Source organism: Diachasmimorpha longicaudata, chromosome 16 (assembly GCF_034640455.1).
Source record: "Diachasmimorpha longicaudata isolate KC_UGA_2023 chromosome 16, iyDiaLong2, whole genome shotgun sequence".
NCBI classification, from domain to species: domain Eukaryota; kingdom Metazoa; phylum Arthropoda; class Insecta; order Hymenoptera; family Braconidae; genus Diachasmimorpha; species Diachasmimorpha longicaudata.
This window is the reverse complement of record NC_087240.1, coordinates 2,147,280-2,291,458: the sequence shown is the minus strand read 5'-3', so window position 1 is coordinate 2,291,458 and position 144,179 is coordinate 2,147,280. Positions and strand designations below refer to the sequence as shown.

Genomic DNA, 144,179 nt, shown 5'->3' with positions numbered 1-144,179 from the left:
ATTTCTATTGAATTTCATTAATTTTTAATTCTTTCTATTCAAACCGATATCCATAGAAAATTTATTTATAAATAACGAGTCGATTGATTACGATAAGATTACTCTATGAAACTCTTCGAAATCCAAAAAATGTTCTTTATAAATATCTGCATTAATAATATTTGATCACATTGACTGATTCATGAATCACTCGTTCACATGACAAGTGAACCTCTTCACTCCGAATCGATTCGGTTTTTCTTAGCATCATCCAAACTGGACCGAATAATTTCAGAAAATTCGAATCAATTCCATCAGTCCAAATTCTAACCCAAAAGATAATTACACAATTGATCAGAACCTAATCTAATTATTTAATCCCTTAATAATCCATCTTCATATCTAATTCAACACAACTTTTCTCCCAACCTGAGCTGAATATCCACTCGGATCTTTCCACCGGTCTCCAACATTTCGCAAATTATCTATCAAAAATTCCAATATCACCCCTTAAATTTTCTAATCCCTTTCCTAATCGATAATCGAAATTTAATTCCTTAATTTGAACCGAATATCTCTATTCAGTCAATTGATTTATTCCTTCAGCATTACTCTCTAATTCTAATTCTCTATATTCTATGTATACATACTGCTGATAATAATAAATATCATAATAATAATATATTGGTATAATAATTATTGTGGGAATAATTATTATGGAAATCCTAGTTAACCCCAATTTTATTTGTCGTAAAGACGGTGAGGAGTTACAGCCATGTGTATATATTGTATAAATAAATAAATAAATAAATACATATATACATATGATATGTATATACATATATACATATATAACAAATATGACAATAATCATATATTCTGTCTCTCTCTCTCTCTGCATTTGATTCCACAATTCATTTCAGACGATTTTTACACTCGAAAATCATCAACTAATTATTTTTTAAATACAAACACACCTTTTTAATGGAATAATCCCAGGTTATTTTTCATCAATCCTGTCACTCAACCAAAACAATAGAATTAGAAATGAAGAAAGCGTTAATCCTTGTCTCGTGTCTTTGCATTCACGGCATCATTTGGAAATGGCTCCTGGTGCGGCTGGACGAAAGGGGGTATTGTTAAGGACCCCTCCGGGGGGCAAGCGGCTTGGTGATGGGCTGGAGGGAGGCGGAGGGGTGAATTCAATCTAGAAAAAATAGCAGGGGCTAATGCACGTGGCTCACAACCCCCGAGGCAAAAACCCGGCTGGACGCTGTGCACACGGCATATGGCAAGAAAAGATAAAACCTGGGCGCGTGTCACCCCTGAATGAGATCGACCAATCGAGATGGCGACAAGCGATCTCTCAGTGAAGGCCATCATGAGTACACGGTGGGATCTATTAGGGCTGTTGCCCGATTACATGTAGATTCCAATATTCCAGGGTTGTTTCCCAGGGCCTCACAAGCTGCCTGGAAATTGGGACTGTAATCGAGTCACACTGACTTCATTATCCCGAGTATTAGCACTTCAATTTCCGTTTTATCGTGTACCTCATTTTCGTAGTAACTAACTACCGGTTGATGAAAAATTGACGGAGAGACGTTCTTAAGAAAAATTATGGTGATGAGAAGGGAGGGGGGGAGGGGTTAATTAAGTGATGGTTGGGGGGGAAAATGCAGTGCTGGGACTGGAAATTTTATTAGTTTAAACGCGATTTTTTCGGTATTTTTTTAAACTTTATTCATTTATTTATTTATTTTTTATTGTTTTAAAGTGGTGTAGAATTTGATATTTGGGATGTTTAGGATGTTTATAGTTGTTAGAGAAGTTTGTATTTGTTAGTTTGTATCAACATTTTCTAGAAATAATATATTTTTCCAGAAAATTATGAAAAATGAAGAGTAATTTTATGGTAACAGGGGGATATTTTTTCACGATTGAGGGGGTGGAATTTTGTCGAGTACTTGTGGTAGAATTTTTGCTTAACAATTGTCTGCGTGTGTTTATTAGTGAGAAGGAAAATAGATGGCAAAATTATTCTATTCAAAATTAGGGGTGGGCAGAGCAGAACGGACCGGAAAGGCAGAACGGACTATTCAATTCTTTTTTCTTCCACGGAATTTCTTTTTTCGTGGATGCGTTTATTATTTACTGGTTTCCTTTAATAAATCATGAAGGTGAACTCATGCTCGTTCAGGATCAGATTGTTAACAAATAGTGATTTAATTTTGAGACAGTTTCATAAATTATTTTTTGGATAATGACAAGTTTTCAAATAATGTTAAATGTTTGGATTGTTTTGACGAATCCAAAATATTGATTGGAATGATCAGAAAACACGAAATTTTCTTTCATTTCTTAAAAAATAGGATCAACTTCTGTTACGATTTGAGAATTTTTTGGAGAAATTCCTAAAATATTTGAGACATGTTAATGTCACTCGTCTTTTAAAACCTCTCACCGTTCATTCCTCGATATTTTTAATAAGCTTCAAGAATATTACTCCGAAAAAACTTTGGATTTGTAGACAGGTTTTATGAAGGAACCAAATTCCTTAAGATATTCTCAAAAAATCTTCTATTTCCAAGAAGAATCCATAACTTCAAAGAATTTTTCAAACATTTCCGAGACATTCAGATTTTCTTCACTCAAAATCGTTAAATTTCTGTCCAAATCGAAAAATTTTCACGAAATTTTTGGAGAACTAAATTATTAATTAAACCCTCGCAAAACCTCAAAAAAATCCCAGTTCCCTTTTTTCTATTATTTCTAAAACTACAAATTATAACAAAAAATCCAAGAAATACTTTCCTCTTACTGATTAAATGATCTCCAAAAAGCACTTTTCAATCCCCCCTCCCCAAAACGACCCACAAATAACGTAATTCTATAATTTCACTGAGAAAAGAAATTTCCTTTCCCAAAAAAATTTACTTCCCGCCACTAAATCCACCCAAATATTCCTATAACCCACCCTAATCCCAACCGAATTTGCTTTTCACCAGCAAATCACCATAAATATTTCCATAAAACCGACTGCATAAATAAATAAATTTACTTCTAACTACTCAATCAGAATATTGAACTCAATATTCTCATCACACCAATTTTTTTTACCCATAATTAAAACCAAAACCAAATTAAATGATCTCTTATTTCCCTTCCGGTCCGATTTACCTTTCCAGTCCGTTTTGCCCTAGCCCACCCCTACCCCCAGGTCTTTTTCCGGCGGCAAAAAACCGATAAAGCAAGCCCGAAAGGCACTGGAACGCAACAGCATGGGAGCCATCATGTGCAGGGCGCATTAAAATGGAAACGCTTTCATGCTACTCATAGTTGTTTCATCGACCTATTCTCCCTCTTCGTCGACTACTAGCAACAACAGGCGTATAACATTGTCGACACATCCACCACCACTAGCACCTCCCTCCCACCGCCCATAGTAGACCCACCATCACCCCACCATGGCGGACATCAACCCCCTGAACTCTTCCATCGATGCCGACAAGTTAAAATATGCAAATGTGAGAAGACTATGCCACGATTCATCCAACTATATCACTCTCTCTTCCTGGGATATAGCCCTGGTGTATGTGGCATGGATGACCCTCACCAGAACTGACAAGTCCATATGCAAGACCCATCGCCATTTTTTTTTCTTTTTTTTTCGCCAATCAAAGTGATGAACATGAGATAGAATGGAACAGTAATAGGGAGCTTCGTCATTCATAAATATGAGGGAATAATGAGTGATGGATGGGTCAGTGATTGGAATGGGTTGTAAATATTTGGATGATTTTTTTTAGGAATTTTTTAGTTGAAAATTTGGTTATTTGTGATTAGTGAAGGCAGATACTTTTGAAATTTGTAATTAGAACATTTATGTAACGTTTGTCACTGTTTGATTTTGTATAAGGTATATTATATACGCTCTCGCGTATCTTGATAATAGTTTTTCGAAAAAAAATGTCATGAAATTGTAGAGATGTATTTATTTTTATGTATTTATTATATATAATATAAATGTATATTGAATGTATCATTCAATTTAATGAATTAGATTGAATGAAATGTATGTGTTATTTATTATTTATATACTATACATTAAAATTATCATTCAATAAAATTTCTTTCAGTTCTTTCAGTATTCAATCCCATTTAATTTCATAATAAAATTTTTATAATTATAATGAATTTTATTGAATGTTCAATTTAATGCATAAAATACATATTTATTGATTTTCTCCTTTGTTAACTTTCCAAAACATATGGGTTGAAGGCCTCAGATAATTAAAATATCAATTGCATTCAATACATTAAAAAAATGTCAATTTTCAATACTTTTTGGCACACGAAAACGAATTTTTGATACAAATCAGACCTCCAGAGGATGAAACGTGGGACGAAATGACAATAAACCACTTTTCAGGTGAAGTTTTGTTGGAGAAAGTTGACATGGGAGGCTAACTTTTGCAATAAAACTAACCTTCCTCCCTTATTTCAGTCTTCACCCCCTGGAGGTCTAATTTTTACCTAAAATTCCTTTCCCTACAGTAATCACATTTCAAATAACTTCATATTCAAAGGAACATCTCCAGCTCCAGTCGGATCACTCTAGGATTCAACGATGGAATCAAAATTGACCTCCAGCCCTGAATCTACCTTGTAACCATCCTCAGGGTGGACATTTCTCACCTGCGGAAACGACCAGGAAAACTTCCAACAGACATCAGGGAAAATGTCTTCCACATCCTAAACCAAACATCCAAAGTAGTGGGCGTACCCCCACAAACGTAGATTACAAAATTTACGACAACAAAATATTGTTCAAAACATGGATGACTCCATATTTAATACCCCAAGGAGCATGTGCAGGGGGTAGTAGTGGAATTGAAAAGCCAATAACGAAAAGTAGGGTAGCTTCATCAGGGCTGAATCGCCTGGACGAATCATCTCCATGCGGGATGCTTGTTAATTTAATGACGATCCTTTCATCGACCCCCAGAGTTGCACCCAAAAGGGTTCGAGGAATTGTTCACCCTTAACATATTGGAATTGGTCTGCGTTTGAAATTCTCCATCACTTTCGGAGTTTTGCAAAAATTTTACGAGGAAAACTGCCATTGGCTGGGTTGGACACGTCAGCAGGTGCCACCACATCAAGTGTGAGCCCTGACGACGTCACTAATCTTCTTGATCCGAACCACAAACGAGTACAAATTAATTAAAGTGAATGCGGTATTTAATATTAATTAATACCAAGTTCCAACTAAATACCGCGTGCCCTAATCAAATCACCGAGGACTTGAGCACATGGTACAGCGGCTGAATCATCTTATAAATTTAAGTAAATCAACATTAATTCCACTTCCACCGCAAAAGTGTAAATCAACAATTGCAAGTCACCTCCACTAATGACAAGATAATTATCTAAGTTGTTACTAAATAAATAATCTCGTGTTTTACGAATTGATTTGCCATCCGGTGAAACTCAGTCGTTCATTCGACTGCAGGAGGCCATCACCAACCTATTCAATCAGTTAATCAATAATCTAGAAAGTCATCTAAGAGACTCATCACAGTCCACTAATGAAGTATTAATTAGCAAGAACTCGGGTAAATCAACCGCCATTCACGCTCGAAATTTAGTGACACGAGAAATCCAAGAATTCTTGCCACATCAGTCCATCTCCAGCCCTGAAGATCAACAATCAGATACTCATCAAATCAACGACAGATAATTCCACTCACGAATTTTGGTGTCCTCGTCCGACAAAAATATTCACCCCTGTTTACAAGCGTATAAGCACATGACACGAAAGTTTCACTCATTCGTTGAAATCGTGTATTTGCTGCGCACGTGGAATTAATCGGATGCGCCTTAAAATAATACAGAGAATGCTGCACTTGTATAAAATCTCAAGTTTATCGTACCAAGTTGGTGATATGGACAATAGGTTAGAAGCGACTACTTCTTCCTTCGAATGTTCGGATGTAACTGGTCCACAACTAATTTTACAAATCCATTCAGGGTCTCGCCTACTTCTTCTTCTGGCAAGAGGGACCCATATTAAGGTTTACATTTTCTTATTATTTGGTTGTATAAATCAATCCAAACTAAAGTAGTTGATGGTCAGGTTATGGTATCACCTGACCTCTGGTTTTAAACGGGACTTTACGGCGTGGCCTAAGTGACGGACGCATGCAGCCAACATTTCCTTTACAACATGTCCTAGGAGATGAGTTTTGGAATTTTACAATTTAATGGTCTATTGCCTCAAATGCCAAAATCCTGAGTATATAAAATAATCACGTGCACACATACAGGATCCCAACAACCTCCCAGAACTACACTTCACCATATTGTGTTACCGTTCCATGTACAAGTAACAAAGACATAATTTTTTCCAAAAACTGAATAAAAAATCGTTTGCGAGCCCCTCCGCGAACAAAATTTCTAAAAGCTCCAGATTTCAAATACATCCTATTTCCAAAAACACAAGTACATAAATAAAGTTAGACATAAAACCCATCGGCTAACTTCATGCATCTGACTTTTTCCTAATTGGCCCATGTGTTTAAGGCGGGAAATTCAAATAGGTCGCGCAGCGCGCGTTCGGTCTCAAGTCGTAATAACCCAATGCAATCGAACTAACATTAATTACTACACGCAAGTGTAAATAACCTAATATACAGGTTTCTTCACTCTTAATCAATAAAAAAACTACACTTTACAATAAATAAATTCCAAACCGAATTCTCATTAAACCAGTAATGCACGTGCATTTTCACCGAAATCGAGTTGATGTCCTGCGTCTCGTTCTATCATACCCAACCGAGGAGCTCTGAGCAGCTTGGAACCAGGGGGATCCACCACTCCATCCCCTCCCCCCCGGATCCGCCGCCCCCTCCCCCTCACACACGCGCGCATTTGTGAGAATGGAACGTGCATAGCATCACAAAGGACAAGACCACCTATACACGTCCTGCTGGACCCACGCCATGACTCATGCCCCCACCCCCTCCTCCACCCCCTCTGCCGCACCCTCCAACAATCCTCTCGGTCTCTCGTCCTTTCTCTCTTCCTTCGCCTTCCCCTTTCATATTCCCTACTGCTCCTACTAATCCACACATCCAGCATTAGATGCGCCTGAACGTATAAGGGGTTGACAAAAAAAGGATTAAATACAGTAGCCGCTGCGCTAAGATCCTTTTATGCATTTTGGATTGATTTGTTTTTATTTTCGATAATTGCACTGTTGGACATCGATGCGCCATTGACCAATCGAGTTTGTTGGGGAGATGATGTGGTAGAGTGGGAAATTTAAAGGCGAGTAGAATGGGGAAAGTCCGGGGGTTTGTGCGGGTGGGGGTGGAGGGGGGTGGAGAGAGGATGGGGTGTATATAGATGTTGGGCGTGAGGATTGAAGAGCTGGCAGAATTATTGGGAAGAATCGTTGAAAGAGGTTCGGAAGATCTCGGTGGTGACGCAAAAAGGTTCTTTGGGAGATCTTCAGAAGACATTTTGTTATGGCTGACGATGTTCGCGGATGTGATGCGGGAGATCTGATGAAGATCTTTTGATGATTTCGATGAAGAATTCTGGAAGATTCGGAGCAGAATAATTTTTCTATGCGGGAAACTGTCCTCTGAACATATTTTCAAGGTAAAATTGGCGTTTGATAATCATCCAACGAATGTTTTGTCATCCCCAGAGAGATCTTCCGAAGATCATTCCCTGATTCTGCTGAATAATCCTGAAAGATCTTCAGCAGAATAATTTTTCTATTCACGAATGTCTCTTCCGAGCATATCTCCACCCAAAAATTGTCCTCCAAAGATAATTCAAAGAATCTTTTGTCATCCCCAGGGAGATCTTCCGAAGATCATTCCCTGATTCTGCCGAAGAATCCTGAAAGATCTTCAGCAGAATAATCTTTCTATTCAGAAATCTCTCTTCCAAACACACCTCCAATAATCATTATCCCCCGAAGATCATTCAAAGGATCTTTCATCTCCATACAGATCATCCGAAGATCTTTCCACGATTCTTCACAGCCTCATCAGGAACCACCCGATCACCCCGACCTCAAGCTAATCACACTCGAACCTCATCTAACCCGCCGCGCAGTATTACTGTTCCTTCTAGAGAAATCAAAACCGAAGAACAATTCAGTATTTCAGGAATCACCTGATCAGGCGAACCTGACCATCGAATCAACTGCTGATCCCGCTCGACGGTGGCCTCAGGGAGTCTCCACTCCGGCTCTTCGACAGTGATAAATTTTTTTATACGACTCGTTACACCTCGGAATATAACGGTACAATACAAATAACTTGATGACCACCATTTGTCAATTCCCTGATCTATAAATATTCACCGCGAACTGATGCATATGAATTTCTTACGCTACACGAGTCGTTAGAATCTACCGTCGGCCAATTTATTAACGCAATAAATTCAATACAACGAAACGATCGTAAATACTCGCCAATGGCCACGAATGATACTCATAGAAAACTTCCTCGAGGATGTTTGTACACACGAGGTTTTAAAAGGAGTCGGGCAATTATAACCGTCAACGTGTGCGTGAATGGGATCTCAGGAACGAGGAAGTGTAGAACGGTTGATCATTAAATATGGCTGTCCACTGTACTCAATGTACTTAACAACTTTTCCATGCCCTATCACTTATCACTGAAGATGTAGTTCAAGATTTTCATTATAAATTAATCTTCAAACTTTCGTTGTTTTCTATGTCTCCAGGTGTTTTATTTATTTGTACCCTCGATGCAGCCGAGACTTGTCGATTCATCTTTCGTGCCTAAAAGCAGGAAATAGGAGAGAAAAATTTTGTCGCTGGGAGAGAGATAATATCGATCACAAAATGTGGGATTGCGCTGTCAGATGAACACGACTTATACGTCCTGCATCTGTTCGTCGCATCCTACGGGCGCAAGGCGGCACGGATGACGCCCATCATGAGTCGGCTGATGCATCCCCTACCCTTTGAAACGCCTGCGGGCACATATCCTAGTCATTCCCAGGGGGATACCCTAATTACATTTCACAATGATGAAAAAAAATATTATCAACTGCCGAAGAATCGTTCTCTCGTGGATGAAAAAATAATCAATAAAAATTATGGGGAACTTGTAGAATGTGCGGGGCAAAAGCGTTTGGTGTTAGTTATTTTCTATGAGATATTTGCAATAAAAATTTGGGAGAGTTCAAGAAACAGATATTGACGTTCCGGAATTTTTGGCATATTCCAGATAATTTTTATGTTATTTTTGGTTTTTCTTACGCTGAACAACAATTTTAATCAATTATATCTTATAGTTAATTCAAGGGCAGAAGTTATAGCAAAAATAAGTCTGATAATATATTTATTTGAAGGATTTGTTATTCTTGATTGTTTTTGGATATTCAATTTTCAATAACAATGTCGATAAAAAATGAATTTCCCCAAGATTCTAATGTTTATTAAAGATAAATATTCTTTAATAAATATACTTAACGTTTTATAAATGAGTGAAGAACTTTGAACACTTCAAAGTTGAAAATAATCAGAGGATGGCACTATTGGATTTTGGTCCCTAATGTCCGGAGGGGTTCTAACCTCTCACTACGGCCCTGATGTTGTTTTGAATGTCTCCATTCCACGACAATATCGGTACTTTTTTGTTTTATGGGTGGACAAGTGAATTTGATGAATAGATGGGAAAGTTATTGAGCTACTGAAGGTAAAATAAATGAAATCAACAATCAGTGATGGAAATTAAAAATACTACAGAATAAAATAAATTGTTTAAATTACGGTATATTCAGCCGCTCATCATAAAAAAATGTTATAGTGGTTAATGTCTAGTGCCAGTGGGAGTTATTTATTTAATAAATATGATTCTAGTCAAGGAAAATTACTGTTTAAACACTCTGTGTATATATTCACATGTGACAGAGGAGAATTTTCACTGCAATTTCGAAATAAAACGTTTTAACAATTGCGCTCAATGTTTTTCTTCTGATTTAAATTTCTAGCATCAAATCGAAAATTTCCCCACATTAACACTTTCCACCTCAACTCTAATCCACCACCAGAATTTTTCCGCGGAAAATCCTCTCTCAAATCCTCGGAATTTTCTTTCCAGATGTTCTCCTCTCCCAGTAAAAAATTACCTTTTCATTTCAATTTCGAAGTAAAATATTTCGGCAAATGCACTGAATATCTGTTACAACTTTAATAACGAATCGTAAAAGTGAAAATAACCAATTTCCCATCGACAAAATGGAAAGATTGTCAGTCGGTGAACCGCAGTCTAAAAGGGGAACGCAAAAGAGTCGACCAAAATCGAGGGATATTCACGAGGATTTGGTATTCAATTACCGATGAAACTGTCATTTTTGAAAACTGAAAATTTTGCATGCATGTAGTATCGGGAAAAAATGATCGTGAAATCCCCTGTGTAAAATGGTAGTCTGTCAAATATGGTCGACAGATGTCTACGGTATTTGAGGTCTATAGCGGTCCTATTCAAGAAAGCAGAAGCACATAAATGAAGTTCGTCCGAGTCGAAATCGCGTAAGGCCTTTCCCATTGGCCGATTAAATGAATGAAGTTTCGCGTTAGTTGAAAAGGCGAAAACATTCGTGTTCCTAAGAGCATCCATTGTGAATCAAGTTACCTCTCTCATCATATTTATACCAACGACTTTTACATTCGTTCTTTTACGGTGTGATCGCCCTTCAGTGACAACATTGTGCTACGTGAAAATTTCTAATCGAGCTAAAAAAATGGAATCACAGAAAATTCTTTGGACTACGTTTTCGAAAAAAGTCGCATGGTCAGAATGGATGCAGAAACGGCGCGCGTAGCGCGCAGGCGTTCTCGTATTTGATTAAAGTAGAATTAGGATAAGATGTTATTCAAAAGCAAAAACAATACGATCATATGACGGACCTATATAAGTTTATATTTATTACACTACTGCGTCATTATTTCTTGGGGAGGCCGTCTACGTGGTCTTATGGCGAAAACTCTAATAAATGTTTATTAAATAGTATAAACAAATCTCTGTTTATGGAAAGAAAGAAACCATGATGCCGATGTTTTGGTTTTTGAGACTTCAAAATCGTTTGTCAGTTCGGCGACAGCTCTCGAAGTGTGAACACATCTTAGTAAAATATAATTCAATTGCTCTTACTTAAACGTCTATTCATTTATTCATTCACTAACACTTTGTAAATTTAACGAATGGAGATATTTTCTTCGTCCTTCACCGCGAATGAGGATCACGAAAATTGTTCTGTCGTCCACGAGGTTTCCAGACGAACTGATCTTCACTTTCCTTTTTGGTAAAATGTTTGGAAAAGCAGAGAGTCCTCGGAGGTGCCCCTTGTTTCTGTCACCATATGTCCCTTCCCGAATTGACAAACTCGAACAATAAACTGATTTCGGGAATTTTCAAACCCTTCTAGACACCCAAAGGCTGACAAATCCATGATTTATGTGAGGGCAGTTTTTCCTCAAAAATGACCAGTAAAAGTTTGAAACATTTATTTTATTGATGCAACGTGCTCTTTCTTTAATTTCCCAAATTGAAAATTCTTCGATAGTACCTTGTGATGGAAGATTCCTCCTCCCTTTGCCTTCGTCCTTCTTTTTTCTGTTGCTCTAATGATTATGACGATATCCAAAAAATAAAAATTCTTCTTCAAATTTTCCTTCTTTACGTTGACGATGAAACAGGTGCCAAGGGATAAGTCTTAAATGTAAAAGGGAAGTCGAATTTGAGGAGCGCAAGAAGATAGACTTAGACGTTTCGTTTTATGTGATCAGAGTCGGAAGGACTTATTGAATTTTAATAAATTGGAAGCCAGGTTAATGAAGAAAAATGAACGATATAAGTAAGAGCAGTTTTATTTTGGATGAATATATGTTCACACTTCGAGAGCAATCGACGAACTGATAAACGAATTGAAAAATCTTAAAAACCAAAGCATCGTCATCATGGTTTCTTCCTTCCAATGAACAACGATTTCTTTATTTTATTCTATAAACATAAACTGGAGGTTTCGGCGTAAGACCACGCGACGGTCTCTCCAGGAAACAATGACCTCACAGTACTGATGTAAACTTATATAGGGCTCTAATATAATCATATTGTTTTTGCTCTTTTCAATAGGACTTAAGTGTGTATTAAGTATTGTCTAAAGCCTAGTGTAGATGTAATGTTTAACACCAATTACACATATTTCATAAAAAAAAACTGTTTTTATCGTTTTAAAAAAAAGTAACCCTTCATACATATGACGAGAACAATCCGACCGTTTGAAGGCCACATTTGACGAGCGAATTGGCGCCAGATATTGTTTCCATCCGAACCAAATGATTCGGTTATGTAAAATTGACTAGAAATCAATAGACCTTTGACCGCGAAGCACTTGGATAATTGCAAGTGTCTCGGGATCAATAACAATTCCATTGGACCTCACAGCTTTTTCTTTTATTTCTCGTCCAAGTTTCCCTTCCCCTCACCCTCCCAAAGTCTTCTGTGATCAATGGTGTTCTCGTGACTGAAATACATCGGAAAGAATCCACGCCCTCTTCCTCTGGGTTGCACCATTGTCCGGGGGGTTAGAGGGCTGTACGGATGGATGGAAAAAACTGAAGAGGTGGACGGAAGGAAAAAAAAATAAGATACTCGATGAAATTTAAGGCGGGTTGGATAAATAAAGGCCTATCGTAGCCGACTTGTTTGGACTGTGAAGAATGTTGTGAGTATTGAGTGTCCTCGCTGATACCTAATTGATGTCCAATTATCGGGTCTGAATCGACTGAGCACGAACTCGTTTAATTATGACAAGAAATCCTTCGGTAGTTTATATATATCTAGAGAAAAAAAAAGGTCGGGCTGGATTAGATAGAAAAAAAAATGGGCCGAATGGAGGTGGATTGAGTTCTGCGAGTAATCGACTTATTTCATGGCGAATTGACGGTATGAATCGATCAGGTCGGATTTGGGTGGGTACAAGTGGAAGTATCGGTGTGACTGTAGTCGATGAAGTGACTTGATTTTGATCGTTTTCGGCTGCTGTTGAGCGGATAGTTGAGTTTGATTTAAGTCGAGTTTTTTAGTTGTTTCAAGACAACTTTGTCGATTGAATCAATTGATTGAATTGATTTGATTCAAATTGATTGAATTGATTTGGTTCTAATGAATTAAATTGATTTGATTCAAATTGATTCAATTGATTTGATTCAAATTGACTCAATTGATTTGATTCAAATTGATTCAATTGATTTGATTCAAATTGTTTGAATCAATTGAATTGATCGATGAAATTGATATTCAGAATATTGTTTTGAGTCAAGTCCAAAAATCAACCCGAATCAAGTCAATAAATTGACTCAAATTAAGCCAAACAATCAGTTTGAATTGGATTTAAAAAATTGATTGAAATCAAATCGTTGTCTGCTACCAGGAAGCGATAGAATGTGACCATAAATTACTCCGGTTTCTAGTAGCTGATTCTCGATTCCAAGTCAAATCGATGATTTAATTTAACTCAACACAATTTTTTTCAATTAATTCAAATCGATTTGAATTGAAATTCAGAATATCATTGTGAATCAAGTCGAAAAAGCGACCCGACTAAAATCAATAAATTGACTCGCATCAAATCAAAAGATAAATTCGAACTAAACAAAAAATTCGACCGAAATCGATATCAAATCGGATCCCCGAATCACCCCGGTTTCCAGTTGCATCCAAAACCCATTTTTCGGTGTCATTCGAAGTGATTTTTCAGCTGCCATCAAACCCCGAATTCAAAATAGTGTAATCCCAGTCTCCCAACTCGAATTACAATTCAAAATCCACCAGAATCAGGTCGACATAAACTTGAATCACTTCAAAAAAAAATTCATTTTACCAAATTATATTTTTTTAGACTAATTAATATTATTCGAAAGCATAAAATACTGATTCCGGGCAGCACAATATCAGCAACAGAAAGTGAAACAAAAGTTCGTAACAAACCGTACGGTCCATCAAATGACTGATATCGATTGGCTGTGTCCAACAGACTCTAGAGACCGAGCACAGTAGAGTAGTTAGAGGGGTTCACTCTCCCCCTCTATCCCAGTCTTCCTTGATTTTTCTGTTTCCCCGGGGTTGACGAGGGTTATATTTCTCCAGCCCCCAGAAGCACCGTGAGGGGTGAAAAAAAAAAAAGGTTAAATTCCCAATCGATCAGTCCAGCAATTAGTCAAAAAGACAGTAAAATCACGAAGATAATTCAACAACAGCGCAATAAAATCACCAAAAATAAGAAACAACGTGCATTATATCCATAAATCGTAAATGACCTCAATGGAGAATGAGACAAACCAAAGAGTGAAGAGCAGTTTTACGGTCTCTTAATGGTACAATAATGATGGCAAAGTACCAGCTACTGAGTTTCAGAACCTGTGTTTTAACTTCAGTAGAAATAAAGAGAGTGAAGGGAAGAATAAAATGAAAAGAAAGAGCCAACAGCTGAAGAAGAAGCGATTGCTCTGGTGGACTTTTACATTTTGGTGTTTAAGGTCGTTCCATCAGGACCGTCAGCGACAAAATTTTTCAGTTTGAGCGCGACAATTTTGCTGAACTGAGCGCTTGAATTGGACTGCAAACTTTTACTAAGGTACAGTCCAACACGTCTCATGAGCACACTCTGCATCAATATGTGCGCATACAGCAAATGCTGCACGATATAGTCTCTCTCTTTTTCTTTAGTTTCGACTCTTTTTTTTCTTGTGATGTATATCCTATCGTGGGAGACCTCGCACTTAAGGGGGTTGAGTTGTTTAAAAATAATTAGGAAAATATCAAGAAGATTAAGACACGGGGGGGATTTGTTAAGACAAGTGAAATAAATAAATGGAGTTTTTTTGTAATTTGACGTGTGCGAAAGAAAGAAAAAACCGGAAGAGATTGATCCGAAGGGAAATTCTGTTGAAGGAAAGAAAAAAACAAAATGGTTGTCCTGAAATGAGAATTGTGGACTTGCTAGGGCTTGATGAACATCTACAGTGTACTAACTGTAATGAAGTACTTTCATTGATAAATGTGGAGACTGAAAAACTTATTCTCATCCAAATGTTTTAAATATAAGAGCGATGAGTGGGACCTGCGCTGTTGCCGCGTCATCAGGAGTATGAATTTACTTGTTTCGCCCACTTTGGAATAAAACCCGACTTTCTCAAATTATTTTTCAGGTATGAGATGGTCAATCGATTCCATTTTTTTTCTGTAGACAAGTTAACACCATTTGAGCAATATATATTTTTTTTGGAAAAATTCATCGAGCGGTTAACTAAACAAAAAATAAAAATCGTTAAATTGCTGTTACCGACGTATTAAAAAAATTGATATCTCAAAACTGAGTTGGTAAATCAAAATTAGTTCAGGGAACTTTTTGAAGATGATAATCAGAGCTATCTACGAAAAATTTTTCATCGAAATTCGTTAAAAACTTAAGCCACGGTACCACAACCTTAAGATTTGCAAGTGATGAGAATCGACCCTGGGACAAAATCATTTCAAAATGGGGAGTTGAACAGGTGTACACAACAGTTATGTATTCACTCTCTCGAGACCATATACCTTTCTTCAATATACAGCTTATGAGAAATGGAATAGTTATAATGATTCTAAACGTCTCAATGTTAATAATTATTTTTATTTTATACGCCCGAAAGACACAACCGCTCTGATTCCTTTCCTTAGAAGCACTAAAGGGCTACAACACCCTGGACCGCATGACTCCCATGAACAATGGTCCCACTATGCACCTCTGTTTACACCCAAGAAAACAGAGCACACACATCACACCCCAAACTTCTTCGAATTTTCACTCATAAAAATGTTTTCCAATCTCAAGTAGAAACACGAGAATAAAAGAAATACAAATCGTACAGACTTATTCAGTCCGACTGTAAATTATTTTTTTATAAATAATGTAGGGTTACTTTTTAAAAAGATAAGGACAGTTTATGTCTTATGAAAAAGGGTAAAATCGATGGTACCACTGTCTTCACTATTTTTAATACCCTTAACACACTCTTAAGCACACAAAAACAAAACGTCTAAGTCCTAATCGTCTAACCATACGTCTATCGTCTATCGTCACTCAAAACCAACTCTGACCCTCTCCCTCTTCCCAACCCTGGACTGGGCCTTAATCACGTCACGTGGTCCTAGCATCCCTGAGCCTCGCTGGCTGCAAGTATTTCCGCCTGTCACATCTGCGGGCCTCATAAACCCACAAAATATCACCCTCTAAGTGCTTCTATCGTACAGGCTTGCATCCCTTTACCAATCCATGTCTATTTGCGGGGTTTCCTCACACTTAGCACCTTCGCTACAACCACAATATAATCTTATATCCCTAGACTATCTTAATAAAATACGGAGGACATCTCTCTATCATATTTGACAGATTATTATTCTTACACTGGAAATTTCCCCATAATTATTCCCGATACTACAATAATTTGAAATGTAAAGTATAATGCAGCTTGAAAAGTGTTCAAGGTTGTGAACTGTTTGGAGTACACTCACATTTATTCAAAAATTTTATATTTCTCTAGTCAACTTGGTGAGCCACTCGGGCATTCAGTGGCCATTGCACGCTCGATTAGACTGGCTCAACTCCCACATCCGGTTCATTCATGTCACACAGCATTTTCCATGAATATAATGAGGTATTTTTGTAGGGGTTTATTGTTCCACTGTAAAGAGTCATTGAAACTCGCCGATAGTCACAAATATATCGGTAAAAAAATCTACCAGCAGGAGTTAGATTCGTATACAGCTAGAAATCCCGTATAACATTGAAAAGGAGGAGGATTAAAAAAACAAGTGCACGTGAAGGCGTGGTGGAGCGTGACGGAATCGTTAAATCATAATCAGAGGTGGGGTGTGCTACAGGGGACGATTTGATTGCGCGGAACCCGTTGCCAACGACATAGAAATTATTAATTGGATTTTACTGGGGAGATTCTGGGGTTAAATACCCAGTGAAAGACATGAAAAAACACACTTTTTGGATGAAAAAGTTTTTTTCAAAATATTTAGGAGGGAGGGACAACTTTGACAGTGAGAATATGGAATGGGAAATAAGTTCAGTGGAAAATAAGTACGAGAAACTAAATAAGAAAAATGAAGAAAATGAGGGGGACGATGCTCGCAAATAGTGAATATTGTATTTGGTACAGAATGAAAATTACGGTAAAATGGGACGGGTGGGGAGTATGGGAATATGTAGAGGATATCATGAGAGATAAAAGTTAAAAAGAAAAAGAAGGAAAATTTAAAAAAGAAATTTAGAAATTTTTTAGTGAAAGACTAGTATTTTTGACAAAAGGAAATATGTTTTTGACAAAAGAAAATACGTTTTTAACAGAAAAAAATGGGCTTTTGAAAGGTATTTTTCCTCGAGAGATATTTTCAAACAGTCACGGTCAAGTTCCAAATATTGTAGGTGTTGTAGTGTAGTCAGGTACCCTGAGTTAGAATCAGAAATTGATCCGAGTGTAGTCAGGTTTCAACCGATCTGGTCGGTCCTCATGGGAAATTGATCAGATATTGATCCTGTGAAATTGTTAAAAAATAATGGCAGCAGCACTGAGGAGATCCTGATCCAAATCTGGTCATGCTCCTCTGCTTTTACTCAGAAGTCAGAGATTTTGAAAGTTCTATGATCTAAATCTGATCACACTCACCCGACTACACTTGTCAAACGCTAAATTTTTGAATTGTCACGGCAACGAGTAGGGTGAGAGCTCTTGAACAACAGCAAAATAGCAATAGCAACAATTCAATAGCAATATCCCAATTGCAATTAGGTACATTTTGTGGAATGATAAAAGATAAGAAATTCGGTTATGCAAAAATAGTAATAGCGAATAGGTCAATAGCAATTTGATACATTTTATGGAATGATAAAAGAATAGAAATTTGGTTCTGCAAAAATAATAATAGCAATAGATCAATAGCAATTTAATTCATTTTATGGAATGATAAAAGAATAGAAATTTGGTTCTGCAAAAATAGTAATAGCAATAGGTCAATAGTAATTTGGTACATCTGTGGAATGATAAAAGCGTAGAAATTTGGTCATGCGAAAGGAAAAGATTAAGCACCTCTGGAAGAAGACTGAATGCACTCGAGTCCTCGGGGATCGAGGGGTCCTGGTGCCCCATGAACACGGGCGTAGTTAGGTCCCCCTAAAAATCCAGGCACGTTTGTCCGTATACTCCCCCTTCGACGCCAAATCCTTTTTGCAATTAGCAAAACCGGACGAACGGGTTCTCCGGGCTGGGGCATTCCGCAAATTCTGTGGGCCTTCGGGCGCGCGAAATCGAGCAAATCGATACGCTGGGGATGTTTAGCCCGCGAGAGACGAGTAACCGGAGAACAAAGAGAGCTATACGATTTTACGGGATTGAAAACAGAGTAAATAAGAGTGAGTTGAAAATCCCACTTTTTTAATGCGGTACTTAAAAATTGGATACTGCCCATATTGGTGTTAAGAGGTGGAAAAAAAGGGATAATGGATTTTTAAAAAATTTTAAGTTAATCACTGGATTTTTAGGCGGGTGCGAGGACAAACAACGATTTGAAGTGAAAAATCAAAAAATCTAAATATATCAAATGTTTGTAAGAGAGAATATATAGATTTTAATTGGTTGTTATAGGGGATGTCAAGAGGAAAATTTTTGTTAAAAAAAACAATTACATCCAGTCAATTTTGAGATATTTTACAAATTGAATACCTCCGAAACTAAACGTTCAATTAACCCCGTTTTAATTAACATCTGTTGTAGTGATGAACAGAACATCTCGTGCGATTTAATTTAAATTCAGAGCGAACAACAATTTTTTTTCAAAAGCAGAAAAGTGGTGATAAATGTGGTTTATTAAAGGGTTCGTTTTCCATTCCAATTTTTGATTGATTCCAGCAGATTCGATGGGAATGAAACAGAGATTTCCGAAAAACGAATTATAAACAAATCACGATTTCTCGAAAACCGATTAATCGATCGAGTTAATTCTGGGTCCAGAGTTAGCCTCAACGTTCTACTGACGAAATTTTGAATTTCTGGAAATGTTTTTACCCACCTGTATGTTATCTAAATTTAAAAAACGTCTCGGCAAGAGGAACAACTTAGACAATTTTTTAAAAATTGTATTTTAACATTTCAGACCATTTTACATCGTTTCCACGCTAAATCAGATTTTTTTGAGGTTCGAAGTGGACGATTGTGATTGCGATTACGATTGTGATTGGGACGTAACAATTATCGCATATAATACCACAAGAGCTCCGAAATTATCGGATATTTCCCGATAGGTTCGTTGCAAACAAATGAACGTGTCAAGTTTTCCAGTTTAAAAATCACGAGCGCGAAGCGCGAGTGATTTTTCTGGAAAACTTGACGAGCTTATTTGTTTGCAGGGAACCTTGAGGGAAATATCAGATAATTTCGAAGTTCGAGTGGTATTCGGGGGATTATTTTTTGCATCCAAATCTTGGCCGATAGAATTGCACCATGAGACATAATTTTCAACGAATTGCCATTTAATCTGTCAGATACAATTGAGGGTTACTTCAACATTTGTTTTTTTTTATATATATCAACATGCAAAATTTCCAGTGAAATTTCCAAGAATATCCGCTGAAATACCGTGTTGACTATACAAAATAACGTCGAATGGTGCAATCATATTGGCCAAGATTTGGATGGGAAAAATAATCGATATAAAAAGATAAAAAAATTACCGAACACTCGAGAAGTATTTTTCGAAATCTCTGTACTCGTCGGTTTACACTAAATAGAAATTAATTTATCACTGACGATTATTTGAAATAGATTGTTCATCAATTTTCATTGTAAAAAACTTTGTAAGAATTATTCATGTTTTCTATAGAAAAAAAAACCAAAGTGAGAAAGTGTACGATTTTATTATTTCGGCATTCATGCAAAACAGTACACGCGCACCTGTTTTTAGGGGAAACGAAAAAAAAACAGTGAAATCAACCCACCGTAAAATCACTGCTTAAACGCAGTCATTATCCATAAATTGGACCTATGACAGAATATCGAATAAACTAACTCCCACTTATTATTACCAATTTCTTATAAATTATTATTATTACAGTGAATATTCTAATAAACGAATCTATATCGATTAATTAACTGAGTTCTATAATTAATTCTATAATTCTATAATTAAACCGTTTTTTTGTAGAAATTCATTTCCGATTTTTTGTGTATCCATCCGCGTAGAAAATTTATTCTCCCAAAGATCTTCCAGAATTCGTCAAAACAATCGTCGAAAGATCTTCAGAAGATCTTCCTGATGACTCAAAAAGATTTTTTGGAAGATTTTTGGAAGGCAAAGTTTTTTTCTGAAACTGTTTTGAATTTAACTTTGGAAAATATTCTTAAAAATCTCTCTCTAAACCAAAATTGTCTTCCAAAGAATCTTTTGGGATCATCCGAAGATCTCTCAATGACTCTTCTTTACATTTCTGAAAGATCTTCAAACAGAATATTTCGCAACAAGAAAATGTAAGCACCGATAAAACTAAAACTCAAAAATTAAAAATATTCTGTAATTCCACCTAAAAATTACAAAACATTTTGGTAAAATACCTTTCATAATTATGACACGTACCAAATTACGTATTATAATTATGATAAAATACGTAACTCTTGCGATGACATACGCAGTTGACATTTTTTATATTATAATTAATAACTGTAGAAAATATCCATCCCTTCATCTCACACATGTCTGGACGCGCCATTCATTCCTTTCAATTTCCTATTCATTTATTGCTTGACGCTTGTCAGGCCCAAACCGTATAATAATTTCTTCGAAACAGTTGTAAAACCTCAATTAACAGAAATTCCCTAAACTTTCCCAAATACTCGAAAATTTCGTTTTCATTCATAAAAATTGCCTTAACCCCTTCCAGATGTGCCCTTCTCAGTCCTTCGACTGACCCTAAAAAAGACCTGGGTTTTTCCAGTCCCAAAGACCAACAAAAATTTTAGAACCCTCAGTCTTAATCTCAACTTTAAGGTGTAAACATCAAAATTCAAGTGTATCAGGAATTAAAATAAACTGTAACTTATTAAATATTAATTCGTGTGTGTCAATAATTATTAACAATTTCGCTAGTTATCGATACTTCCTCACCTCGTTAATCCCACCCTCCAGTATCGTCAACTCATAAGTGATACAAAGAACCCACTCGCCATATTATGTTTCCTCCAAAATAATTTTTAATTAACAAAATACCCAAATTTACAACTCATCTAAAACCAAATTTGATTATTCCAAAAGAGTTATGCAAATCAAGATTGTTATTTTGTAGCGAAACATAACTTTCATTGACTATAATTCATCCAACCTGATAAATCTCGATTTTTCCAAACAATTTTAATGAGAATGAAAAACAAAATTACACTCCCCAGAAATAAACAAAAAAAACTACAACATATTTATAAATGAAAATGAAAAACACTTCGCCTGAAAGGGTTTTTACTGACGATTGTTTTAATTCGAAATCCATTGGGCCAACGTTTACGGATTAATTAAAGGGACAAACATCTGATTGTCGGATCGTGAAGGAGGGGACACATGCTGGAGATAAAGAGGTAGGTTAATTAGTCGCCGACGCGGGGGGTCGGTGCGCCCTCTTCGATCTCCTCGTCGAGGATAAAGAAAGGAAATATCGTGATGGCGTATCGGCCGTGTTGTCGGACGCCGAGAGGCTTAAAGCATCAATTCTCCCTCAGCCCGCACACTAACGTAATTCGAGACTAACAGTGATATTCGAAACCAAAATATGGGAATTGTCATATCGAGTCTGATAATACCCGATGATATCCTGTTGATCGAGTGCAAAGACTCGATTCGTTCGATAATTATCGTTATAATTAGTGTATCTGATTCCTCGAAATGATTACGATCACGAATCAAGGCGAGAAGTCCTGAGGTAAGAGAAGCGAAACATAAAAATAATGAAAAAAAAATTTTTTTTGTTAAAGTGTTTCGTCTTATAAAATCAAAACGGATTTTATAACAGAATGATGAGGTTTAAATTGGGATTACAATGACAGTTCCATCGATTTAAGGAAAAGAGTAACGAATTTGGTGCGGAACGGGGCTTCAAAACAACTTCAGGGCCGTAGTGAGGGGTTAGGGGCCCTCACATGGAGAGAAATTTATTAAAAAAATTATGGTGGTAGTACAGGAGATGGGGTGCAAAGTGCTGGGGAGGGAAAAGTTTCAGTGCTGACAATCGAAATTTATGAACCCTAAAAGTAAAGTTTTTCCGAACTTCTGTGAAAATTAACTAGAAATACCTGAACCATACCTTAATTTTAGATTTGTTCACACCCAAGGGATTGTAATATTTTGCAGTACTCGTACTAAAATTTTGTAGGACAGTTTTCTGTGCGTAGGACATTGGAGACCTGAAGCCAGTGGAGCCATCTTGCGGTCGTTTTCAAGGTCGAAATTGAAGGTTTATGTTTATTTCGTGAAGATGAACGTTTGGAGGATTGAGCGGATTTATAATATATAGTAGAATCGTGGGAAAATCTACTAATATGTCTGGTGTGAGTTAATCGAAATATGATTTGAATTTTCCTGTGACTTGGTAATAGAGTAGGGGAGGGTGAGGCTGACGAACCGCAGGACAAAAGGGAATAATTCAATCGATTTTTTATTTCGTTCAATGTTACTATTTATACAAAAATCATGGACGTATGCACATTTCATTTATCACTCAGTTATGGAATGTCAAAAAACACTCTTTGTAAAAAAAAGTACTCATTTGTGGTTTCAACGATAATTTCCAATTTTCAAGATGAATGCGAGAAAGAGAAACTGAGGACTTTTTAGGGTTTTTGAGGGAATTTGGAGGGTAATGGTTTAGTCCACAAAATCTATTCAGAAAAGTTTTCCATTTGGTAGAAAATCGAAGTGAATTTTGAGTAATGGAAATGTCCTTTTCTCGGATTTTTTGGAAAAATTCTATGAAATTCTCAAACCCTCTAAGAAAATGAAAATTTTCTGAGAATATCTCAAGAAATCGCAATATTCACTGAAAATTACGGATCCTCCATTCGTTCCCCGATTACAAAATCGACCTACAAACTCTCAACGACAACGTAATTTTCCACAGAAACTCCAAATAAAAACCCCGAACGTTCGCAAAATTCCGTAAAATTCTCCTCAATCACATTTCACTCCGGAATTCCATACCCAAAAATACCTGAAATTAAATTCCCGTCAATATTTCTCCTTCCTCAGAACCCATTCCATTACATTTCAATATTTACTATCCCGTAATATCTGATCGTGACCTTACAAAAATCTATTGTTAACTATTCCCCACAAATAAAGTCATCCCTGAATATTATTTTTCGCACTCAAAAACTCGACCACTAATTTTGAACGAGTATTATTTATTTTCACATACAAACGTATCCCACCCCGTGAAAGTTCTCCTCAATTATCCTGATATTATTTTGTCGACCATAACATTGCGTCTGCAATTTGAATTTCCGTGGAATCACGGGACTTCGCGGAAGGCTCGTGACCTCGAAAACCCGTTCAAGGGTCCACGAGTCTAAACATAACACCAGAGACCAGCTGAGTCTTCAAAATACGATCGTTGTAAATATATTGTCGAAGATTGTTTTGTATGGTAAGGTGGTGGGTTGAGGGGGAGGAGGAGGGGGAGGGGGGAGAAAAAAGAAATATGTGAAAGTAAAATAATAAGAGTTGAGGCGAGGGCTCGAGGCGAGACAGGGTTAATTGCATCGAAGATTTCAGGACTTACAAGAGAGTTGAGCACAAAAGTCGTGGTGTAGACTCGTGAATCTATCGTCCACAATGTGTTCTCTCTCTAGGAGAAATAGAAGAGCCAAAGACGACGGGATTGGCAGGAACACCCACCGATGTGTGGCGCATGCGCGTCACATGTAGTTACTATTTTCCTTATTTTCTATTTTCTCCATTAAATGAAGAATTTGTCATAACGGAGCTTGTTCGAGAAATTAGTTAACGGTTCGAATTAATGGAAAATTAATTTGCGGTTACTGAGCTGTAAAGATTGATGATGATTTTCATAAATGTAAAATGATGAATTGTTAAGCAGAAGATTAATTTATCAAGTATGTGACGTTAATGTTTTTGTTGCTATAATTTGTGAAGAATTACATGTGAAGATAATTTGTTGGGACTTAAGTGCATAATGTTAAGTATATTGTATATATATATATTTAGTATATAAGTATTGAGTATGTTGTGTATTGTTATGTCCGGAGAAAGACTTACAACTTATGTGTAAGACTTGATTGTCACATAAAAATTACGATCAATAGATTAAATTGTGTAATTAATTAATTAAAGCTACATATAATTAATTAAATAATTACACACATGCAATTCTACATATAATTAATTAATTATATGTAAAGCTTCGTAAAATTTACTAAACAGCACTAGAAAATTTTGAAGATCTATAATTTTTCATTTGATTTTAAATGAAAAATTGATAGAAATTCGTTAAAAGTTTCTGTCTAGATCAGTTTATTTTATTGTGTCTTCCTTTTTTTATTGTACCGTACAGTAATCTTTCGATAACTCATTGCGATTGTTTAACGACGAGCGCCGAATACAGCCGATTATCGCCGAAGCTGGCCTTCGTCATGAGAAATGTTGCATCACATTTTCAATTGTTACGAATGCCGATGTAGCAGTTTTCCTAAACCGATAAGACAATTTTACTATGCGGTATAGTAATTTTTCTCAGACCCGCAGTTGACGGCAAAATCACTACAGTAATTTTTACCACAATCACACCATAAAAATTATCATATTTTTCTCTTCTCTGATTTTCAAGGTTTTCCCTTCGTCACCAGGAGACTCTGCACGTGGTGCACACCTTCTAGGGTACAATACGACACGGTGGGAGAGAAAGTCGACCCATAATACTGTAAATAGATACAAATCCGAGCAGGGAATACAGAGAACAAGGGACCAATAATATAAACAAATACTTTGGATTTACGGAAAAGGTAAGAAATTCTTTTTCAATATCTTTTCCTCTGCACGTGATATTTCAGTAGTGCTACGGTAAAAAAATTCAGGATTTATCACCATCTACAGTTTCAGCTGAACTATCCTAATGTAAATACGCTGATGAGTGCTAAAAGTTGAAAGCCTCAGCAGTGGAAAGTTGGCTTAGTATTTGGCGGCATTTGAGCCCCTTAGTGTGCCCGATTGCTGTAATCCGAGTGGCTGCACTCTTCATTTCAGGGCTTCTGACTTTCCAGAAGTTGCAATGCCACTTCCACCAGGCTGATCACCTAATCATCACTTCCTCCATCAAAACAAATACTCGAATACTCAGGGCATTGTCATGGACACGGTAATTGCTGTGCATACGCTGCACGTGAAGAGCCGCCATTAGAATAATAAAATTATTGAAGAGGGACTAGGGAAAAAATTAGAGATGTGACAATTACCGTCACCTTTTCGGTCGTATAACGAGTTCAGGGCCATCATATGGTGGAGTTTTTCGAGGGGGACGAGATGGGAAAAGGTACCAAAGGTAATTTAGTGAATATGAAATTTAGATGATTTGGAGTAGAGAAATATTTTAGAACTTTTTTTGTCACATACGACCTTTTTTTACAGATGTGTCTTCAAAATTGAAAAAAAGAGAAATGAGAAGTCGTCGCGGAGAGAAATTATCGTCTGTCAAAGATCTTTGGGATTCGGCGGGAGAATCATCAAAAGATCTGAAGAAGACCTTCCAATGATCCAAAAAGAGTCTGTAGATCTTCCCGAGTCCTTCATAAGATTCATCAAAAGATTGTTGGAAGATCTTCCTGATAATCCAAAAAAATTCTGCAGAAGATTTTGGCGAGATAATATTTTTTTCTGAAGATGTTTTGAATTTGATTTTGGAGAATATTTTTAAAAAGCTCAGTCGGAGACTGCGGAAGTTTTTTTTCATTTTTACTCAAGTATTTCTCTCCGAGTGTCTTGAAACAAAAATTGTTCTCCGAAGATTATCCCAAGAATTCTTTAGGAAAGATCTTCAAGGATCTTCAAGGATTCTTTAGGAAAGATCTTTCTGATGATCCTAAAAGATTCTAAAGAATCCTTTTGAATTATCAGAAAGATCTTCGGAAGATTCAAAAAGATTCTTTAGAAAATTTTCATAAAACTATCTTTTTCTGAAGATCTTGCGATTTTGATTTATAAAATATTTTGAAAAATCTCTCTTCATAACATATCTCCAACCAAAAACGGTCTTCGCAAGATCTTCCTAAGAATCTCTTGGCGTCACCAGCGAGATCTTCCAAACATCGTCCGATGAATCTTCTGAATACTTCGAAAATTTCTTCGATGGACAAAAATCCCGTGTCTCGATAAAATATCTAAAACAAAAACATTTTTTAGATCAACGGACCCGTCTAGGTCCCCAACATGATCCGTTCCTTAAACGCAGATTCTTCATTCCTGAGGAGAGACTTTTATTAGAGACCAAAATATCCGTAAAATTGGGGTTGACAGACACGTTTAGTCCCCCCCCCCCCCCCAATCCTCCTTCCCAATCAAATTTGTGCGATAAACCTCATCATGTCCCTCGTCCAATATTGAAGATACATTTATGGAAAACGCTCGTCCCAAATTTTCGCGCAATTTTCGTTAAAGATTTCTCCCCGCGCATGTGACAGGCTCAATATCTCGTCATTTGACCGTCATATGACGTCTTAAAATTTTTACATCACAGAGAAATCGACTTTTCTCTCACTTTTGCTCACGACTGTACTGTACTATTACAGTATGATACCCTCGCTTGTCACGTCCACGAGAAAGAAGCCAATTGCGAAAGTGTGCTGTTGCAAAATGCACCAACGCGCATCGAGACTAGGCCTAGGTTGTACATTACAGCGATACTTCACTTCGCCCGACAGTCCATGTTTTCCTGAACCGAGGCCACGATCACGTCCGCAATTGCATTGACGCTAATGCAATAATCAGGAGTACGCCATAACTTGTACTTTCAGTTTAACAATAATTACGTCAGGACGAGTGGATCGATGAAAATTGAGAAATTATTTCAATATTGTCAAGAGTACAATACGATATTCAGTAGATGAAGGGAATTCTCGGGCTTTGAATCGATGACGAAATTGTTTTGCATTATTATTTGCGTTGAAAATTGTATTTTTCTTTATCAATTTTATCCCGAAGGAAATTTACGCAGAGAAAAGTCGAAAAATTACGGTGACAGGCACTAGAATAAAAAAAAAAACTAGAATACTAGAATGTTTTATTTATGCATAAAAATTCCTATCAATACCATAAATGTTGTAATAGATTTTATAATTAATGATCTGTGGCTTCGTAAAATTTACGAAACACCTCTATAAAATTTGAAGGTCTATAATTTTTCATTTGATTTTAAATGAAAAATCGATAGAAATTCTTCAAAAGTTTCTATCCAGATTATTTATTTATTTCATTGTGTCTTCCTTCATTTTTTTTATTGTACCGTACAGTAATCTTTCGATAACTCATTCTGATTGGTTAACGATGAGCGCCGAATACATCCGATTATTCCCGACGTTGGACTCCCTCAGATCTGTAGCATCAGCCGTTTGGTGTTCATCTCCTCGTAGCCATTAGACTTTGAACTTTTACGAGACTGACATAGAAGTTTTCGTAAGCCGATAAAGAAATTTTATCGAGCGACATAGTAATTTACATCATAATGACACTATACAAATTCCCAGATTTTTCTCTCCATGTGAAGACAATTTGTTGGCTTTTGTATCGATGAAGAAATTATTTTCCATGATTATTTACGTAGGAAATATATTATTTACCTCCAGCGATCTTATCCCGAAGGAAATACTATTTCAGTCTGTACCGAAGGTGTTGCAAAATAGTCATCTAATGAGATCGACTCGCCGTTAGTTCGACCGAGCGAGTGAATAGTTTTCTTATTACTTGTACGAGAATAGAAATACCCGCAAACCATGACTCTCCCTATGATCTTACCGCACATTGCCAACGCATTTGGTATTATATTTGTGCTTGTCCCTCGGATAAGGCATTACAATGCAAAATATATTCATGGGAAGTAATAACGTCCGAGGAAATCGGTAGATTTCGACATTTTTTCCTCAACACGAAACCGACTCTTTTACAGTTTACGGATTTCCGGATTCAAAAAAGGTTTATTATGATTCGTTAAAAGTTCCCAAGTAGGAATTAATAATTAGGGTAAGCTTATTAGGACCAGCCTTGGACCAAGAAGGTCAGTTTGGTCCAAAGGTAAGGCCCAACACTGGCCCAACAGTGCAAACCAGGCCTGACCCAACTGCTCTAAACCAACGTCTGACGTCAACCAGGCGTTGGAATTAAACAGACTGGACATCAAAGGTAACACATTTAGATTATTTTTCATTTATAACATTGTTATAAAAATTTACTATCAAATAGTTTAACGGATCTACTTCACGGACTTATACTCTAGCAAACGTGAACGCTGGTTCTACGATTCCAAGGTACCTCGCCGAAGTATTTCATGGGTTAACAGAGCTCGCTGAGACTATTACCATCTGGCCTCGGTCAAACGTGAAGGATTGATACATCCTGCCGTTTGTGGATGTGGTCATCCGAGTGAGGACCTTGATGATGTCTTCTGGAGAGCAGTACAGATATCCCATGATCCACGTTCTTCGCTGGGACACTTGGACACTTACCCCCATACCAAAGTCAATTATTCTTAAAAGACCTCAATGAGGAAGGTTTAGTAACTATAAACAATTTTTTAAAGAAATGTAATATAAATGTGTAACTGCTCAACTCCTGAACATATGATAACAAAAAACTAATTTTGCTAACTCCAAATTACTTCTGTAAACACATGTTTGTGGCTTTATAAACCTGTAGGTTTCAGATGTAAGTTTAAATTAAACAGGCAATTTAACATAATGTGTAAAAAACTTCGTATTGCGTACATTAAGTCGTGCAGATGATGCCTATTTAATTAATAATAACCATTAACATAAAACAATTGTTAATTTTTTTTAATGAAAATGAAAAATAATCGACTTCAATCAGTTTTCCATAATTTAATGGCTCCATTGGTATGACAATTGGCTGAAGTCATAGCTACTCTAGAATGTTCCAAGTCTGGCAACAAGTTTGAACCCGGCTCAATACTGGGCTTCGGTGAACTATTGAAATAACGTTGGCCCTAGATTGGCATCACCATCGGTTGAAGCCAGAGAGCTATGGTAGGATGTACCAGGTGTGTCAGTCTAGAGTCGACCAAGTTTGGTTCTGCTGTCAATGTTTGACAATTCAATAGTTAATGTTTAGTGACAAAATGTTGTTTAATTAATTCATGTGATCCGACTCGTAGAAAATTGTTTTTTAAACCTTCAAAATCGAAGATGACAGAATCAACTTTACTATATCCTCAATATTCAATTTTTTTCTTCCTATCAGTCCCTGTGATAAAAATACTTAGTCTTCTTTCATTTCTATTCTCATAATCCCCTAGAAACTGCCTCACCTTCATCTAAAAACACTTTCACTCGAAAATAAATAATTACCACGTTTTGTTCTTGTTCGTAAATAAAATCCAGCTGAAGCATTGAAATTGTTGGAAAAAAAAATCCTCCAGGTGCTTTCGAACCAGTTTCCTACATGTGTTTGGCACGAGTCGTGAATTAACGTGTCTTAATAAGTCCCACAGCAGAAAATATAATTTTTCCAATTCAATATTCTTCTGATAAAAATTTAGAGCAGATTTTCCAATGGAAATTTCGGGCATTTCGGTGTCCAAAACAAATATTATTGGGAAAATTATATTTTTCTCTCAGTGTAGGTATTTGAATACCTAAAACTTGTTGCACAAATATCCAGATATACTTGATTTTAAGTTTAGGTCGTATAAACCAGTCCTACAACAATAAATATTATGTACCTATGCAGAGGATGAAAATTGTTGCATAGACAGGTCCAACCGTAGATGTACGAACTGGTATTGATCCAACCGGTACAGCCGTCCACAAGAGGAAGAGAGAGAGAGACTGAAAGGGCCCATTGCATTCGAGCTGACGTTTTGCGGTGTCGGGCCACACCGGAAATTGACAAACCGCCTCTAGGCCTGTTCCCTCTCCCCCCCCCTCCCCGTCGGCTTCCTCCTCATCTCCCAACTTTTCCCCCATTTTCCAGTCTCCCTCGATCCTTTCGAACGAAATATCTCATTTGGAAAAAAAAAATCTCTGAAATTGAACGAAAAAAAAAATGGCGAATGGTAATTTCTCCGAGATTATGCGAAAAATTACTTCACGTTTTAATGAAATTTTAATGTCATCCGTTTCTCGTCGTATCTCCCTCGAACCTCTTGAACGAAATTTCTCATTTGGGTGAAAAAATTTCGTGAATCGAATGAAAAAAAATCATTGAAATTGAGTGAAAAAAAATGGCAGAGTAATTTTTTCGAGATTGCACCAAAAATGTCGTCACATTTTTTTGAATTTAATCTTAATGTTATCGTCTCTCTCTCTCTTTCGAACCTTTCGAACAAAATTTCTCATTTAGAGCAAAAAATATGTGAAATTGACTGGCCAAAAAATCTGAAACAACCAAATGACAACAAAAAAAATGGCAAATGCTAATTTCCCCGAGATAACGCGAAAAATTTCCTCACATTCTGATGGAATCTTAATGTCATTCGTTTGTCATCATCTCGACGTACAGACATTAGCTAAATTCCAATGTCTGTAACCTCATACTGGCATCGTATACCACAACTGGTGACTCAAATATAAGTGCTTACTACCACAACTCACTCTTCTCCACTTCTTCTCCCACCACATGCTGCAAAAGATGCAGTAGTTGAATTTATCCCTGGAGTTGAGTGCCTTGAGCTTTCTAAAACACTGCTTACGACATCACTGTGGAGGCACGCGGTCGACCAAGTAATCCAACGGCAAAGTGCGCATGGGAAAAACTTCCTCCGATGTTTTTCCCTTCTAATACAACTCTGCATAACGCCTAGACGGTGGCCTCTGTTGTGGACTTTTAGTAAACCAACGCCTACACCAACGCCCCCAACAGCGCTGATCGCTGTCTGATTATTTTTTTCTTATTCTGCGGTAATTGACGATGTTGAACAAATATCGGAGGGTATCTATGCTTCCGGATGCTAGATGGAAATATGAGTTGGGTTTGCAAGGCTGACTTTGCAAGGTTCGGAGGACTAGATAGGTCTTGACAGAATAGCAAATGACAGATTTTTGGAAGTCGGTGTTATGGGATTCTGGAAAGGAATTGTTAAATAATATCAAAACGATTCGAGTATGAACTTATATCTTTCTCCTATGATGCCTTCTGATCATCTGATTCTTATACGGAGAGAAAAATATGAGCTGTTGACCTGAAAATAATTACTATACTGCATAGTAAAATTTGTTTATCGGCGGCGGAAAATTTCTATATCAGATTCGTAAAAATTTAAAGTCTGATGCAACATTTCGTATGATAAAGTCCAACGTCGGTAATAATCGGATGTATTCGGCAATAATCGGATGCATTCGGCACTCATCGTTAACCAATCACACTGAGTTATCGGAAGATTACTGTACGGCACAATAAAAAAAGGAAGACACAATAAAATAAACTGATCTAGACAGAAACTTTTAAAGAATTTTTATCAATTTTTCATTTAAAATCAAATGAAAAATGATAGACCTTTAAAATTTATAGCACTGTTTAGTAAATTTTACGAAGCCACATGTGATTAATTACAAAATTTACTCTATTGATGGGAATTTTTATGTGTGAGTAAAAGACATTTCATTGCACCTCGATTCTACGGCCCGATACAGTAATTTTTCACAGACTTTTTTCTCCGTCCATCATCCATTTGACAAAAAGCCTTTGTTCACTCATTCCTCTCTGTTTCTGTTTATTAAAACTATTCTAAAAATTCCGGAACTGTTCTGAGAAAAACTATGAAATACTGACGTCGACTGAAAACAGCTATGGTCACAGGATTAATTTTTGTCCAGACATACCAAGCACTCTCAATAGGTCTCTTCCGAACATACGCAATGTAACTATTGGGATATATCGTCAGCTAAATACAATCCTGAACGAAAAAAACGTGCATCCCATGTCCATAACGATCTATGGGTGATATTGGAATATGGGATTGAAATAAGCAACACTGTTGTTTCTTTTGAACACTTTATATTTAATCGATATACTTGGCCCTACGTATGTCAGGAGGTATGTTCCTCTAGAAATTCTAACGATAGACTAAACTTAAAGATAGGATTTTGGGCCTCATGGACCAGACCATTTCCACCCCCGAAAAGGTTTTTATGTCATAGCCCCATGGCCACTTCTGGTCTCCAAATGTTGCTAAGCAAGACGGGTAATAAAAACTTTTCCCCTTTTTTTCATACATTCGGGGCCCTACCACCATAAAGTTCTGGAACATATTTTCCAGAGGAGAAAGAGTGAATTTTGTATTTGGGGAAATCTCCAAAAATTCAACAGGTGATTTTATGGGTGAAAATTCTGAGAAGTTTGGAGTGTGATGTGCATGTTCTGTTTTCTTGGGTCTAAACAGAGGTGCATAGGGGGTCATTATTAATATGAGTCATCAGGTCCAGGGTGTTGTAGCCCTTTAGTCTTTTAGTCTAAGGAAAGAAACCAGATCGGTTGTGCCTTTCGAGCGTATAAAATAACATTCCCACGTTTGGATCATTCCAACAATCCCATTTCCACTATAAAAGTTATTATGTCATAGAACCTGATAAAACTAAAACGATTAAGTACAACTGATTGTGGTGTTGTGATCATGTGCCAGTCCCATTAGTGACCGGACCTTTAGCTGAACTTAAAACCACTCATCACCTTATTCTTGTAATAACCTTATCAATAGTCTACGCTGCAACCTTACGCGTAGGCTCCATCTGCATCTACAAATAACGTCGCGCATGTGTGATTAGTTAAATCAGCCACAAGGTTTTCACACGTCACCAGTTCCCCTATAGTTGAAGGTTCAACATTAAAGATCATTCAAACTTATTCGATACGAGACCGAATGCGCGCTTCGCGCGCCCTATTTTCATTTCCCGCCTCAAACACATTGACCAATTAGGAGAAAGTCTTACACATGAAGTTAGTCGATGACTTCTGTGGTTAATTTAATTTAATTCATGTGCTTGTGCTTTCATAGACTGATGAAGGGCGATCACACCGTAAATGAACGAATGTGAAAGTCGTTGGTTATAAATATGATGAGAGAGGTAACTTGATTCACAATGGATGCTTTTAGGAATACGAACGTTTTCGCCTTTTCGACTAACGCGAAACTTCATTCATTTAATCGGCCAATGGGAAAGACCTTACGCCATTTCGACTCGGACGAACTTCATTTATGTGCTTCTGCTTTCATAAATAGGAAAATATATTTCCACATGTATTTTCCCTCCCTGCGGGTATTAATTTCAACCTAGAAACCAAACAAAAACCCTTCCTTACTGACCCCCCCCTCTCCCCCCGAAAAAAAATAATTAGATAAAAATTAGACCTCCAGAGGGCGAAACATGAGACAAAATGACAATCAACCCCTTTCTAAATCAAACTTTCTTGGAAAAATTAAACTTAGGAAGCTAATTTTTATGATAAAATTAACCTTCATCCCTTATTTCGCCCCCTGGAGGTCTAATTTTTACCTAAAATTTCTTTTCGTGAATCTTTACAAAGTGGAAACAACATTTCAGTTGCATGATGCACGTCAGAATCAAAACAAATAATCGGTAAATCATGAGAGCAATCGAAAGTGTGTGAAACCGGTGAAACCGGCAACCTTTACCTTCTACCGTGGACCGGGCCACTTTTCCCCTCCTTAACCTCCCTCCCCTCACATCGCCCCCCCCCTGCCCCCCGGACCGACCTCTCACGCTCAAGTTCACCAATCGTTTCATTCACGAATTTCACATTCACGGCCACGGCCACGCGACGATACTTTTGCTTACGTTGGCATATTACGTATGAAGTACAGCGGATAACTACTGCACACGCGGACCACACCTCCTGAGCGAGTAGATCACCAGAGGAATAAAAAAAAAATTACGTGGGAGTTGCAGACGAAGAAAAAACGAGAAATCGGTATTCATAAACATAAATTAATTCATAGATTAGTGAGTGGATGGAAGCACGCGCCAATGGGCTCGTGAGAATAGCCGTGAATAAATTAATGTGATTAATTGGAGAAGTAAATGTGGGAAAATGATCGTGAATATCGATGAATCAATCATCCGAGTGGATATGGTTTTTTTTTCTGATCTGGATAACAGTGGGATGGTCTGTGGGAGTTGATAAAGTAATGAGGCGTAAGCAATTCTTGGAGTGGAAGGTTTGTTTTATATGAATTCTAGGGAATCTTTGTAGATTACTAGAGGATAAGATGCGATATTATCGAATTGGGGAATTTCAAGATTGGAGACTGGTACATGAAGAGAAGTTTGTGAAAAATTGATGTGTCGAGCGCTGGAATCGAAGGACAAGGGAATGTCTGTTGGTTACAGATAGAAATTACTATCAATAGAGTAAATTTTGTAATTAATTATATGTAGCTTCGTAAAATTTACTAAATAACACTATAAAAATTTGAAGGTCTGGCACTTTTTATTTGATTTAAAATGAAAAATTGATAGAAATTCTTTAAAAGTTTCTGTCCAGATCAGTTTATTTTATTGTGTCTTCCTTCATTTTTTTATTATACCGTACAGTAATCTTTCGATAACTCATTGTGATTGGTTAACGATGAGCGCCGAATATAGCCGATTATTCCCGACATCGGTCTTTGTCATCAGAAATGTTGCATGAGACGTTGAATTTTTACGAGGCCGACGTAGTTCTCCTAAACCGATAAAGAAATTTTACTATGAGGCATAGTAATTTTTCTCAGACCTGCAGTTTGCGCCGATATTGTCAAGCAGAACAGTAATTTCTATTGGAATCACACTATAAAAATTCTCTGATTCTTCTCTCTAGACTGACACACCTGGTACATCCTATCATAGCTCTCTGCCGTCAACCGATAGTGATGCCAACCTTGAGCCAACGTTATTTCAATAGTTCACCGAAGCCCAGTATTGAGCCTAATTCAACCTTGTTGCCAGGCTTGGAACATTCTAGAGTAGCTCTGGGGTCAGCCAAAGTTCATACCGATGAACTCATAAAATTATGGAAAATTGATTGAAGTCAATTATTTTTCATTTGTATTTAAAAAATCAATAATTATCTTATATTAATGATTGATTCATTTCAATTTGATTAACTAGATAGACATCACCTGCACGACTTAATGTATGAAATACGAACTTTGTTATAAATTATATTCAAAGATTTTTACAACAATGTTATTAACGGAAAATAAAATAAATATGTGTTCATTTTGATTTCCATTATATTTAATTCCAAGACCTGATTGACGACAGACTCTGATTTAGATTAACTTGGATCAGGCCAGCGGTACACTGCTGGGCCTATGTTGGGCCTCAGCATATGCCACGCTAGGCCCAAGCTATGACGCCAGTCTAGGAATAGGCTTGGCTTGTCTTGGTCCAATTGTTAATTCCTACCTCAAGAGTCAGTTGGGTTCTGTGTTACTGAACAAGAAAATGCGGTACTATAGAATTATCGATGGTCGTTACTGTCAAAAGGTAATAAAAATGATCTTCCTATGATATTATCATTCCATACCAGGATCGACTTATAGCAGAACACTAATCATTCATAAACGCGCGTAAGGCCCACGTTATTGTTCTAATATACATTACAATAATTAATAATATATAATAATATATAATAATATATAATAATATCTGCAAATATATTAAATTCTAACTGACCTATTTAGTATATTCTAATGAAAGTTCAAGTCTATGATAAGCGAAATGGATTGACAACGCAAACCGTTACACCGCGTCTTTTAATATAGGAATTTGTCACTGAGAAATGAATGAATCGTCATTCATTGAATTACAAAAAGACCACTCAATGCCTCTGTCAACTAGAAAATGAACCTCGCCCACTCATGATTATGGACGTGACACCATAACGGATATTGCATAACTTTATCGTGACAAAAAGAAACGTTTAATGACGCGATATCTACGGTTGCCATACCGCAAGCTGATTTCCTCAAGATTTCCAGTGAAGCTGTCCCCACGCCTGATTGACGAACCTGACTCAATCAAGTGAATGAGGGAAATGCCCAACTTTCTGATCACACAGTGAAAAAAATATGTAAATGACAATTAAATATTCTTGTGACAAGAATTTACAGCGAAATTTCGGGTATTTGTTTGTGTTATTAATGATTCAGAGGCCGAATAAGTTTAAATAATTCTTTATTCGTGTAAAACACTAAAATTTTTAATAAATAGAGATGAGTATGAAGCAGCGGGATCCTTTTAGATGGGTTGAAGTTACTCGTGTAATGAGGGTTTTGGAACTGAACTGGATAGGTAATGAAGGGATGTCTTAATGAAAGGGTATTGACAGTGCTTGATGTGTGTGAACAAAAATGAATCGTCTGTCTATAGCTGTTTTCAGTCCATCTCAGTATGTTATAGTTTTTATAGTTTTTCTCCTAACATTACCGAAATGTTTAGAATATTTTTAATGAATAGAACCAGAGAAGAATCAGAAAGGAATGAATGAACAAGGGCCTCCTGTCAAATAGGTCTAGGAGTGTGAAAATATTGGTGACTAAGAGTTAGTTCCTCTGGAGATATCATGGGAGGAAGCTATACCTTCTGCGTGCGATAATAAAGAATTAAAGTTAATAGTTAAATCGTTTTTTATATTATTGAGACAATCCCTATCGATAATCCAAGAGACCCATTCAACAAAAGGTCCTTGTTTTCTCATTTCTTTCTTTTCCTTCTATGTTTCTGTTTATTAAAACTATTCTAAACATTCCGACACTATTTTGAGAAAAACTATAACATACTGACATGGACTAAACGAAGCTATAGACAGACGATTCATTTTTTTTCACACATACCATGCACTCTCAATATACAATGTATATTGATCCATCTTGAGTCCGATATGTTCCTCCAGACTGACGGGCCCAGGATAACCCGAACGTTGATTTCATTGTCGAAACGAAAATTGATTCAAATTTTATATGAAAAATAATTTTGAACATTCAGAAAAATTCAAAAATTGAGAAAAATTTTATTCATTTAAAATTAAATATAACTTAAAATTTATATTTAATTCAATAATTTGAGGAAAATTTATTTAAATTTATTTATATATATTCAATTTAAAGTTCAGAAAATTCACAATTTTTTTTCCCACATAATTATCTGGTTCATAAATTACGTAGTTCGATGTACCCAATTATATTCCACGAAAATACTCTAAGAAGTTATTAATGATGATCAATTGTTGGGGAATTATCGGACAATGTTAAGGGTTGATCGAAGATCGTCGGTCAAGCCTCGATCGAGGCTGGAAAGTCCAGACACTTACGGAGTTTTCCAGGTTCTCCAAAGCTTGGTTGAACCTTGAAAATTAAGGCTCGATCCACTTTCATCAATTCTCAATCAACCTCCATTCAATCTTCAATCTCAAAACAGACGAATTGAAGCCAAAACGATATTTTATGGAAAAAATGTGAAACTTAAGAAATCCCCAACTGCCAATAAGATCAATAAAGACTCTCTACCTAAATATGAAAATTTCCTTGTTCTTCTGATCCGATCCTGTCTCACCTCGTGATCAGAAACTCATTCACGCGACTAAAAACTGTGACTAGAAACTCCCTCAACAACTAAATTCTTCAAAACTCTAATTTCATCAACGATTCAATGTCTTAATTATTCAGAATTCAACTTAAGTCGCCATATGACTTACCATCAGACTAAAACCTTCAATTCCATCATTTCCTCCTGCAAAATTTTCATTTTCCAAAAAAACTAATTCTGATCCCCTCAATATCGACCTCACCCAGACCCCAACGCTTTACATTTCCCAAAATATTTCTCTCCCCTTTCAAAAAAATCAAATCCAAATTTTTTCTCCTATAACAACTTCCACGACCAGTTGAAAAAGCTCTCAATGACCTTCACTTGACCTTTCCATTTATTTTCCGCCTTCCATTCAGACCACTGGGCTTAGCTGCTCATAAACTGTCGCCTCTACCGTAATCCATGTCTCATCCTTCCGCAAAATAAAAGAAAAAAAAAACCTATCACTAATGGAATTCCCTAATGAAACCCGTAGAAAAGTGGGAATTCATCGACTGCCGTTTCCACGGTTTCCAACGCCCTCAAAAACTCGAACATTGGGCTCCTCTGGCTCACGCTTCGTGTTTTGTATCGAACCCTGCGAGTATCGAACCCCCAGCTCAATCCCATCTCTCTGTTGGGATCCCGACAACTCCCTCATTCCATCCCTCTCCCTTCCTCCTACGGTCATGTATAAGGTACGAGTGCGAGAAACGCCAGTGAGTGTAATCATCGAGAGGCGCATGTGTGTTTGTGTATGTAAGTGCACACGCGACAACCAACTGCACGCATTCGTGTACCATCCGTCGTTCAACTACGCGGTGCAACGACCCCGATGGTGCCTTAGTTGGGCGATTTTTATTCTGTCAATTTTTTCAAAACGAAACATCTAAACAATATCATAAACCATTTGACAATAAGCTTAAATTATTTATTTATCGCGCCCAGAAGGTACGCCTTCATCCTATGATGGCTCCAGAGCAACTGGACCCATTTCGCAAAAGGTCCTTGTTTATTCATTCCTTTCTTTTCCTTCTCTGATTCTGTTTATTAAAAATATTCTAAACATTGCGGTACTGTTCTGAGAAAAACCATAAAATATTGACATGGACTGAACACAGCTAGGGGCAGACGGTTAATTTTTGTCCACCCATACCAAGCACTATCAATAAGGCCCAGTTGGATACACTAAACTATCTGGAATAAAATTTTTTTGTTTTTCTATTTTATTTGCAATTTTCATGCAGCAAAAAAATGAAAATTTGCGGAAAAGAAAGTTTTAAAAAACTAAAATTATAAAACGTCCCCTTTTTAATTTATATGCTAGGGTAATTGCAATAAATTCAAAGTAAATGATTTACCGAGGGGTTTCAGGTAAATTATTTCAAAATATCGTTCTACAAAAATTAGTAATTATTTTTTCCAATTTTTTAATATCAATAGCTTAACTCTATTATGCATCGAACTCTGAGAATTTGAAAACTTTTCTTGAGGTCGTAATTAGCTGTCACTTTAGCGCATTAGGGGCGGGAGGGAGGAATGGGGGTGAAGGGGAAATATTCCGAATGTAAATCATTTTAGAATCAATATGTAAAAACCAATTGTAAAATATTGTTCTGTGAAATTTTTTTTTTAATATTTTTAGAATTTTTTTAATTACGATAGTGTCAGTGTCAAATCTCGAAAACTCTAGAAATTTGAAAAATTTAATTGATGGGGCTATCGACTGTCACTTTATGGCGGAAAAGGGGGAGGGGTGGACAAATTCCTGTCGCTATTTGGTAGATTTCAAAGTGACAGTTCATCATGACTTCAATGAAATTTTTCTAATTTTAGGACTAGGGTAATTAAAAACTTTCTAATTATAAAATCACTGAGACACTTTTAAATAAATGAAAAGGCAAGTTCTATACTTTTAATTTTTTTTTTTAGTTTTTCTCGTGATTTTTAAAATTTTTTCTGTACATTTCTTCCTTAATGCAGGATTGCACCAAAGTTTTCGATAAAATATAAAATCAAAAACTGTCTATTCCAGATAGTTCAGTCTATCAAACTGGGATTTAACTGTTTAACGCGTCAGTGGAGGGGGAATAACGTTGAAAGTTTAACGCCACTCGGAAAGAGAAGAGCAAGAGAGAAAGAGAAACACAACTAAAATGTCCGTTTCCGTAACCCAGAGATTTTCCTTAGAATTAGACATATTTTCCTCCCCCCTGATTTATCAAACGCATATATTTTATACTCATTCGAAAGAATATTAAATTAGCTTCAAAATGGTACCTGATTTATCGATTACTCATCATTTTTAGTTGAGTTATGAGAATTTGAAGAATAAAACAAGATTTTCATGTTTCTCTTAAAATTCAAATTCGGTTGAATTTTTCATTACTCCTCATTGACATTAATGTGTATATTTATATGTAATTTCGAAGGTTATTTAATGTTCTTCAAAATGGTGCGTGATAAATGTAATTCAGTCACATTTGTAAGGAATTATTCGAGTTTGTTTCAATTTTTAACGTGATGTCATACTGAAATCATATTCTATCATATGAAATTAAATTTGAGATCGAAAAATGATAGAAAAAAAACTTTATCACTCCTCAATTCATATCACTACTTACACTGACAACAGTAATAGACAATCACTTAAAAATAGATGTAAGACCTTTAACATCGTATTTTAGTTGTCAACATCCAATTGTAAATATTATAGATATTAAAATATCAGAGACAAGCGATGATAATTAATATGGGCTTTTTCTAGTAATAAACTTTTACAAATGTGAATTTAAAAAAGTGTTGGTCACTCCACCATTTTCTTATATTTTGTTGTTCGCTATTTTTTTTCTCACACGAAATGATACGCATTTCTTGGAATATTAGTAACAATTTCACTTTTTTCGAACTTAGAGACTCCACGCACTCATTTTTTTTCGAACTTCTGAGAGTCGGTTCGCCGCCAAATTATCAAAAATGATATCAGTCGAAAGAAAGAGATAGAGTTCAAGGAAAGCAGGGAAATATCGAATATTGAAGTTTGTTTTGACGTATGATATGGTCTGTTGATGATGAAATCATCATCGAGGTGGGAATTGAACGAAATTTTGATGAAAAAAATTGGAAAAAAAATTTTATTCATGGACAGTTGTTGATTGTTTATTTTTAGGGGAGGTTTTGAATGCCATTTGGGGGGTAAGAGATTATGAAATTTTGGGGTTCAGTGAAATTTTAGGGAAATTCGAGCATTTGAAGCGCAGTCTGCAATTTATTGAAATTTACAAACTAATATTAATATTCGGTTGCAAGTTCTGAATGAAGGAATGAAGTTTGCTTTGACGTATGACGTCTGTTGACATCGTAAATTGACAATGAAATCATGAACGAGGTGTGAATTAAACGAAATTGCGATGAAAAATATTGAGTTACATTAGCGGAAAAAAATTCAGGGATAGTTGATTGTTGATGTTTATTAGGGGAGGATTTGAATGTTATTTGAGGGGTGAGAAATTATGAAATTTTAGGGTTCAGTGAAACTTTAGGGAAATTCCAAAATTTTGAGCGACATGAAGATGTGAATTCCGGTATTTTATTAAATCTATAATTTCATGAATATTCGGTGTCAACATACATTGAATTTTCAATGAAATCGAAAATTTCATGATTATGACGTCTGAATCTAATTCAATACCACTTCCTCCAAATTCAAGAATATGTTTAGCCGAATTTTTTAGTTTTCTATGTATTTTCAGGAGAAAATGAAACGAAAAGAGATAGTTCTTTTCGATTTTCCAATGAAAGTCTGAATTTTCAAGACCAAATTACATTGAAATTTCGGTGGAATCATGATACGATGAAAATTTTCAAAATTTATCCGGGGGGACTTTCCGCGAATATTGTTGAAAGAATATTTTCACGTGTCACCCGCCCTTCCCTGCCCTGAACCTCTCTGGTTCCCCAGATGAATTCAATAAAATAAATCCATCCAGAGTATTTATCAAGATATATTCTTCGCAAAAATCACAAGTCGAACCTACACCTTTCATTCGGTCCCTGAAAAACCTCCCAGGGCACCTGGTCCTCTTCATTCACCCTCCACCTCCATCAAACCTACCTCTAATAACCAAATAAACAACAAATCCTCAATCTCCACCCCCTTGACCCCAATTTCCTACCACCTTCAACCACCTCCCAGACGAACTTTCAAAAACCCCTTCCTGGAAGACGTTCCCCTTTCCCAACACGACTGAAGCCCCTCATTCCCAACCCCCAAATATTTTTCGACTTCCAGAAGACTAAAATCTCGAAATCACTGATCACTGCCCCCAAACCCCTCCCAAAAAAATCGAAAAAACCCCCCAAAACTCCATAAATTTCATTGGACTCACCTGTCGGAGCTCTCGGAGCTGTCGTATCGATCGGCGCACCGTTTCTTGCCGCAGGGTCCAACGAGGGTGTCTTCAGCGGTCCTGATCTGTCCCTTGTATGGGCTACCTAGCCTGGCAACAAGCTCACTCCCATTACCATCCGTATGTTTACTCTGTTTTATTTCCTTCATTGTTTCTGGTATAGCTGATACAGCAACAGCAGCAGCAGCAGCATCAACAACAGTAACATTTACCCCACCATCTCCAACCTCACGTACCACATCACTGACACAATCACCACCATCACTCTTGCCAGCAACACCACCCAACACCACAATCCCCTCATCTCCATCATCTGGCATTTTCGTCGTACACCTCTCAATCACCAATTTTCTATCACAATCACCATTTACCAACAATTTATCATCACCACTGATCATATTCAACGGTACATTACTCCCCTTAACGTTCACGGCTTTACCATTCACCATATAAACATTCACAATATCATTGTTATCCCGTTTATTTAAACAATCAACATTCAACCCATCACTCATCACACCATTGCATCTCTCTACATTATCAACATCACGACTATTGTCACTGGCACTTGTATCACTTTTATCATTGCAACACGATGTGTCAAGGACAAAAGCCTGATGTTGGAGATGATGAACGACAAGTGCCGTCAACGGAGACTGATGCTCCACTACGCGCTTTTTGTGTCGTTCACGCGGCACGCGACTCTCGTCGCACAGGTCGGTGGCCGCGGCTTCCTCCGCGGGAGACCGCCAGTCTGCCATTTTGATGAGGCCCTGTATAATCGCAAAATCACAATTTATCAGCTCAATTTTATTACTCTTCTCAAATTAAACAAACCTCACGGATAACTCAATCACCTTGTTTATTAATTATCATTAAAATCGATAGTCAATCGGGGATTAAATTATTATTCGTCATTCGACACAGCAGCACTGTGGAGTGAGCACACCGGGGGCCGTGCCACTAGCACACTCGTTGTGTTTCCTTGGAACGACGCGCTACGTGCCCCCTCTGTTCTCCCCCACTCCTTGATTATTATTTTTTTTTTCCCCGCCTCGTCCCCACCCACCCGCTGGCGGCTCTGCCGGTAACTTTCCCTCTCTGTTGCTCGCACGAAGCGGAGGATCGCCACTCCCTTCGGTCACACGTCGTCCGGTCTCACTCGGTTGTGAACACTCGCGAGGGGCGACACGGGGAGAGGCTGCTCCCACCACGATAACCTGCGCGCGACTCCGTGGCTGCGCCACTGCCGCGTTCCTGGGGAGACGAGGGGCGACGATGGGGGACGGAAATGTACGAGTGTTCACGAGGTTGGGGGAGGGGCAGGTTTGGTGGGGGTCGGTATGCGGAGATTTTTATTGGGCGGGGGGGAGTGGGAGAGCCAATGGGGATGGTGGACTAGGGGAATTGGAGAATTTGCTGGAGGCTGGGGAGGGGGGTGAGTTCGGCGGTGGCGTTGGGGTGTGGGACAAGCGTGATAAACGCCTCTGGTGGATTGTGGAGATGGGGGACATTGTAGGGGGCTGGTTGACGGGCGGTCGGTCGAGCAGGTCTCGGGGAGGGGGTGGGTTACTGGCTGATAGTAGAGATGATCGCGGGGTTTTGGGAGTAGTTGGGATTTAGGTGACGGGTGCTGATAGGGTAGGGTAGTGTTGGAGGTTGTTCAGTAGGATTTTGTTTAAATACTGGGTTATGGATTGAATATTGCAGTTTTTGGGAGTTATAATCGATGAGGCTGTCGTTTATTGAAGTGTTTGTTTAGATGAACAACGTAAAATACGGAATTTTAGTGGATTTCGTATTTAAAAGATTCCTAAATATACGAAGTAATTAGAGATTACTATTTGAAGTGGTTTTAAATAATAAATAACTTTATATTCAAATACCGGGTATTTAATATTTTCAATAACAAGCAAAAATTGATCTGTAATGGAATTAATTGTTGAATTGTGGACTTATGTGGACATTTTTAGGATAATTTCTAAACAGAAATAAATCATTTTGCTGGACTAATGAATTTTTAATGAATGAATGAATCTAAAATTCAAGATGATTTTAAACGTCATTGTAAAATTGATAATCGTATCTTAATTGTAAATTTATAATGCTAAATTTTAATTCTTCAATTTGATACATTCCGTTGAAATATTGTAAACTAAATATTTTAATAATAATCGACGAATCAAGTAAGCTCTTTTAAAAGGTGACTAGATAAATATTAATTTTATTGAAGTGGAGAAAAATAAGAATAAAATTAGAATTAATATGTAGAATAATAATCGGTGTAAGTTTTGAGAACTACATGTGAGTTTAAATAAATTAATTATAAATGAAAAATGTTGAAGAATTATTATAATTATTCTAATCACATTACGATGGTGGAAGGAGGACTAGAATGTACAGTAATTTCGATGCCAATGAAATAAATTCAAACACGTTCCACTCAATTGGTCCCTCATATGAATGAATATACGATGTAAATAAAACAATTATGTATTATATATTATATATTACATATTCTATATTGCATATTATCTATTATATATTATTTACCCACACAATAAAGCTAATGTTCCCAAGGCCTACATATTATTCAAAGAAAATTATAAAAACGGATTCCGATAGAATTCGATATTGTAACAATTTAAGGCACAATATTTTTTCATATTCAATATTTAATTGTATGCATCATTACATAACAAAGTACTGAGAGTGCAACTATCAACATGTGAAGCAACGCATCCTTCCTGATCTCATCGTCCGATTGTGAACCCAAAGGTGTATTCAGCTCTGAAAAAAATTAGTTTTATTGAAAATATATTAACGAGGAAATTAGGAGGGTATACGACACATCGAGCAAATTCACTGGATTAAAACCTGATCAATTTGCGATAACAACTGACCTGATCGTGATTAATCAAAAATCAATTAAGTTAATAAACATTATTTCCTACGTATTACAAATAATTATTATTCCCACAATTATTATCAAGCAATATCTTATTATTATGATTATGACTATTATTATTATTCCCAGTGTACCTGATCATGATCAGGTCAGTTTACCCCTCGACGTTTATTCATTTCAACTGTAGTTAGCGATCCCTCGGCCTATCGTGTTCAATTGACTGTGTGATTTCAAAATTCGCCGGGATTTCTTCTTTACCCGCTGACGATAAAGTCCTAGTGCTTCCTAGTGCTACCTGCGTTATGACGTGTAGTTATCAGACTTCTCATCACATAGTTAAAGAGTATTGGATGTTACAAATCACTCCATATAAAATGTTCAGAGATGGATTTGATAAAGTCGACAACATTTATTGTTATAAACTAAATAAAGAACAATTTAACTGTATAAAATGAGTCAAAACAATAATGTGCGAGAGGTGTAGCTAGTCCGCGAGGTTGCGAAGGAGTTTCTGTTTTCTCTCACGAGGATTCGTGGGACGTCACTTAGTGGATGTAAAAGTTCTCTGTTTGGATGTAATTCGGTCGGTAATGGCGGTCTCCATCTTTGGTGCTTCACTGGAAGACGGAGTAGCTACAAGTTGGCCGGAGTAGCTAGTTGTTATCCCGTAGAGGGCACAGAGACTATCACTCGTAGTTTTTTCTATTCTTTTCAATGGGGGTTAGCAAAAGCCTCAAAAATCCCTTAATAATAAAGAAAATATAATACTACGATAATAAAATATAAATGTATATGTATATACATGTATATATAGGTCTATATGTAGATGTATGTGCATATATATATACAGATGCCTACAAATAGGCGAAGAAAAACATTATTATCCAGTGGTTTGGGGCCCACTCAGAAAAATGTAGGTCCATTCGTGTTCCCACATGAGGATTCGAGGATAAATAAACACCACAGCCAAACTAATAGTATCTATGTGGAGGAACTTGATATAAAAAAAAGAGCAAGCCGATGAATGAGACAAAACAAATGCTGGTATGCAATTGCGAGGTAGAGCATAGTCTAAGGCATCACTTAGTGATTCATAGGAGCCAACTTTTTTTTTTTTATGCTGTTCAATTTCAACGAAGTTTATTACCATACATAGAGGTAATGATGTAATAATGCATACACTAGGCTGAAAAAAATAACAAAGTTTTGTAAAAAAAAATGCTGCAAGAAAAGTTTTGTATAGTGCTTTGCACTGAGAATTTTCACAAGTTTTCTGTGCTAAAAAAAATTGGTGAAGTAACACCAATGAACTCCATAGACCCAATTTAATTCTTCATTTTGTAATCCTGACTAAGTTGATGAATATCTTAGAAGGAACGGTGTTTGACCAATAAAGTATTTGGATTAAAAATTTTGAAAATTACAATTTTGAAATCTAAATTTTTTTCTAAAGGTGCGATTTTAATCAAGTTTTTAACACACACACACACACACACACACATCTACGCACACCTATGCGCATTCATACATATATACATACATTACTGAGAGTGCATGATATGTGTGAACAAAAATTAATCGACTGTCTATAGTTCTGTTTAGTCCATGTCAGTATTTTATTGTTTTTCTCAGAACAGCGCCGGAATGTTTAGAATAATTTTAATGAACGGAAATAGAAGGACATAAAAGAAATGAGTGAACCCTTGTTCATCTTTTAGGGCCTACAACAAGGAAGACAAGGGCCTTTTGTTGAATGGGTCCAGAGTGTGAAAACTTTGGTCACTAAGGGTTAGTTCTTCTGGAGACATCACACGATAAAGATATACCTTCTGCGTGCGATAATAAATAATTAAAGTTTATACCCAAATCGTTTGATATTATTTAATAAATCCGTATCCATAGTCTAATATACATACATACATGGCATATCAATTCCATATATGACGTATATGACATTAATTTTTAAATAATTAATGAAGAACGTCTTGGGGCTCGTCGTCAACGTGCTCCAAATATCTCTGACCAGTTTTCCTCGCCATTTTTCTGGTCTCTAAAACGAAAAACAAAAATTCTGAACAAATATGTCACTGACTCTCACATCCTCAAAGCCAATGAACCACCACACAAATATAACATTACACTCCAGTGATACGAAGCGTGCTCGTGCGTATGTACTCACCAATTACAAGTTGGATTCTTTCATAAATAATGAATCTACGTTTTTCTCATGTTTTTCTCGTAGTCAATAAGTTTAACATTGTACCCTCGCTCTGTATATATTGTTACGTGTCCCCCTTCGAATATCATTCATTTGTCTATGATCTGAACTTGGTCAGAAGAACGACTGTCTGTTGGATAACATGAGTCTTGCTGTGTCTTTCTTCGGAGCTCTTACATGACACATCGTAATACTTCTTGTAATTAATAAACCGCCCCAAACATTTACCAACCTGTGTCGTCTTTATTCTTTGCTGGATATAACAATATGTAATGGCTAAATAAACATGTTTACAAAAAAAAAGTCGTCAACGTGCTGGTCCAACGACCAATGCGTCCCAGGTGCGCAGGTTCGACTCCCGGTGATGAAGGGGTTTTTCATCCCCGGAAAACGAATCCCCAGTGAAGGTGGAAGTTAGTTATAAATATGTGAAGTTATATATAAGTTTGCTTAGCGACAACTGCGAGTAGGAGAATAAGCGGGGATGCCGTGTAGGTACTGGGAGGGGTCGGTGAGACCACAGCGGCATACCATCTGACACCAGTCAATTATTTAACTAAAAAAACTATCGATAATTATTAATAAATATTCCCAGCTCGACTTCAAGATGTCTCATTTGGAGTTGGTTGACCTTTTCATTTCTATCCGGTTTCCATTCAGGCGACTGGGCTCAGCTGATCAGAAACTGTCGCATTTACCTCAGTCGCAGCTACTCGAAGAAGGACAATCATCGAGACTATCGATATCTCGAAAGTCGATCACGCTTATTCCTCATTGGTTCAGTCGTCTGAGGCAGAACTAGTTTAATTGTTGAAATTTTCAATTAAACGGAAATGAATTTTAAGTAAATGTTGGACCTCTAGGGGGTGAAACGAGGGATGAAGGTTTGTTTTATCCCGAAAATTACCCTCCCAAGTCCTATTTTGCTCAAGAAAACTTGACCTAAAAGTGGTTGATCGTCATTTCATCCTACGTTTTACCCTCTAGGGCCTCTAGAGGTCTAATTTTTATCCAAAATTTCGTTCCGTCTATGATTTTTGTAATTCACGTTCGGTTTCACCTGCGGTAAAAAGGGGCTCAATGCGCTGCTTCATATCTACGTTAGAAATTACCTTATATTCACGTCAAAATTTATCATCTACCGACGGTAATAAAAACACCTGACGCGTTTATCTATTCACCCCCTCCCCCCCTTCCCCTGTAAAAATAATCTTTAATTCACGGTAAAATCTACCACAAATTTAAGAAAAAAAATTCCTATGGTGCGTGTAAACATTAAATCTTCTCCAAAAATTGTTTTTTAATATTTCTCTCTCCAATGACTCATTAATTACATAATTCCATAATTGAGTGACGAATTAAATCTGACTATTTCTACGCAATCGATCTAAACGATCACATTAAACGAAAAAAAAATCGAGTGGTCCATTTTGACCCGCGGTCCATTTTGCCCACCTCTCCCCTCAATTTATCGATTTACACCCAAAAGATTCTTAAAACACCAAAGAAAACCTCAACCAAAATTGTTCCTTCAACCGACAAAGAAATTGTCGTCCTTCTAATCTCTTCCCCCCCCCCTATTCAGCAATTTGTTTAAAAAAATGTTCAAAATTGATAACAATAATTGTTTTAGAATATGTAACTGACGTTTGCAGTCGCTGGACTTGGATAAGGGTGAACAGGGGCACGGTGCTTACGAGGGTGGTTGACCCGGCGTTTCTGTTGCCACGACGACGTCCCTGTGACGTCACGGGACAAACTCAGGTTTATAGGTGACCCACATTCTAAAAATAGATACCGACCTACCCCTCCTCCTGATCCCCATGACATGGCGCGCGAGCGCGACATTAACTCAACCCCTCTCTATGTCTCTGTGCGAATGCCCCTCCTTATGCTCCACTGCTGTTGCTTGTCATCGTTTTCCCAAGGATCGAAAATGTTCCATAACAACACCCCGGGATTAATTAAAATCATGATAAACTTGACATTTCATCGAATGCCAGTTGAGTATTCATTATTCTGGCTTTTTGTTGTTTTGTTGTTGTGGTGAGTTTGAAGAATTCAGCCTTCAGTCTCTCTGCTCCTGTTACTCATTAATCAACAGTCAGATGAATTGGCCGTTATTAATTGATTTGGCAATGGGATGAGGGGTCGATGGAGGGTGGGAGAGGGGGAGGGGGGAGGAGGAGGTCGTAATCTATTGATGACTTAATGAATTGGATTATGAATGAATGTGAATGTTCGATTTCTTCAACTGTTGGCTGTTGCTTAATATAAAGTGTAATACCAAGTGTTTGAGGGGGTGAAAAAGGGTCAAGAAGGTTGGATTGACTGTCTTGACCTTTTTAGGCTCACGAAGGGAAAAAAGGTCGTGTGACCCTCACGAAGGGAATGGAAAATCTGGAGGATTTGGATTCATTGGAATCGGTGTACCTAAGTTTTGAGGGCATTTTTTTGGTGGACACGACCTTTTTTCACAAATTTGTTTTCAATGTTTGAAAAAAGAGAGAGAGTAAGGTTTATCGCGAATAATTTATAAGAAAATTTATAATAATTGGAATGAAAAAAACTGTACAACATGTCTGTCAACCTCAATTTTGTAAATGTTAAATCAAAATATTTTGTATAGAATATCCTCGTAATATATGATATATAATATAGCATATAATGCTACTAGATATTATGTAGCATAGTGGAATTACAGTGGTTGTTGATTATTATATCTACAATATATAATACACAATATATAATGTATAATATATCATATATGATATATAATCTATAATACACAATATAAAATATATGATATATCATATATATTGGACAACTAGTGGAAATATTACTGACCCTTTGTAATTTGGTATAAAGTGTATCCTTTTTCCGTAAAGAAATTATTACGTTTTCCAAATAATCTGTAGATCGTATCGACAGTGTAAGTGTTAAGTAATTCGTTCTATGTTGACACCAAAATCTATTGAAGATGTTCCTCCAACTTTTGCATCATAAATTTATTTGTCGTTAATTAGACATGTGACCATTAAACTCGGTAATTTTCACAAAATCCTTCTTACCATCTGTATCCTATTCGGGTTTTTACATTTCTGCGGTGTCATAGGCCGAGTTGGCCTTCAACCATGTCCCATTGTGCCCACATGGAGACCCTCCTGATGACCAAAGTAAACCATGGAAAACCTTGGCTGACATGGCGTCCATCAACCAAGTTCCATAGAATAATGTTTTTGTCCAGAAATTAGACTCCACTCGATGGTATCCGAGGTTTAAAAACTTCACTGCCCCAAGCTGGACTCAAACTCAGGATGTTCCGGGTTCCGACTGGAGAAATATGATATTGAATACATAAATATGCCTCTGAACTAAACGGATATTTGGGAAAAATATTTTTTTTCCTGTCTAAACAAAAGTTTTCTAAATTTCTTGGATTCTAAAATATTCATTAAAAACTGATAAATGGGTTTAAATAACTTGTCTCTTCTTATCACTTTCGTACTAAATTAATCGATCCCTATTGGAGTATTTTGATGTTTTCGTAGAATTATTTTCAGTAAAAATAATTGTTACAAAAACGAATTGACCTAGAACCTTCCAGAGAGTCTCCACTCACTTTACATAAACATAAACAAACTCTTTGCTTAGATGACGAATATTCTTTTGGTCTTTGTGATCAGTCTTTAGTGTCCTAGGGAGATCCAGGAAGTACAGATTCGTAAAGTAAAGATAATAATAATAATTTTATTTTATTTGGTGTTACATCTTGTGTTTTACTCCTCATTGTTTCGGTCCCTTCTTAGACTACTAGCGCCACCGGAGCCGCGGTGTTGGCGCTCGTTTTGCCTTTGCTTCTTTACAATTCGATTATCGATTGTCAAATGATCGATTATGACCATAACACAATCGATTATCTCCATCAACTCCACCATTTTCGGCTAGTGACCCCTGTCACTTTTTATATGAGAATCGATTATCGATTGTTGAATGATCGATTATGACCATTGCATAATCGAGTATCGATTGTCAAATGATCGATTATGACCATTGCATAATCGATTATCTCCATGAAATCCTCCATGTTCGATTAGTGACCTCTGTCACTTTTTATATAAGAATCGATTATCGATTGTTGAATGATCGATTATGACCATTGCATAATCGATTATCGATTGTCAAATGATCGATTATAACCATAACACAATCGATTATCTCTCTGAAATCCGCCATGTTGGATTAGTGACCCGCATTCCTTGTTGTAGGACAATCGATTATCGATTGTCAAATGATCGATTATGACCATAACACAATCGATTATCTCCCTGAAATCCGCCCTGTTGGATTAGTGACCCGCATTCCTTGTTGTAGGTGAATCGATTATCGATTGTCAAATGATCGATTATGACCATAACACAATCGATTATCTCCCTGAAATCCGCCATTATCAATTAGTGATCCATCTCCCATTTTATATAGAATATATCATAACCCATAAATAACTTTCCAAGCTTTGGTACTAATACTCTAATTATTCTCAAAATGTCAGCATGCACGCGCTCTTTACTGTGCCCCAGGGTATTTAAATAGTACGTTATTTGCTTATTTGTTCGGTTTCGCATTGCAATAAACCAAAGATATTATAATAGTAAATCCCAGTATTTTGCATTTAATTAAACCTCATTTCCAATAATCTAATTCTTTGTTCGGTGGAATGTTGATGACTGTTGATACATTTCATCCAACTTTCCCTCAATCTAATGATGAGATATCCGTTGAAGGTTGAGCACACGAGATTTTATGCAATTAACCAAATTACGATTGGTGTTGCCAACCTTTTTCCTCAGTCCAGGGGGTGCTATGACCTCGCGACCCACTTTGCTACCTTCGTGACGTCATTCCCCAACGTCATTGCCCGGGCGAATCTGGGTCGTACGGATCCCAGGTTTCACAAGAGACAGGATAATTTATTGAGCAATCTATGGATAAATTTTGGGTATATTCGTATCACGTAATGATTACCTGAAAATTAGTATTCGAATTCGTCAGTGGTTGGGACGTCAGTGACTGCATTTCGAGCTTTCGATTGTCCCATCCCTCAGACATTAAATATAAATTGCGTAATATTAAATAAAAATATTAAAAAAAAAATTATCATCTCGGTAAGTTCTGAGTACAATGTCCTTCATGAAAATTTACGGAAATGTAACGGAAATTTCCCGACGATTTCCCGTACCTTTATCAATATTTCTCGCCCTTCGATGATCGGAAAAATCTTGACTTTTAATTACTCCCGATCATTACGTGCGAAATTACCCCTGAATTCCTCTTTATTTTGAGTGAATTGAAGACAAAGAAAATGAGTTTCCCTGGGAAAATATTAATATTCAAAAATTTGGTAGAGAAATAGAAAAATTGTTGATAAAGAACGAACAATAGCAGAGGACAAACGCTGTTTTCGCATATGGTGAGGTCAATGAATGGTTTTAATTGCATTAAAAAATTAAAATAGTAATTGAATGGTAGTGACGTAAAATATTGAGAAAAAAACATTCGATCAAGGATTTTTCTGTAGTCCTGTAGTCCTGAGGAGCGCTGAAAGTCGAACGGTTAGCACATCTCATGAATGGCCGCGTAATGTGAATGAAGCTCCAGTGGCCTAGTTTTGCGGGAGTCACCCCTTCGACTCCGACCCTCATCTGGGTGCCCTCACTCGCTGGCTGTCTCTCTTTCACTCCCTCGCGCATTTCGTTGTCACACCACGCCTTTTATCAATCTCTCAGTTAATCCCACGATATCAGCCCTCCTCTGCGATCCTGTACAGCCCTAATTACGGAATTTCGACAGGAGGCGACAATGACTAGTCAATATTTACAGTTTTTGGTGAATTTTAGATGAGATCCGTTAAACCGGTGCAATCCATATTTTACTGGGTAAAATCGCTTGCGTCATTCATCATTCGAGGAACGGCGGAGGGGAGGGAGGTACGGGTTGTTTAAGGGGTAACGGAAGGGCATAAATTTCTTGGAATTTTTAAAGAGATTTTCTGCTTAAAATTATTAGTATTTTTGCTTTTTTGTGGAGGAATTGTAATTGGGATTTTTTTTTATTTAGAACTTCCATTTTTACTAAATATAAAGTTTTTGCAAATCAGAAGTAGAATTTGATATTTTAAAAAATGTTTTGGTTTTTGGAGTGAAATGAGGACACGAGAAAGAACAGAAAAATGGTTTATTTGAATTTTATTTTACGAAAATTGATAGATGAATTAAATTTTAATGAATTGAAAAAAATGAAGTCATTTAGAAATCGCATTTTCAAAAGCATTTTTGAAAATAGTATCAAAGTAGTCATCAAGTGCTGAAAGTTATGCTTTTCGACTTGAGGGCGGGAAGGACTCACTTTCCTCCCTCTCATCAGTGAGAAAAGTGCGAACTTTCCGTGCAATTGTTGAAAAAAAATTATTTTCAAAATTACAAATAGGAAAAATTTGTGAACAAATTGAATTTTAATTGAGGAAAACAATTTTTTTTTTAATTGTATTTCCACTTTTATTCCAACATTATTTCAATATTGGAATATCTTAATATTCCATGAAATATCCAAAATTTAAAATTAAAAAATTCCAACCTTTTCATTCAGAATTAGAAAAATGTCAATATCTTGATATTTTTGTATCAACGGAGACAAATTAGATATTTTCGTAGATTTCGTAGACCTCTTACGGAATAATGGAAAATTTTCCAGTCCTTGAATAAAAAAATTATGCAATTGTTGATAACTTAAACAGCCGAACACGTGGACGAAAGGGCCCATAGAGAAAAGGGCCTTGTCGTTGGGCCAGATCTCTCACCCTGGAGGAACTAAGGACAAGGAACACTCTCGAACAGTCCCTCTCGATAATCCCATCGGATTATCAACTAAAATTATATATTATAATATATACTATATATCGAGTCCTTGACTAGAAGGTAAATGTTAAAAATTGCAAAAATCCTTCACTTTAAGAAAATGTTTATTTGTTCAATCGTTTATTTATGAAATCCACTAAATCCTTTATAATTCTGATTAATTTTTAATTACATCAATTATATTGTTCTACAACATGACCATATTGTTTATAACTTCGAGTGAACCCCAGTAATAATTATAATCATCAACTAATTCATCTAAATTCTTTCCTCCAGAAAATCCAAAATTTATAAAAACCAAATAATTATCAACACAGTTCATTCAGGGTCACCTCGAAAATACCCCCTTCTAGAGTAATATCATTATCGTAATTTAAACCCAAGTCGATCCCCATCGACAATAATTACACCACAGAACTATAATTTCTAATAAATAAATATTTCTCCGAACTAAACGATTATTTGACAAAAATCATTGTTTCTCCACGTGAATAACGATCTACACCTGAAATTAAATTAAAGAACATAATTATTTCCAATATTCGCAGTTTAGAATCACTTAAAATTACCCCATCTCCAATATTAACAACCAAAATTCGAGAATCGAAAAATTCCTCGACTACAAGTCTTCCCTTCAGAAGTAAAAATACAGAAACCTGGAAATTCGGAATGCCAATGGGCGGCAATTAGGTAACAATCAGGTGGCAGCGACCCAGTTTTCCAAATTCCCCTCCAACCCTTTCCCACCCCCAACCCCCACCCGACCTATCTTCACCGTTCTATCTCGACGCTGGGTGGTGGTATATTTGATCGGAGTGGTGATTTTGAGTATATGTATGTATGTATGCTTGCGCGTGCAACGGTTGAAGCTCCCAATGACGTCATGAAGCGCCGGGCGTCGAACCTCGGGGGTACGGTGCATCGACCTGAAACCCCAGTTGCTTAGCCTAGGCGTCCCGACCTCTGCTACAGAGAAGGGAGAGAATTTCTTGTCCCGTTGGAGGAACTGTGCCGAGGACACTGAGGTAGAGCCAACTGGAGGGGTGAAATATTCCTCCCTCTTTCATCCTGAGACACGCACTGGTGAGAAGACCGACGAAGGGGGTGCGGGGGGGGGGGGGTGAATCGAAGAAGGACAAGGATTACGAACACTCTGCGGAGTGCGAAAAGGAGGCCACACACCGAAGTTGAGGGTCGAAATTGAACTGGTTGAGCTTGCCTAGGTGATACGCTAGTGATGGAGAGAGGGAAAAGTGGGTGAATGAGGTAGCTAGGGGGCTGTTTCCTCCCCTTCTCTCTTTCATCGAAACGTCTCGTGCGATATTTTTGGATTTAGTGAATTAACCGATTTGTTATTTTTGTACGTGAGAACGGTAAAGGGCTGATTTACTCCAGCGGACAATCTTAAGGGTTTGTGGGTAAGGGATGTTGACGATTCAGTGCTATTTTTGTATTTGCAAAATGTTTTTGTTATGGAAAATCAATATTGCGTTGAGAGAAACATATGAATTACCCAGTCATATTTTTTTTGAAAAAACAAATGCCGGAAATTTTCAGTTGAAAATCGGCGTTTAATTCTTGTCAGGAGAATATTTAATTAGTAAAATTATATTTTTCTCTCGGGGTGGTGCTGGTTTAATAATTATGAGGGTAGGTTATAACAGCAATGGCACTTTTGGGGGTTTTAAAGTGTTGGAGACTGTCGCAATGAATTTTTATCCTCCAGGTGGAAAATAACTTTATCGATTTGGGCGAATTGTGAAGTAACATTGAACCTGGAGGGTAAATTTAGCTTATCTGGGGTGTCTTTCGGGGTAACGATCGCCTCCTGTTCTTCATTCTCAAACGCTCATCACTCTTATTAATAATTTTATAAAAATGCAAAAATGACCGGTAATAATTACCCGATTGAAATGTCTGGTAATAATTACCGGTCGGGGTTTTTTTTTTTTTTTTAAGTAACCGGCGGCGTTGGCGGGTTAATGTGACAGTTCTTAGAATGCAATAAATCAGGAGGCAGATCGGTAATAAATGCGGTCATTATTACCGCTTTTATATTCCACGTATCGAGGATAATTCGATGTACAGTTTAGTTGCGATCCGCAAGAACATTAAGACGAGGTCCGGAGCGCGCGCGGGACCACGTGGTGTGGCAAACGCGCGGAACAATCAATGCAGTGACGTCATAGGGCCATCAACCAATCCCAAGTTGGCTCCATTCAACCTACCAACCTCGGCCTCCTCTCCTTCGCCAGTGGAAACTCATCGAGTTCCGTCAGACGTTGTCCGACTGCAGTTCGGTCTCGACCACTGTAACACTCGGTCAAAAGTTTGAATTATCGGATTTATTTTCGATTTTTGAAAATTGTCATTTTTGTCAATGGACAATTATTGTTGGAGATGCCGAAGTCAAGTGACGGTAATTCATTGAGTCTGTCATGAATTGGAGAATAATATTTATTTTACAGAATTATTTTTTCGTTTTAACATTATTTTCGGTGGTTTTTATTGAGTTGCGTTCATTAATTAATTTTCATGATTAATGCGTCGTTAAGTTCGGAGCCGTAAAGACGGGTTTTTAACATTATTTTTACGCTGATGTGCGGTAAAGTTATCAACCTGACGACGTGTGAATTAGGTAAGATTAGAATTTTTTTAGATGTAAAGTATTTCACTGATGTCTGGTATATTGACACATCGCACCTCATAACGATCAGATGACAATTGCTTAATTTTATTTATTTATTTGACAGTTTTTAATGCACATTCCACACTCACGTGAATTCCGCTTCAGCCCAAACATACGCCCACACGGTACCTCGGCAGACGGGAATCCGCCCACGTTCCGGGGAAATTCGCGTAGTCGGACAGCGAAAGTGAATCCAGTTTTCTCGACCTATTTACGGAAAAAAGGGGGAAAATAAATTTTTTTCGCATTGGGAAAAGTTATGATACGGAGATAAAAATGTGAATCAGACATATGGTGGAAGTAATAATTTCGTTGTTCGAGAATTTTTACCGATACCGATAAAATTCTGTAGTGAAGTGGTGAAACTAGATGAGGCGACTGATATCCAATTTACTTTTCCGCTGAGTATCTCAAAAATTATGGGAAATGGGGGAATTTTTATGAGGACCTTTTTTGTGGGGAATAATCAGTTCTACAAAAAAGTCTTATGGAAATTTTTTCTGTTGCTTTTAGATTCTGAGATATTTATAAAAAATGACGGGTGAGAAGGAGTTCACTCATCTCGTTTTACCAGTTCTACAATAAAAAATTAATTTCGATCTGGACAATGCGATATTTGTAAATAATAAATAATAAAATTAAATAATATTTTATGCGCTTCTAAATTACTAGAAAATTGAAAAAGATATTGTCCCATCCGGAAAGTCGATAAATTGACACCAAAAACATCTGATTTCAATGAAAAATCCATGGGAATTTCAAAGCAATCAACTCATTTATTCTATGTTTTTCCCCTTCGAGAGCATTTGAGGAACTAAAAGTTCAAACTAAATGAGTGATACGTAAATCAGTGACAAAGGACATAAAGGAGAGCAGTCACCTCCTAGTTCCATCCACTCGCTGACACTTCCCAAACATCCACTCGTTCATTTACTAAACACATCCCTCTCCATAAACAAAATCGAGTACAGAATTTCAAAAATTATTTTTGCACATTTCCACCCCTGTTTTCTGACCTAGTAATCTGGTCACCTCGAATTCCCCCAAAATTTCGTTTAATCCCACCGATTTTCCCTCCCCAAAAAATGTTTACAAAACCATAAAATTCCCAAATCAAATTAAAAATTCCTCTAACCCCATTAAATTATCACTCCTCAAAAAATATCTCCAAAATCCGAAAAATCCTAAATAAAATTAAAAAAAAAAGATCCAAAATTGTCGCACCATTTTTCCAAACAGACATGACATTGTTCGCTGACAAAACGGATAGAAAACCACTGAATAATAAAAAAAAATTAGAAAACTAAATGAATGTCGATTGCACCGAGGAAGAAGAGGTTATTTTGGTGGGAGCCATTTAGCCCGCGTTAATTAGGTCAAAATATGGCTCAAACCTTTCCTCAACCTCCGAGCTAGTTGCCATTTTGCCCCCTCCTCCCCTCTCCCCCCCCCGGTCTATGTTGCTCTATGTACCCCACTCTCAGGAATGCGCGTCATGTTGGGGGAGGTAGTGACGTCAGGCAAATGCGGCCATCCGATTGGCCAATGGTTCTCTGACGTCACAACCGTTGGGGCCTCTATCCTCAGCCATTCTCTACTGGTCCAATGGTGTCTTTGTGTGTGTCGGTTTTCTCATTCGTGTGCAGCAAGCCTCTACGCGCAAAACCTCCACAATCACTAACTGAGGCAGAGTGCATCATGGTTCAAAGCCCCAGTTTTCCAAGGCTGCCCGATGCGCGAGGTCACCGTGCAGTTTCCCATAGGTATCATCTCCATTCTGCATGATTCATTTCGTTACTTTATGCATTTTTCGCTACCTGATTTTTTTTCATTTATCCGTCAATTACACGTCTGCATTCACTCAAGTATTCGTGGACTTTTGGATTTTATCTCGCATGACGATTGATCGCCATTGTTGGATACCAGAGTAAACGTACTCGTTTTTAATAATCCACAAAAATAAAAGAACTTTATTTGCTTGTCTGGGAGTACAATTTATTGAGACAACCAGTCGTGTCCAAAGGTGATTCGAAAAGTGAGGTCTACAAAAAATACTTGGGAGAGTTTGAGGGATGACCATGTGATAACTATTAGAGGATCGGAGTAGGGGTAGAGAGTGGACATGTGGGCCTGAGGATCAGGAGGAATCTTGAGTGGGACTCTTCGCAGGAAAATCTTCTAACTGAGGGTTGTTTATTGGGGAGAAAGTTGGAATGGTGTTGGATTAGGATTTAGCTTTTAACGGCTTAAGGTTTTAATTATAAGGTTTTAAGGAGAGGAAAAATGTGGTTCTAATGCTGGGATTTCGGGTTATACAACACTATCAGGATCTGTAATGAATTACTGAACATTCCACTGTTGGTCAGGTTCATTCATAAGTGCGTTGGATACGCGGTCGGGAACAGTTATTATAGGAAATAAATAAACTTTCACGATTTAATTAAATGTTACACACACAATCACAATTACATACACAGTCACAATCTTCATTCCGATTGAGTTCATATGCAATTTTTAGGAGAAGACTCGTTAAATGAATACTTTATTGAAATCCCGTGTGGTTTCCTCGAGAGACAGTTCGAGAGCGTTTCCACCCTCGGCTCGTTCAGGGTGAGAGGTCTGACCCAAAGACAAGGCCCTTTTGACCCTTCGGGTGGTCACGTGTTGGATTGTTTAGGTCATAAACGGTCGAAGTGTTTCCGTATTTCCCGGTGACGTTTTACACTGCGTCGATTGTTCGAAACAATGTCAAAATATTCCCCACATTATCACGTTTTATGATATCGGTATTGAAAAGAGCGAAACAATACGATCATATTACAGACCTATATAAGTTTATATTTATTATACTATGAGGTCATTATTTCTTGGAGAGGCCGTCTGTGTGATCTTACGACGAAAACTCTAATGGAATATTTTTTTAATAATATAAACAAATCTCTGTTTATGGAAAGAAAAAAAACCGTGACGCCGATGTTTTGGTTTTTGAGACCGCGAGATCGTTTGTCAGTTCGGCGACTGCTCTCGAAGTGTGAACACATCTTACTAAAATATAATTCAATCACTCTTACTTAAACGTCTATTCATTTGTTAACCTGGCTTCCAATTAAAATCTAATAATTGGAAATGAGATATTTTAAATAACTAAATGTAGGAAATAAATATCTCCCAATATTTAATTATACGACACGGTTTTTATTCCGTTTTCAACATATGCGTTTTACGGAAAGACTCGATAGTATTCTAGCTATGTTGATAATCCGATGTGGTTTACTCGAGAGATCGTTTGAGTGCCCCTAGCCCTCGCTTCACACAAACTGGGAAATAATTAGCGTGAAATACTTTATTCGTTAATCAATTCCTCAGGAGAACTGACATGGGTAACACAGAGGTACAACACCCTAGACCTCATGTAACGGCGCCATAATAGGTCTTCATTCGAGTCTGTTTACACTCAAAACGAAAACGTAAATATCAGAGCTCATATTTCGTAGAATTCTCGAGAATAAAAATGTCTGTAAATTCTGAGTATAAACAGAAAGCGAAAAATATAAGATTAAATTTTTTCCTCGTATTATTTCAGTCAGAAATTCAACATATAGTGGGTTTTAATAATTTAAGGTCAATGCGGCAGTTTCTGATTAGCTCGGCCCAGTGGACTTAGCGGAAAAGGAAAGAATTGAAAGTTTAATTAAATTGAATTCAAAATCTTTCTAAGTTGAAGTCTAGATATTTGTTAATAATTAATATCAGATAACTCTTATTTTTATTAATTATTAATATGATTTTTTGAGGTGAATATTAAATAATTAGTGATTTTTTAAGACTTATTCGACCATTGAATCATTAACACACGACAGATACCACTGTTGTGATAATCAAGTAATGAACGATATTATTTAAGTTTCGATAATTTATTAGTGGAATTTATCCCTTTGAACAGGACTCAGAATAATACTAACGACCCCCAACACTGGGTACAACACACTGAATGTGGTAATTTTTATCGAGAATTTTTTCCTCCTTTTTGTTTGAATATGTGGAAAGGGTAGTTAACCCTTAACCCTTTCCACATATTCTGCACCACTGAAGACAATTGATTAAATATTGTTCACCGACAATATTAGAAAGGACATGCTTTTTACTTTTCTAATAAATTGTTAATCAAAGAATTATTCATTATAAATAGTCCTGAAAAATACTAGTAGAAATACTCTCTTTTACTCATTGCTGAACTAATTGATAAAAATTCGACAAAATGAGATAATTTAACGGATGAATGAGCTTTCAATACATAAAAGGAGGTGATCAGAAACTACCATACGATTCTCACTTGCGATACTTGTTGATCAGTGTTATTTACCTGCGATATTTATGTATTTTTCTTTTATTTTGATGATTATATTGATCTACAGTGAGAATAATGATCGATATAAATGATATATCAACAGAGCAATGATGAATAAGTTGCTGAAGTTCGTCAAATGAACAGCATTTGAACTATTTAGTCATTCGGAGAGATAGTTTAGGCACGTGGTACCTGAAGCCTGACGAATTGAAGGCTGAGAAAGAGATATTGAAGGCAAAACGAGATGCGGTTGAGAAGAAAGTGAAACTTGAGGAGTCGATAAGTACCAAGAAGATCAAACAAGAGTTTCCACGTGAATGTTGAACCCTTTATTTTCGTGATCAGAACTCGTAAACTCATCTACTCGTAAAACCGTGATCAGAAACCGTCTCAAAGACTGAATTAATTAACACTGTGATTACCATTAATTATCTAATATTTAACTGACAAAATTTTAAAACCAGTTTCAACTATATTAGATTGACCTTTCCATTTCCTCCTTTAATTCACCCCACCGGGTTTAGCTGATCAGAAACTGTCGCAAAACCTGAATTATTTAGACCTCAGACCTCAATTAATTATCTAATATTTAACTCCCAAAATTTTAGTGTTAATCATTACTAAAAATCCACAATTCAACTTAAAACTAGTTTCAACTCTACTAGATTTCCCTTTCATTTTTTCCCCCTTTCAATTTACCCCCCCCCCCCCCCCCCCGAGTGTAGTTGATCAGAAACTGTCTCAAACACTCAATTATTTAGACCTTTGACAATTAATTATCTAGTACATAACTGACAAAATTTAATTGACAATCATTACTAAACTTCTAAAGTTCCCCTCAAAAATAATTCCAACAATATTAAAATATCCCATTCAATTTTTCCCCTTCCATTTACCCCACCAGACTCAGCTGATCAGAAACAGTCGCATCCACCCCAAATGGAATTTAAATTCCTCCCCTCCCCCCCGCTCAGATCTCTACTAGAACTTTCAAAAAAATTGCAACACTGCCACGAGAAAAAAATTTAATTTTCCCAATAATATTTGTTATGAACAAACAATTGCCCTAAATTTCCTTTGAAAAATCCACTTTAAATTCTTGTCAGAAGAATATTTAATTGACAAAATTATATTTGCCTCTGATTATGTTAAAATAAAACGTTGCGGTATCTGGTGATACCCCAGGATCCAGAAAATCGTAATATTTTGGTCGAACTCACCCAACAGTCTCCAAAATCATCAATGGCTGGTAACCCATAGTCATCCACATCTATAAATTGCCACCCTATTCCACGGGTTAGCAACGATGGTCTCCCATAGATACAGTCCCATTGAGAAGGATGCCAATGAGGGGGGGAACGAAGCAACATGACCTGGTGACCTGCATTCGCGTCATTCACAATCCTGATTCGCCCTCCCATCCTCTTTGCCGTACTTCTCCCACCCGTCGACCGAAGGACGCCACACACACGCTGGAAAAAAATATGTGACCGAGCGTCCAATTCAGCTTTCGTTCCCTCCCTCTTCTGCCCCTTCGGCTGCTTTGACGCAATTCACGAACTGATAAACATCGCCAACAGTGAACTGCATATATTACTAGTAGGAGACGTTGGTGGAATTACAAATTTGAGATGAAAGAGTTATTTTGAAAAAGTGGTTAGTACTTATTTGATTATCGAGATAGAAATGAAGGAAGAGTTCAAGTAGTTTAAACAAATTATTGGATTGTGTATTGGAAATGGATTATTAGAAATAATAATTCTATAAGTAATTTACACTTGTGGAAGAAATTTTTTCGAGGTTAATCAGAGGCTTTAGGGGTATGGAACAAGGACGGTCTTATGCGGGGAACCACCGGAATTCCTGTATCAAGAATGCAGAAGCACATAAATGAAGTTCGTCCGAGTCGAAATGGCGTAAGGTCTTTCCCATTGGCCGATTAAATGAATGAAGTTTCGCGTTAGTCGAAAAGGCGAAAACGTTCGTGCTCCTAAAAGCATCCATTGTGAATCAAGTTACCTCTCTCATCATATTTATACCAACGACTTTCACATTCCTTCTTTTACGGTGTGATCACACTTCATCAGTCTATGAAAGCACAAGCACATAAATTAAATTAAATTAACCACAGAAGTCATCGACTAACTTCATGTGTAAGACTTTCTCCTAATTGGTCAATGTGTTTGAGGCGGGAAATCAAAATAGGGCGCGCATTCGGTCTCGTTGAAATGTAAACTCCAATATCATACTGTCGGAAAATTAGAACCCAGTTCTTCTATTTATCTTCAAATATCACTCGACAATGTTTATGACGTGTTTGGAAAAGTCTCCAGAAAAGGACTAATTTATGATCTGTTGTGCTCCGAACTTGAAACTGTCCTCTGGAGTCATAAATCTTCTGTTCTCAGCACCAAATAGTACATCCAAGTCTCGGATGTTTAAATACAAATGACCTTGACGGACCTATCGCTGTCTTCTTCAATGACCCCAGTGTCTTTGCGTCGGTGAACCTTTTATTTCGGGAAGAATGACTCCCACCATCGTCTCTGACATCTAAACACGCGGTCTGAGGTGCGTCCAACCCTTGTCAAACTGAGAAACTCAATCCCTTTAGAGACCACTATCTTCCAGCGGTCTCAAGCAAAAATTCTTCCCCCGATAAACGTCACATCATTGAATAACTGCGTTTCAGCAAAAAGTCGTTAAGCTTCCTAACCAGCGTCCGGAAACTTCAAAGAGTTCAGAGGCTAAACACAGGCGTGCGGTACTCTGACGTCACCGGAGTCCCCTGACATCGAGTCTTGCTTTATCCTAATTAGACATTCACTTCCCTCGGTGCGCACTTGATGAACCTTTCCACCTCGACATTTTGCTATTTTTCTTTCGACTAAAAAAATGGCGCGCGTACACATGGAGATGGTAATGAGACGTAAACAATTGTTGAAGTGAAAAGAACAATCGATTAATGGGAATGATATTAATGAACGTCAAGAGAAATATGACGTGTTGGTTGGTAAGAAACTGAGGGATTTGATGGCGCCGAGAAATCTGATAGGGGATTCAACTTTGGAGATGTACTAAAAGACGAGAAAAAATTTCTCGTCTTTTATTTATTTATTGATATTGATTTATTATTATATACGAGACCCAGTGGTTCGGACCCCACTCAAAAATGTAGGTCCACTCGTGGTCTCAGCTGAGGATGCGAGGATATGTAAACACTTTAGTCACAATAATAGTAGTTACGTGGAAAACTAATTAGCGAAGAAGAGCAAGCCGGTGAGTGAGACAAAACAAATGCTGGTATGCAATTGTGAGGTACAGCATAGTCTAAGGTATCATATTAATGGTGCTTAGGAGGTAATTCTTTTTTTTTATAGGAGACCGAACGTGTGCTGTAATTAGAAAAATCATGATTGAAAATTTAGAAATTAAATGAGTGTTTAATTCAAATTAGTTTTTGCGAACGACTGAATTAATGAAGAACGAGCGTGATAGACTTTCAAAGTAAACGTTAATGACACCTGTCATAAGTTGAAAATTAAAATTTTCAGTTACAAATTTTACCGAATGTTTTTTTACAATTTTCTCAAAATTAATCTTTATAATTGCAAATTTTAGACTTTAGACTCGATGTTTGTTCTTTTTATAACAAAATTTGTATAGCAAAATAACAGAAAAAAATTTCACAATTAAATAATTAAATGGATTCAAATTAGCTCCCTCAGCCGACTTTCAAGATACCGATAATTTCGATGTTTGTCCTTTTGTTTCCTCATGAAAGTATTGTAATCGTCCGATTTTCGAATTTTCTAATTTTGCTTGGGAATTACACAAAATTGATACCATTCACGATTATTATTATTCACACTCATTCTTGAAAACCAAAAAACCAAGAAAAACAAAAAAAATTGAATGGTCCGTTTTGCCCTGCGGTCTACTTCGCCTTACCTTCCCCCACCTACTCCCAGAAACCACAACAATCTTGCAAAATTGTTAATTCTAGCATCGCCTCCACCAAACAGGCTGTTGACCAGAAATGTTTCGGTTATTTTCAGTAGACGATCAGTCGATAAATGCAGTATATTATGCTGAGGCCGGTAAAAATGCGGAATATCATTGGCTGCCCTGGGGTAACCCCTTCAACACCACGGGGTAAACTGGCGCAGGTAAGGTAATACCTCGAACGTGGACTGCATTATTGAGGGAGTTTCTCCCGTATATTTTCTGTTGACGCTGGCTCCCTCACCGTTGTCTGCGCTTCAATTCAACTCAGCGTTCACACTGGCTGCGCGTACTCGCACCATCTCTACTTAAACTTTCAAAGATGTATCTGACAATGCACAGACTCTGCCGGACCATTTCTACTCGCCTACTCCTGTTCCCTTTTTATTTAGACCCCTTGTACGTCATATTTTTTTCCGACATTTTTTTTTCTCATCGCGCAAAAATTTCACTCCATTACGCCCCTGTAGTGGTGACTTTTATCGAGTGTTGGATATTCAGATAATTGTTATTCCAGACACTCAATAAACTACAAGTGAAATAACGAATTTTAAATAATTCTCGAGATCTTGGTTTAAGAATGAGAACTGAAGGGCGCGAGTGGAAACTACGTCAGGCGAGCCTGAGGTTTGATCAGAACTTGAGATGGCGGTGGTAGGGTTCAACTGATCAGGCGGGACTTGATGAAGAATTGATCGGTCTATGATTTACTCAACCTAATGATCCGTATCCGAGTACGATGATCCGATCCGCGTATGAATGATCTCGATGCGGATCATCCGAATACGGATCGAAAGTTGATTAAAATGATCCGAGTACGAATGATCCGTATTCGGATCATCGTATTTGGATGATCCGTATTCGGATCATTCGTACTTGGATCATTTTAATCAACTTTCGATTCGGTGGGCCTGAAGGTAAACTGAAGCCCTTTACCCTGCAATTATTCGGAGCAGATCCTGATCAGGTTCACCTGATCATTATTCGGATCAGAATCTGATCCGAATAATGATCACGTCTAATTTTTCTAACAAAACTTGACCTAAAAAGTAATTGATTGTCATTTCGTCCCAAGTTTGCCCTTTAAAGGGTTAATTTTTATCCAAAATTCCATTGCGTGTACTGTTGACAGGATTCTCATGACAATCAATCACTTTTAATGATAAGGATTTGAGTTCGTGTCACTTTAGGGTAAAAAGTAGGGGTTAGATGGTATGGAGGGAGAAAGGCCCAAAGTGAGTGATTGGGTGCGCATGACCTCTGGGGGCTGGCCTTATAAGCACGAGGAGGTGGCTGTCTAGGAGTTCGAGTAGAAATATTGAAAAAAGTCCCAAATCGGAGGTCCAATACGAATAGCAGAATAACATCTAGGATTACTTTATTAAGGCCCAGTTGGAATTATTTAAAAATCCATACATGACCTCAATCTGCCATAACACATTGCGGGCAAATTAATTATTCAATAATTACCAAACCCCATTACCGCGCTTTATTTATTGTTTCCGTAGACTGGTAATTATGTTTAATTCTAACAAAACCATTATTTTAACAATTCATTTATGATGGCGACTGATGATCACGTGACCCTCTCCAACTGGGCCTTAACGTTGGTGCCTTAAAACGATTGATTAGAATTTTGAAAATAAGGGAATGAGGATTTCCGGAACAACTGAGACTTTCTCAACAAATGATGGAAAACTCATCTTATTATATACTAACTAAATATTTTAAATATGGCGGATACAACAATGGATGACGTTCGAAGGTGATTGAAGGAGTGCCCAGTTCCAAGGTCAAGGCCCCAACGCCGTCCTTGCCCTCTCCCTCTACCCGTTCATCCTCTGGGGCCCTTGTTTTGGGCCCCACGTCACTAAGAGCCTTCCAGCCGCCATCTTCCCGTCATGCCTCAGTAGCTCACTTATCCCCGAATCAACGCCAAATTTTCCCGCTCCACCTCTGACATTCGTACGACGGAGCATCAAAGAATCGTAAAATTATTGAATTGATGAATTGAGAGTAGGCGAAGGGGTCTGGAATCACAGCTACAAAAGAATCAGACTACGCCAATGAGATCGACGGGGCTTCCTTCGAGTGAGAGAGGGAGGGATTAATCCAGTTTGCTTTTTCAAGATTTAGATGGCTTCTTATGCAACTCTATACTCGGTATTCGTGCTGTACTATTCTTCAGCATTGAGTACATATGATCTGCCAATATTTATTAAATTCGCTCTATTTAGTCTGTTGGAAATATATGGGAGGATTTAGGTATATTCGTGGAATTATTTACAGAAAGAATAATTGGTGCAAAAACGAATCGATGTAGAAGGGTCTCCACTCAGTTTACATTAACATAAACAATGATTGGTGGGGGAGAGGAACCGAGAGTTCTTTCATTAGGTGACGAACATTCTTTGGGTCTTTGGGACCCTTTCTTAGGCTTTTAGAGAGATCCGCGGAATACAGACGTTTCTTTCGCGTGCCAATTATAAAATAAAGATATTAGATTTTAATTGGAAGCCGGGTTAATAAATGGATATAGGTAATTAATAACTTTCACTTTTAATGAAAGGTTACAATATTTATTCCGATTTAGTCACAAACAATTTTTAGGAACAGTCATGTTGTATACCCACATTATAACCCACCCCTTAATTTCCCAAACACATTTCAAATCCTCCATTTCAAATCAATAAATAAAGCGTCAAACCTAGTCCCCATCCTAACCAAATGGGTCCGCACTTAAACTAATGAAACAATTAGGTTTCGACTGTCCCCAATGTTCAGACAGACCTTAACATTTGTCATAGATGTTTGGCGCCTCCAAAAGTTCCCACTCCTCAATTTTTCTCTTTTCCGCCATTTTTCCAAAACTCATGTCCTGCAAGGGCACTCTCCCTTAAATCAGTTCCAATTTACCGTCTAAACCAGTGTCTCGCAAACTGTGTGCCGCGGGAGAATGTTAAGTGTGCCGCAAAAGATTTTCCAAGTTGCACTAGATATTCTGAGATTAATCTAAAAACCAATTTCTGATAACTATAAAATTACCCAAAAAGTAGTCATTTAACTTTAACTAAATTAGCCAGAACGCAGGTACTCGTATTTGCCCTCCCAAACTTTGTCGTAACAACAAGATGCACAAGCGAGGGGGTACGAATAATGCAAATTTGTTCGCAGAAACAAGACCATCCATCACATTAAGCTTAAAATAAAAATATGTTCCTTCCTATTGTACCAAATATTAACTAATGTACCTATTTGTAAAACAAATTTTTTAAATTATTTTTAAATATACGTTTTCTTCCGAAAATTTATTTAGCTTAGTGTGCCGCGGAAAAAAAATTCCTCAGTTAGCGTGCCGCACACTGAAAAAGTTTGCGAGACACTGGTCTAAACGGTCAACACCTCCCAAATTCAGGTGCTGAGTCGTGATACCAACTCCTTCTCAATTTTTTGTCTTATTAGGGTTATAAAATTTATTATTGGAACATCTGTCCCTCAATTTCCCCCACTTATTTCCTGTCATTTACGCTAAACGCCATATTTCTCCTGTTTGAGTGTATTCTCATAAAATCATCTCCACTACATTAAAATTCCTAATCCTGTTCTATTCCTGACCATTCTTCATTTGACTCACGACATTGGATTCCCAAATTTTTCTTAATTAGCGCCCTTAATTTATCACGCCCGGAAACTGGGTCCACGAGTGCTATTCCGCGTCCGGAAACGTAGTCTGGGAGGTTGTTCCCAATATTTCTCGATTAGTGATAAATCCCCAAAAATTTTAACGAAAATCCAATGTCATTCCGTCGGGAAAACCTCAGGAATGACCTGTGAACCATCAGATATCATATTTGAGACTTAACATTCGAATAAAATAGAATTCTCTCGTCATTGATGTGCAGAGAATTCTTATCCGCCCGAAAATCGGGCCCTTCGCTCTATTTTGAATTGACCCCATTGACGTCTCCAGCTGCCCCACTGTACTACTGATAACATACTTTGCACAGTGGATTATGATGCTGATGACTATGTTCACTATTACTATTTCCATGTATCCAACTCCCGCATGAATTTCAATATTTATAATAAATAAACCACGAAGACAGACAAATTCCAGTGCAATATTCAATACCTGAGAACTGTGGAAGCCATCACGAAGCGATAGAGACGACAAACAAGATGAAAGAAGATAAATAAAATAGGCAAGCCGTCTTATGTTTCTGTCTTATTTCATTGTTCAGTTACGATACGAAATATGACATAAACTTGAGATGGGTACCTGTATAAGCATCATTTTGGAGTTTCACCAGGAAGGACCTACAGCGAGGTATGGAATGAAAGGACTACTTAAATAGTCGTGCGTTTGGTTAGATTTAATTATTTAATGATTAATTAATTCATCAATTACTCAGGTAGGACTTAACAATTGGGCCGAGGTTGGACCAGGCTTGGACCAAGGCAAGCCAAGTCTGTTTCTAGACTGGCGTTATAGGTCTGGACTAACGTGGCATATGCTGGAAGTTCAGCTTGGTCCAAGGGTGAGGCCCAACATAGGCTCACCAATACAATCAGGCCTGATTCAAGATAATCTAAACCAAAACCTAAAAAATTGAAAAATCTAAAAAATTGAATAGACTAAAAATCAACATTAACATATATTTATTTTATTTTCCAGTTATAACATTGTTATAAATGTATGCTATCAAATACTTGAACAATAATGTATAAAAAACTTTGTATTGCGTATGTTAAGTCGTGCAGGTGATGTCCATTTGATTAATGAGTTTGAAATGAATCAGTCATTAACATGAGACAACTGTGGATTTTTTAAATAAAAATAAAATATGATCGACTCCAATCAATTTTCCATAATTTTATGACTCTATTGGTATGACCGTTGGCTGAAGCCAAAGCTACTCTAGACAGTTCCAAGCCTGGCAACAAGCTTGAACCAGGGTATGAAGACGGCTCACTACTGGGCTCATGAACAGTTTATTATATGTAAAGTATTTTTAATTTCTATCATTAATTGTTGATTCAACTTACTTTACCTATTATGCCTCAATAACTGCTCCACCAATTCATCAAATTCATTTATCCCCCGAAAAACCAAAAAATTACTCGTGTTATTACAGACTACAAACATTCAAAACAATCTCAGGGCCGTAGTAAGGGGTTAGAACTGCTCAAGCCACTAGCGACCGAAACCCAATATCGCCCTCTTGCGGTCGTTTTCACCTTCAAGGTGTTCAAAATTCTTTAATAATTTATAACTTTAAGTTTTCTTACTGGAGATAAACATCTGTGTTATTTATCGTATTCATAATTATTGGAAATGGGATAATGGTGCAATAATCAAACCTGTGAATTCCGTTTTGTATTTTTTATTTTATACAGTGGAAAGCACAACCGCTCTGCTTCGTTTCTTTTAACGAACTAACTAATAGACTAAAGGGATACAACACCCTGGACCTGATGACTCTCTGTATACATTCAGAAAACAGAGCACACACATCACCTCCAAACTTCCCAGAATTTTCTCTCATAAAAATGTTTTCCATTCTCAAGTGGAAACACCAGAATAAAAGAAATACTTATCATACAAAGATCCATTCATTCCATTCGAAAATTAATTTTTGTCAAACATTCGAAATGTAAACTCCAATAATAATAAATATTAGAATCCTAGGAAAATCAATCTCTCATTAATATTACCATCGAAAATCGAACATTCCAGAATCAAGTACAACGCACAGAAAAAATACATATGATTATTTTTCCCACCCAAATTTCAGCCAATAGAATTGCACCATTTGTTGATATTTTGTATAGCCTACCTCGAATATCAGCGATTATTTTTCCCACCCAAATCTCGGCCAATAGGATTGCACCATTCGACGTTATTTTGTATAGCCAACACGGTATTTCAGCGGAAATTCTTGGAAATTTCACTGGAAATTTTGCATGTTGCTATATATAAAAAAAAACAAATGTTGAAGTAACCCTCAATTGTATCTGACAGATTAAATGGCAATTCGTTGAAAATTATGTCTCATGGTGCAATTCTATCGGCCAAGATTTGGATGCAAAAAATAATCCCCCGAATACCACTCGAACTTCGAAATTATCTGATATTTCCCTCAAGGTTCCCTACAAACAAATAAGCTCGTCAAGTTTTCCAGAAAAATCACTCGCGCTTCGCGCTCGTGATTTTTAAACTGGAAAACTTGACACGTTCATTTGTTTGCAACGAACCTATCGGGAAATATCCGATAATTTCGGAGCTCTTGTGGTATTATATGCGATAATTTTTTGATAATTTTGATAAACAGACGACACCTAACCAAATAAACCTCTTTTCATGTCATGGCACAATTCTCTTGGCCGAAATTTGGATAGGAAAAATAATCCCCTGAATACCACTCGAGCTTCAAAATTATAGAATATTTCCCTCTAGGTTCCCTGCATACAAATGAAGTCGTCAAGTTTTTCAGGAAAAATCAGTCGTGATTTTTTAGCCTGAAAAACTTGACTCCTTCATTTGTTTGCAACGAATCTATCGGGAAATATTCGATAATTTTGAACCACTTGTGGTATTATATGTGATAATATCGGCGCATACAACATCTTGACTCAACTTATTTTTTTCTGCCAGTAGGATGTGCCCTGGAAGGGCGAAAATTCCGTGGATCCCCGGATAATAGGAGATAAAGGTCATGAATTTTCTCATAACAGACAAAGAGAGGGAGAAGAACGAATCCGATGCTAGGCGCTAAGCCGAATCCCTCAAAGTGCGGTGGAGCTTACACGGCTAGCGTTACCCCAGGTACGACCCAAGGGGAGCGATGGGTGTTTTCTCTTCCTTGGTGAGATATGGGCGGTCGCATTCCATCCCTTATTAGGTTCGATCGGTTCGTGTGATGTCTGTGTCTGTCTTGCACCCACGAGACTGAAAAATCATTGACGTTTGACGACCTCGGATCATAGTTTCGATAAATCTTTGGGGATTGGGGCTAAGTTTGTTGGAGAAAATGAAATTACTCATCAACTGGAGAAGAGTTGAAGAGCATTTTCTGATAGGGAGGGAACAATGAGGGAAGAATTACGATGTTATAGTAGTTAATTTATTGCATTTTTGTTTGGTCGAGATTTTTTTGTAGAAATATCGAAAAATAATTGAGTTTGAAAATCAGAGAAATATTTATTTCCGTAGTATTAAAGCAATATTTTCTGGAGTCAGTGGGAATTTGTTGGCTTTGATTTATTGTTAGTCATTTCGAAAAATTTATTGCGTTGAAATACCACAAATGTCATGTTGAGAGAAAAATATAATTTTTAGAATTAAATCTATTTGTGATAAGAATTTAAAAAAGATTTTCTGATGGAAATTTTGGGCATTTGTTTGTATAACAAACAAATATGATCGGGAAAATGAGATTTTTCTATTGGTGCATTGGAATGAAAAATAATTTATTTCTTTTTACAAAATATTTCTTTGCCACTGTCCAATAAAATATTTTTTTTGATTTAGTCTTTTTTTTGCTCAAACTGAGATTTTTAATTTGATAAATAATCATGTGACAATTTCCCTTTGTGTAATTTTTAAAAAACATAAACTAGGAAAATATAAACAACGGAAAAACTGAATACCCTGTTTAATTTTGAAGATATTTCCGAAAAATAAATTATAAACTATTGAAGTGGTTCCTCGCAGATCTGCCGTCAATCTAGTCGCCAATCGGAGGCGAAACACTCGTGGAACGCTCTAGAAGCGAATTTGATTTTCTCCTCTCCCTCTCCGGGTAGCTCTCGATTCTCGAGAGCGTTGTTCCTCGAGCTCGTCTGGCGTAGAACGCCATGGTATAGCGTCAAGCTAAGTTTTCTCGATTTTTGCAATAGCCGTTAACCCACCACATATACGAGTCGCACTCTATTAATAATAAAGTGACATTAGAAGCATTAATAACGTGTTCACTGATTATTGACCTTCGTCTCACACAGTTGTACTTCTCCTCACTGGTCAAACTCGATCGAAAATCTACGAGATCAATTGAATACATTAACATAAACAAATTACCATTTTTCAAGAATGACTTGACCGACCGAGCTAAATCTGGCTCCAGAATTTCCTTTAAATCTTATCTGCCATTTACCAGAATTTCAATTAGAAAAAAATTCATTTATCCACCTTAGGGTTCACGAGGGATCATACACATTTTTTTTAAATTTCGTTTTTAACATTTCAGATAATTCGGCCTAATTTCAAACCAAAATTAGAATTTTTTTTTTTTCGACCCTGGATTGGACGATTGCAATGTTTCTATTGTAAAGCGCAAAACCATTTTTTTTTCATTTGATAGCTCATTTGTTTTTTATTTTTACACGAAGAGAAAATTTGTTTAAAAATTCCATTCGTTCCACAGTCCACTCCAAACGAATTCCATAATACTCAAAACAATATTCGGTAAACTTTCAGGAAAAAGTCCAGACCGTTCCAGAAAAAATAAGGAACATTCACTAAAAAAAATGCGTAACTTCATCAAAAAAAATTTTAACTAAAAATTGGACGTGCAGGGGATGAAACGAGGGACGAACATGAGTTTTATCACAAAAATGACCCTCCCGTCTAATTATTCCACCAAAAGTCGACCTAAAAAATGGTGTATTGTCATTTCGTCTCACGTTTGGTCCTCTAGAGATTTAATTTTGACCCAAAATTTCGTTGCGAACGTTCAGTCATTTTTCCTGAATGCGTAATTTTTTAATAATTTTTCTCTCCGTGTACTGCCAGCAAAAGGGTGACAACAGTAATCGCACGTGATATTCTAATCGATTCAGTAGATAAGGTCGAAGGTAATTGTGCTGGCGGCCAAAGAAAATATCCAGATATTATCCAGTTACATTGGATGAGGTAATTAGGCCGCTCTAATACCAATATTTTCCTCTGTTTGACGTACGAGTGTCATGCATATGCGCTCACGTTTTTAAGGATTCACTGCACGCTTGTCATTGCACACATTGTTAATCAAAACCTTACGGTTCTTTGATGCTGTTATGTAACGATGGTTTATGAGATGTTATTAATCCACTAAATTATTCAACTGAAAAGTAACCAACGGGCAAATTTTCCATAATTTTATGACTCTATTGGTATGACCATTGGCTGAAGCCAAAGCCACTCTAGACAATTCCTAGCCTGGCAACAAGCTTGAACCAGGGTGTGAAGACGGCTCATATTTATTTTTATTTTTATTTCTATCATTAATTGTTGATTCAACTTACTTTACCTATTACACCTCAATAACTACTCCATCAATTCAGCAAATTCATTTATCCCCCAAAAATCTGAAGATTCCCCAGGTTATTACGGACTGGAAAAATTCAAAACAATGTCAGGGCCGTAGTAAGGGCTTAGAACTGCTCAAGTCACTAGCGACCAAAACCCAATATAGCCCTTTTGCGGTCGTTTTCGCTTTCAAAGTGTTCAAAATTCTTCAATAATTTATGAAACGTTGAGTGTATTTATTGAAAATAATCATTTGTGATCTTCAGCGGTTCTTTCATGCGGTCCTGTAACTATAATTTATATGATTTTTCTAGTATACTATATTATTCAACTGAAATGCAAACTGCGAGCAAAGTTCGTGTGGGAAATACTTTAATTCATATGAAGATTTCGGTATTAATTAACTGGATGATTTATTATTAAATATTTTCCATAGAAATTGGAAAGAAAATCCAACGAGCGCCGCCATGCGACAGGAGCCAGTGTTTGTTGAAAAAATGTTTTTAAATTGAGTTATGTGATTATCACCTAAGAATGTACATAAATTTTTTCATAAGACCTACTAATGCCAATTAAATTTTCTTGTAGTTAATACATATTTTTAGCACAAGAAATTTTGTTTTTCAACTGCATGTGAAACTTTTAGATACATCAAACTGAAATGTCAATTTTTTTTAAATTTCTGATGAAGTTTTATGTTTTGCAACTTTAAAAATCGTAATTTGTCGCCCGATCCTCATATCTCAGGTACCAATGAACGATTGAATGAAGATCGGATCAAGTTTCATTGATAATTGATTAAAATTGACTCAGCCTAGATTCTCAAGGTTGAACCAAGCTTCGATGAAGGTGGAAAAGTCACCAAATGTCCAGGTTGGAAGCTCTAGCCTTGATCAAGGCTTCATATTCCCCCAATAATTAATTGCCATTGATAACTCCTTGGAGTATTTCAATGGAATATAATTGGGTACATTGAGGTACGTAATTAATAAATCTATTAATTATATAGAAAAACAAATTGTAAATTTTCTGAACTTACTTTCTTCCCAACTTTTTTCTCATTTTTTGGAACTTTCTGAATGTTCAGAATTATTTTAAATATAAAACTTTAATCAGTTTTGGATTTGACAATGAAATGAAGTTTCGGTTTACCCTGGGCCCTTCAACCTGGACGAACCAGACTGTTTCAAGATTGGATTAAGTTTCGAAGGAGCATATACCAATCAAGTTGGACCAATAACGGATCCAACGATGGAATCAAGATTGCTTCCAGGCTGGGTCTCACAGGCTCGATCTCCAATGCTAAATCTACCTTATTTCCATGCTCAGGGGGGACATTTCTCTCCAGAGTATCGTATCCATGCAACTGAGTTATTGTAGTATTTAATGGCAATAAGGGAACGATGAACTCAATATTAAGTAAGATAATGTCCTGTATTGAGTGTTCATGCGATAAATTCGATGTCACTCCAAAGACTGACAATTGAGGGAGGTCAAACAACCCTTGACATGTTTCATGTTCTCATGTTTTTCACCACCAATCTCCAATAAAATCGGATGATTTTCATTTCTATGTGAAGTACAATTTTATCATTTTATGATCAATCTATAATAAGTCTCATTTATCAATCCATTGATGAGTTATGAACATTGTCAGGAAGCTAAAAAAGTCTAGGGTGAACAGGGCTGTTATTGAAGACTAAAGGAAAAATCGTGGGAGGATGAAAGATAAAAGAATTATTCAAAACGATATGATGGCTTCCATATCCTCCAGAATGTCTTAAATAATAAAAAAAAGCTTAATTCTTGCAGTAATGCTCTGCTTAAGAGGTCAAGCGGTCCCTCTAATTCTAGTTGTTACTTTGGAATGTTCTATATTTATATTAATCCCAGCTGATTACTAAATGTTTAATATATCGGTACAACTGACTGAGCAACTGGAGGTAGTCATATCCGTGAATGAATTGGATAAATAATATTTTTAAAAATATATTATTTGGTTGACAATCATACCCGCGAAGAAATTAAATAAATAATGTTTTAAAACATATATAATTCAGTTCAGCATCAGACCCGCGAAGAAAATGAATAAATAACGTTTTAAAAAAATATATAATTCAGTTCATCATCAGACCCGCATAGAAAATGAATAAATAATGTTTAAAAAAATATATAATTCAGTTCATCATCAGACCCGCATAGAAAATGAATAAATAATGTTTTAAAAAATATATAATTTAGTTATTGACAGACATTCCCGGGAAGAAATTCAAAAAATAATATTTATAAAAATATATAATTTAGTTGTATATTCATTGTGCCCTTATTCTCTATGATACACGTGTCGTGAGTAACTGAGACGAAGAGCTCATTGGACACAACGACACAGCGGTGAAGCACTATTGGACAATAGATTAAATGACCACGTGGGGCTGTACTATATAACCAGGGGTGAAGTATGAATCCACCGACAGTTGTCTTGGGAACTCGTGAATGATATCAGTGGTGAGAATGTTACTAAATGGTACCTAATATTTGTGCAGTGCAATAGACGAGAAAAATTTGACGGTTCAAGTTCTCTATTTCAACATAAAAATATGATTTATCCGATTGATGACACCTCCGAGTCATCAAATTGTCTGATAAGTGATAAAATCCTGGAAAGTCAACTGTCACACAGGGAGAGAGACCAACGACAATTGACGAAATCAATGTTCGTCCGGTTAATTACCAAATAAGTGATGAGACTCATTGAAACGAAGGAATTTCAATTCAGCAACGAAGTGGAGTTTTTGACCGATATCTCCGAATCTACACAGGATAGCAAATTTTGTGTCATGACCTTTATTGTAGAGCTTGATTTTCTCCACAGAAAAGGTCATTACAAAAAGTTTCCTATCTCCTTAATATCCCGAGATATTCCTCAAAAACTGATCGATTATAAAAATTGACTTTTCAGTTTACCCCTTCGCCACGAGTTTTCTTCCTCTCAGTTTCACTCGACGACGTCAACAATTTCGGGGACCTGGTTCCATCCAACATGTACGTATATCCCCGTCATCGGAGGCATCGAGGCCGCGCTCAAGTATAAAGTAATTGTAAACCACCCTCGTACGTCTATAAAAATCGAATTCGATGAATTTTCCATAAGTGCAAAACTGTCCAAACGCTATAGCACCTCCAGATGTCAATTCCCTGCAGTTCACCCAATGCACGATAAACGGTAAATGTTCACCACCGTGACACCGATCCCTTTAGATATCCAAGGTGTATTTCCTTCAGCTTATTGTCTCTAGCACTAGGTATTTTTTAAAAGAAACTCCCAGTAGGTCGTGTACAGCCCCCGTTGAGAATAGCAATTAACTATTTATGGTGCCACAAACACATGTCACAGTTCTACTGGCCTCATATCGTCACCTGTGATTTACCATTTTTGCTCCGATTTTTTTAGAAGGGAATGGTAATAGGGGGTCCACTCGTGTTCTCAGCTGGGAAAAATAAACTTTTTAGTCACAATAATAGCAGATACGTGGAAAAGTAATTTAGCCAAGAAGATCAAGCTGATGAATGAGACAAAACAAATGCTGGTATGCAATTGCGAGGTACAGAATAGTCTAAGGTATCATATTAATGATGAGGACAAGGCAACACTATTTTTTATATTGGGATATGGGTAAAAGTATATAAATAAATGTATCAACACAATCAATCACTTCAACTTTATCACTTCATTATTGGCACGAGGAGGCACGACTAACCTACAGGATCGTTGTCCAGAGACTAAATTTTGAAAATCCTTCATCAAGGGAAAAAACAAGAGAAAGTTTATGACTCCAGAGGGCAGAGTTTCCATTGAATTCCACATGTGGTGAAGATTGCAACGCTCTCAAGTTCGGAGGATAACGAATCATAAATTAGTCCTTTTCTGGATACTTTCAAACACATCATAAACCTTGTCGACTGATTTTTGAAGATGAACCGAAGAGCTGTGTTCACATTATCCAACATTTTGTTGAAAATTAGGTGGTAGGAGTTGACGAAAAAATCCTGGAATTGGACCCCAATGCAGCTGCTGGCCACTGCACAAGATTAGACATAAGACTCTTGTGCGTGTGACAGCGGCTATGATGGGGCTTCCGTTACGCTTCGGATTAAATAATGTGTAATGTACCTGGGGAAAGGTGATATACCGGTGGAGACTCCGTCGAGGAAGAAGGGAGGAAACGAGATGTCGAAGGAAGACCTATAAAATCGGGTGATTCCTCGTCGTATCGCTTTCCGGAATTGGATACGGAAGTTCGATAGTAGAATCAATGGTGATGATTGCGGGGTATTTTATTGCGATGGCTGGGCCAATGGGATGCGAGGGAAGTGTGATCGATGGATCTTGAAGAAATATTGAAGGGAGGGAGATGGCTGCCGCTGAGGGTACCATTTTGGAGGAGAGTTGAGGGTAAAAGTGAGAGTAGTGAGAGTGTATGGTATGTGTGGACAACCGGATGTTTATAGGTCTGTGTGGTCCATGTCAGTATTTTATTGTTTTTCGGAGAACAGTCGGAATGTTTAGAATAGTTTTAATAAACTTTGACTTTGACTTTATTGACTTTATTGCCGTTAGACGGTCCTCATAAGTCTAGAGGTCTAATCAGCCTTCCGGCCATTTTACACCCTGCCTTTAGGCAGCTGTCTAGTCGCTGGTCTCGAGTATCTGTGCCCTACGCGCTAATTCATAGAGCCCCTTGATACCGTCCCTGTCGACATGTATATCTATGTATCCAGACCCAAAAACGTCCCATCTGACTTCATCGAGCCCGCTGCATCTTGTGCATAGGTGAAGAGGATCCTCCTCCGTCAATCCGCATCTTTTGCATAGGGGGTCAGTCCCTTTGCCTATCCTTGATAGGTACAGAGCCAGGGGCCAGTGTCCAGTGATAAGCCCCACTATAGCTCGGAGCTTAGCCCTGTTTAGGCCCAACAGAGCTTCTGCAATCTTCCTAGTGGGTAGTTTTAATAAACAGAAATAGAAAAAAAAGAAAGAAGAGAGAAAAGACAGAAATGAGTGAATAAGGGCCTTTTTGGTGAATGGGTCCAGAGTGCGAAAATATTGGTGACTATGAGTTAGTTCCTCTGGAGATATCATGGGAGAAAGATATACCTTCTGCGTGCGATAATAAAGAATTAAAGTTTATCCAGTTCATCCGATCACTAATCCAATAGAGAGGGATATTGATTTTTATATGAAGGATTGATTGGTTCTAATTCTTGGTCGCCATTTCTAAATTTTTTAAAGACATCTGGAAATAGCTAGGGGTCAATGGACGATGGAATTAAGATTTTTTTTTATAGTTTTAGTTATAGTCGTTATGTAACATTTCAGGTCTTAAGAGAATTGATGCAGAACATAAATTGTTACAAAAAATGAGAAATAAAAATTTTGTTATCTGTATGAATTTAAGATCAGAGGAACAAAATTATAAACTTCGAAAAATTATAAATATCGAAAATGTCCGGAACTAATGGGCTGATATTTTTATTCAGGTGATAAGATTATCACTTCGAAAAATTGTGAAGTAGTTTTCGTTGATAAATAAAATTTTTAATTTTTTTTTAAGAGGAATGAAGCTGTGTCTTTCTGTAGCTAAATTTGGCGAGAAAAAGTGAAATTGTCGAGGAAAGATCGTAAGAAAATATATCATTTTCATTCAAATGTTTCTCTCAAATCTCAATTTGTCAAGTTACGCAGGTGAATCCGTGTTTTCTTTAAAATAAAACAGCAGAAAATTCTTTAAAAATTCACAAAATTTTTGTTCACGTCCACTAATACTTTGAGATTTCTTCAGAATTTTTGTAAATAGCCAACAGTTTGCGCGGCCTACTTGATAAATCAGTAACGAAGTGGTAAACCGAGATAAGTTTTTGAACAATATCACTTAGTGTAGCTACGAAAACAGTTGACGCTCATTCTGATTTGTAATTTTTGATTATAAATGACTCCCTAAAACCTTTGAATACCTATCAAACCCTCTAATGAACATCAGAGTTAATAAGCCCTTACTTAACGTTAAGGTCTTTAGGGTATGCAAAATTTATTCAACAGGTTCTTGTTGTATTTTTGTGGTGAAAAGGTCCCAAAAATATCTGTGAATTGATCACTTTCAAGTTTGAACTTGTTACTTCCGATTGGAAGCAAAAATATAATTTTTTATAAAAATTTGTGTGGACCCTCTTGACCAAAGCTCTTCTTTTAATTAAGGGGTTATTCTCATGTGAGCACTTCAAAAAATCGATTTTTTTTTTTTTTTGATATTTTGACAGTAAAACCTATTGAAAACATGCTGTGAAAAATTCAGACCGAAATTCATAGTATTTGATAAGTTACAGCTCATAGTCGCCGACGTGTCGTAAGCGATTGTCTACCAGGCTTTCAACTTTAAACGCGTTTTTCTCGAATCATCATTTTCTGAAACGGTCAAGGTCCTACAAGAAAAAGTATTCAACCGATTGCTTTAAAATTTACATATGTTCTTCTACTCATTTATAGTTATCGTCCCTACCACAATTGTTTATTTTCGACAATATCTTCATATTTTTTTTAAACGATTTGTAACGAAAAAGAAGGAGATTTTCGTGATTTTTTTTTTGAAGTTCGATAATTTTTTTTGTTTTTAACGAAATTGATTATATTTGGTAGGGACGATAGCCACAGATCTACTGAATAATAATCCATTCGATTTTTTTATGTCAGACAACATGAACAGCCGTTATCACCTTGACCAGTGAACTACCTTTTTTTGTTGGGGACTACTTTGACTTAAAAAAAATATATGTTAAAAATGTAAAAAACGAAAAAAAAATTTTTTTTCGGATATTTCAAAATACAAATAAAAATATATTGAAAAATCAACATGATTGAAGTTTGTTGTCGCATAAAAAAAAAATTCCGAAAAAGTGGTAAAATATAGGCGTTCACATGAGAATAACCCCTTAAGGAAAGTTATAGGTAGTTAGAAAAATTTTTAAAAATTGAACTTTGGTTAAATAGTAGTTAAGAACTTCGGATCCAGATTTAGTTCGACTAGTGAAGTCGTTTTTGAGAAATCACGATTTGTTGATAATTCGTTTTTTAAATCAATATCTATTCAACCAAAAATCGGAGAGTGAACCCTAGAAAAAATAACAGTTATCGTCACTTTTCTGTTTTTTTCAAAATCCTTGTTATTAACTATTAACTAAAATTCGGACGAGATCTTCCTTCCATTACTACAACATATGGTATTGAAGATGAGTTTAATTGAACGATTAGTTTTCCAAAAAGAACTGGACCAACTTCATATTTTTATATCTGAAAATTTTAGTCTATCACACTCAATTGAATAACAGAGGGAAAAGTTATAGAAATAAACAAATAGAAAATGTAATAATAAATAAATAATTGAATGCTTTTGTTCGCTTCCCATTTAGATCTGTACTCATTCTTAATAACTATTCATTAATAGAAAGAAACATATTATAAAAACTATTCGGAAACTCGTCATCATTTGATTGATGACTAAGAAAATATACCCAAACATTTCAATAACTCATCTACAGTCGCATAACTGCTGTCGCCTGCTTGTTGTATAAATCCATTTAATCAAAAATAAATTATTTATTCGATTATTTTAGAGACCCTGTGGTATATACCTTCATTATGCAAAGATAAACTGTGGAATCCTATGATGAAGTAATTTGAAAAAATTTAAAAAGTAGAACGAAAGTTTTTTTATTGGACTATACATTTTTACCCAATAGAAAACTATGTGAAACAATTTTTGAAAATATTGAGCGATATATTTTTTTAATATTTCATTCACATCGCAGACATCTAATCTCATTTTTGAAATCGAATTGATACGAATCCATTCGGAAACATATTACCAGTGAAATTGATAAGAATGAAAAAAAAATCAAATGATAGAAAAAAATTAGCAAAAGAGATTATCAATCCACAGTGTCCTCCAAATCGCAGTTCTCCGCGATTTGTGTTTATCTAAGCAGAATAAACAATCAGTTTTGAATATGTAAATAAAAAAAAGATCAGAATATTTGTAATTTGATGAGTGGCAAAACTAAAATCACTTAACAGCAAAAAGTGCTATAAAAATTTTACTTTTTTCCCAAGATTCCAAGATATTCATTGAAAACTCGTCGATAGTCGAAGTTTACTTATCTCGATTTACCACTTCATTCGTGATATGTTGGGCTGAGGACTCTAGAGGATGTGGTGATTCCTCGTAAGTGATAAAAAAATTACGCAGAATAATAACAGGTAGACGAGTGTATTATGGCTACCGAGGAATGCTGATAAAAACGGAGGCAGTAAGTGGGGAAGTTTCAGTTGTCAAACTGTCACAGACAGGCGTTCACGTCCAGGCAACGGGTGACAGAGGTAAGAAGTCATTGAAACGCCTTTTATTATTAAAGCACTTGTACAAAATAATTATATAAAACATTATTGGATGTCCATGCATGCTATCAGTTAAAATTTCGAGGACTGAGGGGAGCAGTGAAATTAAGAAAATACCGAGTGACTATCGACACAATACGGATGACGTACCGATTCTTCGTACAGATCATTTCAAATACGCATTTCAGATAATGATCAATACGGGTTTCGCTAGGGGGTAAAATGGGTTTGATATTGTTACTGTGGGAATCTAGAGGTCAATAGAGAAATCAAGAAGTAAATTTATGAAGTGAGTAGTGATGTGGTAAAATGGGAAAAGTTTAGTGATCAGTGAGTGGAGTTTTTGAGCAATATCTGCGAATCTAAGAGGAATAGCTAATTTTTTGTCATAACATTTATTGTAGCTCTCAATTCGCTCCACAAAAAAGGTTCTAATGAAAATTTTGCTAGCTACCGTGGATCTCGAGATATTCATCAAAAACTGGTCCGGAGTCAAAAGTGAGTTCTGTCGTTTTACCACTTCGCTACTGAATTGCCCCTTTTAGTTTAATCAATAATCTGATGTAAAAAATGTCGCAGAAATTAAATTAATTAAATTAAATGAGTTGAATGAGTTAAATGATGTGTTGTCATGGTCATCTTTAAAACTGAATTAGAGAGACAATGTAAGATTAATATAAAATTAACGAAGATACATGTTACAAAGAAATTTATTACAAAACATATCCACTTTTGCAGTATCGACTCATGATATTGATTTCATGTGTATTTCGACGTAATATTATTGTCGATGAAAGCTCAGGACGCCTCAAATATTATTCATAGCATAGGAATGAGCTCATTTTCATATGGAAGAACTTGAAGGTCCTGACAAAAAAATGCTAGAGAAAGTTTCATCCATAATGTGCCGATAGTTACTGAGAGGAAAATATTTGAGGGAAATTAAATTCGGTAATTCGTCTCTTCACCATAGGCCTTACATTTTTTTCGCGATTTCAATAGAAAAATATAATTTTCGACTCGGAATGTAATATAATTTTTTATCTTTTTTTTTAAATCGTTATTTTGCGTGACTCGGACTCGGTTTTCAGTATAATGCGAACTCTAATGAGGACTTTAAGGATATCCAAGTATCTTTATAACCTAATATAAACGATATTATCGATTCATCAATTTTCAATCCTCAAATTTATCTATTAAATTACGTGAGGAAAAAATGAAAAAAAAAATGAAGACTTGGTATCATTAAGATAACCGTTTTTTACAGAATAATTAAACATTCTTCGTTTGTAAAGAAATTAATAAAATTGTAGAACGGATAGGACACCTGATTTTCCCAGGTGTAAAGTGGATTTCGAGGAAATTCTGAATGTAAATAAATTCATTATGATTACGAATTTAATTATCTTTATGGTGAAAAATTGATTGTTTATCAATTATTTACAGAAGAAGCTCATCGCTTCGAAAGTTGCAGTTCTTGACTTATTTCATCAATCTTTTTCAAGAAGTGAACTTTCAAAATTTTTTCAGACTTTTAAAATGTTTTTAAATGTTGAGTAATAACATTCAAGTTGAAACCTGCAGTTTAAATAATTAATTCGCCATACAATAGCCAAAGTAGTTCTCACGATTTCGCACAGAGAATGTCATGAATTCAACTACCTCCAATCATCGTATTTAGCAATTAAATTTCATTAGAAAAATCGTAATAAAATCGTGAATCTTCAACTCCCTTCAAATAACATTTTTCACTAAATTATTCTTTCAGACATTCTTTCAAACATTCAGAAACTTTGTTTCTCCCTAAAGAATTCAACAAGAAGTAATAAAAAAATACGTTGACAGTAAAAAATTGATAATTTATCAATCATCTATACAAAATTATCGTAATTTTCCGGAATTGCAGTTTTGAAATTATTTCATCAATCTTTCTCCATACGTAAAAATCTCTTAAATATTTTTCCAAATTTTCAATGTTTCGTAACAGCTCAATATCGAGATTTAAATTCACACCTACAAAGTTCAACTTTAGAAAATCATTGGAAAGTATTCGGAATTTTGAGATCAATAAACGTCCAACGAAAGCTACGATGATCAATTATAAAAGTAGAGGAGCATTTCACTGAAGGGAAGATATCCAGAGTACTTGGATATTCTTAAATCACTAGATCGTCCCATTCTACCCATCCGAGTTTCGAATCCGGGATCTCCAGCATGTCCCCCAACGAATGTACTCACAGAGCCAGGGTAACGGGCCTCTTTCTCTCTGATATGTCTATTTTTTAAAGTGAAACTTCTTCGACAATTCTATAAAAGTTTGCGTTAAGCATTCAACGCTTCAGTGGAGGGGGAATAGCGTTGAACGTTTAACACCACTCGGAAGGAGAATCGCAAGAGAGAGAAAGAAAGTGCGAGAGGGAGAGCAAGAGAGTAAAGAATAAGCGCCTGACTATGCGGTATTCGCGAGCAAATAGATAAAATAGACGTAAGACATTTAACATCGTATTTTAATTATCACAATCCAATTATAAATCCTATAGATATTAATTTATCAGAGCCCAGCGATGATAATTAGTGTGGACTTTACCTAGTAATATATTTTTTAAAATGTGAATTTAAAAAAGTGTTGGCCACTCCGATATATTCTTATCCTTTCCCTCTCGCTCTTTTTCTCTGATACGAAATGACACGCATTTCTTGGAATATCATTAAGAAGTTTCACTTGTTCCGCGCGTAGGGACTCCACGCACCCTTTTTACTATTCACGTGTCTCGTGACGATGGAAAGATTACGGACTTGTTGATTCATCCCCATTCATCTTCATTGCAAAACATTGAATGGGCTTGCAATCCTTGCCATCTCCGAGGCAGAGCACAGTCTCACCGTCTTGTAGTTCATGCCTGGCAATTACTTCAGGTGACGTGTACGTCATACTACAAGTGTCAATATCGTTAGATCCAGGGTTCATACCTGAAGCTGAAAAAAATTAATTTGGCGTTATGGATAATCGGTTATGAAGACAGGAGACATTTTATGAGTCTAAATTTGGAAAAATGGTGATGAAAGACAGAAACTATTGTCGAATAAAAATTTTTTCCTTCACAAAAAAATTGTTTTTCGTGGTTTTCATTAGAAAATCACGATACGTTGAGGATGAAAACCACAGAAACTCGATATCTGAAGTTAAATTCATACAAGAGAAGAATTTTTGGTTGGACTAGAAAAGGAAATGATTAAAAAGTAATAAAAAGTAACTTAATGGTGAAAGTTAAACTTAAGTGCTATCACTTCGAATTAAAAATAAACCGATTCGATTGACGTTTAATCTGACGTGTTATTACGATGTTCTTTATAACGATTACAAATATACTCTTTTCATCTGAAGCTCAAATTAATTTTTTTAAATTTATTACCATTGGATATCGACCAATAATTTGTTTGTGGAAAAAACACAAAAAAGCGTTTTTTACAGAGAAAAATCTAGACGAGTTATGGATTTGTTTCAAAATTTTCGCTTCAAATTTGCTTTTGAAAAAAGAGTGAAAAATTTTTACTAAACTGCGGTGAAATAGCTTTTACCGAAATGTTAAAAAGAAAAAAAATCAGAAATATTCTGGGAAACTTTTTCAAGGTAGTCATCAGGGCCATCTTTGAAAAAAACTTAATTACAGAATGTCGAGAATTTAATCCACATGAGAATAACCTTAAGTTATTTTTCATTAGTTTTTAAGCTAAATTTAGTTATTAGTTTTTCCATTAATTAATAAATGGCATACAACCTCCTGCTCTCCGATTAGCCGAACGTTTTTGACAAATGATGCTTCTCAAAAGTTTTAACGCTCTTCCGTCCATTGTATTGGGTTCCACTCTCAAACTTTGTTTCAAGTGGAATATGGCACCAGTGTTGTTTCCTTTAATGTGAAGTAGAGAGCCATACAGGTAATTTGTGAGTGGCTGAAAACAAAAAATCAGAGTCTTAGAGTGTCATAAAAAATAGCTTTGTCAAGAGAATGTAATAAGCTTCAATGAACCCATGAGCCCATGAGCTTGTAATGAACCCATTGTAAAATGAATATGATTTCATAGCGAAGATCGGTTCCCTCTTCTAGAGATACATTTCATGGAAACATATAAATCTAGATCTGTCGCCTTCTTTGGCTTTCGGAACAGAGGTGACAAAAGATAAACATCTAAAACGCTTAGGGAATTCTTTGACAGATGTTAAGGGTCGCCAAAACCCATTCGAATAAATGAAATTTCGTCCCCCTAGTTATTCACAATTTATTGCATTTTCTACTAATTTATTCGTCTTATTAATTGAATTTCATTGAAAGTGAAAACCAGACTCAACTTGATAACGTTCTTCATCAATCTATTCAATTATTAGTTCAATAATTAATAAAAAATTATCAATTAAAGCTCTGACACTCCTGTTTCCATCCATCAGAAAATTCCTAATTTTCAAGGACACACCTAATAGCTTTCTCAGCAAGAGAACACATGTTTCTCAACTCCTCCTATCGATAATCCAAGATAAACGTATCCCGGACACTAATCGAGAAATACTCAACATTGAAATCGTAATTTAAATTTCTTGAAACGTTAATTCACCTTCGAATCGACTGTATAAGTGACCGGTGTCTTAAAATTAGATAATAATACAATAATCTTGTATATTTATCGAACAAAAAATCCAATACACAATGGTTATTATCTAAATAAAAACACCAATTAAAAAATCGTGAATAACTCGAATGAGTTCGATTATTAGCACGACATCGTCGATTTTTGAGTCGACGCAAAATCTTTTGTACGAATACTCCTTAGTCAACATAATCTTTAGTTTCCAAAATTGACAATAGCAATGAATAATTTACTTTTACTGCGTTTATACGAATAACAATACAAAACCCCTTACATTTATCTGAAAAAAATCAAATCAAAAATGATTTTTATCTGAATATAAACACCAATAACAACAAAACGTGAATAACTCGAGTGGATTAAATTATTAGCTCGACATTTTCGATTCTTGAGTCGACTCAAAGTTTTTTGTACTGATCTACCTCATTCAATTAAACCATGAACATCGCGAATTGACAAAATTAATGAATAATTCACTTCAACTGTATTTATACAAATAACAATACAAAAACCTGTTATTTTTATCTAAAAAAATTCAAATCCAAAGTAATAATTATCTGAACACAAAAATCAACAAAAAAAATCGTAAATAAATCGAGTGAATTAAACTCTGAGCTCGATATTGTCGATTCTTGAGTCGACCCAAACATTTTTTGTACGGCTACACCTCAGTCATCATAATCTTCAGTCTCCAAAACTGACAAAAGTAATGAATAATTTACCTCAACTGCGTTTATACGAATGGCTTCCTTCGTAATCTTCAGCGCCTCATCAACAAGTCCAGTCTTCTGCGCAATGGAAGCAATGCTAACCAGTGGAACGTCTCTAAATCGTTTAGGTACAGTATTCAACGCCAACTGAAGGCAGTCCAGAGCATTTCGCGACTTCCCAACGACTCGCCAATGCAACGATGCCAATACCGAGAGTACCCAGGGTGCTGCGATCTTTGATGTCGTAGCTGTTAAAATCCTCTGCCCAATTTCCGCGATTTCCGCATCCTTCGCTAAATTCAGTAAAGGCCCTGCTAGACTAGAATCAGGTGAATTGCTCCCAAGTGTCGCCTTCAACAATGACTGGGAGATATATTTTTGGTCGTAAGTCTCGGGGGACTGACAAGTCGGTGGATACCAAGGTAAAGCATGTTCCTTTCCTGCTTCAATGCCAATCAGTTCATTGACAAATTGCTTAATGGAATATCCTTTGTTCTCTGGTGATAAATAAATTGGCAGATATTGGGTTGTATGACTGATCAAAAGCTCTGGCCTCTCGCATTCACTCGAAATTGGCCAATTTTTGCTCTCAAACTCAGCCGCACTTTTCTTAATTTCAATGTTATGATACTTTGGTTTATTTGTTGGTTCCATGAAGACCGAAAAAAATTCCGGCTTCTTCTCGTTATTACTATCCTTCGTTTTACCTGAACGATCAGTCTTTTTCCGCATAACTTTTGTACTCGCCATTCGATCATTCATTTTTTCCACTTGATTTTCAACATTTTTCAGTTGCTGCAGACTAACACCAATGTCTATTTGCAAGTTGTGAGCGAAAATTTGATTGTCTGTCACACTTTGACAGGAGAGGGTTGTATCATCGTCATCTCGGTGTGTACAGACTTGTCCACGCGATGATAGCATTGAGCCCAAGCGCTGGGCACGAAGGGCTAGAAATGGAGATCTGATTTTTTCAGACAAAATTTTTTCCTCGAGCTTCAGTCGCTCGGCCTTATCGTTTTGTTGGGCGTGCAGTTCCGCTACAATGCCATCTATTTTTCTGAAAAGGATCAATATTCCGGTGAAATCAATGGGTCAGAATATGGATTCATAGTCTGTGTGACCATGAGGTAATTCGGAGAGAATAGAGCAATGTTCGACCTTCTCTTCTTAGATGGAGATTGCCATTTTTGGATGGGGTGAAGTTAGAAAAATTAGTGTTGAAGCTTCTTATAAAATATTTCAGAGGGTGGGAATTCTGGGGACCCATGTAGGCCTATTATGGGCATTCGTATGAGGGGATTAAGGGTCAATGGGTTTCAAATCAAATAGAGTAGCACCACTGGTAGATAGACCCTTAAAGTAGTTTTACGCTTTTAATAAATTCAAAGATTAAGGAAAACTACACAAAATTTTTAGAAAACTCGATTACGTTTGGTATCATAATTTGGTTTTTCAATTCAATTATCGTTTCTGTTTAAATAAAAGAAGTTGAAAAATCAGAACTTAAGAATTTCATATGAGAAAATCAACATTTGCGGTGTAATTAAATATTAGAATCTAAATTTTGTATCATTAGTCGTAAAAAGGTAGAGAATTGTTTGACACTTCGTAAAAAATAATCTCCGTCTGGAAAAATCGGTCTGTTATTCGTTTTACAAGAAGGAAATGTTTAAAAACATATTATTAGGTTCTGAACTTTAATTCAGATAGTTCTATATATGATCGATAAATTTGGCAAATTTGGCGACTGAAAATATGGAAAAGTATCATATACTCTCGGTGGAATACCGACCTGAGGGTGAAACTACTTTAAGAAAATTGAGAGCTTTCCACAGAGTAAAAAAATATCATTCGGTCAATTGAGTAGTTAATATCATTGCACCCGATAAAACGCGTTTCTGGGGCCTTAATTCTTGAATAATTCATTATTTAGAATTGTCGAATAGTTCTCACGCTTTTTTTCCATTTCGCTTTGTCATTATTTCTTATTGTTAGAATCTAAAGTTTAGAAATCAAGAAACCGATAATTTTCGTCAACATTTTTCTAAATTCCAACACAATGGATTTTCTCCCTGGGAATAAGATAACCACATGTGGTAACTACTATCACCTCATACATTCTAAAATTCAAATCAACTTATAGTGACAACAATTTAGGAATCAAAATTAAACGTTAGAATAAAAGTCAGGTGAATCGTCGATTCATGTGGCATGAAAAATCTCGCATAGTTATACTTTCTATCTATTCTATTTCCTAATGGAATAGTTCATTTAGCGTCTTATGGTTCCCGAATAATATCCATAATTGCAAAAGATTTTAATTGAATCGAATTTATAAATTGTAATCTGCTAATGTAAAAGAAAACTTTCCATAATTAAAATTAAAACCAACAACCCACAAATTTCTAGTGATTGACAACGTGCATCATAATTAGTAAAACCCTAATAACTTATAAAATAATGATTTCTAAGTAATAGTAGAGTTCTGACGGTTGCAAGGGGTCTTTGTTCTGCATCATCGCGTATAGGAAATATTAAATGCCATTAGATCATCCAGTTCAAGGCGTGCGTTATGAAAAATTGATCTCACTCACTTGTGTAAAGCTCCCAAGGATTTTTCAAAGCTCTGGCAGCACAATATTACGAATTTAGCCTGTTTTGCCTGTTCCATACCAGGCGTTAATTTCAACGAATTATCGTAACAAGCAATAGATCGATTGTAATCACCCAAAACAGCATAAACATGACCAAGAGCTAAATGATGGTGACTCTGGGTTGGCGCATAGTCTATCGCTGCGTGAAGTACAATTGCAGCTTCGGCTGAATGTTTTGCTGCGTGAAGAATCCCTCCAGCTGTCAGCAGAGGAATGTCTCGAAATTCTCTGACAAAGGAATAAATTATGTTCAACAAAACCATTGACACTGAGTTAATATTGATAAAGAGGGAGAACAATTAAAACGTAGGAAAATAGTTTTCTCAAGGATATTCAAAATGTGAGTTTGTTTACGTTTTAATTTTGGTAATTTTAAGGAGACTGGGACAAAATGGAATACACTGTTTTCAAAGGGGAGAAGGCGAGTCTGACAAAATGGTGCATCAGAAAAAATCGAACTTCAGATCAGTAGCGAAATTGGTAAATCGAGGTAAATGTACTTAAGTTTAAGTCGAGTTTTTTGACGATATCTCGGAATATAAGAGAGATCGTGAAATTTTTGTCATTACATTTGTTGTAGCTCTCGATTCGCTCCACAAAAAAGGTTCTGATCAAAATTTTGCTATCTCCCGTCGATTGCGAGATATTCATAAAAAAAGATCGATAGTCAAAGTCACTTATCTCCCTTTGTCACTTCATTAGAGATGGGATTAAACTACGAAAAATATTAATGTTTTCAAAATATTTCGTTCTTATAAACAAATAATATAACTTGTTTCGCAAACGGTAGATTATCTTTTACGAAGTGTTAAACAATTCCATGATTTTTTTCCATCGAATCATCAAAAATTCAGATTCTAATCTTTGAATACAACAGAAATTTTGATTTTCCCATGAGGCACTGTATTAAGTTTTCATTTTCTACCTTTATACATTTTTTTGAGAACAAAAACGACAATTAAATTGAGGAAAAAACCGCAATACAAAATGTGATCGAATATTTTGAAAATTTTGTAAAGTCTTAGACAATCGTTGGATTTACTTGAAGGATAGACCTACTTTAAATTACTTTGATTTACCATTTCACCTCTGAATTTATGATTATTTATAATTACCGTGGAGCTGTCACAATAGATCGACGAGCGCATTCCAACGCATTATAAGCATCCCCTCTCGCTCGCCAATAAATAGCAGCAAGATTGAAATGCAACCACGAAGTACTATTCCTCAATAATCCATGGGCAATCTGATGCCCAAATTTATTCAAGTCCGTACCCTTTGGCAGATATTTAATTAATCCTTTCTCCTGAGGCTGTGACAAATTCTTTCTATGTCTCATCGCACTCAGGTGGTCAAAAGTGTACATGCTAAAGTCCAGAGGAAATGTCTTCTTGCAGTCTGGTATTCTCTTCTTCTCCTCGTTAGGAATTCCATGGAGTAAATAATCCTTGTGAGTTACTCCTTTCCTGTAGCTCCCGTCTGTCGCTACACTGGCGTAAAAATCAAAATCGTCCAGCAATTTTCTGCAAGATATGCAATCGGGATTCGATGCTTGTAACCAGGATTCGAGATCACCTATGGAATTTAACACAGCCATTTGACTATCTAGAACTACTTCTCGGGCTAACATTTTTTGGTGAAGGGCCTCCACTGCATTCATTCGATTTTCTTGCTCCAAAAATGCTGGCAGATCGTAGGGCCTTTTCATGTTGTAGACAGAGTTGAGCTGAAATAAATTATCTCTTTAAAATTAATTTGCATAATTGAAGATGAGGCTATTTGTGGATACGACAGTTAGAACGTCGATCTGTGACATTTTGTACTTTTTCACGTCTTGAACAATGGGTGGACAATCCTCATTAGAAAATTAAGATGATTAAATGTTCGATTTACAAACTAAATCACTCTCTTATTGTAAACAACAGGGGAGGGTAGGACGAAGTCGACCAGTCAATCTCCTGGTTTTCTTAGATAGATAGATAATTTTTTCGTGGATACGTCTATGAGATAATCTTCATCAAACGTTGAACATGGAACAAGTTTCGTTCATAAGAATATTTCTTCATTTGTAAATATCCAATTCAACTAATTTTGAGATAGTTTGATGAATTAGTTTTCGGAAAATTTCAAGATGTTTTTAAATATTGCTAACTCTTCTTGGTTTTTTGTACGAAGTCCAAAGTTTCTTGAAATTCTCAGGACACGTGAGATTTTCATTATAAATTCAAAAATATCACGTTTTTAGGGAGTTTTTATAGAGTAATGAAATTTGTTTATATATTCTTAGAAAATCCTTAATTTCCTAGAGCATCTGAGAATTTCATACAATTTTTCGACAACTTCGATTCTCTAACAGGTTGAAACATTAATGAAAAAAATTGAATTCCTTTACACATTTGTTATTATTTTTTGCCTATTTATACAGCTGTGTAATTGTTAGCTTTGTGCTTAAACAAAAGAAATAATAATTCAGTGAATGATGAAAGGCGAACATATTCTTGGGTTTGACGTAGATGATCACTTGTTTTTTCATCTCAAATTGTTTGAACAGCTATGTAAAGTGTAAAGTCCCTTAGGAGTAGATTCATCCACATAGTTACACATTTATACATTTTTTCAACAGACGTTGATGTAGTTGGTAATAATGTTTATGCATTCAGTATTTGTAGCTCTGAGTGTCTTCTGAGTTCAATATGGAGGAAATTGTTTCTCCTTGCAAGGCAATGAGGGAGTCCAAAGTTTATCAGATTAAAAAATCACGAGCACAAATTGCGATATTTGAATAGGAAAAATAAACTACGAAATTCTGAAACTGATTTGTCTTCGTTCTGAATAGAGTGAAGGGTCCCAGAGGACGTGCAGAGATCCTCTTCAGGATGTCCACATTGACAGAGCTGAATCGATAAATGTTTTTCTTTTTAATAACGCTGGAAAAAACGTTCCATTAAAAGATTAAAAAAGGACTGGTCCCTTATGCCCTCCCCTCCCCTAGATGTTAGATTTGTTTAAATCCTCCTCAAATTTGTCACAAATAGTAGATTAAATATTAAAATCTATTGAGAGTGCTTGATATCTGTGGACGAAAATGAATCGTATGTCTATAGCTGTTTTCAGTCCCTCTCAGTATGTTATAGTTTTTATAGTTTTTCGCCAAACAGTACCGAAATGTTTAGAATGGTTTTAATAAACAGAACCTGGGAAGAAAAAGAAAGGAATGAATGAACAAGGGCCTTTTGTCAAATGGGTCTAGAGTGTGAAATCGTTTGTCACTAAGAGTCAGTTGATCTGGAGACATCATACCAGAAAGGTTTCCTTCTGCACTCGATAATAAAGAATTAAAGTTGATAGTTAAATCGTTTTTATATTAATGAGACAATCCCTATCCATAATCCAATAAAATCCAATTATTGTTAAACTTGAGATAAATTTGGTCGAGTTGGTGGAACATTACTGACAGTGTAAATAAATATTGCACATTGAAACATCAAACCAGTGAAAAAAAGGCCTTCGACTAGTTTTGTCACTTAATTTTGGTCATGAAATTCTCACTTGTGGTTGGATTCTCCCATTTTCGGTGACCACCCAGTGTGTGGTTGCTGATATACCCAGAATCGCCTCGAAAAACATGAGAAATATCCGGTAGGATGGTAATTTCGCCATTGTATCTGGCGTTGTTCTTCCAGCTTCACTTTTCGATGAACTTTCAATTACCGAGTGTCGAGAGTGATGAAGCACTCATCCCGCATTTTTAATGTCAATTTTTGTTACTGAATTGTTCACAGAATATGTAACATTTTGTAAAATCAGAGGTGATAATGTTAACATCCGATTGACTGGAGAGTTCTTTATTCTAGGTTATTCCCCAGAGTTTGACGTGTGAAACAAATCGGTTATTCGGTGGACAAGGCCACCACTGAACCAGTGGTGGTCAACTCGGGGATTGGTGATATTCTCGAGAGTTTCATTGGTCACCTGGAAAAAAGCGCAAAAATGTTCAATTGTTAGAAGAGACGAACAATAGACTGTCGGTTTTAGTTGTGAGGCCATCGCCATTTTTTAATTTTGGGTGGAATTCGTCACTGGAAGGATAATTGTTATTTAATTGAAGAAAAACAGGAAAAGACCCAGGTTGGAATTTAGGGATGGAACTTGATAATTTATCTGAGGGAGGGAGGGAGGGGCAAAAGAGACCAGTCAGACAAAATAGACGAGAAGGATAGAAAATCATTACAAAAATCTTGCAAAATTGCGAATTTAGTCACCAATGAGGTTAGAATGCACTATTTTTTTCTATGAATTTTCTGTTAAACTTTTTAATCGTGACCTAATTTGCTAGAGGGTACACCTTAAAAATCACTGCACTAACACAGTAATTAGGGTCACAATTGTTAATCTCCTTACAAAAAATAATTTATTAATCTGAGAGTTGATGTAATTAGCCTGATTTATCATTCTACTGAGGCATTTCTTTTCTAAATTCCTTCTATCTCTGACGGTTTCATATTTTTCTTTCATTTTTGAAATTCAATATTTATTTGACTTCAGATTATTTTATGTATACGAACTTTCCACGTAAATAATCCTCATTAATATGTCTCTCTCATTTCTTCCTCTTTCTGTCCTGAATAATTAACTCTGAAGGAAAATACAGACTCGACGATGTTAATTTGAGTCGAAATGTCATTAATAAAATGAAGTTATTCAGGAACTTCTATTTTATCGCACACTTCGTTTTACCCCACCGGTCCATTTTGCCCCTCCTTACTTATTTATTGTTTATTATGGTGCTGTATCCGGAGACGTTGGTGAGCGTCGGAGGTAACGTGAAGTTTCGTTTAAAAATTTTTACCTCAAGCTTACGAATTAAATTCTAACAAGATCATGAATGCTAGACTCATGTTCATTTTACGTTTCATTTTTTTCAGTCAAGGACGCCGTTCAATTAAACAACTGGGTCGCCTAGATATTGAAAAATTAATCTGCGTGATACTTGAGAGAATTTACTTCAGGAATTTTTCAATAGAGGAATTTCCATCGATTCCGAGCATTTCTGTGTATTTTTTCTCAATATTCAGAATTAATTTATGTGATTTGATGTTCATAACGATGAGATTGACTGGAGGGGACTTAGGGAGTAGCTTATATCGCGGAAGCTTTTTTATGGTTGCGTTCAAGTAAAATCGACAGCGTCGCTGAGTTTAGGTTTTAGTTTTTATTAAATATTTCTAGGAATAACTTGAAAATAATTCTGGATGTAACATGTTGGTTTACCGCATGATAAAATCCATTGATGGATGCACATGAATGATCACTAAGTCATCTCATGATTTTTATCATTAAAACAATTAATCAATATTCTTTTTTTAGATACAATGAACATGAGTTCAAATAACAATGAAGTGGAATTTTGTGTTCCTCGGTATTTGATAGACCCCAAAGTTCCCTTAATAATCATTATTATTGTAATAATAATTATAAAGAAAAGAATGCATCAATAATAATAATAATAATAATAATAATAATAATAATAATAATAATAATAATAATAATAATAATAATAATAATAATAGAAATAATAATTTTAATAATAATAATAATAACCATATTATAGCTATATAATAATTATAGTAATAATAATTATTATTATTAATGCATTCTTTTCTCAATTTTCTGTAATAAAATTAATTCGTGACATAGACAGAATTCGTTGGAGACTAGACCAGACCCCGTTCAAATCCCATCTGGCAATAGACCTCGTGCCATTAAACAAACCATAAAAATTAATTCCGAAATGGTGCACCATTCTGTCCATTATCCAATATACAATAAACAATCTGGAATACAAACAAAGTACTCCATCCTGTTACCAATATTTTTGTAGTGACTCGAATTGAATCGGCCCTCGGCATGAGTATTGACCGCTTCCAGGTACCCGTTCATTTTTAGTTATAAATAATTTGTTTAATAATTTTAATCATTGAAATCTTCGGCTAAACAATCAGTGATAAGTATATATATTTGCAAGGAAATTTGAAGAGAATTAGAATTAGAGAGGAACTATTTTCACTTTAACTCAGCTAGGAATCGGACCCGGGTCTCCCGGTATTGTTCCAGGCACTCTTACCGACTGAGCTACTGAATACTACAGAAAGTCACTTTCACATGCAACAAAAACACCGCCTAATCTCCTCTACGCATTGAATAATTTGAAGAGAATTAGAATTAGAGAGAAAAAATTTCCGCTTCAACCCAACCGGACATCTAATAACGCAAAAACCGTGAGGTCACTCCTCTCTGAATTTGTTTTTAAAAATAAAACCCCACATCATACATTATATATTACATATGATATATTATACATTACATATTATATACTATATACTATATATCAGCTATGAAAATCCCAAATTTATCACGAGGGCGTAAGGGCTTCAACATTTTAACAATTAGTTTTCGTTTTTGGTCCCAACTTCTTCAATTTTCTCAAAGTTGACCACCGAGTGGGCCCAGATGGTCATGCCCACTTGCCTACATGATCCTCAAATTTCGCATTTTTACGTTTCAGACCGTTCTCCATCCTTTCCAAGCAAAATTACAAAATCTAAAAATCGAATCATTACAAAGCAAAAATACGTCGCCTCACGGTCGCATACATTTCCTGTCACTCCGCTTGTTTTCAATTTGTCATAAAAATGAATCATCCATATGCAATATTTCCTTCCGATAATACCGATAACAATTTCATAATATGATGCAACAACGAAAAAAGTTATCATTTCTCGTGTTTTATTATTTTTAATTAAATGTTTCAGGCGCTTTTACTGCAATCGTTCGCATCTGGATGGACTTTTGGAATTGTTTTTATCAGTTGGCGAGTGTTTCTACGGCGCAGGTCGCGCAGTTCGCGAATAACTCAGGGAATTGCACACCTTGAGCATCAGTACGTGGTGAAACATCGAGGTGTCAAGTGCTGTCTCATTCAACTGGTAACAAATTAACGCGAGAACGTTTATTAATCCTAACAACAACAATGAGTCTCGTCAAGCAGAATTTCAATTCCGAATGTGAGGATGGAATTAATAAGCAGATAAATATGGAATTGTACGCTAGTTACGTGTACCTATCAATGGTAAGTGATAATGTTATCGATTGAATATTTACGTCCCCCAATTATTACGAGAAATTTACATTTTTCAGTCGATTTATCTTTTTTTCAGTCGTACTATTTCGATAGGTGTGACGTCGCTCTGCCAGGATTGCAGAATTATTTCAAAAAAGCGTCAGACGAGGAACGAGAACATGCCATGAAGTTCATGACTTATCAAAATAAAAGGGGTGGATCGATTGTATTGACAGATATTAAGGGACCAGCTTTACAAAGCTGGGGATCTGCCAAAGACGCTATGGAACAGGCACTGAAACTTGAAAAGGCAGTTAATGACGTATGTCAATCAAAATATTGTATTAATTATCGTTCGACTTATTAATCGGTTATAGTTTACATGATATGGTAGGACTCGGTGAATTTTTGGCGCTTGTGTACCGCCAAAATTGTGTGAAATTGAATGAAGTTGAAACGTTTAATGAAGTTGATACTCGGGTTATTTGCTGTCAAATATTATGACACAATCGCTGAGCTCATGTCATTTATTTATTTACTTAAAGTGCTGAATCCCGTGTTGTGGGTTATTTACATTGTCACTGGTTTGCAATCAGAAGGTTTCGATAGTCACACGTTTGTCTGGCCTTGACAGTCAATGTAACTGAGATTTTTAATTATTTCTTTTTAGGTATTTCTATATAGAAAAAATTAATCGTAAAATACGAAATTTAAAATTTCATTTAGGTGATTTTTAAACACCGACATTATGATTTTGGGAATGTAAATTACGTTTTCGGGACGTAAAATATGAAATCCAGCTTCGTGATTTACTTTTCTTTCCTCGCCATTTACGATATCTCAATCACGTAAAATCGTTCACGAAACCGTCAAAGTAATAAAAAAACGTTTTTTGCAATGAAATATTTACGTTTCACATGATTGTGAATTATGTGGGCCCAACTTTCCGAGACATTTTATCACAGACAATTATCTTTTAGAAATCGTAATCGTAATTTACATTTTCAAACTTATAATTTCCGTTTTCAAACTCGTAATTTACGTTTTTCGAGACGTAATTTGCGTTTTGGTAATCGTAATTTACGGATTTAAAAACCACGCAAATTACCTTTTAAAAGTCGTATTTTACAATTAGTTTTTTCTACGTGCACCTCGTTTTTTTATCTATTTATCGTCATCTGTGGATTTTTTAGCGGCGAGGGGGGGGGGAGGTGAACGATCGGTTTTCACGTAATTTCAGTGATTTATCTGAAAACTTGATTTCAAATAACTTCAAGTGATTTCAAAGGGTTTTGCCCTACATTTCATGACTTAAAATGATTTCAAATGATTTTTAGGGATTTTAACAGATTTCAACTGATTTCACATAATTTTAAATAATTTCAAAATTTTTATTTCGATGATAAGAAACAAAACCCAATGATGAAATGAGACCGGACAACTGCGAGAACCGTTTGTACTAGATGACTTCTTTCACGAAAGCTAATGGGCTAAGGGGGGAAATAAGTACATTGGTGTTCGAATAATTCTTCAGACTTCGGAAAATCACGATATTTTTCATCACGATAGTTTAACTTGTAGTGTCGGATTTCATTAATAAAATTTATTTGTGAATTCTGATAGAAAAATTCAATTCCGAACATATTGAACTATGGAAAGTAAATATATGAATTTATTTTGAAAATCGTGGAATGTGACCGAGTGTAGTTTTGTTGCTTTTACTTCTGAACGGGCGCCGTTTATTCGCTAATACATTCGCTGAGAGAAGGCCTGTGTTAGTGAATGGTAGTCTAATTTTAAATGATTGCAAGTGATTTCATAAGAACCAATCATTTAATTTCGACTGACAACGATTTCACCGATGAATAACCCTCAATTTGTTATCATTTTTCTATAATTTCGTTGATGACCTGGGAGGCCAAATCAATTTTGATAAGACCAGTGAATAAAAATTCACAAACAACTTCAGTCGTTACTTTGTTGCATTTTTTTATCACTGATTGCATCATACATTGCTATCCAATTTAGTCTGTTAATTCCAATTGATTATTTTTAATAACAGTCACTGCGACGAAACCCTCAATAATACACTCGTATTATTCAATATTACTTTGCTCTACTGTTGAAAATTTAATTTCACATTCATCTTTCTAATTTTAAAAGAACAGTTTCCAATAATTTTAGAAAGTGCGTTAATTTTTTATTGAATCAAGCTACAGGTGATATTAAAATATCGATTGAAAAATCACTCAACGTTGGATTTTCCAATTTCAGTTGAGTGACTTTTTGTTATAGGTAATTTTAAAAAACTAATACTATGACAAGTTAAAAACTTGAGGGATCGTATTGGGTCTCTAGCTGGTTGTTTGCTCCGTCAGATAGCAGATTCGTCGCCTACGAAGTGCTAAACTACTCTGCACCACAAGTGTGGGAATATTCGAAAGGAAAATAGACAAAACATTGAATTTCCACTGGTTCACAACATTCCGTTTCGTGAATTTAAAGTTGTTAATTATTTTACAACAACACCGTTATTACTTTTTCAATAGAAATTCGAACTAATTATCACTCTCCCCTACCATAGGTAGCGAATCTGTTCTTACACCTCCTCTTGAAATGATTCTGAGCCTCGCTAACTTGAAAAACTCATCCCAGAGGAAAGACTGGGGCCCCTCGTGACTTTGACAGTTTGAGGGTTTTCTAGTTCTCACAGGAAATGAAGAATAAATCTCTTAAAATATAGTGGGTTTACAACAGAATCCAGCAACGGCAACAAAGTTCCCTTAGGGTTTTAAGACGTCAGAGACTCCTTTCCTACAAATTATAAATTTAAGCGCATGTCGAGAACTATGAAATTCTTAAAATTCAACTACTTGGCAAGAATAGTTTATACCCCGAAGACGGTATTTGATCACTACTTTGCATTAGATTAATTCAACTAATTTGAAAGACAAATACGTTTATTTAAATCTATCAATTGACACATGGTCGATGGTGTACCTCATAATGCTAGAGAAACTCCGATCATAGTGGGGGTGTAACTCAGTGGTAGAGTGTCCGCTTCGCATGCGGAAAGTCCTGGGTTCAAATCCCAGCTCCTCCAAATAATTTTTTTTTTTCATAAATTAAATCGCGCACTCATCATTACGCACAAAATTGATGTGGATCGACTCAATGATGAAAAATAGCAATCATCATTTATCGTTAATTGCGATGGAACAAAAGCAAAGGCGAGTTTCGTTCCTAACAGCCGTTTGGATATCAATATTCTTCACTCATGGTAAACCAACCGGTTTACTCTCCAATAAAATTTCAAATTCCAATTTGTTATATCAAATTACCATTTGTTATATACATCTATCTGCTTTATACCTAATTAACATGGGTGGGTATGTGATAAATTGTTGTGCGCGTAATCACGAATTGATCTTGGACACCTTCGAACTAAAAAAAATTAATTTCACGCGAAAGAATATAAGACTATATTCACTTTCCCTTTTTTTTACAATACACAATTAATGTAATTGTCTATAAATTCTCACTGATGGGTTTAATCACTGTGAACAGCATATATATAACTCACTGTTAATTTTTATTACTTTTCAATGGATGACTGTCTTGTTTACAAAGAATTGGGTTTTGTTTTTCACACCTATAACTATTGGAAATGGGATAATGGTTAAATGATCAGACGTGTGAATTCCGTTTTAATCCTTTTCTTTTATACGCTGGAAAGGCACAACCGCTCTGCTTCATTTCCTGAGAGGAACTAACTAAAAAACTAAAGGGATACAACACCCTGGACCTGATGTCTCTCTCATCAACAATGGTCCCACTCATGCACCTCTGTATACATTCAGGAAAACAGAGCATACACATCACCCCCAAACTTCCTAGAATTTTCTCTCATAAAAATATTTTCTACTTTCAAGTGGAAACACCAAAATAAAACAAATACTAATCGTACAAAGACCTATTCATTTTTTCTGAAAATTAATTTTTGACGAATATTCGAAATGTAAACTCCAATACGCCCCTTCCAAAATGAATCAGATCTAATAAACACTCACACTATCATAATCAGTTCTCTATACATCTATAATTGTAGCAAACAAAAATATTATTATTTTAATCATCAAATCATTTCCTTAATTACGAATGTGCCTTCCTCGCGTTTTGTTATCCTGGGTAAACTTACTGTGGCCCAACATTCGTGGCGCAGGGTAAAGAGAAAACCCAGTTAAAAACCTTACCAGACCACTACTAATCTTATACAAACAATATTTAGATTTTACCACTATAAAAATTCTTATCAGTCCACTTGAAGCAGCAAGGATAAGTCGTTCTGAATCATTCCAGACCCATTTGTCCCCTCAATTCAATGAATTTCAAGGCGATTAGTCCTTCAATTATTCGTTCTCTTCTAAAATGATATTTAATGTCAATGTGTTTTGTCCTCTTATGATTTATTGGGTTATTCGCGATACTAATACAGCCTGGATTGTCTCCAAAAATTGTTATTGGTCCTTCGATCTCTATTTCAATACTTTTTGCTGATGATCTCAACCATAATACTTCTTTAACCGCTTCGTATAGAGCCATATCTTCTGCTTCAGTCGATGAAGCCGCTACTGATGATTGCTTTTTACTATTCCAACAAATAGTACAACTATCATACGTTTTAAATAAGAAACCTGTTTTACTTTTTCTATTTGTTGTATCGATACCCTAATCTAAGTCGACATAACCACACGAAATTCTTTCCGAATCACTTCGCGTATACACTAAATTGAGATCGATTGTTGTCTTCAAATATCTCAGAATGCTCTTTGAACATCTCCATTACTCTATATTATTTTTATTTGTGAATCTATTGAGAATCCGCTTCGCGGGAGTCTTGCGCAAGCATTGGTACTGAACGGTCGTGCGCAAAGCCTAACCCTACCCCACACAGAGCGAAGCGAACTGGTGGGCTCTATTTTTGCTTTTCAATTACGAAGCACAAAAATTCAGGATACATCCCTCTCTCAACAACACATCCCCCAAACTGAGTAACGCCAACACGGCGTTCTCAGGGGAAACAACAACACCTACAATATCCTCACCAGAGAACACACAAACTTGCCGAACCAACTCAACAACAAAAAGAAAACTGGACCTGCAGAACAACGAGTCCTAAAAAATTTCCAAAAACGTAAAGCTACGGCAATCTAACATCACCAGCCAGGCCTTAGATAAACAATTCGCAAGAATAAAGAAAGAGTTTGGAAAACTTATTCAAGGCAAAGTGGCCCCTAACCTCAAAAGACCCAGGAACTCTCTGCAAGCCCTTCCGACAGAACACGCAACGCAACCTAACCAAGCAGGAACATATAACAGAAGTCCAGAAGATAACAACACCGAGGGAAACAAATGGACATTCCCCCAAGAAACTGCAAAACTCAAACTCAATTGCATAACGGGGACTGAAACAACCAAGAAACTAAGGCCCCCTCCAATACATATCATGAACGCCTCAATCATCACAGTGATCACAATACTTAAACCTCTCGAACTTTCCAAAGAAGCATTCCACGCAAAGCAAGACAACGAGACCAACACCGTTACGAGCACACCCACACACTTTGATATCTTCAACAAAATAGTGAACTTCTTCAAAACAGGTAACCTCAAATTTTATACCTACACGCCCAAAGCTCTCCGCCCCAAGTCAATCGTACTGAAAGGCATCAATGGGGACTTCAATGAAGAATATCTTGCAAGAGAGACAAACGAGATGAACCCCAAGAACGTAAAAAAAATTAAAATCTCGAAAATCGCATTCAATAAATCTAATCCGCAAAGACACTTCCTTATACAAGTCACGCATGACAGCTACCTCCCGGAACTAATGAAAATAAAGGTCCTAGCCTATCAGCGAGTTAGGTGGGAACACTTACGAAAAAAAAAACAATTTTCCAATGCAAGAAATGCCAACGATTTGGACACGCCAGTTCCAATTGTAACCTGGCATTCAAATGCGTGAAATGCGGCGAGACCCATGAGCCTGGCAAGTGCCCCATTTCTTTCAGCTCTAACAGGCAAACCCTCAAATGCGCCAACTGCAGCCAGCATGAACACCCCGCCTCCTACAAAGGCTGCTTATATTATAAAAGTGTCCAGTGTGTTGAGTCCAACTCAACACGCAACGCAAACTATCCAAACAGGAACATACAATAGTATTCCAGAAGAAAACCGCACCGAGGGAAGCAATTGGACCTTCCCCCAAAAAACTATGAAACCCAAACCCAATTACACAACGGGTGCTAAACCAATCGAAGATGATAACAGCTTCAAAGCACTCGAGAATGCGGAGGAGATGGACCACTCAGGAGCACATACCCAACCACAAACCCAACCCGGAAGCAGCAATGATCCTCAGCACACCGCAACTAAAAAAATAAGGCCCCCTTCAATACACATCATCAACGCCTCAATCAACGAAGTGACCCAACACATACTTCCTTCTAGCTGGTGACTTCAATGCCAGACATCTCACTCTTGGTGACGAGACCAACGGTGTTCATGGTCCGGCACTAGCTGAATGGCGTGATGAAAACGCCCAAATGTATGGCTGCAACCTGTTCTCTACAAGCACACCCTCATTCTTACCTGCCCAAACTTACTTGGATCACTGCATCTTAGACGACAGACTGAAGATCATCAACCTTAAATTCAACAAGCTAGATACCACACCCTATGACAGCGATCACCTAGCCCTTTTAATACACATAGAACTAGACAAGCCGCTCACCCCCCACACAGACACCTCACCAGAACGCATAGCCATGTTTAAATTAACGGACTGGGAAAAATTCACCTCATACTTGGAAAACATCTATAACGTCAAAGTACCTAACGATAGAAACCTTCAGGAAATCGAAATAGATGACCTGCTACTCTCCATCAATGACAGCATCGCCCGCGCGATTGACGACAGAGTGCCTAAGGCTAAACCTCCCAGCAACACCCAGAAATACATCACCAAAAAAATTATCAAACTGGAAAAAAGAAAATCCTCCCTTCTTACAACACTACACCGCAAAATAGCCACAGACCCCAGAGCCCGGTTAAAAGAAACTAAGACCATCAAAATACTCAGCACAAACCCGTGAAGAGATCAACCTTGAATTCAAAGCCGCAATAGAGAAATACTGGAATAACATCTTCAAGAAAATAAACCACAGGAACTCGTCAAAATTCATCCCAACAATCAACAAAATTTTTCGCCCTAAACCCAACACTGGTTTAGCAAACATACTAATCTCTACCGACAACGACATTATCCTAAACAACTCTAGCAACCCCCTCGACAACATCCCCGTCACCGACAACAAATATGTGTTCTCCGACCCTGTCAGCAAGTTAAATGCAATAGGCGCTTACTACGAATCCATTAACTCCCCCAGACACCTCAACAATGGAACCCGCCTAAAAGAAATCGTCTCCAAACGAATTTCTGACTTTAAAAGATCGCTGCAATCCGAAAAACTAAATAACAAAGACATAACAACGTTCAGCTCGACAAATTTAGCCAGCAACCCCTCTGAAGACGAGATAGACAGATATTTCACCTCGCCGGAGCAAATAACAAAAATAATCAAAAATTTGCCAAACAAAACATCTAGCGGCATTGACATCATCCCAAACACGGTCATACGACATCTACACCCTAACATCATCAAAGACATCACAGTCCTGCTCAACAACGCCCTAAACAGAACCTACTTTCCCAGCATCTGGAAAGTCGCTCAAGTCATCCCCATTCTCAAAAAAGGCAAACCCAATGACGACCCTTCCAGCTATCGCCCCATCAGTCTAACCCCAAACCTTAGCAAAGTTTATGAAATTGTTATTAACGACCTCATCAACTCCCACCGCACTAAAAACAAAATAATTCCGGACAACCAATTTGGGTTCCGACACCTGCACTCCACCACACACGCCGCACACAAATTTCTTTCGGACGTCAACAATGCTCTCCACCATAAGTACATGGTAGGAGCAACCCTCATAGACCTGGAGAAAGCATTCGACTCCATATGGCTAGATGGCCTGATCTACACACTCCTCAAAAAAAACTTCCCAAGTAACCTGGCGAAAGTAATACTAGACATGATCAATCACCGATCATTTTACACATCTGACGGCACACATAGCTCCAGCAAGAAATTCAAAATACTTGAAGGACTGCAGCAAGGAACCGTCAACTCCCCCTGTCTCTTCTCCATATACACCAGCGGTATACTCAATTCATTTGGCCTCAACAACACCCCCAACACCCACGCAATAGCCTACGCCGATGACCTGATAGTATATGTCACCGGCAAAAATACTAAAAGCATACAGCCCACTTTACAAATATTAATAAACAAAATAAACAACTACTGCTCTATGTGGAACCTCAGAATAAGCCCCCTCAAATGCGAGAACATTCTAATCCGGCGCCCAGTAAATGAATTAAACAGGTGCAACAGGCCTGGAATTAATTCATTCACAATCACCACATTCAATCCTGACACCAGAGAGGAAGTGACAATCCCCACCAAGCAAATAGTCAAATACCTTGGCATCCACATAGACTATTTAGCCCGCTGCTTCAAACACATCGACATCCAGCTCAGTAAAGCAACAACTAGAGTCTTCTCTCTACGGCGACTTCTTCAACCAGCTATTTTCACACCGTGCCCGAATCATATGCTACCTCCTTCTAGTAAGACCTCTCAATAAGTATGCTTGCTCAGTCTGGTGGAATATGTCCGCCTCCGCAGCAGAAAAAATGCGTTTACTAGAACGCCACTGTATCCGAGCTGCCTTTAAATTGTACAAACCTGCAAACTCCCACAACCAGCACATGATCAGCGACCAAGCCCTCTACGACGAAGCGACTATACCACGAATAGACAACTTCATCATTAAAACAACAAGAAATTACTTTGCTCAACTAAGAAACATCAAAAACAAAAGAATAGAAAAGCTTAGTCACGTTGACCCCATCGAAACCAACCTTGCAACTCAATCCGGCTACACACAACCCCAAGCTTTCACACACCTGGACAGACTAAGGCTGATCCAAAACGATCAAAACATTCCAGTTATATATCACCTTCCGAGACTCCCCTCGAACAAAAAAATACCACTCCAAGAAATCTACTACAATACGCCAAAATTCTCCACGGCAATTCCAAAAAGAGACTCAATCGACAACAGCCGCCTAAAACCACAATACTGGGGGTTAGACGAAAATGCCAAACACATCTCAGAGCTGAAAGAGACTTGGCAGATTATCCAGAAATCCGACCAGCAGCTTCCAACCATGTCGCTAGATTAAGAACCAAAGATAGTTATCTAGGTGACTGCTATCAATCTACCTCACCTCTCCGTTGTAAATAGGTGTAAATAGTAAATAGTAATAATAAATAATAATAATAGTAATAATAATAATAATAATAGTAGTAGTAATAGTAAATAGTAATAGTAGTAGTAATAGTAATAGTAAATAGTAATAGTAGTCTGATCAAGCAATTGCATAAATTATTCACTTCATTTAATAATCGTGGATTATTCTTTCAATTTTTTGATCCGATCAGATTATTCTTGTATTCTAATAAATAATACTAATCTGAATAATCATAGGTTTTTATTCACCCCCCTGCCACCCCACCCCCCCAGAGGATTGTCTTGAAATTGCCAATGAGCGAGAGAGAAATATCCTTCCCCCGCTCTCTTTCACTCATTAGCGGACTGGAACGTCCGTCCGTGGAGAAGGGGAAGGACGCACACCGCTTACCCGCGGCACACGGACGTAGAGCCGCGCAACACTCACGCCCCATTGGCCGTTCTTTTCACCCCCATATCTCAGCAGGAGTACTTCCGATCGAAAAGTGGAAAAGGAATTTTCTATTCAAAATCACCCCCAGAACATGCCGGTTCAGAATCGGCCTTCACTTCGAGAACACCCTGTATACCTTACGAAACATACATTTTTTTCTTTGGATCCGTAATTTCATCGAACAAAAAATTTTTACCCGCGCGAATTTAAAGGATTAAAGTGTAGTATGTTTGATAAGTTAACAATAAGAGGGCGATGATACCCAACCAAACAAATTATTTCAAAAGTCCAAATCTCCACCTCACATTAAACTAATTTTTGTTTCTTTTTCAGTCTCTCCTTCAACTGCATGCTCTCGGTTCAACCCACAACGACCCAAATTTCGTGGACTTCTTGGAGACGGAGTTCTTACAGGAGCAAGTAGATGCCATAAAGGAGATTGCAGATCACGTAACCAATCTGGAAAGAGTTGGAGAGGGTCTCGGTGTTTATATATTTGATAAAAATTTCGAGAGCAGTAGTTAGATAACTTTCCCAACCGCCGCATTACAAGCACAAATCAGACTCATTAATCTGGAAGGTACACAATAATTTATTGTTACAGTGACAATTGAGGTAATTATTTATTGTATTACTCGATGCAACAACATTGCACTGTAAAAATTACTCAGAGTTATATTGCGAATCCTTGTCTGAAGAACTTTGTTAAAAACAGTTCATCCAAATTGTTTGAAGAAAAACCGTTCGAAGAATATGGACCGCAACGAATTTGCAGAAAAAAATGTTTTATTACATAATTCAGAACGTGTTTTCTGACGAATGTGGATATAATTTTTGTTTTTCATTCATTCGAACAGACTTTGTGAATATAAGCGGATGGCTTCGGTCTAGGGGTTAGTGCGCCCACTGTTAATAACCAGTTTTGCTTACCGAGTTCTCGCTTCTTTTCCTGCGTAAAAAAATTATGATAATTAATGTCATGGATGCATCTAAAGTCCTTAAAAATAATTACACTCCATATAATGATAATCATAGAAAAAAATCAAAATCTTGAGATGCTTCTATAATTTTAAACTACATGAACAGTTTTTTCTCATGTTTTTTCCGTCGACATCACGCCATATAACTCCATTTTTCATATAATAATGAGTTGGATGAACAGATTTGTTGAACATAAAGAGAACAGCGCGCTGACCCCATGAACAAAGTGTCCTATGAGCGAAGGTTTCAGTTACCGTGATGAAAGTTTTCGTTTTCGCCTTCAATTTGTGCTATAACTCTTTCACGAGCCAAAACTAATTTTCTGCACTCGTATGAAAATCTACTATTATTCGAACTAACTATGAAACATACTATTTTGAGATCCTAGCAAGTCAATGATAATTATCAATTTCTAGCAGTAAATTAAAAGCCAATCGGAATTTCATTTCAAAGACTTTAAAGTAAAGCACATCAATATTTTTTTAATCGGCCCTAGGGGTTTTTAGTACCGTGGTATTGGCATCCGAGCTAATGGCGAGGGCGAATGGCCGACATGCCACACGACGAAAAATCCCTAGGGTACTAGTCATGAAGGATATTTTACCATAGGGATTTTCATTTTTTCGAGGTTGAGGAAGGGCCAATGCCAATCCCCGGAACAGAAAAAGTGAAAATCAATACGGAAAAATTTAGTCATAAGGATACTCAAATATGTACTGAGGTTTAATGACACTGAATAAATTTTAATTGAAGCAATCTTCACGTCAGTCATCTCCACCTGTCAACATATCCCTTCCAGTAAAATTTCATCTTTCAGAAAATCCACAAAAACCTCCGATAAAATGATAAAAAGTTCCAGAAGAATCTTTACGTCTCAAATTGTCTCTTCCATAATCTCAAAATATTTGCGTTTCTCTCGTATCTCCGTTTTGGCAGCGGACGACGGAGATAATAAATGGAAATTGAAAATCAAAATGGACAAACAATCCCGAATGTTTGTGAAACGATTTCATTCAGAACAATATAAAAGGTTTAATGAACCTCCTTGTAGTTCCAACGAAAATTGCAGGAGTCAAGGATTTGATAAAATTCCAGTGAAGAAAAGTCAATATCGATTTCACCCGGAAACTGAGGCAGCTTTAAATCAACAAATTAATACGGAATTAATAGCTTCGTATTATTATCTATCAATGGTAAGATGGATGTCTACAGTTTAGTCATGATAATGTGCAATTGATCTTTATCAATTATTTATCTGGAGACACACATTCGTAATTATTTCCAATATTCTCTGCTTAAAATTTTTATTAATCGTCTAAAGCTATCTGGGTTTCATTCCTTTTATTTTCAATGATTCAATATTATTCACTTCAATAATTATTTATTCTGGGTTGAAATAAGTGGTATAAATGTGTGAATCAAATTTCCACTATTTTCCGAACCTTTATGGAGACTTTCAATTTATTAATATCCGTTTGTCGCCCTGTGACTGTCACCCAATGTATTTCAATTTACACAGAGCAGAGATTTCACAAAATTAAAACAATAATTAACTCGTCTAAAGTGTTTGGAATTCCTCCCAATAAAAATATCAATGAACAATGATAATTGTACATTATAACATCATGGTAGAGGGAAATATTTTCGATATTGTTTTAAACAAATTATCACATTCTAATATTATTTTTCTTTTTAAGGCGTCGCATTTTGGTCGAGTTGATGTTGCTCTACCAGGTTGTGAATCCTATTTCATGCACATGCACCAAGAAGAACATGACCACGCACTGAAGCTATTAAATTACATAAAAACTCGTGGTGGGCGTATTGATCTCTGCACAATCAATCCACCAGACGACCAGAACTGGCAGAATCCTCAACATGCATTTCAAGTACAAACATACTGACGATAATCTAGGCTTTGGGCTTCTGTCTAATATTCGTTCATGGTTTTTATTGTTCTTTTGTTAAATTATCCGCCCCACGAACGATATTAGAAAATGGGAGAGTTGCATTGATTCAAACGTGTGAATGTTTTGTCATTCTCTTTTGTGTTATAAAACACTCGACAGGCACAACCGCTCGGGTTTGTTTCCTTAGAGGAACTAAAGGGCTACAACACCCTGGACCTGATGACTCACATTAAAAATGGTCCCACTCATGCACCTCTGTTTAGACTCATAAAAACAGAGCATCCGTATCATACCCCAAACTTCTCAGAATTTTCACCCATAAAAATGTTTTTCAAACTCAAGTAGAAACACGAGAATAAAACAAATACAAATCGTACAAAGACCTATTCAATCCAACTGTAAGTTAATGTTTGATAAGCATTTTGAAATGCAAACTCCAATAAACGAAAATCCAAAATATTCGGCTGACACAACTGAAAACCGTATGAATAAATCTAAAGTTTATTAAAATAAGGAAACAAAGAGAAATTATATCTTGGAAAGGAATTACTAAAAATAATTTGAAGGAAATGTGAAGAGTTTTTGTTGCTTTACGATGGTAGAAAAAGATTGATATCAATATTCAAGAGAATAAGTGTCAGGCCCTGGTCCACTTCACCTAAAATTCCCCAAATGAAAAATATAAATTAGGAAATGGGAATTTAATATCTTGGTTTCTTCTCTTATAACATTCACGTCATTTTTGCAAATGTTTTTCACTGGCGTGATATGACATAAAAATTCATGTTTTGCTAACTTTTTCATGTAAATTCGTTGCGAAATAATCGAAAAATTTCGTCAACAAACCTTGAAACGATTTATAATCTGATAATCCTTCCAGGCAGCCCTCGATCTGGAAATGTCAGTCACAGATGATCTTGTCGCCGTTAATGGTATTGCTGTAAAACACGGAGATCTAGATGTCAGTGATTTTATCATCACGAACTTCATCGACGAGCAAATGAAAAGTATCAGTGAAATAGCGAGATTTGTAACCGTCCTCTCTGGTATCGAGAACAGCGGTCTCGGGCAATTTATTTTCGACAGAGATTTATTGAAAAATTATGTTCCAAGAGACTTTAATGTTTTACGAAAATCGTGATACCTCTACAATAATAATCCCAGGCATAAGAAAATGAAATGGAATTCTTATCACTATTATTACTCTGGGTTTATCAGGAAAAATATCTCCAGTTATCACTGATTTAAAGAAACCGGCGACAGCAGTTATGCGATTGTGGCTGAGTTATTGACATTGACGACGAGCTTCCAAGTGGTTTTTATATTTCTTTCTATTAATTTATGAGTAATAAGAATTTATACAGATATAAATAGGAAAATGAACAAAAACAAACAACAAACAAAATTATTTAATTAAGAAATCTTTATTTCTTTATTTTCATAATTTTTCCGTATTTTATTCCGTAATATTCTGTATTTTATCAATTAATTATGTTAGAGAAAATCAAAATAGAAATTTTCAGATATAAAAAAATTAATCCGGTCCAGTCAAGTTTGAGATATTTTACATAATCATTTAAAACTAAAAATTGAATATTTACGAAACTAGTCGTTTAATTATGCACATTTTCAATATGGTCTGTTATAGTGATGAATATTTCTTCTAAATTTCATGTTCATATTTCTATTTTTACGTGCGTAACAGGGCAAACAACAATTTTAACTGAAAAAAAAAACAAATATCTTGAAAACTGTGTTGGGTTGTGAATATGTTTAAATTGATTATGATAGAGGATATCAAAAGGAAAATTATTGGATAGAAAAATATGAATTCGGTCCAGTCAATTTTGAGCTATTCTACATAAGCATTTTACACTAAGAATTGAATATCTCGGAAAGAATTTATTCAATTATACTCATTTTAATAGCATCTGTTTTAGAGATCAATGGAAAATCTCATCCAAATTTGAAGTTAATAGTTCGATATTTGCGCTTGTGAAAGTGTCAACAAAATTTTTTTTTTTTACAGAAAAGTGACAGTAACTATGATGTCTTCCAGGGTTCACTTGCCAATTTTATATTGATTCCAATAGATCGAATGATGACGAAAAATATGAAAAAGAAAAAACTGTATCCCGCAAAATGAATTCTAAACAAATTTTGATTTCTCAACAACAGCTTGAACGGTCGATCTGAATCTACGTCTAGAGTTACCCTCAACCCTGACCTATTATCTGACAAAATTTCGAATGAAAAAAAAATTTTTAAGCGTCAATATTATCTCTAGCTAAACAAAGATTTCTGGTCTCAATTAAAAATTTTTCGTTTTTCATTTCTTTAATATTCACACAAGCGATAGAAATAGAAAAATTATAATTAAGAATTTTTCGACTCGAAAAATCCTTAACGTCAGGAGTACATTAAATTATGATAAATATTTCTTTCAACATTTCATTAACTTTTTTCCATTAAGTGAACCCACAAATGAAAGTTTTAGTGATACAAACATGTACTAACACTGCACAATCGAGTAAATGATCTACTTTTATTAATTAATAAGCTGTATCAGCTCAGTATCTACGAGCAATTACCCCCTCTCCAAAGACTCCTCACGTGTTTTATCACTTCATTATTGAAGTATTCACTACTTCAATGAATTTCGATGGAGTTATCATCCCAGGCTCACCCACGAACGAATTCTGTTTCAAAGTTTGGTGCCAAATATCTCACCAGCGCCATTGTTCTCTCCTAGTGAGTTTGGTTACAACCAGAGAGAATTAACTGAAGTAGAGGCTCAGTTCTGGGGGTTTGAGTGAGGCCAGTGGCATCATAGTACCTCACCCCAGAAGAGGCAGGTCGCCACACGCAATGCTGAGTGTTTGTCCACCAGCTGCCTCAACAATTCCTCAATAACAATGTCGCTGTCAGGCAGACTACTTAAAAATTGAGATGTAGTCCTCTCCGTCACCGAAATGCTTTTCTTCCAATTGAAATTAAGATGAGAAGATTAAGATGATTGAAGATGGTTCATTTAAAATTAAAAAGATTGGGAAGGTCATTCCAAACCCAACTACCGGGTTCGGTTCTTCCATTATTTTTTCAACTTTTTGACAGAATAATCAAATGGGTTCTTGATTCGTGGTTGCAAAAAAACTCTGAAAATGAGAATTCTCTGTAGTAAAATAGAGATTAAGAATTATTTACAATTACAAACGAGCAGACACTCCAACATTGCGTGTGGCGCCCTGCCTCTCCTGGGGTGAGGTACTACGATGCCGCTGGGGTCACTCAAACCCCCAGAACTGACCCTCTACTTCAGTCAATCCTCTTTGGTTACGACTAAACGCTAACGTAACGCTCTTAACCAAACTATAGGCCATCCTTTGTGGCTAGAATTTGGCATCACTGCCATTTTCAAAATGAATTCCAACTGTCACCCACAGTATTCCATCGTCTGTTATAAATCTCGTGCGTCTTTTGCGTCAACTTCACCTGAACCTGAGATTAGACCTGAGCTGGATGTGAATTTTATTTGATAATACCTCAATGTATAGTTTAAACAACAATTGAACAGTATTTTTAGCGATTTGCGTGAAGATGGAGAGCCGTGGTGATCTCACACGTTTGCAGGAGCTGGATGAAAAAACAATAAGTGAGTTTTTACAGACATTTGTTGCATTTATGGGGCGAACAATTGAGGAATGTGGACTGAGTACGTGTAAACGTAAACAAGATGCTGAACGGAGTCATCAGCTATTCATTTTTCTGCTGAGCAGCATTCACCTCGGAATTACCTCTGGTCATTACTTCTGGTGTGAAGAAGCATGCAGCATTAATTGTTTGAGGCAAAAAAATTATGTAATGAGCCCAAAAGCAAATTGAGAATGTTCACCATCAACATCTAGATCACGTCAACCGTGGTGGTGGTTTAGACATTTATTCAGTCAGAGTTATTGGTTATTTTGCTTAGAACTATTGTTGTTGCTGGCTGAGTACAAAAAACCATAAGCTGATTCCAACGGGATGTCATGTGGATTTTTCAGGGTGAAGCAAAACCGAGACAATCAATGGAGAATTTAGTAACGAAGTGGAATAACGAGATGAGCTGATTAATGTTTTCGTGGAGTTTTTGAGCAATATCTCTGAGTCTAAGGGAGATAGTGGGATTTTTGTTATGACATTTGTAGCAGAACTCAAGTTGCTCCATAAAAAGGTTATAATGAAATTTGTGATATGTTTATTAATTCTGAGCTGTTTATTAAAAGCTGATCAATAGTGAAGAGCGATTTCGTTACTGAATTGTTCAATGAAATGAAAAAAAAAGGAAATTTGTTTTGATAATTTTATTCTATAATTTGAAAAAATTGTAGGATCCAATTAATTTAATTTAGCAGTTTAAAGTTGGGGTTAATTTAATTCAGTACTTTGATTCAGTACTGGGAAGCAGTTTGGAACTTTAAAAATATTTTAACACAATAGTTTCCTATTTCATGAAATTAATTTGTGTCATATCTCGGAAACGAGTGAGTTAAAGTTATTTATTTATGGATTGTTTAAATATTTTCAATATCTGGTTGAGTTTTGTTTTTCTCATGAAACCATTTTAGGAGAAAAACAAAACTTGATTAATAGGGGGGATGATACGGCAAAATGACATTAGTTAACTCATCTCTCCGCTGTTTTTGAGCAATATCTCCGAATCTAAGAAAGATAATAGATTTTTTATAACTATATTTATTGTAAAACTTGATTCACTTTACAAAAAAGGTTTTCATAAAAATTTTGCTATCTTCCTCTGATTCTGAGATATCCATAAAAAACGGGTCAGTAGCCAAAAGCGACTCATCTCGTTTTACAATTTCAATAATCAATTAAAACGGTTTCCATTTATTTTATTGATGTTTAACCTTCTATCAACAACAGACTGATTAGCGAAGCTTAAGCCATTGTGTTTTCATGGAATTTGTCACGTGAAACCGTGAAAACAAAGGGGAAGAAAAGTAAATTATTTTCAAAAGAGAAATCTTATAAATTCTTGACAAACAAGAATTCTTTACGTTCCTTGTTCCGGGATATAGAACATGTTTTCTCATTCATTTCTGATAAACTCTGGGTCACTTTTTTGTCGAAAGATAAGTAAATAGACCGATTCCAGAGAGATCTGTTAATTATAGAGTATTCAAGAGCCTCTCATTGTCTCTTCATAGTAAAAATTTCTTGTAAAACAGGGGAAGAGGTAAATTATTTTTTCCCCTTAAATTACTTAGGTATTTTAGAAGAAACATTGTTGAATGGATTTGAACCAATGATGACTATTCTTAAATCAGTTGATCCTGTTCTAGTCTTTCATTCAATAAATTAAAGTCATGTTGAGGAAGAATCTATGTCTTTACAGCTTCGCTGAGAAAATTAAACTAGAAATTAAATTAAATCAAATTGTCATTGAATATATGTTCTCAAGAAATTTTAGGATTAAAAATGTTCTAAAACTAAAAAAAATATCATGTATTCAGGATAAAACTGGCCAAAGACCTTCCACTTTGACAATTTCTTGATTAAAACGATTTCTCATTGTCTTTACCATTAAATTAATTAATTTCGTTTTTTCTTCGTTTCAAGTCTAAAATATTTTAATGCCAAAACTACTTAAATTGACTTGACAAGTGGTTTTCTTGATCTCTGAATTAAAAACAAAATGTCTTGACCTGAGATGATTTTATAAAATTTTTCTTAGCGTATTTGTTAGTGACAAAAATATTTTTTTGCATTTTTTACACAATATATTGTTCCAGTGTTTTTCAATTTTATGTTCAGTCACTAAAGAAGGCACAAACTACATTGTCAATTGATACTTATTCTAAGGACTGAGTAGACTATTGATAAAGACTGGAAAAATCGTTTGGTTGCTGAGAAACGCGGCCAGATACTGCCTCAGTAACTAGGGTAACACCATCAATTGACTTTTATACCACTGGAGAAAATAATTAATACATATGCGAGACATCGAAAGAGGGCTAATGGGTACAAAAATGTTTAAGGAATGAGAGAAAACTAGTTGAAGCCAAAGAAAATGAAGAGAACGAAGTGGTAAACCGAGATACGTTGACTTGTATATCATTGTTAGTCGAGTTTTTTGGTAATACCGACGAATCTAAGGGGGATACGAGATTTTTTGTCATGACATTTATTGTAGAACTCGGCCTATGACATAAAAAAGATTCCAATGGAAATTTCGCCAGATTCGTTAGATTCTGAGATAATCGCAAAAAACTGGTCAATGGCCCAAAGTGACTTATCTCGTTTTACGACTTCGTTCTTGATATGATAAAATTAAGAAAAAATTATATGAGCCAATTCTGCAGTTGATTCACCGCAGTCAGAAGATGAACGATGAGTTAACAATAGATAGACCATTAGGTTTATTATTCTAAAAAAAAGTATGCGGATTAATACGGACGCTTGTAACAAAATTGACAATCATTAAAAATGGTTTTACTCTTCGTTTTTTATTATTTTTTTAGTTTGCAATAAATATAAACAGATAAGTGACGTATTATGTAATTCGTGGATTGACGAATTGGTCATTGACATTTCTCAACTACACAAAAACATAAGGAAAAAACTCAATAGTGATTATATCCATCTACGAATAAGGTTTCAAAATTCTATTAAACACTTTTTCAACAATGTTTTGGGTGGGAAAATTTATGATGCTATATAAAAAATTTAACAAATTGTTTTTAGGGAGGCAATTATTTAATGTTCACTATGGTAGTAATTGATCAATAATTAATGGATTAATTGATAATTAAATGGCTTTAAAATCACGTGCTTATAGCCTTCGATAATCCTTGTGATCTTTAGAATTTTCCATAATTGTCATTACAGAATAATCATTATTTCTGCAAATTAATAATTTGTTGTGCCAATTCTTTTGAAGTAAAAAAAATAATTCAATCTTCGGGGAAGTTCTGTCGATTTGCCATCAAAGACATTATTATCATATTATTTTAATCGTGACTATTAATCCGAAAAGTTCAGATATCATTAACTGATTTTCGATTGAAAAGAATCAATTTCGCGCTCCAAAATATTTTTTTCCTAGGAAAAAAATTTGGGATTGAATCAATAAAAAGAAGTTGATTGAATTCATTTTTTTCTCAATGTTTAACACATTTCATGTCCGAGTTTCGAAAAACAGATCGCTCTCCCCCACGTGTTTCATGGTGAGGTGTGGGAGGTGTCTCTGAAAACTGAGAATCGGAGACTTAAAATTGGATCCTATGATTACGTAATGTAATACAATATAAGCGTTATAGAATCATTAAGGAAGTTATTACTGATATCTTTTCATTTTTCAGGTTTTTCCAAGCAGTTATGGCTGATATCGTCTCATCTTTCAAGATCTACAAATTTCTGAGAGCCAGTTGACAAAATTCACGTGAAAACATCTGCCGTTTTTAAATTTTATTATTATTATTCAATCTCTCACGACGTTTTATAAATATGGAAGAATTTTCCGAATTTCTCAGTAAACTTTTGTAAAAAATTCACAAAATTTTACAACAAATTTGGAAAAATGAACGCAACGTTTTGACTCATTGAATAACGATAAAACTTAAAAACGCAATATTTTTTCACGTCCTTCTGATCCACAGTTTTCCCGAAATTTACAAAAGACATGAAAAATGAGAAAATATCGACAATAACTCCTCAAAAAATAATATTCTTCGGCTCAACAACAATTCATCACAAAACAACTTCATCATATTCTATTTCAACATAATAATTATTGTTCAACATCTTCAATCTTCTCTTCACCAAATTTGGTGGTTCATTATTTTAATTTCCATGCTAGTTCCTGAGGAACTCTAGAATCTCCCTCTTTACTGAGAGAAAAATATAATTTTCTCAATTACCAAATATTCTTCCAATAAGACTTTACAGTGGATCTTCCAAAGGAAATTTCTAACATTTTTTAACCCAAAACAAATTTGATTGACAAAATTATGTTTCTCTCTGTGTTCATCGCAGCCGAATACCATTTTCTTCAGTCTTCCAAATCACACCTAATTGCTGAACAGTTTAAGCAACAATTTAAGTAACAACTCCAAGAACGAATCGATCATTTACTTCAAACAATCTCAATTATTACCATTAATTGATGCCCTCCCCGCTGTCTAATTTACGTTTTTTATAGTATTTTGAAAAATTCATAGTTAAGTACCGAATCCATTCCGATTTATTATTTTTTGAGTGGTTTGGTTTATCATTATAATTATACTTCTCTATGTGTATTCATTATGACGACCTAGTATTTGTGACTGTAGAATTCCTTTTGTTGACATAAGCATCTGTTGAATTTTCATGTATTGAAACGACCACATGATGAATTGATTCGTGATGCGATTGTTTCGAGACGAATAATTACCATAATAATAATAACAATATATTAATAATAACAATAAATTTTCCATAATAATAATAACAATATATTTTACAGATGCAGGAAAGAATTTAGCAGAACTGGAATCTGACCTAACAGGAGATACCACCGTCTCCTCAACAACTTTCGAGAGTATCGATTCATCCGAATACACCCGTACATTCAATCATGATCACGAGCATGTCAAAGGGTGTGCATACAAGTACAAACAATGCACCTGTGAGCTGTGGACAAGATACAAAATGAGGCAGGAAAAGCGAAAACAGTGGTCCAATCATCAAAATCGAGAATTACCATCAAACGACACCCTAAACTCGACGATTTTAGCTGGAAACGTCGGCAATACACCAGCTGGAACATCACGAGGTTCCTCAGATTCCTTTCACAGTGCCCAATCCGTATCAGATGATGTCCAAGTTGTCTATTCGAATGTTGGAAGTACAAACAATGAAACCACAACAGGAAACTTGGACATTGCCATCAGTGAGTCGAAGCCAAGAGACACAAATCACAATATCGATTCTAATCAAGAAATTGAATTGGAGTCTGAGAGACCTCCAGTGGCATCAGAACTTGATGATTCGACATCATATATGATGCCTTTTCTGGAGAAACTTTCTAAAGAGCTCGAGGTAGACTGTGGATCCACCACAAATCAACGTACTGATACCCTGAAAAGATTATCGAAATCCTTTGCTATGAATCCAGCAGCTTTTGCCGACAGACTGCTGACGATCATTGAGGAAACTAATCTGAACAGTTATCAGCAGATAGACGATCCAAGTGGGACTAATTTGAGTCGTTTGACAGCAGAATTCAGGAAAGCTTTTAAATATAAATTCAACGAGTCTATGATCATTGATCAGTCTATGCCAGCAGAAATGTTGTCATCCTGCATTGACTCTTCAAGGGCAGTATTCCCGGAAGCCTCGACAAGTCCAGGGGTCCTTGATGCTTCGAATTCTCCCCCAAAGCGAAGGAGTTCTCTAGACTTCGCAACCCCACGTCAAGAAAATCAAAGACATGTTAAAAAAATTTATCGTAAAACTCCGAAGAACCTCGGGGAAAATGCAAAAAAATCTAACCAATCACCTCTGTGTATTGCCATGTTGAAGAAGGCAAGTGCTGTTTCAAAATTGTCTCCAAAAACTCCCGAAAATATCAGGTACATTGATCGTTCTCCATCTCACGTAGATTCCTCTCAAAAAACGTTGACACCAGGAATTGATCAATCGCCTTTGGACGAGTGCAATGCAGCGTTGAGAGGAGGTGATAGGGTTCATGGATCACCTTTCACAACTCCTACGAAGACAGATTACAATGATTCCTTCACGTACTGGGAGCATTACGCTCACAAAAATGCGACGCCAGTGAGTGAAGGTAAAATCAAAAGTTTGAGAAGAAGTAAATCTGTTTCAGATATGACAGCTCAACTGGAATCTGCCAGGATCAAAAGAACGGGAGCAATTCAATACTACAATCTCGAAGATTCTCCACCGTGTTCATCAGCCAATAAGACCTCTGTGGATAACGCACTCTACGACACGTTCAACAGCCATCCGAACTACGATGCCAATCTGCCAGAATCAGTTCTGGAAGAAGTCGTGAAAAAACGACTTCGATGCTGCGAAACGGAGAAGATGATTCGCGAGATTGATGCGACTTATCTCACTGCTGATGACACCCCTGAGGACGACATGGTCCTGGAGTATCTGAAGTTCGTCAGGAGATCCAGCGATTACCACAAGTACCTGAATAAGAATAAAGATATCATAAATAAGGCGATGAGTGCGATTGAAGTGAAACGTAAACTTTCCAAGACACCTCAACCATCAGTGAAGACTCCAGGGAAGCTGATGAGATCAACGAAGAAGGTTCAACCTGTTATGAATGAACTCAAGAGGCCGGCGTTCGTCGTAGATTTTCGTCGAAGGTCACCAGTGGCTGCCAGCAAGACTCCCAGGGGAAAACCACCAATTCGATCAAATCGTGGAGAGACATCTTTGTATTTACGAGGTTTGAGCGCCAAGAAAACAGACCTGAAGTCGGAATCATCGGCATCATCGGCTGTGCGTCCACCAACAACTCCAAGAATAACAAGTCGAAAATTGGCGCTGACTCGGAGTACTCCAAATTTGGCTCTCACACCACAATCAGTTGCCTCGAAATTACCACCGGTTGCAGGGGGGAAGACACCATCCAGGCCCCTGAGTGTTGTCAAAACTCCAGGCAAATTGAATGTGTCAAGGACACCAGCTAAGGTCAATTCTAAAAGTGGTCTTACCATGAGCTCCGTCACAGGACGATCAAAGGCTCTTCCACCAACAGCTCGTTCTTTGACGAAGTCTCAGTCCATCCAGAGTTTACACTCATCTGTTGCGCCAGCTACTCCACGTTCCCAGACAACAATTTGTACTCGGGATAGGAAATTGGTACAGAGTAATCAAAAACCTGGAGTGACAGGTGTGAGACTCCCTTCAACGCCTGCCAAGTCTGGTGAGAAAGCGACAATCACATACAGATTGGGGAAGGTCTTCAATTCACCTGCGACATCTGAACAGAAGACATGCGCCTTCTTCACGACACCGAAACCAAAAGCGACTCCAATGTCTTCAGCTTTTGCGAAACGAGGAAAATATTTTGAAACCCCTGTCAAAGCTGGAGAGAGTAAAAAAACGACAATGTTTTCGGCGTCGAGGGATAAAAAGACTCTGGTTGGGAGTGCAGTGTATTATAATTATGTTACTGTCAAGTCTCCAGTGGCTGAATACATCAATTCAACTGATGCTAAATTGGTGCAGAATGTGCGAAGCAAGGACCAGCAGTTTTTGTTGACACCCAATGAAAAGAAAACGACTACTTCCGCGGAGAATCTGCGCATCAAATTGGGAGGGACTGGTGAAGCAAAAAGGGATTTGGTGAGATATATCTACATGACAATTTTTTTTTGTTGTAATTTAATTTTTCCTGTTTTTTTATCTGCGAAGATGTGGTATTTTAAACTGATTTTCCATCGCTACAAGGTACGATAAGATTTAAAATTATGGATAATTTTTTTTTTTACCAATTGGGGGAAATAAAGAACATTTTGAAAGAGCCTTTTTTAATTAATAAATATTGAAGAATAAATGAATAAAGAGAAACAATGGAAATTAATAACTATAGTGCAACCCGAACATGTTTTCTCGTATCAATTGAGGTTCAGATATTGAGTTTCGACGGTTTCCATTGTCAATTGCTTGATTTTTTAATGGAAACAAAGAAAAATTATAATTTTTTGGGAGAAAATAAATTTTGGGTGGACAATTCTAAGGTCAATGGGGAGGCGAGAAGATAAAATTTCACGTTTTTAAATATTTCTAATCCACATTTTTATTAAAAATAGATAAAAAATATATAACAATAACTATTGAAGGATAAATGAATGGAGGAAAATTTCTGGATGAAACACTTTGAAATCAGCAACGAAGTGGTAAACTTTTGGCTATTGACCAGGTTTTTAATGAATATCTTCGAATCCAAGAGAACTATCAAAACTTTCATTATAACTTTTTTTACAGAGCGTATTGAATTCGATAACAAATGTAACCACTGAATTTTTGCTAACTCCCTTAGATTCGTAAATATTTCTCAGAAACTCGCCTAAAAGATAAATTCACTTATCTCGATTTACCACTTGGCTAGTTAAATAATTATAAACACTTGATAACGAAGTCAATTTTCATTATTTAATTGTAATGTTGAATAACTTTCAACGGCGAAAATGAAAGATCTGAGAACACTTTAAAGATTGAACCAATTTACGATGAAGTATAGTCAGGATGAAAATAATAGATTAATTAGTAATTAATCGGGATAATGAAATTTAGGAAAATGTTTTGTTGAGAGTTGTTTTATCATTCACGTCAATTTCATTGTTTTCCATTGATCAGTTACAGGAGACAGCTGAAAATGATGAGAATGTGATTGGCCAATCCTCAAAATCATTCCCCAAAGTCGTATATCAACCACCAGCCGGAGTTTACGATATCAACTGCAGTCCGCCTGCAAAATTACGTGGAGATCGTGGAAAAGTTCTCAGAGAAATAAATGATAGAAGAGTTATCATTCGTCACAATGGCCGTCTCCAGAGCAACGTTGCTGAGCAATCAATTCATATTTCGAAATTGGCAGAAAAGAGCAATTACGTCGGTTACTGTCAATCAGCTAAAAAATCGTTCAAATGATTGTTGAAGTTTGAATAAATCATTCCATATGGTCAAACTACTGTCGAACATTACTGCTCGGATGATGGAATGACCAACAAATCATTCCGATTCTATTGTGAAAGATTATACCTATAAAACACTTTATATACATTATCAGAAGTGAAAACTACGTGATTTTTTTATTCTCTTAAGATGTTAAATAAAGTTTTATATGAATAATTTTACATTAAATGGCTTTAATTTTTTAAGCCACTAGAGCAATGAAATTCAGAACAATTTAGTCTCATACAAAGAATTTCATCTTTCGATACTTTTTTTTTAATGGAAAATTTATGGAAATCGCGAAATGAATTTCCAAAACTCGTAATTTCTGTTGCTGTAAAGATCGTACAATATTTACATAATTAGAAGGATGAAAAACAATCAGGAATTTGTTCCCATTATGGGGTAATATATAAATGTTGATTGATCGTTAGACACGAGGTATTTCATGTTGAACGTTTCAAAGACTGTTCTTCATCCTTTTCGAAACTGAACTGATTTCTGTTCTATGATTTTTTCTTATTTTTTACTCAGCATTGAAAACCCATTTCGAAGGTTTATTAATTCTAAATCTGATATTGTGAATCTGTGTGGACGATATTTATTAGATATGTAGTTCATTCTTTAAAAGATTTGTTAATAGCTGTGGTTATGGAGGGTCTCAGGTTATACAAAATATTTATTATTTTACGAGGTATCACTGCACTGAGAAAAGAAACTATTTTCTCCAGATATTCATCGACTCGCGAGAAGTATTAATTTTTGATAAATCATATTCCCTCGATTGAGTCATTCGTTTCCATTATGATGATGTTATTGCTCTTGAGGGTCACTCCGTTAATGATTTTATTTTTTTTTGAGTTTTGGATTCTCTAGATGAACAAATATCGATCAATTTTTTAATGTTCATAACTAGTGAATCCAAGTTTATTTAAGTTTATAATTGACGTGATTGTTACCTAGGAGAATATAATTAACATGATTCAAACCTAGTAATGGCGTCACTCAAGGAATATTGTATGGAAAAAATAAATGTTTCTGTGAAGTACATGAATATTTGATAACAATTTTTTTGTCAGTGTATTCGATCGATTTCTTCTTTATGATTTTCACATATCCATGTAGGATAGGTTGTGACTCCAATTCTGGCTAATGATGCAGTCGAATTGTAATGATCGGGCCTTGTTCGCTTCACCCAGACGAGTATCGAGGAAGTCCTTCACGATTGTGTTGATGAATTTCTCGAAAGTTTTTAAAATATCGTTTTCCCTCGTTGGTTCTTGTTTTGTAAACAGATTCGTCGTATTTGGTTTTACTTCTTTGAATTGTTCTGTGGAGCTTGTCCAGAGAATTCTGTTTCCTGGATGATTAAGGAGCGAGAAAAACTCAAATTCTTTCAGATATTGTCGATAGTTTGTTTATAAAATATGAGTTTTTCTTGGTTTTTACGTTTTTGTCTACAAAACCCATTTTATTCAGCAAATTTTTGTTTATAACACTTCGAAATTTGACATTTCATCGATGAAATTTCGGTAAAATTATTAATTTCTACTTTCATAATTATGTTTGCTTTAATTACTCATATTTTTTTAATAATTTTTATGGTGAAAATGAGTATTTCGAACCGCTATACAAATAGAGTTTCGTCCTGAATCTATTTTATTTTCGTTGTTTTTTATTTTATGAAATTCCCCGAATTTTATCTTTAACACTAAATGAAAAATTGTACACATCATTAATCCAAAATTTAAAAACATATACGTCGCAGTTAAAGAATTGCATCATGAATGTTATTTTTTTTTATATTATTCACTCAAGATTTTAAATTTTTAAAAATCATCAAATGATTAATATTAATATTAAAAAAAAATCCAAAATAATTCCCTTTGGTCAGACGTTTTTTACAATATCAGAAAAGCAATATTTATCAAACATTCCTTGACTGAATCTACTTGACCGATTAAGCTAAAATTGCGCCGTGGAGTCATTCGAATCGAAATCTGCGACGTAATTTCAAATTTTTTTCAACAGAAATCCATAAAAATTTCTTGATAAAAGTCTATAAATTTTACAAAAATCACATCTCAACATTTCTCCACATTTTGCATAATTTACCGTTACAATTTTCGAATCGGAAATTACGTCGTTAATAAATTATAATCTTCAAAGTTTCTGTTCGAAAACAAAAACAATCAACGGATATCATAGATTTTCCCAAAAAACCATAAATTCATGAAAAAAATGACCCTCATATAAACCTATTATCCTGATTACATTTTTCAATCGAAAATGTACCATTGGGTCATTGAAAACTGCTGAAGTCATTTAACCGAAAAGCGCAAAAACCTGATGAACGTAAAAATGAACGAGAGGTTAATGCATTGGGGTATGAACTCAGAAGTGACTGAACTAATTCAATGATAGCTCTGGCTTTCATGAAAAAAAAAAGGTAAAAAATTCGGAAAGTTCCAGAACCTTGACGAATAAATTGATTCTTCGAAAGAAACCGATTACTCATAATCATAGCGCCCGGTATTTCTAGATTTTCTGTTGCACACGGTGCCATAATTGGGAGCGCCAATGGACGTTCTTATCGTCAAGTGACGAGCCAATCACAATCGAATCATTCACTTTGTTTATCCATTTGTAACTGCGCATGACAAACACTCGTAGGCATTGCACGCGGATCATCAGTACGTTCGTGTGCAATGTGGCGGGGAATGATCAATAAATTCGAGGCGCTGGCCAGCGTTCAGACAACAGTTCAACGATAACTCACTGGAAAGTTCTATCGTTCTCCGGAGAAGATTCAAATATCTCGATTAACAATCGTCAAGATGCCAGGACCCTGCTGCGACAAGTGCTCCTGTAAGTTTTTATTATTTTAAATAAATATTTGGGGAAACTATTTTGTAATTTTTTAGCTGGAAATTATTCGAAAATATTTTTTATTGAAATGCTTTGCTTTGAATTTGATTGAAACGTATTTTAATATTTACGGACATATTAAGAACAATAAATAGTATAATAAATTTGGTCGCATTATTTTTTCTAATATTCAATTATTATTACATGCTGACGTAATAATAATTTAATATTTAATTAGATGATAATGCTATGTGGTATGCATTATGTTATATAAATACATTTTGAAAAATATCAAGTGAAATAATATCATACATTAAGAGAAATAACGAGTGATAATCAAAGCAATTTTTTTTTTCAATTAAACCAAAACAATATTTTGCTGAAACTATTTTGAAAGTTTTTTATTTAGAAATTGATGGATAATAGTTCAAATTAAAATGATTGAAGTTAAATTTGATGGGAAACTTATTTTATATTTAAAGAAATAGTAAGAACAGTGACATTGAACATATTTTTTTTGATATTCTAGTATTTAATATTTTAATCTTCCAATTGTACCAAAACAATATTGACCTGAATCACTGTAAATTCATTTCCCATTTCTTGTTAGATATTTCGAAAATTTTATGGCCTTCAAATTCCGAGAATACCATCGAAATGAAAAATGATTCATTTCTTTCTAAAAAAATACTCGATTTATTACTCAGTGTAACAATAGTATTGGATTATTGATAGGGATTTATTAAATAATATCAAACGATTTGGGTATAAACATTAATTATTTATTATCGCACGCAGAAAGTATATGTTTATTCTATGATGTCCCCAGAGAACTAACTCTTAGTGACCAAAGTTTTCATACTCTGGACCCATTCAACAAAAGGCCCTTGATCCCTCATTTCTTCACTTTCCTTCTCTGTTTCTATTTATTAAAGCTATTCTCAACATTCCGACAGTATTCTGAGAACAACTATAAAATACTGACATGGACTAAACAGAGCTACAGACAGACAGTTCATTTTTGTCCCCACATACCACGCACTCAATAAATATAATATAAATAAATAAAAGCGAAATAAAAATTAATGTAATAATTTTCGGTGCTGGTGTTTACATTCAAATGTGTCGAAATACGAATGCAGCCAAAGAGATCGTACACTCCGAGAAAAATATAATTTTGTCAATGAAATATTCTTCTGACAAAAATTTACAGCCGATTTTTCACTAGAAATTTTGGGCAAAATTATATTTTTATATTAATGTATTAACTCATAATGAATATAAAAAAATTACGCAGAACAGAAATCGTGCATCCAGTGTTATCACTGTGGAATTCGTATAGTGCAGCGGACGTCTTAATTAAATTCATTGTGCGAGATTCCAAGTTAAATCGAATGATAGCTACCCTCTCCCTCTTGAAAAATTGATCTTGATTTCTCGACCCAGTGGGGGTCTAGTATAGTTTACTACGATATAAATGAGAAAAGGTAGTTTCATGTGTCTCGTACGACGTTTGATGCACCTCGTGAGAGAAGAGTCCTTTTTTCTACGTTTGGGCAATGGCCTATTAGGCCTCAACTATTCACATTTTTCTTGCAGTAAATTCCGTTGAACCTGGGGGTAACATCAGAAAAAACGCCACTAAAAACTGGTGATGGTGAGGCTCAGGAGTTTAATGTGATGGCGGGGTAATCAGCATTTAGGTGGTAGTGATTAGCTGTAGCCCATTTACTCACGTGATAACAGTTCTTGGGTGTTTGGTTCCTTTATACCGTGGGTTGGAGGATTCTCTGTCAAGTTAAAAAAAAATACCTCTCCCTCTTGTCTTCGCAGATTACCTGATTTCCTTAACGCCCAGTTGGGGAGGGTCACGTGATCATCAATCGCCATCATAAATAAATTGTTGAAATAATGGTTTTATTAGAATCAAACCTAATTACCAGCCTATGGTAACAATAATCGAAGCACAATAAATGAATTTGGAAACTACCAAATTATTATTTTGGTTGTGATCTGTGATGGCAGTTTGAGGTTATGTAGGAACTTCCAAATAATTCTAACCAGACGTTAATTGCATTTTGTTTTTCTTTGTATTTATATTTTCCCCGAAAGGGGAACTCGGTTAGTAGTCATTTCCTATTCTCAACTACTCACATATTTTTTTTATATTATTTCAGCCCAGTGCAAGGATGGCTGCAAATGTGGGGACAACTGCAAGTGCTGCAGTGGTGGATGTTCCGGTGGGTTTAATATTTGTTTACAAAATGTTATTAGCTGAGGCTATAGTGCCATATCAATAGATGGAATATCTATTGGCTATAGGACATATTTTTATTTACTTTGAGTTGGGACTGTACTGTGTTTTTTTCTCGCATCTCGAGAATTGAACCGTTAGGAACTCGGTCGAAGCCACCGAAGTGTTCAGGTTTCTTGCTTCTCCGTGAGACAATTCGTTAGAAAAACTCACCGCATTCACTCCACAAGTCTTTTCAAATATTTCTTTGTCTTGAAGGATTAAATACATTCCTGACTGTTGTTCTTTTTCGATTTGTATTTATAATTTTACGTCGTTCGTACAATTTTTTTATTGCACATGCATTAAAATGAAATGGTAATTTTTAGGTTTTCTATGCAGATTATATTATGTTCATATTATCATCTTCAAATTCTTATTAGAAAAACGGTGTCGATAACAAGTGAAGAACAAATTAATTTGGAGAATTTAAATAATTTATATGGCAAGGAATTGTTGAATTAACTTTTTTATGACGAATTAATCCAAAAATGAATTTATTGATTTCGAATCCCAGAAAAAATATCCCACGAAAAAATAGCAAAAAAGTTCCTTCAAAATGTTACCAGATTGAGAAAAAATTTTTAGTAAATTAAAAAAATATTGTTTCCAAATCAATAAGTGAAATGAATAGTCACAAACATATGAGATCCCGAGTGCTAAATATTGAATTGCATAAATTTGTTTAAAACAACTAATTGAACTTTAAGAGTTCAATTGTAACTTCACTTGTATGTAAAGAGTCTAATTTGAAATTAATATTCGTAAAAATATCTCGGAGGATGAACTCAATTAAAAAAATAATTTTAGTAAAAAAAGCAATGTTCCATATTAAGTTGCGATCTAGCGGAATGAATCGATGTTAATAAATCATGACTAAATTTTTGTTTAATCACAACTGTTGTGGCGAATTTGGATCGAAGTGGATCGTGATCCAGAGAAAAAAAATCATCTCACGCATGTGAAGAATTGAGTAATTCCAAGTTACTTGTGATATTTTTTAATGAAATAACGCAATGAAAACAGAAAGTAACTGTCTGCATTACGAAATTCCGAATTTCTCGAGAGTTTTTTCAATTTCACTAGTGAAATGAAAATATTTGTAAGGCTAAGGGCGTACCATCCACTGGGTATTGGTTACACAAACGAACAAAAGCATCAAAATATGTAGTTTGAATGTAAATTGCGTCCCAAAACACGTACATCTCTGGTTACTAGACTTTATCAGAACTATTTTTAATTTTTTAAAATTAATTATTAATTATATTAATGTTGTAATTATTGTTAATGTTTCAGACCAGTGCTCCTGCAAGAGCGGAGGCCAATGCGGCTGTAAACCGTGTGCCTGCAAGTGAACCCTACTGATGATTCCACATTCCACTATGTAATCGTTAGTTTAATTGGAACGGCAACTATTGTCATGAAACTAAACAATCGGCAAGACTGATGCTCGGAACAATTTATTAAATTTCTTTTGAAATTGTATTTTACTGTTGATTTGAATTGTTAATGTTAGATGGAAAGAAATAAATACTTATAAAAATCATTCTGAAAATGACTGCGTGACTTTATGGAACAAATTTTTGTTATAACTTCCCCTAAATCAAAGTCCATTGAATTGTTCGATATAAAATTCATTAACAGTGATAATTTAATTTATCCACTTCAAGCTGAATTCGTGCTATGATCTCCTCCTATCGTAAACATCTCTTTTGCAAATCTCGAAAGTCTGTCACACTTATTCCTCATTGACCTATCTAAGGCGGTTAATTTGAATTCAGATCTTATTTAATTTTGTCTTCTATTATAATAAAGCACATAAATTAAGTCAGCCACATAGGACATCGGCTAATCTCATGTGTGTGTGTGTCTATGTGTGTGCGTAAGACTTTTCCGCATTAATGAATGTGTTCGAGACGGGAAATTCAAATAGGGCACGTGCGCGTGCACTCGGTCTCGTTTTTTTATAATTACAGCACACGATAGCGCACGTTTCGTCTCGTTCAATAGAAACTAAAGACCAAAATCCGTTAGTTGATAATAAATAAATAAATAAAGACCAAATCAAGAGCACTTCAGAAAAAAGTGTGAGGGTAACCAGTTGCAATTATTTTACAATTTAAAAAATTACAGGAGAAAAGGAACAAAATTATTTTCAATTGAAAAACTTGAGTGAACTTTGTTTCAACTAGGATTTTAAGTTTCTCCCATGTTTTCAAGAATTTAAAATAATTCCAAACGTGTTAGATTGTGATACCTACACGCGATATCGAAAAAGAAAATGGCGAAGCACCTATCGACGTGCTTTCAAGCTAATTTACCCTCTCACCAGATAATGAATCAATTGAATTGGATATGAAACTAAGTTGGTGTACCCAGCCATGAAGAATCAGTATGTCCTTGATTACCTACAGCCGATAACCTCTTTAGAGGGATAATATAATTTTGTCGATAATATATCTCCACTGGGTAAAACAGATAAAGATAAATCAAGTCACATTCGGACACAGCCAATTCTTCAACTGTAATGTAATTAATATTTTAATTTTATAGAGTTCTTGCAGTTGGTTATTGCACTTTTCTCAATTATCGAACCCTTTCATCACATCGTTTCGAGGACCGCAATACTTATTTTGAATAAAGAGTAGTATTTATTCACGTATTCGTCCTTTGCAATCAGCCATTGTCCAAGTGCTTAATCCCAGTTCTAACCCACCGTAAATGCAATAAAAAAATTTGTTTTGGAAAAATTCCGATTGGATGTCGCATTTGGATTCACCGCTGCGCCGACGTTTCATCAACATTGCAGTTTCCACTTTCAGGACTACGAGCTACTGTGCTCCGGTGACTAGAGGCAGTCCTTATATACCTTCTCTTGTGGTGGTGGGGGGTCAGCCAATCACATCCAAACGCAGGATTCATCCGGAAGCGAAAAGCGTGATGGAACCTTACATTTCAGATGATTCTAAATCATCTGGACTTGACTTTCAAAAGCATTTTTTCAAAAAATTTTCCAGACAATTTTGAAATATTGCATCGGCGTAAGGGTACTTACTCATGAGCATAAATGTAATTACTCGTTTCATATACATCAATATCGACTGCATATAAAAAATGAGTAAATTTATCTCATTGAATATTCTTATTAACGTCTGCGGCCTTTGCTTCTTCAATAATCGATTGTTAAATGATCGATTATGATTATGACATAATGCATTATCTCCATGAAATCCCCGTCATCTTCGATTAGTGACCTGCGTTGCTTTTTATATCGGGCAACCAATGTAATATTTATTTATCTATTCATTCATTCATTTATTTATTCATTTCTTTCTTCATTCATTCATTTATTTATTTCATGCATACCCTATTTCGCTTTTTATATCATATTTGTGGTATCAGGAGTCGACTTCCTCTTCAACCATATGGAATTTACTCCAGAAGCTGTACGCCACGTACAGACTCTCCTGGCGACCAAGGAAAGCCCTTTCCTGATGATTTGCAGTATCTAAACTTCCGTTTGACGGTTTTCGAAAGATTAAAAAATTCCAATGCTCTAAAGTCGGAATCGAATCCACGCCTCACGGGTCCCGCCGTCCGGCTGAATCATTTAACCAATTCGGCCACCGTCGTCGTCCCGGTAGGGCACCATTAGTTTCAGATTGTAATCATAAAAATTACAATTACATCAATTCTAGAAAAAATAGATATTAAGATCGGCAAATTAAAATGAAAATTAATTTTTATGATCACAAATTCATTCCAGGAGACCAAGAATTAAATTTTAACTGTCAACTGCAATTTCCAGGAAAGGGCAACGCTAAAGAGAAACCTCGAGAAAGTTAAGGTCTCAGTCCCAAACTCGATTGCCTCCATTTAAAAAATGGCAAAATTATAAAATAGAGCCCTTGAAATACTACATCAGTTCGTATAAAAATGTAAAATCAAAATTTTAAAAGGGGGAAGAAAAAAAATCTGACTACGTAAACAATGCAAATGACAGTTTAAGAAAACAACCGATATCACTTATCACTTATCATATTTAGACGGTCCTGTCCGGAAGTGCAATCAGCCTCTCGGCCATTTTACACCCTGCCCTCAGGCAGCCGTCTAGTCGCTGGTATCGACTATCTGTGCCCTACGAGCTAACTCATAGAGCCCCTTGATCCCGTCCCTGTCGACACGTATATCTATGCAAGTAGACCCGAAGACATTCCATCTGGCTTCATCGAGTCCGCTGCATCTTGTGCATAGGTGAAGAGGAAACAACCGATAGTTTAAATAAATCATGTATATTTGCGGACTTAAAATAAATACAGAGAAACAATACTCAACCGCATTAGACAAAACTCGGCTGAAAGCTCTTCAAGAACACAACGAGACAAACGAGAAAAATTATTGAACCGTCACCTTAATTTTCCAATTCGTAACGCGCGTCTTCGGGGTATAGCGATTTTTCTCGAGCGATTTTTTATCCCGACTGTCTGAAGTTGGTCGCCGTGACTACCAGCCTCAGAATAAGGGGACAATACACAAAGCGACAACTAACTTTGCGGGCGGGGAAAACTCTCGCACGAAAACGTCAAAGTCAAGTACTTCGGTTCTAATCCAAATTTATTGCCTCACGAAACTGCTCCTATAAAGATTCTTCTTTAAAGGTTCAAAATATATTTATAGACAAATTCAATGTATTAATTACCGTCGGAGTCATAAAACGTCAGTGTGATTTAATCCGGAAATTTCTGTGTTCATTCGCTCTTTGTCTAGTGAAGTTTGTTGGATGTTGACCTTAATGGTGGATATCAAGTTTATGTTTTAGTCACTTTTGAGGTAAAACCATTGCGAGGATGTCTAGTGTGAAATATATCCGTCGTGAAATGTAGTTCCAATGGTTACTGCACTGATAATGGCTATTATGTTATGAGAGCCACAAGTGTACAAAATTTCACCTCGCTGGCTCTATTTTTTGTTAATTTATGATGCTCCCAAGTTTGTGATAATAAAACCTAAAAACGGCGATATCTCGAAATTTTATTCGAAAACATGTGGATATTTCGATCGATATATCAGGTGTCTCAAAATGTTTTTCGTTTTTAAATATTAAAGATTGTACACTCATTCACTGAATTGATATTGAAGAGGTGTTTTGTGAACTGATATTTTGTTTGTAAATATTTCAATTATTTATTTATTATCTGTGTTTAGTATAAAAGTAATTTAAAAACGGATATCAAATAATGTTTATGTAAAATATCGAGAGAGTCTGACTGATATTTTGACAATTAAATGTAACCGATACGGTGTAATTCATAACTTAGAAAAAGTGCTAATGTTATAGTGAAGTGCTGGAATTTTGTCTAAAAGCACGGACCTCGAGGAGAGGCGCGTGGGGACATATTGACTGTAATAGAATGCCTTTAAGACGATGGGAAATGTCCTGAAAAGATTCGATCGTCGTTGATGAGCTACGAGGAATTATCACCATATAAAACTAAATTGTCGGAAATTTAGTTTTCAAAATTCTAAAACACAACACTTCTTAATCAAAATAAATAATATATCTATTAAATTCTCATTTGTATAGTATGCACGGTGATACAGTGGACTCTTTTGAATGTTTGCGCGGTCAATTGTAACTAATTGAAAAATGAGCAAGTGGCAGCTTTTATGTGCTAACAAGGTCTCGAAATAAACGCTGTGATTGGCTCGGTAATGTGAAATTGGGGAATTCCCGGAGTAAAGAAGTATTGGAAATATAATACTGTAAATATTGGGACTCACAAAAGTTCAACTAGGGTCAAGGTCACCTGGGACGCTGGTGATTGTTGAGTCGTGATATCAATTCTTTCTTGATATTGTGTATCATTAGGATTATGAATTTCATTGCTGGAACATCTATGTCCCAATTTTCCCCACTTATTTCCGACCATTTGCGTTAAACGCCATAATTTTCCTATCTGAATATATTGTCATAAAATCATTTCCACTACATTAAAAATTCCTAATCCCATGCCACTATGTACCTAATCTCCATGAACATCATCAGCGTCCCAGGGGATCTAGACTCTACCCTAACTTTATGAGTCCCAATATTTGTGTTAGATTTCTAATATTTAGTTGATTCGGGAATTCCCCAATTTTACAATATCGAGCTAATTATAGCGCTTCTTGCTAGGTATAAAGGCTGCGACTTGCTCATCTTTAGTCAGTTACCTTCAAACATTCAATCACTCAATACAGTCCACTGTGACATTGTACAATCCGTAATCAAATACATTCTTTATTATTATTATCAAAAAGTGTTGTATTTTCGAGTCCTTTATATATCCCAATTAATATCCGAACAAAGTTTACCACGGCGTTCGGAAGTATCTTTCAAACGATACAGTGATGGTCATTAGGACTAGGGATGTAGTGACATAGGATTAGCAATTTTACTATATTGAGAATGATTTTATGAGGATAAATGCGAAAAGGAAAAATATGGCGTATAGTACAAATTATAGGAACTAAGTGGGGAAAATTGAGTTACAGATGTTGGGAAATTATCCTGTAATAATTTTCATAGCTCTAATAAGAACAAAAATCAAGAAAGACTTGAATACCACGACTCCACAACTTCAAAAAACTTTTTTTTCTGGGTTTCATGACATTTTAGATTATTTTCAACTGAAAATCGAGAATCGAAAAATTCTTCGAATCCAAAACTTCCGTTGACAAGCAAAAATGAGAAACCAAAACGCATATGAAAGTAATGTGAATTGGATGGTGATGACTACGATGATAACAAAATGGGAGAACTATTCTCATACCATCTAGAAGGTGGTGAATGTTGTCGTGGTTAGTTGCCCACTCGACCCCATTGATAAAACTACTTGGCGTTGATCCAGGTCTCCTGTGGCGCTTATCCCCATCTGAACACAGTCAGTGTTTTTCTAAAACCGTAATGGGAGGAAAGGGGCTCGTATTTCCGTAAGTTCCAAACTTCTCAACGGTAACGAGCACATTGCACGCAATAACGTCACAATAGTCGTAGGTAACGGGGCACATTAACGATGATTGGCATTGCCAGCTAAGGATAAGTTGCTGCTTGAAAGATTTACGATATTTCTTCATGTCTGTTTTATACTTCTGAACTACATTTATGTTCAAGAGTCCGTGGGTGGTCGCGATAGGACATTACGCAACAAGTGCGGTAACGATTTTCTGACGATTGTGAGGATTAGAAAATGAATCGCCTGCAACGCTTATATTCACATAAGTCTGCATCTGTTTCGTGCAGAATTTGTTATCAGAAAAGAGACAAAGAGAGAAGAGAAAGTGGAAAAGAGGTGTTTTGCGCACGTGAAGCACGGAAATCGTTCAATATTCGTGAGAAAAGTAGTTCTATCGATTCTTTGGTCCGAAAATTAAATATTCAGAATAGTGAGTACGTAACAACAGTCGAATCCGGGAAATCCCAGGAAAAAATATCCCTAGATAAATCTTAATTTTTATTTTTTAAATTTATTTCAGACATATTTTGATTTTAAAAAAAAGGATTTATTTTTATTAAATTATTTACTAGATTCACAGTTTTAAAAATATAAATTAATAATTTTTGTTTCCTTTGGGGGAGGGGAGGGGGGCGGAACTGCGCCCCCTGGACCCACGCTGTTGGTCTGTTACAGAACCCCTTTGCGTTTGTACAGAAAAAAAGAGCGACGGGAGTTTGGGAAGTTCGAAGAGAGAAGGACAACGGGGAGGATATCCGTGACCGGGGGGATATTTTTTCCGAGGCTATTTTTTCCGGGGATATTTTGTCCACTACCCCAATAGTCACCGAAGCATTTTGTGAAATGAAAGAATGAATGTCATAGAGTCACGTCCTACATGATTTTTATTAATTAGGGAATGGCTAGATGTAAAAACTCTATTTATAACGAATGACTCCTGATCCGGTATTATTTTTCTTCCACTTTTTAGTGATTTTTACTATTTTGTGGCACAATCACAACGATTTCTTCAACAGTCTTCGGGCATGATCCGCCTGTCTTGAATTTGTCGGAAAAGCCCGAGAAGATACGATCAAACACGAATGGGATGCCACATCCCACCATATTGGAATATGGTTGTAAATGATTAAATTATTTGAGACACAGTGAAATACTTTTAGAATATTCTTTTATTAGCACGAGGAGGGCACGTCTTAACTAGAGGACCGTTGTCCAGAGACTGAAAACTATATCAAAAGGAAAACGCTCTCAGGGAAAAGAAAAATAGTTTTATGACTCAAATAAACATTCAGCATATGTTTAGGATTAAGCCGTCTCGAAAGCGGGGTACAACTGATCGTAAATTAGTCCCTTAGGAGAGCTGTTTCCCAGAGAAACAAAAAGAGGTGTCGAGTGATTTTTGTGGAACAATGAAAGTACTGTACTCAAATATTCCAACAATACAATAAAGAAAAACTAAATTTCCTAACATCAGGTATTTTTATAAATACATGTTTGTAGCTTTATAAACCTCCAGGTCTCAGTAAGATTAAATAAAAAAACATATATGAAAAGAGATAAACAAATCCAACAGAACAATGGACTCTCTAGACAAATGAGAAAATACGAAAGAGAAATAGGAATGACAATTTATAACTTCTGCTAAAACCGTTAGGCGCCTCTAAAATTTCCTAGGAATTTCAAAGTCAATATTACAATAAACAAAAAGACTCTTCTCATTCAATTATCATTCATTTCTGAGGCTGTTAACTATTATTGACCTGCAAACAATAAGTTTCTCGAATATTTTCTTAGTTATTTACCATTTCAACAGAGACCCCCTCAGGGAATCATTAAGAAACGTTCTGTGGTGAACGATATTGTCTTTCTCTTCCCCTCTCTGTAACCCTCCTAAAACGATCTCTCCCCCTGCCTAATCTTTCGGAATTGTATTCTTGGTATTTACTTTTCAAACACAAGGAGAATCTCAGAGCCCTTTCTCTCTTCTCCTTAATCATTTCCTCTGCCATTCCCAAAAGCAAACTTCTCCCCTTTTTTGTATGCGCCTAGGGTGGAACGTCGCAAATGAAGTGATTGCAAAGGAGGGGGGGGGGTCAAAAGTTATGGGATGGAGTGACGTTCTCCAGTGCACGAGTGACAGTGGAGTATGAAATGTCGTAATGCGATGTAAGAAGACACCAGTTGTGAGAATAATTTGCCTAATGGTTCGAAGCGAAAGCATCTCTTGGAAGTGGAATGGTGCCTTGGAAATATTTTCAAGTGAAGTTCACCCTTTCGTACGGTGTCTTGCCGACTCAACGACCTGCGATTGCGAAGAAGCTGAAGAGACAGTTCAACACCTCGTTATGGACTGTCCGATATATGGACCACTGCGAGAGTGCATTGCGGATGTAATCGAGAGTCTTCAAGGCCGAAGGCGGCGCAAGGTCTTGTGTCTTGTGTCATCTAGGCTCAGGGAAGGATTAAGGGGTTATTCTCATGTGAACGCCTATATTTTACCACTTTTTCGGAATTTTTTTTTTATGCGACAACAAACTTCAATCATGTTGATTTTTCAATATATTTTTATTTGTATTTTGAAATATACGAAAAAAATTTTTTTTTTCGTTTTTTACATTTTTAACATATATTTTTTTTAAGTCAAAGTAGTCTCCAACAAAAAAAGGTAGTTCACTGGTCAAGGTGATAGCGGCTGTTCATGTTGTCTGACATAAAAAAATCGAATGGATTATTATTCAGTAGATCTGTGGCTATCGTCCCTACCAAATAAAGTCAATTTCATTAAAAACAAAAAAAAATATCGAACTTCAAAAAAAAAATCACGAAAATCTCCTTCTTTTTCGTTACAAATCGTTTAAAAAAAATATGAAGATATTGTCGAAAATAAACAATTGTGGTAGGGACGATAACTATAAATGAGTAGAAGAACATATGTAAATTTTAAAGCAATCGGTTGAATACTTTTTCTTGTAGGACCTTGACCGTTTCAGAAAATGATGATTCGAGAAAAACGCGTTGAAAGTTGAAAGCCTGGTAGACAATCGCTCACGACACGTCGGCGACTATGAGCTGTAACTTATCAAATACTATGAATTTCGGTCTGAATTTTTCACAGCATGTTTTCAATAGGTTTTACTGTCAAAATATCAAAAAAAAAAATCGATTTTTTGAAATGCTCACATGAGAATAACCCCTTAACACCCGACGGGGCCTGGACAGCCCTGCGCCAAAAGTGATGAGACGTGGTAGAGGTCTGGGAAATGAGCCTGGTCCCATCCTGGTAATACACTGGAGTGTAATTAAGCCTAAACAGCTTTTAAAAGCTTCAATAAAAAATAAAAATGAAAAAAATAAATAAAATTAGTGAAAAAGAGTCACTGAAAATGTACAAATGACAGTCAACGTGGCCCAGGCTTGGCATCCAAGTCTGGATCAACAGTGGATGAGCATTGGAATGTAACGTGGGGCCAGGCTTGGTAACGAGGGCTGGCCCAAGCTAACTTATTAAGGCTGGTCCAGGCCTTCGAACCAGCGCCGTTCCAGGCTCATATATTAAAAAAGGCCTAGGATTTATTCAAACAGTTTATAGTACTGAACATATCCAGATAAATTACAAATGAACCAGATACCCTGAGGCATTCGAAAACTTACTTTACACTTATGTAACAATATGGGGTTAACAATTAGGCATAATACCATAGGACATTGCCACTCTTTGGTTTCACGTGTAATTAATATCAGCATACCGTCTAGTTAAAAAGAAATAAATGTGATAACAGATTCGAGAAGATGATTTTCCATTTTTGATGTCTTTCTCCCTTCAATCGAAACTTTTTGACATATTCCAGTTTGATAGCTAGTTCTTTAATAACTTTTGCCTTTCTCACAAGTTTCTTCATGATCTTGCGATATTTGACAACGTGAACTGTGGCAGATGTTTCACCACTAAATTACTGTGATTACTAGCAGCTACACAAGGAAGAAACTTTCTCGGATAGATTCCGAACTATGGAAATGACTTCTAAGAAATTCCTTTATTTTATCATACCAACTTTAAGAAGAAAATTTTACTGTGATGTTTGGGAGGTGCATTGAATGTCAAGTCGTATCATAAAGTTGTCTGGGGTCGTTATCTGCTTATCTGAAGGAAGGTAGGAACTAAGTCATACTGTTTGACGTTTTACAGTGCCTCTGATACCGTCGGACGGAATTTTATCGCGAGCAGTGGGGAAGATATGCTACTCAACTTTAATTCAAAATCACTAATGTCAGCGATGATATGAAAAACCCTCGCGGCGTCCAGCATTTTTCTCTTGGAGAATTTGTGGCTGAGAATGAAACTAAGTCTGCACACGGAAAAAATTTGAATTAAGAATATTCATATTGCATAGTGCACTTAGCATGGGGAGGAGGGGGGGGGTGAGGGTACGGTCGCGTATCAAATGACGCGAGGTTACAAGTTTCTTTTGGAAATGAAATTATTTCAAATTATGTTTAGGGATTTCCCTTCATATCCATTCAAATAGTTTTTCTCCCCACGGTTCTCCCCTTTCGGTTCTAGACCTTTTAAATGTTTCTATGGGGATAATCTTTACTATCTTCTCAATTGCTAAATTATTTTTTAATTCCGTTCTCCCATGGGCCCATTTTTATTTGGTGCCATTGTTTCCTCTTATTTCTATATTTATTACACTTGCTCGGTCGTGTATGGAAACTATCTATTCAGAGGACCATTGAAGAGCTTTCGCATCTCTTCAAAAATGCTTAGCCTTCTCCCCATTTCTAGAAATATAGTTAAATCTCGGAAAATTTGGTTTGCACGTACTACTCATAAATTCTCCCAACTTATTGTCAGTATATCCTTGTCAATAACTTCATAAAAAAAATTGTTTTTCATGAAAATTTAGTCACAGGACACATTTGTAAACCACATGACCATCATAAATTCCACTCGAAAATGGCTCTGGTTCCTTTCCTTTTTTTGCCTCTTTCCCTTTTTATTATCTGCAATAAAAGACCAACCCTCTGTATCCTGACTCGGTACGTGAAAATTTGAGATGAAGATGTTAGTTACTTACGAGATTTCCGAGAGCCAACACCTCATAAGCTCAGTTTTTCAAATCAACTTTATCCGGAATAAGTTTAAGTTCAAAATTAACCGTTTGACGTTTAACCTTCAGATTTTAAAATTAGTGCAAAGTGTGTAATTCATTTTAATTCATCTTGTTAGTTTTCAACCGTTGGTTTATAGATAATAAACCAAGTGTTTAATTGAATTGTAACTAAGCAAGTTCTGTGTGCTCATTTAAACCCCTTATAACCTAATCGCTTTCGGGTTACTCGCCATTAGTGAAAAGTATCGTGGAAAACATTGACGTACCACAGTGTATACCTGAGCCTTACAACCTCAGGGAAGGGTCACTTATAAATTTGAATGAAATTCGACTATTGCGTCAATAAAAAGATAAAACAGCACTTAACACTCCAATTTTTCCAGACGGACGTTTTTGGGGAATCGTCTCCCAAGGACGCCGACCTCTCCCTCTCTCCCTACTTGCACCTATCCAATCATGATATGGTCCTTCTCATCACAGGTAATTTCATCAATGATATGGCATTTCCAGAAAAGTTTTTTCTCTTCCATTTTTCCATCCTTCTCACTCCACATTTTCCAAGTTGTCTCCAAAATTATTTCTAATCCTCAGTATCACCTGAACGGCGAAATAGTTACCTCATTGGAGGTCTTCAGTTTTTTTATATTTTGTCGTCTATAATAAATTCGAATTCAAGATAAAATCGCGAGTGATAATTCAAACCTCATCCCAACGTTCTTTTGCTTTATCCAACAAACTCCCCGTATCACAACAACGACATGCACAAAGGGAAATTCGGTGTGTAGCAAGAATTGTAAATAGTGTTCTGAGTAGGTCAGAACTTTGGAGCTTACAAGTCTAGAGTGTTCACAATGGAACAGAGTATTGAAACAATGAAATATAGGGACTTAGTATTATTATGGTTCTAGGCCCAAAAGAATAAAACTCACTAATGATTTACCGGTATTCAAATTATATGCATTATTACTAGATTACAATAATTGTCATTTGATTGATTAGAAAGAGTTTACGACTTTTCTACGTGTACAAGTCCGATACAGATCTGATCTATGCAGACTTGACCGTCTCTTAAATAATACACTAATGGTTGATATTTCATTACTTGTTCAGCATAATCCAATGACGCTGGCAAGTGTCACGCTGACAATGCTCTATGTCCACCTATTCAATTCATTTTCAAATAAATTGTTGTAAAACATGGGGTAAAAAAGGGTTGTGAAATGTTTTCTCCTGAAAATTTTTGAAAAATAAATAGATATAAAAAGGAGAGTCAAACAACAGTGTCGCGTGATGAAAACAAATTGCTGAAGGGAACTAAAATTGTTGGCGTGGATTTTTTCACCCTACTGCCTCTGTCAAAATCCACAGCATTAATTTTAATTTTCCATTTCCCAATCCACGCCAAAAACACTAAGAGAAAAATACAATTTCGTCAGTCATATTTTTTTTGGAGGAGTAAATACCTGAAAGTGCCGTTCGGAAATCCGCGTCAAATTAAGGTATGAATGAACCTAAGTAGAAATATCAGAATAATGTATGATAGGTTGTTGTAAATCGGTCTCTTCCCAGAATATGCAATGTCACTACAGGGAGGTATCGTTAGTTAAATGCAATATGGACTGCATGTCTTAAAGATCTATATACTCTCCCCGCAAGCCACATTTGAACTGAATAAATTAGGTGAATGCAAGTTTTACAAGTCAGCCTTATTTGAACCGAATATTTGTATTCAAATAGGTTTGATGTCATTTTAATCGCGTGATATTTTTTTTAGAGGAACTAATAAACAATTGCAGTGCAAAAAAGTTGACTAATTAATGAGTGATGAGTCTTATATATTTCTTTTAATTCTTATTACTAAAATCTCAGAGCATTAAATACGGGACGTCATGAAATGATTATTGAAAGTTGGAATTCTAAGTAAAGCCGAGCTGTGGGTGTGTTATCTGGTATTAAAACATTTAAGATTGCGGTGTATTAATGATTTAAGGGTCGAATGAGCAATAAAAAATCTCACCCAAATCTTTAATAAATGGAGATTGGTTTGAAGGAGCGAGATACTCTTCAGATGGGTTGAAGTTACTGTTGGATTATGGGGTAGGAAAGAATAAACAATATTCGTAGGTCGATTATATCAGGTTATTATTCAAATATCACTTCTGACACTATCCACTCAAGAGGCAGTACACACTATGAATGTTCACTATGAACTGAACTAACTAACTATGTCTCGTAAGGCCCAGAGTTCACACTAAACCTCACAGGGCAATAGAGCTCCCTCTCCTTGCACCCATCCTGGTCCTGTCTGGTCACCAGATGTAATTTGGGAAAACTAAAGCCGATAATCCTCACGGGGACTCCCCCCTTTAACTATGTTATGAAGGAAGGCCTCATGAAAGTAAACTAATAAATATTAATACATATTAATAAATAGTAATAAATATTTTCGCCAGTTTAAATTATTTGATAGCAGGGTGAACTTTGTAGTTGGGAAAGCCCCGAAATCCAATAGTTATCGATAAAAAGTGTTTGAGGGTATCGAAAAGAGCAAAAACAATATGATCGCATTACAGACCTATATAAGTTTATATTAAGACGATGAGGTCATTGTTTCCTGGAGAGGCCGTCTGTGCGGTCTTACGACGAAAACTCTCGTTTATGTTTATTAAATAATATAAAGAAATCGTTGTTCATGGAAAGAAAGAAACCATGATGACGATACTTTGGTTTTTGGGATTTCAAGATCGTTTGTCAGTTCGACGACTGCTCTGAAAGTGTGAACACATAATCATGAAATAAAACTGCTCTTAACCTGGCGTCCAATTATTAAAATCTAATAGAGGGTTTTCTAATTGTTACAGATAATGAGGAATAAATCCCTCAAAATATAGTGGGTATACAACAAGATATACATTTACATCTCCATGTCATCTGTCTGAAACGTTCAGGTAATAATTAGAAGTAAGTTTTTGTGAACCTTCCATTTTACAATCGTAGAAGGTATTGTCTCACCGTTATAGAACTAAAACGATTCAGGACAACTGAGTGTCATGTTGAGGTTATGTGCAAATGTCATTAGTGACAGCGGGATCTGCTTCTGGGGATATCTTCGGGATACGGACCAGATGGAAGTGGGTTATTTTCTGGAGAATGTTCAGAGGGTCAAGATAATTTTC

General features: G+C 36.1%; 5 protein-coding genes, 3 long non-coding RNA genes and 1 other non-coding gene across 18 annotated transcripts in view; 7 read left to right on the top strand and 2 right to left on the bottom strand.

Moving 5' to 3' along the window:
- The window catches only part of Jing (jing), a 151,747-nt gene extending 108,416 nt beyond the window's left edge, over positions 1 to 43,331 (bottom strand). The window contains exons 1-2 of one of the 2 annotated variants that reach the window (XM_064135804.1): positions 43,168 to 43,331; positions 42,310 to 43,103 (exon numbers count right to left, since the gene is read on the bottom strand). In XM_064135804.1, the coding sequence (XP_063991874.1) occupies positions 42,310 to 43,091 (782 nt within the window). In that variant the 5' untranslated portion in view covers positions 43,092 to 43,103; positions 43,168 to 43,331. The remainder of the gene's footprint in view (positions 1 to 42,309; positions 43,104 to 43,167) is intronic. The other variant, XM_064135805.1, reaches the window with a different exon arrangement.
- LOC135169881 (uncharacterized) lies at positions 24,090 to 29,240 on the top strand. 2 transcript variants are annotated; one of them, XR_010300262.1, is made up of 3 exons: positions 24,090 to 24,311; positions 24,961 to 25,488; positions 26,915 to 29,240. It is a non-coding gene; the product is annotated as an uncharacterized LOC135169881 (long non-coding RNA). The 2 variants fall into 2 exon arrangements; XR_010300263.1 differs by lacking the exon at positions 26,915 to 29,240 and adding an exon at positions 25,758 to 26,638 and having other exon boundaries at positions 24,961 to 25,671.
- A 12,662-nt stretch (positions 43,332 to 55,993) lies between the features above and the next one.
- Positions 55,994 to 72,601, top strand: LOC135169926 (uncharacterized). The gene is made up of 3 exons (XR_010300273.1): positions 55,994 to 57,008; positions 65,466 to 65,576; positions 72,071 to 72,601. It is a non-coding gene; the product is annotated as an uncharacterized LOC135169926 (long non-coding RNA).
- A 10,408-nt stretch (positions 72,602 to 83,009) lies between these two features.
- On the top strand, positions 83,010 to 109,883 carry LOC135170216 (soma ferritin-like). 2 transcript variants are annotated; one of them, XM_064135817.1, is made up of 4 exons: positions 83,010 to 83,126; positions 97,968 to 98,284; positions 98,373 to 98,597; positions 108,480 to 109,883. In XM_064135817.1, the coding sequence occupies exons 2-4, from the start codon at positions 98,186 to 98,188 to the stop codon at positions 108,669 to 108,671; spliced, it is 516 nt and encodes a 171-aa protein (XP_063991887.1). In that variant the 5' UTR covers positions 83,010 to 83,126; positions 97,968 to 98,185; the 3' UTR covers positions 108,672 to 109,883. The 2 variants fall into 2 exon arrangements, with proteins under 2 accessions (XP_063991887.1, XP_063991888.1); XM_064135818.1 differs by lacking the exon at positions 83,010 to 83,126 and adding an exon at positions 95,346 to 95,424.
- LOC135170214 (tetratricopeptide repeat protein 17) lies at positions 83,134 to 95,063 on the bottom strand. 2 transcript variants are annotated; one of them, XM_064135813.1, is made up of 6 exons: positions 94,705 to 95,062; positions 92,271 to 92,881; positions 91,096 to 91,383; positions 88,511 to 89,558; positions 86,924 to 87,098; positions 83,134 to 86,120 (listed from the first exon to the last, which is right to left on the bottom strand). In XM_064135813.1, the coding sequence occupies exons 1-6, from the start codon at positions 94,813 to 94,815 to the stop codon at positions 85,933 to 85,935; spliced, it is 2,421 nt and encodes an 806-aa protein (XP_063991883.1). In that variant the 5' UTR covers positions 94,816 to 95,062; the 3' UTR covers positions 83,134 to 85,932. The 2 variants fall into 2 exon arrangements, with proteins under 2 accessions (XP_063991883.1, XP_063991884.1); XM_064135814.1 differs by lacking the exon at positions 91,096 to 91,383 and having other exon boundaries at positions 94,705 to 95,063.
- On the top strand, positions 101,307 to 101,378 carry Trnaa-cgc (transfer RNA alanine (anticodon CGC)). The gene has a single exon. It is a non-coding gene; the product is annotated as a tRNA-Ala (tRNA).
- Positions 109,884 to 109,969: 86 nt separating the features above from the next.
- Positions 109,970 to 113,285, top strand: LOC135170215 (soma ferritin-like). Of its 3 annotated transcripts, XR_010300341.1 has the most exons (4): positions 109,970 to 110,320; positions 110,825 to 111,016; positions 111,918 to 112,352; positions 113,067 to 113,285. XR_010300341.1 is itself a non-coding variant. In XM_064135815.1 (3 exons), exons 1-3 carry the CDS (start codon positions 109,970 to 109,972, stop codon positions 112,176 to 112,178), a joined length of 804 nt encoding a protein of 267 aa, XP_063991885.1. In that variant the 3' UTR covers positions 112,179 to 112,948. The 3 variants fall into 3 exon arrangements, 2 of the variants coding, with proteins under 2 accessions (XP_063991885.1, XP_063991886.1); XM_064135815.1 differs by lacking the exon at positions 113,067 to 113,285 and having other exon boundaries at positions 111,918 to 112,948; XM_064135816.1 differs by lacking the exons at positions 109,970 to 110,320; positions 113,067 to 113,285 and adding an exon at positions 110,348 to 110,755 and having other exon boundaries at positions 111,918 to 112,956.
- A 1,199-nt stretch (positions 113,286 to 114,484) lies between these two features.
- Positions 114,485 to 124,787, top strand: LOC135170213 (uncharacterized). Of its 4 annotated transcripts, none has more exons than XM_064135810.1 (3): positions 114,485 to 114,689; positions 119,541 to 122,401; positions 123,422 to 124,787. In XM_064135810.1, the coding sequence occupies exons 1-3, from the start codon at positions 114,635 to 114,637 to the stop codon at positions 123,707 to 123,709; spliced, it is 3,204 nt and encodes a 1,067-aa protein (XP_063991880.1). In that variant the 5' UTR covers positions 114,485 to 114,634; the 3' UTR covers positions 123,710 to 124,787. The 4 variants fall into 4 exon arrangements, with proteins under 4 accessions (XP_063991880.1, XP_063991878.1, XP_063991881.1 ...); XM_064135808.1 differs by having other exon boundaries at positions 123,416 to 124,787; XM_064135811.1 differs by lacking the exon at positions 114,485 to 114,689 and adding an exon at positions 115,117 to 115,250 and having other exon boundaries at positions 123,416 to 124,787.
- A 1,653-nt stretch (positions 124,788 to 126,440) lies between these two features.
- LOC135170218 (uncharacterized) lies at positions 126,441 to 130,449 on the top strand. The gene is made up of 3 exons (XR_010300342.1): positions 126,441 to 126,601; positions 128,779 to 128,841; positions 130,191 to 130,449. It is a non-coding gene; the product is annotated as an uncharacterized LOC135170218 (long non-coding RNA).
- The last annotated feature ends 13,730 nt before the right edge of the window (positions 130,450 to 144,179 follow it).

Excerpts from the sequence above, each read along its gene's own strand:
- LOC135170213 (XM_064135808.1), top strand. The coding sequence starts at position 114,635 with ATGGAGAGCCGTGGTGATCTCACACGTTTGCAGGAGCTGGATGAAAAA. Across the intron at positions 114,690-119,540 it reads GCTGGATGAAAAAACAATAA|ATGCAGGAAAGAATTTAGCA; the intron begins GTGAGTTTTTAC and ends TATATTTTACAG. Across the intron at positions 122,402-123,415 it reads GTGAAGCAAAAAGGGATTTG|TTACAGGAGACAGCTGAAAA; the intron begins GTGAGATATATC and ends TCCATTGATCAG.
- LOC135170215 (XM_064135815.1), top strand. The coding sequence starts at position 109,970 with ATGATAAAAAGTTCCAGAAGAATCTTTACGTCTCAAATTGTCTCTTCC. Across the intron at positions 110,321-110,824 it reads CGTATTATTATCTATCAATG|GCGTCGCATTTTGGTCGAGT; the intron begins GTAAGATGGATG and ends TTTCTTTTTAAG. Across the intron at positions 111,017-111,917 it reads ATCCTCAACATGCATTTCAA|GCAGCCCTCGATCTGGAAAT; the intron begins GTACAAACATAC and ends TAATCCTTCCAG.
- LOC135170216 (XM_064135817.1), top strand. The coding sequence starts at position 98,186 with ATGAGTCTCGTCAAGCAGAATTTCAATTCCGAATGTGAGGATGGAATT. Across the intron at positions 98,285-98,372 it reads GTTACGTGTACCTATCAATG|TCGTACTATTTCGATAGGTG; the intron begins GTAAGTGATAAT and ends TCTTTTTTTCAG. Across the intron at positions 98,598-108,479 it reads TTGAAAAGGCAGTTAATGAC|TCTCTCCTTCAACTGCATGC; the intron begins GTATGTCAATCA and ends TTTCTTTTTCAG.
- LOC135170214 (XM_064135813.1), bottom strand. The coding sequence starts at position 94,815 with ATGGCGAAATTACCATCCTACCGGATATTTCTCATGTTTTTCGAGGCG. Across the intron at positions 91,384-92,270 it reads TCTATTGTGACAGCTCCACG|AGAATTTCGAGACATTCCTC; the intron begins GTAATTATAAAT and ends TTCCTTTGTCAG. Across the intron at positions 86,121-86,923 it reads GGCTAATCGGAGAGCAGGAG|CTTCAGGTATGAACCCTGGA; the intron begins GTTGTATGCCAT and ends AATTTTTTTCAG.